General features: G+C 30.0%; 13 protein-coding genes across 16 annotated transcripts; 5 read left to right on the top strand and 8 right to left on the bottom strand.

Moving 5' to 3' along the window:
• Positions 1-2243: 2243 nt before the first annotated feature.
• Positions 2244-9688, top strand: LOC101222261 (E3 ubiquitin ligase PARAQUAT TOLERANCE 3). 3 transcript variants are annotated; one of them, XM_004147170.3, is made up of 15 exons: positions 2244-3236; positions 3657-3753; positions 4039-4123; positions 4214-4380; positions 4473-4549; positions 4660-4716; positions 4813-4969; positions 5056-5204; positions 5330-5494; positions 5583-5882; positions 6081-6122; positions 6255-6513; positions 7019-7144; positions 8060-8144; positions 8635-9688. In XM_004147170.3, the coding sequence occupies exons 1-15, from the start codon at positions 3071-3073 to the stop codon at positions 9304-9306; spliced, it is 2604 nt and encodes an 867-aa protein (XP_004147218.2). In that variant the 5' UTR covers positions 2244-3070; the 3' UTR covers positions 9307-9688. The 3 variants fall into 3 exon arrangements, with proteins under 3 accessions (XP_004147218.2, XP_011650389.1, XP_031738179.1); XM_011652087.2 differs by having other exon boundaries at positions 3071-3236; positions 8063-8144; XM_031882319.1 differs by lacking the exon at positions 3657-3753 and having other exon boundaries at positions 3100-3236.
• A 1151-nt stretch (positions 9689-10839) lies between these two features.
• On the top strand, positions 10840-14671 carry LOC101222497 (formyltetrahydrofolate deformylase 1, mitochondrial). The gene is made up of 8 exons (XM_004147171.3): positions 10840-11363; positions 11559-11671; positions 12888-13038; positions 13127-13200; positions 13273-13432; positions 13652-13750; positions 13861-13947; positions 14254-14671. The coding sequence occupies exons 1-8, from the start codon at positions 11214-11216 to the stop codon at positions 14398-14400; spliced, it is 981 nt and encodes a 326-aa protein (XP_004147219.1). The 5' UTR covers positions 10840-11213; the 3' UTR covers positions 14401-14671.
• A 15484-nt stretch (positions 14672-30155) lies between these two features.
• Positions 30156-31472, bottom strand: LOC101222736 (ethylene-responsive transcription factor ERF039). Its single transcript, XM_004147172.3, has one exon. The coding sequence runs from the start codon at positions 31354-31356 to the stop codon at positions 30712-30714; it is 645 nt and encodes a 214-aa protein (XP_004147220.1). The 5' UTR covers positions 31357-31472; the 3' UTR covers positions 30156-30711.
• Positions 31473-44568: 13096 nt separating this feature from the next.
• On the bottom strand, positions 44569-47622 carry LOC101211526 (transcription factor KUA1). Its single transcript, XM_011652086.1, has 3 exons — positions 47048-47622; positions 45754-45962; positions 44569-45397 (listed from the first exon to the last, which is right to left on the bottom strand). The coding sequence occupies exons 1-3, from the start codon at positions 47334-47336 to the stop codon at positions 44888-44890; spliced, it is 1008 nt and encodes a 335-aa protein (XP_011650388.1). The 5' UTR covers positions 47337-47622; the 3' UTR covers positions 44569-44887.
• A 6561-nt stretch (positions 47623-54183) lies between these two features.
• Positions 54184-57175, bottom strand: LOC101211768 (2-oxoglutarate-dependent dioxygenase ecdK). The gene is made up of 7 exons (XM_031883585.1): positions 57094-57175; positions 56076-56156; positions 55935-55986; positions 55614-55735; positions 54507-54607; positions 54368-54426; positions 54184-54244 (listed from the first exon to the last, which is right to left on the bottom strand). Exons 1-7 carry the CDS (start codon positions 57173-57175, stop codon positions 54184-54186), a joined length of 558 nt encoding a protein of 185 aa, XP_031739445.1.
• Positions 57176-69120: 11945 nt separating this feature from the next.
• LOC101223208 (homeobox-leucine zipper protein HAT4) lies at positions 69121-71183 on the top strand. The gene is made up of 4 exons (XM_004147174.3): positions 69121-69456; positions 69572-69873; positions 70003-70082; positions 70550-71183. The coding sequence occupies exons 1-4, from the start codon at positions 69357-69359 to the stop codon at positions 70893-70895; spliced, it is 828 nt and encodes a 275-aa protein (XP_004147222.1). The 5' UTR covers positions 69121-69356; the 3' UTR covers positions 70896-71183.
• A 3643-nt stretch (positions 71184-74826) lies between these two features.
• On the bottom strand, positions 74827-77059 carry LOC105434780 (uncharacterized protein DDB_G0284459). The gene is made up of 2 exons (XM_011652085.2): positions 75233-77059; positions 74827-75126 (listed from the first exon to the last, which is right to left on the bottom strand). The coding sequence occupies exon 1, from the start codon at positions 76953-76955 to the stop codon at positions 75273-75275; it is 1683 nt and encodes a 560-aa protein (XP_011650387.1). The 5' UTR covers positions 76956-77059; the 3' UTR covers positions 74827-75126; positions 75233-75272.
• Positions 77060-81502: 4443 nt separating this feature from the next.
• LOC101222975 (putative dual specificity protein phosphatase DSP8) lies at positions 81503-85342 on the top strand. The gene is made up of 7 exons (XM_004147173.3): positions 81503-81829; positions 82057-82313; positions 82425-82547; positions 83770-83863; positions 84039-84121; positions 84214-84303; positions 84769-85342. The coding sequence occupies exons 2-7, from the start codon at positions 82089-82091 to the stop codon at positions 85156-85158; spliced, it is 1005 nt and encodes a 334-aa protein (XP_004147221.1). The 5' UTR covers positions 81503-81829; positions 82057-82088; the 3' UTR covers positions 85159-85342.
• Positions 85343-85361: 19 nt separating this feature from the next.
• On the bottom strand, positions 85362-90224 carry LOC101212007 (palmitoyl-protein thioesterase 1). The gene is made up of 12 exons (XM_011652084.2): positions 89920-90224; positions 87715-87799; positions 87403-87454; positions 87284-87304; positions 87145-87198; positions 86892-86942; positions 86719-86781; positions 86531-86596; positions 86364-86402; positions 86057-86179; positions 85842-85934; positions 85362-85699 (listed from the first exon to the last, which is right to left on the bottom strand). The coding sequence occupies exons 1-12, from the start codon at positions 90014-90016 to the stop codon at positions 85556-85558; spliced, it is 888 nt and encodes a 295-aa protein (XP_011650386.1). The 5' UTR covers positions 90017-90224; the 3' UTR covers positions 85362-85555.
• Positions 90225-91340: 1116 nt separating this feature from the next.
• LOC116402564 (homeobox-leucine zipper protein HAT4-like) lies at positions 91341-93129 on the top strand. Its single transcript, XM_031882038.1, has one exon. The coding sequence runs from the start codon at positions 91642-91644 to the stop codon at positions 91999-92001; it is 360 nt and encodes a 119-aa protein (XP_031737898.1). The 5' UTR covers positions 91341-91641; the 3' UTR covers positions 92002-93129.
• Positions 93130-94275: 1146 nt separating this feature from the next.
• Positions 94276-96564, bottom strand: LOC101212248. The gene is made up of 2 exons (XM_004147211.3): positions 95761-96564; positions 94276-94666 (listed from the first exon to the last, which is right to left on the bottom strand). Exons 1-2 carry the CDS (start codon positions 96362-96364, stop codon positions 94473-94475), a joined length of 798 nt encoding a protein of 265 aa, XP_004147259.2. The 5' UTR covers positions 96365-96564; the 3' UTR covers positions 94276-94472.
• Positions 96565-99871: 3307 nt separating this feature from the next.
• LOC101202940 (nudix hydrolase 8) lies at positions 99872-103513 on the bottom strand. 2 transcript variants are annotated; one of them, XM_004147175.3, is made up of 9 exons: positions 103096-103513; positions 102615-102898; positions 102121-102186; positions 101880-102017; positions 101454-101531; positions 101293-101343; positions 100678-100712; positions 100394-100502; positions 99872-100310 (listed from the first exon to the last, which is right to left on the bottom strand). In XM_004147175.3, the coding sequence occupies exons 1-9, from the start codon at positions 103193-103195 to the stop codon at positions 100104-100106; spliced, it is 1068 nt and encodes a 355-aa protein (XP_004147223.1). In that variant the 5' UTR covers positions 103196-103513; the 3' UTR covers positions 99872-100103. The 2 variants fall into 2 exon arrangements, with proteins under 2 accessions (XP_004147223.1, XP_031738672.1); XM_031882812.1 differs by lacking the exon at positions 101293-101343.
• Positions 103514-109366: 5853 nt separating this feature from the next.
• LOC101203172 (ethylene-responsive transcription factor 6) lies at positions 109367-110571 on the bottom strand. Its single transcript, XM_004147176.3, has one exon. The coding sequence runs from the start codon at positions 110491-110493 to the stop codon at positions 109459-109461; it is 1035 nt and encodes a 344-aa protein (XP_004147224.1). The 5' UTR covers positions 110494-110571; the 3' UTR covers positions 109367-109458.
• Positions 110572-123898: the final 13327 nt, after the last annotated feature.

Below are 123898 nucleotides of genomic sequence, written 5' to 3'. Positions count from 1 at the left end.
TTTATGAAATCATGATACAGTGAAATTTTTGTTTGATGGTCATTTTTTTATTGTATTGGTTATGTAGATTTCCATAGTCTACTTTTTATATGTGTTTGATAAAATCAATGTCACGTTAGAACATATATATGTAATTTGTAACAATTTTTTACACAACAATTTTTTCGTCAAGGTTGATGGCCAATGTCCATGTAGCTGAGTTTTTAACATGGTGGCCATTTTAATATTTTATGTTCAAAAATAGTTTTAAATGTTGGTGTGACACTCAATTTTTTGTTGATCATGACTTAATGATGTGACAATTTTGGTTGTTGGATTGTTGATATGGCCATCTCTTTTTCTTTTGAATTCTTATCCCTTTTCCACTTTTTTAAACAACCATCACACCACGGTTGGACCCATATGTTAGTCTCTAGCCTTTATTTACTCATATATGAACCACTTTTTTCAAATTTATGGAACTATTTAATTGTAGTTGGAACAAGCATTTACAGATGGAACACGTTCTAATTTTGGGTGTTTGCTTCTCCAATATGGAATCAAAATATATATTTCATTTTATGTAAATCGTCGGATGTACAGTCATGCAATCATTCATTTCAAATGACGACGATGCATTGACGTATGTCAATAATAACCACATGTGATATGAAATGGTGACAAATGAAAACCGAAGATAATGGAAAATGGATATATTCATTTTAGAGCTCTATGTAGTAAATAAAAAAATTTATATTTGGTATTTAAGTAATTTGAAATTTGAGTTTTGAACCCGGAACCTCTTGTCATGAGGAAAATACAGTGCCAATAATGAATTAAAGTTTGATTATTATTTATCGTTGTTAAAATTTAGAACTAACTAAATAGTTGTTTTAAAATAATTAACACCACTAACACCAAATGATTGAAGATAATTATTTAAAAGAAAAACGGAGGTTAAATGTATAAATATTGAAAGATAGAGATCGAGAACAAAATTATAGTCTAAGTGGTAAATCTGTAAAGTTTGAAAACTTATAAACAATGTCTAAAAAGAAAAACCAATACTTAAGACTAAATGTGATACGTTTTAATATGCGATAGTGCTTAATTCCATGTTTGCTTAGGGTTGCCTTCAGCTAGGCCAAGGTCAAGGTTAGTCGAATGTCTTCTCCCGTGTCCATTCTTAGTGCTAGAGCGATGCTTTGAACAGTACCATAAGTGGAACATACCCCATTGGCTATTTTGTTAGGGTTAACCTCAATCTTGGTATTGGCCAAGCACACCAACTATGGTTTTGACCTAAATCAACTTTATTGTTAGTGTTATTTTTGACTCGTTATTTTTTTTCTTAATCTTGGCTAGTTATACAATTAATTCAAAATCAATCGAGTAACATTTGTGTATTTTATTTAATGGTTATAGGGATGAGGGGAAATTTGTTTTCATTGTAAAGACTAAATCTGTTGCAATCGTCCTTCATCTATTTATTTTTATTTTAATTTAATGAATTTCATACTTTTGTGAGTTTTACTTGGCTTCTCTTTCACCGCATTAACCAAGGTGAAAGTTTATAAGACTTGAGTTTTATAAAATTTTAGTTATAGATAAATTGAAGAGGTTTTTCAAAAATGAAAAAAGTAAATAAATTATTTACCATCTATACAAGAGAACTGCAAAATTAATTACGAGCTTTATTTTTTAAGAAAGCAAATATTTTATGAATGTTTTATTTTTTACAATTTTTCACAAAACCAAGTATTTTAGTTTTTCTTAAAAATATACTTAAAAATGAAAATAAAATAAACAAATTCCCGTTTATCTAAACATTATTTTGCAAAAAAACAATATACAAATTTTATTTTTCAAAATTTAAAAATTGTGTTTGGTTTGTTCTTAAAAACAAGCCTACCAAACACACTTTAGTTATTTAAAATTTGAATTTATCCAAAAAAACGAAAAATTCACAATAAATACAAAAAAAAAAAAAAAAAGAGCATGTGATTAACTGACAAGAAGTAATATATTTGGTAAATCTACTAATGTATTTTATAAGATCCACGAAGTAATTTGGCGCTCTAATTATTTCCGAAAAGGCAAAAAAACAAAAAGAAAAATCGGCGTAAAATTTTAATTTAAAAACAGAATAAAACGCGGCTTAAAATAAATGATAAAACGCGGCTTTACCGGGAAAAGCAAAAACTCGAAATTGATAAGGAAAAAGAAAAATAATATATTTCTTAAGACTATAAATTGAGGCCTTTCGCACTCTTAGCCTCAATTTTCTCAAAGATCATAACCCTCTTCTCTTTTTTTCTCTCTCCAATCCCCAATTTCCTTAACCCTAACGCAACCCCATAACGCTCGCGCGCTTCAAACCGCCAAATTTCCCTTGGGATTTCATGTGTTTCTGTTCCCGTTTCGTGATTTTATTTGTTTCGCCGTTGAAGAATCGTATCGATCTTTGGTATTTTCATCTCCCGACGGTGGTTTCCCGGATCTCGATTGCTGCTTTGACGAATGGTGCTGTTTTGAGGATCTGATCTCTCGCCGCCGCTGGGTCGATTTTTTGAAGATAAGATTTTCTGATTCTGTTGAGTTTTTGTTTACTGATCGGGTTGAAGACTCTTCCGTGGTGGTTGCTTGCTTGCTCTTCTGTGGGGGATTTAAGGGTTTTTGTTTATCTCCCTTTTGAGTTATCTGTTCCTTGACGAGCTTTTCGATTAACGGAATCTCTACTGTTGCTTCTTCGATCTACGGAACTCCATTGAGATTGAGACGGGATTCTTATCGTCTTTGTGGTTTCGACTGAAATCCATTGAGATTTATTGTACTTTTGCCAGACGAGAATAACGGGAATTTCAGCGAACGAAGTTTGTAGAAGCCCTCTTTTTGGCAGTTCGATTTGTTCGATCCCGGTTTTGTTGAAGGGAGAAGTGTTTGATCTTTTGTATTGTTTCATTTCATTTGTTCGAGTTAAATATAAGGCCCCTTTTTCTGAAGGCCTTTGAACTTTTTTTCTTTCTACACATTCCTAATATTCATTGCTTGTTCCTTTCGCTTTATTATATTATCTTTGAAAAAAAATACTATGGCGGTGTATTATAAATTTAAGAGTGCAAGAGATTATGATTCAATTGCTATGGACGGTCCTTTCATCTCAGTTGGTACTTTGAAAGAAAAAATATTTGAATCGAAGCACTTGGGAAGGGGCACTGATTTTGATCTTGTGGTCACCAACGCCCAGACTAATGAAGGTGGGTTTTGGCTCCAATTGAATTTAGCTAATTTTCATAGGCACTTTTAAAACGATTATGGGTCGAGGGCTGTTAAATGAGTGCTACTTACGATAACTAATTATCTCTCTGTAATCTTTGGAGAGTCTTATTTTATTTCTGTAGTCTAAAATTCCAGGTTTGAGGGCACTAACTTGCATAAATACTCAAGTAACTTTGACTTTTCTAAAACTAAGAACTGTCGAATTTCATTGGTTTGGTTTAAATTTAATGCTCACTTTAACAATGTTGGATTTATGAGGTTATCCTCGTATTAATGTGAAACATCAACAATGGGGTTTTTGTGACCGTCTATGGAGAATCACATATTCTAAGTCTGGTTTTTGGATTGATGTCGTACTATTGTTTTATAGATTCTGTTATCTCCTTTGTAATTTTCAGAATATCTTGATGAAGCAATGTTGATCCCAAAGAATACTTCAGTTTTAATTCGCCGTGTTCCTGGAAGACCTCGTTTACCCATTGTTACTAAACAAGAGTACGATCTTAAACCTTTAATCAAATGGTTTTGTATAAGTTGGTGTTACATGTGTGTTTGATTCCCCACTAATTTAGATCATGTCATCTTTCTTAAATGAACATCTTTGTAAATGGAGAAAAGAATATTAATTGAGTTACTTGACCTAGCAGCACTCCCATGTGTTGTGAACATTAGCCTAAAAACAGAAGTAATTGCTGGCCATGGGAATGCAAATGTGAAGTCAGTTTCCTATGGCGATAACTTTTGATGATCCGACTTAGTTAGGCTGTTTTGGTTTTGCAGGCCAAAAGTTGAAAGTGAAGTTGAAGATATGGAACAAGACAAGTCAACTTTTCCAGCTGCAGATTCATCAGCTGCCCTCAGATTTGTGAGCCTCAAATCTTCATGTTATGAATTGTATCAATTCAGTTTTATTGCTTCTACGATTTTTCAAGTAACACACTCTTTGATGTGACAGCCTGATGATTCTGAGTGGGATGAGTTTGGTAATGATCTTTATGCAATTCCTGATGTGCTTCCAGTTCAACCAAGTAATCCTATTCTAGATGCACCTCCTACAAATAAAGCTGAAGAGGACAGCAAGATTAAGGCTTTGATTGAGACCCCAGCTTTAGATTGGCAACAGTGAGTTACATTCTAGCATTGTTGAAACTGTTAGTTGTGATGTGCTTTTTTTTTTTGACTCTGATTACCAACGTGGAATTCATGGATTGCAGTCAAGGTTCTGATGGGTTTGGTACTGGACGGGGTTTTGGAAGAGGTGTTGGTGGACGAATGGGTGGACGGGGTTTTGGTATGGACTTATCCATGATCAATTGTATTTTATTAAGTGATATGTCATGGCTGATTACCATATTTTTGCCATCTGCTTAAATCTGTGTATCATTTGATGATATTGTGTAGGATTTGAAAGGAAAACACCTCCACAGGGATATGTGTGTCACAGATGCAAAATTCCTGGTGCGTTCATGTTTTTCTTAATTAAAGCATTGCTGGTTTTGGTTTTTCTTTTCATTATTGTTTTCTTTTGCGGTGATTATTAATATCTGTGTCCAGGACATTTTATTCAACACTGCCCCACTAATGGAGATCCAAGTTATGACATAAGAAGAGTGAAGCCTCCCACTGGGATTCCAAAGTCTATGCTAATGGCCACTCCTGATGGCTCATATGCATTGCCGAGTGGGGCTGTAGCTGTCTTGAAGCCGAATGAGTAAGTTGTATCTTTCAGCAATTTGAGTTTAATTGTCTATCTGAATTAGACCAGCCATTTCATTCATCATATCTGAACTGAAACAGGGCTGCTTTTGAGAAAGAGATTGAAGGTCTACCTTCGACACGCTCAGTTGGTGATTTGCCCCCTGAGCTTCACTGTCCTCTGTGTAAGGAGGTTATGAAAGATGCTGTCTTGACAAGCAAGTGTTGCTTTAAGAGCTTTTGTGATAAATGTATGACTACAATTTTGTAACTATTTCTACCTTGAGATTTTTATCAGTAAATAACATTCTGGAGTTCAGAACTTCATTAATCACAAGTGTTAATGACCATTTTGGGCGTGAAATTTTGGTCACAGGTATTAGGGACCATATTATCACTAAATCAGCATGTGTTTGTGGAGCAACAAACATACTTGCAGATGATCTCTTGCCAAATAAGACACTCAGGGATACAATCAATCGTATTCTTGAGTCTGGCAATAGTAGTGCCGATAATGCTGGTAGTGCCTATCAGGTGCAAGGTATGCGTCTTATAGTTTGGTTCTTTCACTTAGACTTAGATTTGCTGTGCTATACAATAACTTATTCCGGTTGATAATTTATGTTTAGATATGGAGTCTGCTCGAGTTGCACAGCCAAAAGTTCCTTCCCCTACCTTATCTGCTGCTTCAAAGGGAGAGAGAAACATACAGTCAGTCATTGAAGAGACTACAAAAACCAAGGAGGTAGAGGAGGAAAAGGTTGTTACCTCTGGACCCCAGACCTTAGTAGAGAAAGTGAAGGCCACCAAAGTAGTTGACGAATCTGAAGCTACACATGAGTCAATTAGTGTGAAGGAACAAGCTTCACAAGGGAGTGCTTTAATAGTCGATGAAGAAGTGCAGCAGAAGATGGCTGCCAGTGAGGCAGGTAATGCGAGGAATAGTGCGAGTGTTAAGAATGTGTTGTTTGCTGTGTTCAAATTAATTTAGAGTAGTTTTTCCATGTTTTTTAAGCAATTGGAGAATTGAAATTTGTGTGGCATGCACCATGTTGATGTGACCTCAAGTGTTGTTATAATTTGGATCAAAACTTGCTAAGTTTTCTTTTTTTATATTTTTTTTACAGTAAAGAAGAAGAAGAAGAAGAAAGTTCGCCCGCCAGCAAATGGTAATCAAATCTGTTCCATTATGGTTTTACTTTAATTTTTCTACAGTCTGGGCATTATTTTTATTATTTATTACTTAGAAGGAACTTGGGTTTTTTCTGATGTCCGGGATATTATTTTTGGATGTTTTTCAGACTTCCAATGGAAAACTTCTCAAGATCTTGCAACGGAAAACTATATGATGCCCATGGGCGGCCCTGCACCATATAATCCATATTGGACGGGCATGCAATCTGGTTTTGATGGATACATGAACATGCCTTCATATGCTGCTCCAATGCCGTATATGGGTGGTTATGGGCTAGGTCCGTTGGACATGCCCTTTGGACCTGTCATGCCTCAGGATCCATTTGCTATGCAAAATTACATGTTTCCTGTTGCTCCGCCTCAGAGGTATGTCTTCATGGTTTATATTTGACATGCAAGAGTTTTCTTATTCGTTTTGCACTCTTTCTTATTTGTTCTTTTATTTCTTTGGTGAAGCTTTAGATTTTTGTAGCATTCATTTTAATTTTAGATTTTTATTTTTTTTAATTTTAATTTTAAAGTAGGATTATTCTTGAAGTGTTATTTCAAATGAAAATCTTACTGAATTTTAATTTTTACCACGAACTAAATATGTCTACTTTACAAATTAGCCTGTCTATAAGTATCATACCCCCTTGAATCAACCACTCCCTTCTGCTGTGGCCTTAGCTGGATGTACAATGCTTGTACTCATAGCCAATGATATTCACTTTTTGTATTTCTGTGCATGCGATTGATTGCATATCATCACATTGCCTGTCCCCATCTTATTTAGTTTGTGTTTTGATGCTACTTTATTGAACAAATGGTGTTGAGAGATTTCACTTTTTTATACCATTGCTGAATAGATTTCAATACTGTACTTATGTAGGGATCTTGCGGATTTTGGCATGGGTATGAATATTGCACCTCATGCAATGAGCCGTGAGGAATTTGAGGCTAGGAAAGCTGGTTTAAATTTGAGGAGGAAGCATGAAAATGAAAGACGGGTTGAAAGGTATATGAAGCATTATAATACCTCCTTGTTGTTTTGTGAGGGAGATGTGTTTGTGGCGTTGTGTGTTACTGTGTTGGGTCTTTGGGGAAAAGCAATAACAGTCTTGAGTGTTGAGGGAATGTTTGGGCTCTTATTGGGTACAATGTATCTGTGGGCTTTGGTAGCTAAGCCGTTCTGTGTCACTATCAATTAGGGTCCTATTTTGCTTTCTTGATTGGAGGCCTTTTTTTAGGTTGCCTCTTTCTGGTATAGCCTCATTTCTGTATGCCCATTATGTGGTAATATGGTAATTCATAAACAAGAAAATTTTAGTTTCACCTGACTGGTTTCAAATATATTTGTAAGTTATGTAATTACTGAAGCTGTTACAATCCATTGTCAATCAAATACCTTCATTTGAAATTTATTCTCAACATCCTTTGCTTCTTATATTTCAATATCTTGGGGGGTTCAAATGTTTAGTCACAACTGACCGACACTCTAGAATATGAACCCTTCTTGTTCGTGCCCCCTCTCCTGAAAATTAGAAACAATCAAGGTAAAAATGATACGAGCTATTTGTGCAATGGTGGAATGAGAAGCTTTTACCTAGAGATTGTGACCTAAGAAGCAAAATGAAATTGTGAATATGTAAATCTCTAACTTCTCTGATCAAATAAAAAGTTAAAGCTTTTTTTTTCTCTGATGAGTGAGCACACAGAAATCCTTGGTTGCAAACAATCAGATAAAGGATTGATTCTCAGGAAAATCTTCATTTGTCAAAAGACGCTTTCCCATAACAAAAACCAAGTCGCTCTTCTGTCTGATTATTCTCCCCGTCTTTCTTACTCTTGCAGGAATCTATAGCAAGCAATTAATCTTGAATTTGTTATTATTATGATGTATTGACTAACTTTGTTCTGAAACAACTTGCAGCAGGGAGCGAGAGCCACCGAAAGATCGGGAGTTTGGAAGGGAAGTGTGCACCGGTGGTGATGGGCCTTCAATGAAACAAAAATCTGTATGTCATGTTCATATGTCTACAAGTTTTAGTTTTGTTTTGAATTCTTCTTATGGAATCCATTTAGTCTCTATATTGAACATTGATTGATTTTACTTAGTTTGGAGCATTGTAACGTGTACCAACTTTTCCATATTGATATAATATTTTGTTATGTACACCTTATCATGTGGGGCGTGGATGATAAAATAAACTCTTTAGACATGCTTATTTTATCTCTGTTCCAAGAAAGTAAAAGATGTAAATCATAACCAGATGTACTGTATCATGTCGTGTACTGTATTAACAAGCCTTATTATGTATACCTTATCATGTAAATCTAGGATGGCTTTCTTTCTTAGAATTTGAATTAACAAGCCTCTCTCGGTGTACTGTATCATGTGTAATTAATTTATCTCAACCATTTTATTTTCTTTATGGAGGTGAAAAATACACAAATTTTAACCCTTCTCAAATTGATTGTCTGACCCCCTTCTCTTGTTATGTGCAGAAGTTTGCACCCCAAACTTCAAACAGTGAACACAACCCTAACCGTCGCCGACCTGAGAGCTCACCTGACGTTCCAAGGAATATTGGACCGCCTGGCCCCCCGCTCCCACGGAAAAGGAAATCTGAGCATCACGATCATGATATCGACAAGGATAACCATAATGATCATTATGACCATGGCCACAATCGCCATCGTCAACATTCGGAGTCCCGTGGAGCCTCTGAAGTCTCGGCTAAATCTGCTGCCAGTGCTGCTGCGGACCGTAAACAAAAGATGAGTGTATTTTCTCGCATTAGTTTCCCGGAGGAAGAGGCAATAAAGAAACGGAAATTGAGCTCTTCAAAGGAAGCACCACCAAATGACTCTGGTGCTTCAGCAACACATCACAAGTCGTCATCATCCAATGGATACTATGACGACTACAAGCCAAAGGCAGCCACAACAATGGTGACTAGCAGTCGTGGGAGGAGCAGTGCCACTAGTGCTACCTCACTTGATTGTGAGTCGAGTGACGACGATAGACATTTCAAGAGAAAGCCATCTAGGTACGAGCCATCACCACCTCCACCATCAGACTGGGATCAGGAGGAATCAAGACATCCTAGAGGCTCAACAAGAGATCGGGAGCGAGAGCGTGAGCGTGAGCGAAGTAGCTACAGCAAGCACAGATAGTAGTTTGAGGGGATCACTTCCAATCAAGGCACCCAAAGAATTCTGCGACCTCTGCCAATGTGGGGTAGTCCCATGGAGACGTGCCTTGCCGCATGGGTTCAAAGTGAAGCCATGCTCCGCTCCGCTCCGGTCAGTACGAGGTGAAGAAATGCCGTCCAAAGATCCAAATTGATTTCTGTATTGGGTTTAAGTGAAAGCACAAGCATATGTGTTTGAATGAGATGCCGCTGTCTTGCGGATGAATTCTGTAATAGATAGAGGCTTTGTACTGTTCGAGCTTCTTCTGTATTTGCTTGTCATAAATTTAATAATATACGAATGAAAATTATCATTCTCTATTTCTTTTTAATAATACATTTTCCCGCTATTCAAGTTCTTTGCATTCTCTTTGTTAAGAATGGAATTGTAAACCTTTTCAATTTTGAATGTTTTATTTTATTCAATGTTAAAAAATGCATTTTCTATCATTTTCGATAACAATAGTTTCGACTTAGTTCTGATGCTAATATAACGTGTAATGGTTAACTTTAAATTCAAAACTGTTATGCTATACATTAGAATTATTTAAAATTGAAAAAAAAAAAAATAAAAGATTCAACGTTATTTCAAGCCTGTACTAAATCTCGACCAAAGAAAATAAATTATATTTTTAGTCTCAAACTTTGATATACGTTCCTCCTTAGTTTTCAAGTTAACTTAAAATTAAAGAGGTAGTCTTCTATTTAATTAATCAAGTCTCAAACAATTATTGTGAAACAAATTCAGCAATCAATTCTTTAATATTTGCACACTAAAATGACATAAATTTATGTCCATACTAGTAATTTGATTCTCTCATATTCTAAAAAGAACTACACGTAAATATATTCGAATCTCTTGAAACTTTTAAGTGTAATGGAAAAGCATATGTAATATTTGCTAGCTACCAAATGGTAGTATGGATATACACTACTAAAAGAAGAAATTAACATTAAATGTCCATACTCACTCAATAAAATTAATGACCAAAGCCTATTTTTTTGAAGTCCAAAAAAATCATCATTTAAAAAAAAAAAAAAATCAAAACAGCAAAGTTTGATTATCTTAAAAATCAAAACAGCAAAGTTTGAGAATGCATTGGTTATAAACATTAATATACAATAAAGAATATTATGTGTTATTTAACTAACATAAATTCTATTAGTTGATAGAAAATAGCAAAAATGAAAAAAGAAAAGAAAAATAGAACCAATTATTTTCAAAATCGTACTAATAGCAAATGTAAAAACACATTATCATTATATTTGTTAAATTTGTAACATGCAAACAAAAATTATGAACGGTTTTCTCTCTCTCATGCAATTTAAATAAGTATGTATATATGTATCTCATGTGAAGTTTTTGTAAATATATGATTTGAATTTCCAAAAACTATCCAAAGAAAATGGGATTTATTCCAAATTAAAATTGGTCACAATCTCTATGAACAGAATAATAATAAATAATAATAATAATAATAATAATAATGGACAAGAAAGGAAAATGTGTCCTCTCATTAATTTCCTTCTATCTACTCTATTTATCTTCGTCTCCATATCTAATTTTCTTACACTTTTCCCTCCATTTTTCACCGTCGATTCCCCGGAGCTCTAATCCGTTGCCGGAATCTATCATTTCCTTTCATCCTCCTCATCCCCTTCTCTCCATTTGCGCAATCAAAATCCCATCACTTTCTCTTCCGTTTGTCACATTGGCGTTGATTTGATTGAGGCCGAAGGGCAGGTTCTGTTCGAAGTGGCTCGGTTCTTGCATCGGTGAATTGTCAATGGAGGGAGGTAGCATTACAAGATTTCATTCTTCTGTTATTGTTTATATATCTACTTTTTTGGTAGCGGATTCGTTCTGAATCTTGGGAGGAAGAAGGAGAGATGGCCCTCATTCGGAGAGTGTCATCGAGCTTCCCTCGAGTTTTTGGGTTTGCGAATAGGTCCTTGAGTTCTTTGAATTCTCCGGGGGAGGCCTTGGATTTACCGACCTCTTCCTCTTTCGCTCATGGAATCCACGTCTTCCATTGTCCTGTAAGTTCTCCTCTACCAGTTATTTTCGGTTATTTCTTTGATTTGATTGCTTACTAAATTTGCTCGATTCGGCTTTGATTTTCTACCATCGGATGTAATGACAAAGGGAATTTTTTTTGTTAGATTTGTAATGATGTTTCTGTGGGGATGATTTTTGATCTAAAAGTTGAGAATCGAATTGGTTTTTTTTGATAGGATGCCGTGGGAATTGTTGCTAAGCTATCAGAATGTATAGCTTCCAAAGGGGGAAACATCCTCAACGCCGATATTTTTGTCCCTGAAAACAAGAATGTCTTCTATTCCAGAAGGTAAATTTTGGCTTCTTTTGGTTATGGTTGTTTCTGAACAAATCATTTTATTTGATGTTTCTATGTAGCTGCCATTTTCTTTCTCTGTGTTAAAAGAGGAATTTGTAGATGACATAAAGTTAAAACATGGAAGGAAATCTAATTCCAGCCGATAAAGAGATGACATCTAGAACTTGTTCCCAAGGTTTCTTTGTTTTAAAAAAATCCATTATTCCTTTGGAGTCAAAGATGTCAAAAAATGCTATATATATGTTTTTAATCATACTAATCATGTCGTGGTGAACTCATAAAATCTTACCTAATGGCATATAAAAGTCAATCTATTCCACAATTGTCACATTCTAAGTAAAAAATGTTCTTTATCTTTTCCACGCCTGCCTAGGAAACATGGAAACATGGATGCAAATGAATGGTACTGAATATGGCAGGTTCGTGCTAAGTTTTACGTAATTACACTTAACCAATTTCCTGTTAAGCCAATGGTTTCATGACCATGCGGTAGATCAGGAAGGACGTCCATGCTTAAATTTCATTTCCTTTTAGTTTTTTCTTTCTTTTTATATCTTTAAAAGCCATGTCCTCTTTAAAGAAAGTATTTCTTATGTCTTGTCAGGAGTAGTCATAATTTTCAAGAGTGAAATTTTAATGTGTTCAAAGGTGTTACTGAGGAATGGCACGGGTAACTAGAATTTGTGAGGAACATCGTGATTTTATTTTGTTTTTATCCTTTCTGAGAACAGTTGAAGTTCTTACATGCTTGACACTCTCAGGAGTTTCTGTTCTGATCTTTTATGAAAGAAATGCATAAGTAGTTCACTTCATATCCAGAAAAGAGGAAGAAAGCAGAAAGTACTGAAGCCTTGCATCAGTAGCATAAATTTGAACATTATAACTGCAACTTTTTGGGATTCATGGAAAGAGTAGTAGATTGGAGAACTTATTTTTCTTTCTTGTGTTAAAGAATTTCTTTCATGAGTTGTACATGTATTGCTCCCTTGTGGGATTATGTATCATGTATGGTATGCTGTGTACCTGTTTTTGACTGGAAAAACCAGAACATTTTTGGTTTATGGCCATTCGCTTGGTTGTGATGAATATAAATTCAAGCTTCATATCTTCATGGAAGCAATTTAGATTTCTGTAGTCCACTGCCGAACACTTTGCTTTGAATTTCAAGCATCAACCACCTGGATCTGTTCTTTTGTTTTATATGCAGCCAGTTCCTTTTTGATCCTTGTAAATGGCCAAGGATGCAAATGGATGAAGACTTCCTTAAGATTTCGAAAACATTCAATGCTTGGAAATCTGTTGTCCGGGTACCAGATCAAGACCCCAAATATAAGATTGCAATTTTTGCTTCAAAACAGGTTTACCTGTCAATTTCATGTTTTTCTTTTTTGTCGTCTTCTTTTTTGTATGGACATTTGAGATTAAGTTTACTTTTTCCCATTGCAGGATCATTGTCTGGTTGACTTACTTCATCAATGGCAAGGAGGGAAACTTCCAGTGGAAATAACATGTGTTATAAGGTAAATTTTCTGAAACTTCTTTTCATTTGTTTCAAAGTGTTCTGACCTTTCTTCTCAATCCACTTGTTTCAGTAATCATGATAGAGCCCCCAACACCCATGTGATGCGCTTTCTTGAAAGACATGATATTGCTTATCATTATTTGCACACATACAACGATAATAAAAGAGAAGGAGAGATATTGGAATTGGTGAAGAATACCGATTTTTTAGTACTTGCCAGGTACATGCAGGTAAACTAGACTAGAATACTTGCCCATTCTTACCAGCTTGATTCTTTAGGGAAACAAAGAGTTAATTATGCAGTTCCAAATCATATTTTTCATCAAAGACAGATATGGACGAAGTTCATGGATGTTGAAAAGTAAATTTAGTGCAATTTTTAGTGCTTTTAACTCATTTATTGTGCAATTCAATATCTGTTCCTGACAATTATCAATGTCCTTTTGTAGGTATTATCTGGTAATTTCTTGAGGAGTTATGGGAATGATGTAATCAACATCCACCATGGTCTTCTGCCTTCATTCAAGGGCAGTAATCCTTCAAAGCAGGCAAGTTACTGAAGCCATTAACCCCCACTCCCTCAACAGCCACCCCAGCCATTTTGTTCCCTTCTTCTGTTACTGTCAATGGATGCTTAATTTGTAGATTTCGTTGACAGGCATTTAATGCTGGCGTGAAGTTAATTGGTGCTACAAGCCATTTTGTGACAGAAGAACTTGATGCTGGACCAATCATTGAACAGATGGTATCTTTTATATTGTTTGATGCAACTAAATCTTCAGTCGCTATATCTCCCTATTGTGAACCATAGTCTCCTCTACTTCTTTTTTCTTTTTATAAATTCTTTATGTTTAATCAGGTCATCCTTAACCCTCGTTTTCTAGTAATCTATTAAATTCAGCTAGGCGTTTTTAAATTTATAATCATCTTAGCTGAACTCGGTCATTGGATTGTTTATGGTGATATACCTGCTGTACAGTACGAGCGAGCATTTTAGTTGACATTTTCTTTTAATTAATATAACCACATTGTTTCTTTTCAAAATTATCAGGTTGAGAGGGTTTCCCACAGAGATAATTTGCAGAGTTTTGTACAGAAGTCAGAGAACCTAGAAAAGCAATGTCTAACAAATGCAATTAGATCATACTGTGAACTGCGCGTTTTGCCATATGAGGAAAACAGGACTGTTGTTTTTTAAGAGGAAAAGGATGCATCCATTTGAAGTATGTCAAGTGCATTTCTTCTTCTGCTCATTTAATTTTTCCATCAACATACTCTTGTTGATATAATTTCTATTATTGAATGCAATTACATATATACCTCTTCACTCTTCACTGATTTGTTTCAAATCAACTTGCAAATAATAATAATAAAAAAAGAATAGCTTTTTTCACAGTTTTGGAGATTGATGGTGTTGGAATTGGACAGCTGAAAATATTATATATTATCTACGTCTATATTTCAGGTTATGAGAAGTCTCAATGGCAAACATGTCAACTGTCCGATTCTAGCTAATTTTTTTCCTGATGCTAATTCTTTTTGTGATATTGGGGTTGCTATACTTTTATGAAGACAATTGAAGGCATACACACGTGCTACACATACACACAAAGAAAAGAAAAAGAAAAGAAAAAGAAAAGAAAAGAAGAATAAAAGCTCACTGCAAAAGGACCCTTGCAAGGATTCCAACGGTAAATAATAAGAAACATAGTTCAATTACAAAAATTTCTCCGAAGTTATGATGATTAGAAACTCCTTAGAAATTGACATTAAAAAAGAGACAAGAAACTTGGGTCCAACTTTTTGTTTGGCCCAAGTAATTGGAAAGCAGGGAGTCGAAGTGGAGTTGTGAACGCTTCTTGTTTAGCTCAAGAAATTTATGAGTCCCACTACTAACAAACATCGTATTATAGCTTATTAACTCTGGGCTTCAGGAATACACTACTCCCCACACTTCACAACTCGGAGTTCACTATTCCACTCCTTTCTCCAAACACCACTATTCTCCCATTTCTTTGCAGGCGGCAGCCATTAGACTTGGTCGGTAAGGTCTTCATTTTGTGTGGTTTGGTTTTCATTGTATTGGAATGCTTAATATTTGAAAGCCACTCTCTTAGTCCAAAAGTACTGAATAGGTACATACCACCTATATCCAAAAGTACTGAACATGCCATTGTGTTGATGGGTTTTTATACCTACGATTATTCTACCTTTTTTACATGTCTTAGTTTAATCCAGGTAATTCCCTAAACTTATGCCATTGTGTTGTGAAAATATCCAGGTTCTGTTTGGTTGTTTCCTCGGATAATTTTGTTTTTATGATATGGTTTAGTCTTGTCCTCCCTTCTATTGGTAGAGTTTGTACATAAATGTTTATGCAGAGTTCTTATTTTAGCAAGTGTTTGGCTTCCCAGTTAAGTTTGTGTAACAACAGGCATTGGAGATACTTATGCAAATACTATCCGTGAACGTGCCAGATACACAATCATCAGCAGTCGTTTCCACAAGGAATAGTAACATAAAATTCTTCATCAGCACAGCTTAAAACTCAATTACTAATCGATAAAAATTCATAAATGTGACAAAGGAAGTTAAAAGATAGGTTTGTGTTAGGTTAATTTAGCTAGCTTTCTAAAACAATTGTTTGAAGCATTTAGCTTCACTGAATCAGTTTAGCTTCACTGAATCAGTTTAGCTAGTGCATTATATGGTTAATCATTCATGACTTTACAATTTAACTTAACACTAACTCCAAATACTTCCTCTTACGAACTTGGGGACTAAAATTTAGTACGGATAGTTAAGTTAAATGATAATCACAAAGAAACACATATCTTCTTTATGGTCATTTGATCATAACTATATAATCTCAGTCGAATCTATTAGGTGATAAAACTTTAGGCTCAAATAAATTAAGATGATTGAACCCAAGGTTCTATTTAACCCATTGTGAAAAATTGGGTCATAGCAAAGGTTAGAATTCAAACCTAGTCTTTTGGCGAAGGACACAAACCCAAGTCCAAAGAATGGATCCAAAAGGTGGCCAGACACGTGCTTGTGTAAGGACTTTAGAAAGTTTTGTAGACAGGGGTCTTATCTTATCCTTCACTTGAAGATTAAAAGATTTAAAAGACTTAAACTTTCTTTTGCTGTTGAAACTCTAAGATGACATAGATTACTAAAACTTCTCAAGGTTTGTGGGAGGAAAATTCAAGGACAAACATGAAAATTAATATTGTACTGTACTGTACCTAATGTTACTGTTAGTGTGATTGATGAATTTTATTACAGCAAAAACGTGAGCAACATATTTTGCAACATGTCATGTGTATGAGTCAAGACATTGTTACATGAAATACATTATATTCAATAAATAAGTATTTTCCTTACTTGATAAGGGTCTAAGCCTTAGCTTTAATTTGTATTTGTGATTACAAGCTTTATCTTTCCCAAATGTGAGTTTGTTCCTGTGGTTAATGAGGCTTAGCAAAATTTATAGAGTAAGTGAGAACTCCATAGGAGTTTTTGAGGGGAGCTCAATCAAAGTATGTGAAAAGCTTTCTTATAGAGGTGAGAGAATCGCATACAAAACGAAACATTATTGTGGAAGTGGAGAAGTTTCAAACTTATGCGGAGCTTAAGTCGAAATTGAAAAATAAGTTGGATGTGAATCACTCAAAAGGGAGTCCTTCGAATACAAACTTAGTTATAATTATTAAACTCTTTATATAATAAAAATTTGCTACTCTTTATATAGTAAAATTACTTTTCATTTGACATATATGCAATCCTAGACGTAGGTGATATTACACACAACTCATACTGATATTTAATTTTAATAAAAATATCGTAGAACACCTTCTAAACACACAATTACTTAGGGGACATTTAAGACAAGAAGTTGGTTATTAGATCAGTTGGGTTATAAATTCTTTTAATTTGAATTTTAATAATTTGTGTTTAAGGTGTAAACTATATTAGTTTGAGAAGAAAACTGTAAACAATGAAAGCTTGTAACTAAATGGTAAATAATACTACATACCAAATGATAAGTTTTTTGAAATAATATTGACGGTACGGTTGCTACTTGGTAGTACAAAATATTATTTGCAGTAGCAATATGTAATTATTATGGTTGTGAATAATCATTACCTCAGATACTCCTTTAAAGTTTCACTCCTTCAAAGTTCCTATCTATATACAACATCATAGAGTTGGAACGTTATCGACCACTCGAACAGAGGAAAGACATTAATATTTGATTAAAAAAAGAACACGTGGCTTATTTTAGGAATGAGTTGCATGCTTGTCAATTTCAAGTACAATTATAAATTGGCATGCTCAAAAAATCATTTCTCAAGTGGTCCAAAATAAAATAACTTTAGGTTAAGAAAGAAATTAGTAATATTTCATTTTTTAAGGTCAAAGTTTTGTTTAGAAAATAATGATGAATCAAAGTAAAGATATTCCCTTTTTTATTTTTTTATTTTTTTCTTGAGATGATATTAGATTCTTTAAGATATGATTATTAAGTCCATAAGGTATTATTTAAATTGGATTGACAAATAATTGGTGTCCAAATAATGTGACTTTACATAAGATTTAGATGCTACATTAACCCTAAATAATTATGACAAGTAAAAGGTAAAAAATTTTACTTTATCATTTAAAAAGTTATCTATGTTATTTAAATCTTGATGGGATAGAGTAAGAACATAGATGATAATAACATTTGTTATCCTCACTAAATGACATTTGATTATGAAGATATAAAGTATATACACTTTAGGGGCATTCAATTTAGTTAGTGTGTTTAATCTTGACTACTTTAATATTAATCAATTTCTTTAGATACTTGTTTCCAATGTCAAAATATTAAAAGAAAAGAAAGTATCAACTTTTAGGTATGGATTTGAAGAGCGACCATGGGAGACATGTGTCCCATTGAGGTTATAAAAATCTAAACTACAAACGCTGTAGTTACTAACATTTTCAATTGAGATATGTTCGATTTGGTTCAAGTGAAACTTTTAATATATATGTTAATATATATACAGTATAAGGTTTACCTAACACAACAAATAGCGTAGACTTGCTCCAAAGCTTATTGAAGTTGTCGAAATATATTGCATCTTTTATATGTGTTTAGAGTTCGAATTTGATGTATAATATTCTTTCATACGAACCTACCCATTAATTTTCTTCTTTAAATATTATTTTGTACTTTCAAATTAGCTAAGTCAACACAATATTTTAAAACTCTAATTTGCCACAGAATTTTACTATTTTTTTTTTTTAGTTTTTACTGTTTTACCATTCATCATTTTTTTAATAAATTTTTACTTCAATGTTTACTATTTTCTTCTTAAACTGGAATATTTTACACCTCAAATATATACTATTATAGTTCCAACTAAGACAATCTACACTCCAAATGTAAATTATTATAACCAAACCATAATAGCCAATTTCCTTATCTCCAACCTCCTAAATCTACACGACTCAAGAGTTGCAAAGATATTTGAAAGAGATTCAAAATAAGGAAGAATTTAATCATATTGAATACATAAAAGAAATTAAATGATTAACTATTCATTAAAAGAAAATGATTTTAAATATAAAAATATTTATAAATACAATAAAATATCACAATCTACATGTAACAAACTATATATATACTAAGATAGACAAAAATAGACTACTATATATGTATCTATTCATTACCGCAGTTTATATCTAACAATAAAAAAAATGTTTTTTATTTTACCCTATTTTGTTTCGCAATAAATGAGTTATTTATTTTGAAAGACATTAAATTTACATTACAAACGAGTGAAGAATATTTAACTCTAGGAAGTTTATAACCTAGGGGAGATGCTGATATTTGACCATTAATTAAAATGTGTCCAATCAACATACCATACATATAAAATATTGAATTCAGCTACATATTATTCATTGAACCAATTGAATGCAGCACAGCTAATTAATCCTACCATTCTTCTTCTTCTTGGAATAATAAGACAACAAGCTCTTTTTTTAAAAATAATCTGTAATCTGTGTTAAATGTTAGAAGCCAACTAATAGCTCTTTCAAAGACAGAAGGCATACACCATTTCATCCCTTCAATTAGGTCTATATTGGAATGCTTTCAATTCATTACATAACCTAGTTTTGTTAACCTAGTGGCGTCGTATTATATTTTGAAACATCATCTCTAGTAATATGGTTGATTGGATTTATAGAAGTTTTATCATTTAAAATAAATTTTTAATTGCATTATAACTATATATATGTTTGAATCAATGTAAAATAAAGAGTTGAAGAAGTATGTACGAATGAGTATGTTAAATGCAATCCAGCTAACCCTACAATCATAATTAAAAATGACAGCAAAGAATAGCATAAAGGAAAAAATGGTACCATATATTGTTTTTGAGTTGAAAAGCTATAACATAGGTCGGTCATTGTACCATTTCTTCCTCTTGTCTTCCAAGATTTCAACTCTTTGGTCCCAATGGCCATGCCATTCTTTTTTCTTGTCCCACTTTTTCTTTCCATTTCTTTTGGACTAAGAAATTATTATTATTATTAACGGAGCTATTTTAGTTTTTTTCTTCTCCTCTTAATTATATCCGTAAGTGTTATACACATATCAATTAATTTTGTTGGACAACTTAATCGTCCGGCTCTATGCGTAAGTAAACTCGTAAGATATCAAATCCGAGGTTGGATGATCATTATAGGTTAAACTTATTTCTTTCTTTCATAAATCATAAAATTATATTAGTGTTTTCTTTGTCAAATGGAAAGAAACCATTTAGACAATGTTGTTTCTTGTTTGAAATTAATTATTGTTGTTATTGAACTAATTATGAAGGACTAAAATGGAATAATAATGAAAACATAATTAAACAAAAATCAAAATGATATTTTTTAAACCTTATTTCATGTGAAAAAAGAAAAAAGAAAAATGATATGGCCCATACATGAAATACATAGCTACTTAGTGAGATAATTGGATGTTTAGTCTTTGTCAATATTTAAAAAAGTTTAGGGAAGTAAAATGAAATAAAATTGATGTTTTGCACAAATTATATATACACATCCAATAATAGAGGTTTTGATTTTTTTGTTGGATTCTAAAAGTGTATTTATTGAAATTAGGATGAGAGAGATTAAAAAAAAAAGAGAAAAAAGATGACTTTGGTTATTTTGTCCCATTTTCCATTGATATCCACTTTTAGTCTCCATCACATAATTGTTCTTCTCAAGTTTTCTTATTTTGAAAATTTCATAATCTTTGTATTTCTTTTCATTTTCCACAATATATATGTATGTATATGTATTGAATCCATATAATAAAAAAAACATTTTTTTCAAAGTAGAAAAGTATAATTGAAATTTTCAGTAAGTTGTTAAAAAAAATTAATTAAAAGAGAAAAACAGCAAATTATAACTGAACAATTAAATAAATTTTGAATATTTTGTTAGTAAAATATATATTTTTTCATATAAAGTGTATTTTTAATGAAAAGTTGATGAAATGAATCTTTGAAGTAATTCATTTTCATTATGTCATGATCATATCATTTCTTGCTCACTCTCTTTCACACACCAACTTAAGGTTTTGAAAATGGAAAGGTAGTGGGAAATTTTCTTGTCATTTTATCAACTTTTATGAAACAAAACTCTCCCCAACCAATTTCCCTTCCTATATCACTTTCTAAAGAAGCATTTCTATATCAATGTGGAGACAACAATTTTCACTTTCACACACAAATTAGAAAAACTTTAGTAGATCCATAAATTATTAGATGGAAATTAAAAAAAGAAAAAATGTTCAATTTATTCTATTCTGAATACATGAATTTTCTTGAATCTTATTTAGGATGACAGCCTTATTCGCTCCACTTTGTTTGTTGTACCTCTCTAGAAATATATCTCTTTTGTTTGAGTATTGATTCATGTTATCAAATTTACTTTCATTCATTCAATGAAAACTTAATTTAACATGGTATCGAACAATCAAAGAGAGACTTCAGAAAATTCTACGTTCAAGTCTTGCAATAATATATAATATTTCAAATTTGTCTTCACCATCGGAAAATTAAGCTTTTGACGTCAATCTCATCATCACTCCCCCTTTTCAATCTCTTATTTCAACTGAACCTTGTCTCACCCTTGACCCACATGCCATAGACCAAACTAAAAGATGGCCTCTTTTAAGCTAAAGAGTGATGGCAAAACCCATGTTGCTCTTTATAAATTTCTTGTACATATATATAAACTTTGAAATATAAAAAATTTCCCCATTCTTTTCTCGAAGTCCATATTGACCATATTTATTAAATCAAAGTTACTCAACCTTTAATAAAAGTTGAAGATTCAATTTGAAAGGAGAATATTCATTGATTATATAAAATTTCTTCAATATATCATATTATTGTTAATTAAGAGAGGTATAAATTTGTTTCTCTAAAAGGCATATATGATAAATGAGAATATCTTGCCTACTCACTTTTGGGAATGAAAGTAAAGGAAAATTTTGAGTTTGTAATGTCCCTATATATTTTTCAAAATAGGTTGTGAGGCCTAAATCAATCATCCAGTACTTCAATGTAATAATATCTATATATATTGAGAAATTTCAAAATGGTTTATGCATCTAATGTTGGGACTTGTTAAGGAAAATTGGACAGCATTCTATAATAAAATCAAAAAGGAGGTTTAGCCACAATAATTGACACGGATAATGATTTCGTTAAAAAATATTTGAAACTTTAGATTAAGAGAGATGACCGTGATCAAATCTTTAATATTGATCTTCGTGGGAGTGTTTGACTCAAAGAGTTAGAGTTGGAAGGAAGTGGTTCATTTTTAGTACAAGTTGGAGTATGAGAATTTCTTAAACACTTTACAACTCCATCCTTTGTCCCAAATAGTATATATATTATTTGCAATTAAGTGAATGTTGTATTTAAAAGTCACGTCTTAGTAGGTTATATGTGTGAACGAGTTTTCATAAATATTGTATTTAGGCTATGGTTACGTTGAGTGATTAAAATGAGACAATAATGAAGTAACTCTAGAATGGTTTTTAGAATAACGTTTAGGCCATTTTAGAGACTAAAATAAAAGTAGAAGAGAATCCGAGAGAACTATTTGAAATTTGAGTAGTGACCATTTACCTAAGAAATAATATCGTTCATGAACACTTTAAACTTTAAATGTTGAAGGATCAATTGAATTGTTTCGTGAGATTAATCAAAAGTACATGTAAATTAAACTAGCATGAACGTACGTTAATACACGAAACAACGAAAAGAAAATTAGTTTTAATTCAAGGAGGATTGAGGATTCACATTAAACAAAATTAATAATAATATCATTATTTTGGTGAAGCTTGTTGAAGAGAGGTGGAATTAGTAAATTTCCAAAACTATTGTCTTTGTTTAGTGGAAAGGTCATTATGTGGTCTCCTAGAAAACTATTTATGATTAATTATCTTTTAATCACTTCTAAATTCTATGGGTTTTAATCTGTCCCACAATTCAACTGCATGATATATATAATATTGGAAATAGATTAGATGTTATGAATTGAAATCTCACACACACACTACCAACACATTATTAAAAGTACTTTAGTTAAAATAAGAAAAATGTACTTAATTTACTTAATTAAATTATAATAACTATTTTTTCCATTAGAGCTAATATTTCATAATAAATCAATCTAAATGTTTAGTTATATAATTTTAACCATTCGTGTTTTAGAAGAAATTTTACCGTTTCTAAACTTTTTTTTTTCTTTTTAAAACATTACTCTCAGATATAACATTAAATAATAACGTTTGTTTGACGTAAAATTTAACTCAATTCAAACATTATACTATTTTGAACTATAAGATTAAATTTTACGCTCAAAATCTCAATAAAACATACACCAGAAAACGTTACATATATCATTTTGTTTCTTTTCAAATCTCTATTGATTGTAGTTTGCAAAATAATTGTTGAAAATATTTGGTAAATTTCAAATAAAATAAACTTTGATATTGAAAAGTAGGAAAAACGATAATATTTTTTGAAAGTCATTTATGAGAAGTACCTCGATCACATTAGACTTAGTTTAAAATGTATTTTTTTTAGATTAATCAATAACTTGTTGAACGACAATTACCCATGATTGATTTTGTTTTTAATTATCACTTTTATTTTTAAGTTTGTTTAATAATACTCTTTAATTTCTTTAAATTTTCAAATTTTGATTTAAGAATTTTTTAAAAGAACTAAATAATAATAATAATAAAATGTTAGTTGATTTAATCTAGAACCTAGAAAATAGAGAAAAAAATTCATATTTTTGCAAACCACTTTTTTTCTCTCTATAAAATAAATGAAAAAACACAAACAAAGCCACATAAAATAGTAAAAAAGGGAGAAAAAAACCCCTAAAAATGAGCACTACTCAAAAGTATAGGAAAAAGAGAAAATTAAATAGAAAATAAAAATATCAATAAATAATTTATATATATAAAAGAACACAAGAAGATTAGAAGCTTAATTATAATTTGGGTGGATATAAAGTTTAGGGTAAATATTGTTCCCCATGCAATGGGGCTTTTTGGTAATGTTAGGGATAGGGACATATTATATAAATATTTTAGTTTGGTGATTTGTCAATTCTATGGCTTAGCCCATAATTAAAATCACTTCCACTAAACAACATATTTAATAAATTAAACCTCTACAAAATGCTACCATACTTTCTTTTACTCACATCTTCTTTCATCAAGTGGGTTAATAATTTGGAATTTTTTAAAAGTTATTTACTCTTCTAATTTTCTACTTATATCAATTTACAATTTATAAACACAAAACAAAAAAATTAAAAAATATTACAAAAATTCTTAAATATATTTTCAAAGTTTCTATAAGGAGAAGGATGATAGAATCTGTTTCCTTTTTTTAGAAAAGGTTACGTAAAAGTATTTTAAACATTTTATCGAAACTATTTATCAAAACTACAATGTTTAAATAAAATTTGAAAATATAGAGAGGAAAATATAAAAACAAAATTAGAAAAGGGAGAATGGTGATGAGTCATAAGAGCCAAAATTGTTGGTTGGACTTTTGAGTTGTAAAAAATGGGCAGTTGGAATTTTCTTTTTATCTTAAGTGAATGATTAACACATAACATTTATTTATTTAAATGATTGATTTTGTATGCTTTTTATGCACATTCTCTTTTACGTATTATTATTTAATTTCTTTTAGAGAGAAAGATAAGTTTGGTGAAGAGAAAACGTGGGTGTAGTTTGAATACTTTCTTTTACAATATGCTTTATTTTCCAATTCATCTATTGTTTGTGTGTGTTGTGTGTGTTTGAAAAAAGAAGAAGAAATTATTGTATTCTAATTCATATTATTATGTCTATTGACACTTTCATTACTCAAACTTTCTTTTAATCTCTTTTGCATTCAATGCCTTATCTTTTTACTGTTTCCTTAACACCCACTTGCTTGACTTTTCTTTAACTAATATTAATAATAATTATTATTATTGTGGTATGATATCACTCTTCAATTATATATAGTTTATTATGTTTTCCTTTAATTTCAAATGTTTGTGTGTAATGTGTTTATAGTTTAGAACTAATCACATCTCTATTTTCTTACCGTCATCTAACAATAATGTCGTTCTTGTAGTTAAGAGAGGATCAAATTAAATTAAAAATGTTAATATGATCAGTCCAACAAATATCCTACATGATCTCATAATGTCATTCAATAGTTTCGATATATATCGTCAATTTTCTGTAAAAATGATGTTACTTTAGTTTTGGTGATATTTCAAAGATATTTTAATAAATATCACGATCTTTTCATTATTGGCTATGTTAGCTACACTCAATCATACATGTTGATATATCACATCTAACAACTTTGTTAATTACAAGTGTAGAATTATGTTATCTAATTCCTTTTCAATTACGTTACATGAATATTATATTGTATTAATATTTTTCTTCATGCAAAATATTTTTGTTCCCGATATGCAACACAACTTATTTCTACAATTAGAGTTCTATGTGTGACAAGTGTATGGTAAATGCAACAAAATTTCATTCGATAAATAATAAAACTTGATGTTGCTAGTATTGATAGGAGACATGCTCGTTGTTGACAGAAACATCAACAAAATGTCAAAATCAACAAAGTTTTTTTTTAAAAAAAATAATTTGTACCCGTCAATTACATATATGTTTAAAGTTGATTTTATAAGAATTTATAACAATTTTTTTTATATATAAAATTCTATAAAGACTATATATTAGAAAATGTCATAAATGCTTAAGGTTATTTTATAGCGTCGTCGTCAAAGCTATGGAAATTTTACTATAGCATTTTCTTTATTGTATGAAAACAACAATTTTATAGATATGCTTTTAAATCTTACTCATAACATTCTTAATATGCTATGAAAGGTTCAATAAACCAAAATCATGTCAAATTATATAACATTTACTATTGCTCTATGAGAATGCTATTAAATGTTATATAGCACCATCTATCTATGGCATGCAATACACACAAAAATACTCTAAAATATATTTTATATAAAACAATATGTTAAAAATGTTTGCTATAGTATTTAAAAGTTAATTGAAAACTCGACTAAGTGACATTATTGACATGATCTTCTTTTCAATGTAAATGTAAATCAATAATTATTTTATAAAATTAAAAAATTAATGTAAGTTCATTGTCATTATATGATAGTTCTTTTAGACAGATATTCAAATATATTGTATCAAACTTAAATTATGATTATAAATTAATGAATATAAGCATTCTTGAAACATTATTTAAAGTTAAAATATTATCAATTTAAAATGACATAATTATCAAACCATTTCTTGATATATAAAATTATTTAGGCAAAACAAATGTGATTATTTAAAGATTGTCAAATTTATAAAATTCTAAACAAAGATTCTAATAATCTATATTCCAAAAAAACAAACCACCACAAGTGATTTTTGATAAATCCCTTCTCACATGGAAATTACTTTCGTATTAAATTCCTCTTCTGTCTCGAACATTTTTTCTTTGTAAAAGTGACTCAAGCTCTATCTTCTTTTATAGTCTACCACACACCTTAACCTTTATGTTTCAATTTGAAATGTAATTTTGTTGGTAATATAGATTACCTTTGGAAATAAACATTAATCATTTAAAAATATGTTTAACTACATTTAAATCATACTTGTACAAATATATATGGAACCGAACATGCATATGCAATTAATTTAGCATCAAACCCATTATTCTAATCAAAGTGAATCCAAATATGCATTTAAGTCCTTGAAAATAAATCTAAAGTTACCATATAAAACCAAACATTAAAATAATCCTGTGAAAAATCACTTTTAACAAATAAATTCTTGAGTAATCAATTTTGTTTTAATTAATCACTCTATCCTAAAAGAACATTTTCAAACGCGATCAAATTTACTTTTATACTATTTTTTTTGTTGCATATGTGAGTCTCTTTGACCCTTTAATAAATCTTTTTACAATATATTTTTTTTTGTTGTTAATGATGTTATTATGTAACATTTTTATTAAACTTAGCCCTTTTCTTATGAGTAAATTTTTTTGTCAAAGAAAATTCATTTGTGAATTTGTTTGAAAGGAATAAGAATGTGTTTTGTAAAAGAAGAAACATGCACACGAAACAAGAAACATACACACTAGTGTGATGCATGACACACACGCTCTAATGTTCAAATCAAATAGTGAAAGAAGGTGGAAGCTAGAGAATTTGAGAGTATGATTCAATTTACTTCATATATACGAAGTTCTATTAATATAAATTTTGTATATATGAAGTAACTTTTTCGATAAGATTTCAAATTCTTTTTAGGTGTAATATATCATACAACTTATGAGGTGATTGACCATAGGGTCGTTGTTCGCACGAGATTTTCAAAGAAATTTGATTTGTGGATTTGAACTTGAGTTGATGTTGTATTTTTGTTGATTTGATGCGATGTGGATCGATCTCTAGAATTTAATTATCTGATTCTCTCTCGATTGGATGTTTATGCTTGATTTGGAGGAAGCGAATCACGTGATGTTCTTGAAGTTTGTTGAACGTTGACGCTTGATTTGAGGAAGCAGAGCACGTGATGTTCTTGAAGTTGGTTGAAAGCCTACACTTGATTTGAAGAAGCGGAACATGTGATGTTCTTGAAGTTGGAGTCTTGGAATAACGCTTGTATCTTCAAAGGAGTTTCAGTCTTCGAGGATGGTCAGCTTCAATCTTCGAGGATGGTCAGCCTCAAAAGTTAGGGAGTCTTCTAGCTTTTGGGAGAATTCTCTCTAGCAATTATCAGAATTGACCAATTTATGTTTTCAATTTTAATTTGGGACACATGTCAAATTTTTTTAATTAATCCCAAATTATTTGTACTTTTCATAATTAATTTAGTAAATGATGTGATAATTTGTGATTAGTTTAAAAATTTTCTATGTAAGAGTCGTTGTTGGTCTGCTGGGTAAGACCACCCATATTTGATACTAGGGTGATGTTTTGGATTTTGGTTTTCACATAAACCGACTCTCTCTCCTAGCCGAAAATACATAGTGATATCTTTGGCCCTAAACCTTCTTTTATTTTCTATTATACCATTTGGTTCAAAATCAATAAAAACAAATAGTTTCAAACATTTTATCCATATATATCACATTGTTTTCTTTCTCTTTTCTCTGTTTGAACTTATTTTTTCCTGTTTTTCTCCTATTTTTACGAGTATTATGTGGTAATGTCTTTTATATTAGTTTACTGCTTTTTTCTGATAAAAAAACAAATTCGAGTTCATCACTTTTCTCTCTAAATAAAATGGAAGAAAACTTAAATAATGAACTAGCTAGAAATGTAACTAGAGAATGACATTGATAATATTAAAAATTTACTTGCATACATTTGAACATTTTCTCACACATATACAAGCATTTAGAAGAAAGAAAAATAAACTCTAAATTCAAACCCATTATTATTTTTAGTTCAACAATTATGAAGCGTAAAAATGATTGAATTACAATTTTTTGAAATATAATCATTAACGCGTTTGTAACTTATTAGAAGGTTCTTGAATAGCATACTATTTTTCTTTTAATTTATTTTAATAGTATTTTGTTGGTACCTTGGATTCCTAGTCTTTCATGTGCTTTATATGCTTTCACATAAGACATGACTATTTCTTGCACACTATGCCTTTATATTCCATGCATTCAAAACACCCAACCTCTCAACTAAAGCTTAGCCACAAATTCCCCTCTTCCTTTGACAAACCCATTCTAGCTGTCTAAATAATTCATATTACTTAACATCACATAATTAAATGCACGGAAAGTTTAGTAGTTCAAATTCTTTATTATTTAATACATACAATAACTCTTCAAATGTACCTTAATTTAGTTGTTACCTTTCTCTAGATACTTTATAGATAAAATGTGAAATCAACTGCACGTTAAAGTTACACCTAATTTCGTCACGTTCTTAAAACAAAATTAATATATAAGGTGAATGATCTTTTGAACATTTAAAATATGACGTGGACGTCTATTATAGATTCTTAAACTTTTAAAAGTATCCAAGAAGAATTGTGTAGCTTAAAACTTTGAATGTTATTGTACATAGCTCAATTGACGTAATCTTTGTACTATTCTCCAACCTTACACGATTGATGAGTGATTTTGAAATTCTAAAGTTTAGAAGCTTATTAACACTATAATTATCCAAAAATTTTAGTAACTAATTAATTAGATTAGTAATTTAATATTAAAATGTAAAAAAAGAGTTAAAGCTTATTCTTAATTTTTGGATACTTATGGTTTTTGGTTTTGAACTATCGTATGGATTTTCTAGCCTACCAAACATTATCTAATATTTTTCCATTTAACTATGGATTAAAATAAGTGGTATTAATTAGACTAATGTAGCTAGGTTAGGTGTTAATTAATTAGGGCTAAAATGAAATTACTTTTTTTTTTTTGATAGATGATAGTTTGCTAACTTTGTCCTTGTATACAAGTCCAAAATTGCCAGCTCAAACAGCTCTAAAACCAATCACATTTATGGTGGATAGTGAAAGAGATATGGAGTTCTCTCTCACTCACACATTCTCTTCCATTCTACTTTCATTTTAGTGAAGTATATGTCTTTTCATGAACTACAATCGTGATCGAATTCAAAAGATGATTGTGTCAATTTGTATTAGAGAAAAATAAAAATAAAAATGACTTAGATGATGAACGCATCGATACTACTAATCGTTACTCGTTTGCTAGAAAGAATCAATCAATCATTATTTCTGTTCAAAATAAAATTTTCGTCGATTGGTTTTTGTGAACTACTTTTTCTTTAGTTGAGAAAATTTGAACTTGGACGAATAGATTTACGATGCTTCAGTAATACATTATTGTTAGGAAAGTAAATTAATTTAATTAAGCATATGCTTTTGTAACATTAAATTAGACCTCACTTAGTGGTTTTAAATTAGTTGGAAAAGCAAAGATATTCCACCCCTTTATGCTTCCTTATGTGCAAACATAAGCTTTGAAATGGCTTAAAGCAAACAAACAAACTTTTTTTAATATAAAAAATGTAAATTTTTATTTTAAAATATTAATAAAAGGAAGGAAGAAAAAAAAAAGGAAAAAAAAAGGAAAAAGGTAAGAGTGGGAATTTTGTCTTATATGATCAACATATGATTTGCTTCACTTTTTTTCATCTCAAATTGCAATTAAAAAATTTGGGACTTTGCTTGTAGAGAAGAAAATGCATTTTTTTAAAGGTAAAAATTAAAAAAATTCTTTCACTCAGTAATAATAATAAAAAAAAAAGCTTTTTATATATATATATATAATATACATAATGTAGGGGAAAAATTGTAATCTACTATAATACATACGAATTTACAAATGTGGAAATTGTAAGAAGCTTAATTACACACAATGCCACTAAGAGAATAAGGAAAAATAAATAAATAAGAAAAGGAACAAACATGTACAACACAAATTTCAATTTTTTTCCTTTATTAATCTCATCCTCGTTTTATTATTAAAATTTTAAAATGATAGTAATTTAAGCTCGTTTGTTAATCACTTGTGTTTTGATTTTTTAAATTTGAAAACTAAGCTTATAATTTCGTTTTAAAATCACACTATTTTTTAATATTTAGAAACGAAGGAGTCAATTTAAGAAAAAAATTAGAAAATATAAATAGAGAAAAATAAGATTAAAAGTAAAAAAATGAAATGATAATTAAATTACCATCATTTGAAAAAATAATAATAATAAATTGGAGGATGAAATTCAAAAAGTTAAAAAAGGAAAATTTCCTGATTGGGTATTCGGGTTTAAAAGAAAACCAATCAAAATCAAAAATAAAAAGCTGCCGGCTTCTTCAATGGAGGCGATAGCGGCGGCGGAACTAGAGAAGACTACCTCTGTAAGTGAAATAATCCGACGACGACGATGGCGACGACGGCCGTGTAAAAACAGAGTCAAAACCATCAATCGGAACAAATTGGGAGAAACAGAATGTATCAATTTGATGATTAGGATCATCAATAAACAGATCAGGTAAATCAAAGAAAGTATCATCGATTTCCCCACCGGATTTGACCGCAACAGCAGAAGAGCCACAGCAATTAAGATTCATTTCAGATTTCGCACCGGGGTTCTGTTCATCATTAAACAGGGCAGCTTTAGCAGCGGCGGCTCGAATGTCTTTAGGAGAAGAACTAGCTGGACGAGGGAGACGATGAGCCAATTCAGGGAAATTAAGGTAAGCAGAATGACCTTTGATCGTTTTGGCGGCAACGTCGTGAGCTCTAGCGGCCATTTCTGAAGTGGAAAATGTACCTAACCAAATTCTGGATTTCTTCTTTGGTTCTCTTATTTCGGAAACCCATTTTCCCCATTGTCGCATTCGAACGCCGCGATAAGTTGGGTGTTTGTCGTCGTTTCCGATTTTAACTTTCTTGGAGGCTTTTTGTTTGATGCAGTTTTTGATATCTGATGAAGAGGATGAAGATTGAGAGTGAAGTTGGAATCTTTGAAGAGGATCTTCCATTGTTGAGAGTTTTTGAGAGAGAAGTGGTTGTGTCAGTGTGTGTATGTGTGTGTTTTTGGGGATGGGAATGTGGAAGGGTAGGGGGCCTTAAAATAGACCTTCAAAAAGCTATGTACTATTTATCCCACACAGCATATATTATACCTCACAAATATCACTCTTTCAACACCAACACCCCTTTGTATTGCAGATATTATTTCTTCCTGCTATTAACATAAAACTATTTTCTTAATGCACAAACTTATATTTCTTAACCAACCTTTCCAAAGAAAACAAAGATAACATTAAAATCATTTTATATAATTTTTATTAATTTTATTTTAAAAAATAAAATGGTTATGAAATGAAGTTAAATAGCCATTTACGAGTCCACAAAATTTATGAGTTTGATTTATGATTTTCTATATATATCAATTAAAATAAATAATTACTTTATTACATGTATGAGGGGGTAAGAGAACTATTAATATAGTTGGTTATATGAATTAATTATTTTAATCATCTAAACGAAAATAAATGACTATTTTTATATTAAACATTAATTAAACTTTGTAAATGTATTGGTTGAGATTTATGAAATAATGCATTTATATTATTTAATAAGCAATCAAATTATTTTTAATTATTAATTTATTAATTAACCAAACTATATTTCTACATTCAATTTCCTAATATAAAATTTTCATTGGTATTGAAGTGTGTATGTATATATATACCATCCATAGATGAATTTTAAATATTAAATTTAGTAGTTTCTAACACTGATTTTTCTCATTTTCTTGCAATTTTAGTATGAATGCAGGCAAAATATTGTATCTTTAAATTAAGATATTAAAAACTAAAAATGCTGTATTAGACATATTAAAACTATACGACATAAGCATTGTACCGGTTTATTACTCTTCTTTCGATCATTTTGACAAATAAGTTTTTGTAGTTAGTTTTATTGATATATAGCACTTGACATGGACGTGGTGCTTATACTAACTACTTACGGGCTAATTTCAAGCATTTTAAGGTTGAAGATCGATTTTTTTACAAATTAGATAGACATTGCTTCAAAAGTTTAAATACATGTTTAAATAATAAGAATCTTAGACATTTTTAAATGTAGTAAAATGAACTAGAATATAAAATATAGTAAAATTCTAAATTTCTATTATTGTTTGTCAATATCAGTGATAGAAGATATCGGTATGTATCAATGTCTATCATTGACAAAATCTGAAGTGTTGCTATATTTTGTAAATATTTTGTCAAATTTGTCATATTTTACGATTTTTCTCTTCTAGATAAAAACAAGAAGTAAATTAGTGATTTAATCGAGTTTTTCATTGGTATTAAAAAAAAAAGTTGGTTTTTTAATTAAATATCATTTTCTAACTCAATCAATTTTGTTAATAAAAATAATAATGAAACAAAATAATAAAGTAGTTTTTGGATGAAATATTTCTTTAAAAAAAGTAAGACAAAAAAGAAGTAATTCTTACTTAAAAAATTTATACATATAAACAATCTTTAGAATGCCCCATGCCCATTTTATAATCTATTAGCTGAAATGTTTCTAAAGTTAATTAAATTTTGAATTTTCTTTAAATAAGTGTTTTTTTCTTTAAATCTTAGCTAAAATTTTGATTTGCTTTTTCTAAAGGTATATATGATAATTTTGTCCTTTAACTTCAATTCTAAAAAGAAAAAAACTAAAACAAAATTAATTGTTATTAAGTTTTAACATTAATGTGCAAAAATTAAAATGAAGAATAATCTCCTTTTTTTTCCCTTATGGATTAGAAAAAAAAAAGTATAATATTTTGGACTAATATTTGATAGTTTCTCCTTTTTTTTTATTAATTTTTTTATTGATGTGTTGTCTTGTTATTGGATCACATACTTTACATATATAAATATATGGGTCCATCATATTAACAAATAATTTTTAATATATTTGTAAGTCAATAAAACCTTTCTAAATTTGGAGACCACATAATTAATTAAATAGAGAATGCAACCTTTAATTTAAAAAAAGATTTAATTTCTCAACTCCAATATTGTTTATTTTGAAAAAAAAATATAGTAATATATATTTCATTTAAAGAAGTCACATATATTATTCATTATTTTATACATTACATTTTTAAATAATAATAATAAATAAATCTCACATTATATTTGTTATGTTATTTTCATTGTTGGTGGAATTCATTTAATTAACTTTTCATACGTGTCAAAATGAGCATGAACAATACAATTTTTTTTAATATGATATTGGTAGAGAAAATCCATTGGTCCTTTAATATTTTATATATATAAGAAGAAGAGAATAATTGATTAATTAATTAAAAGAAATACTCTTTTTGGACAGATTGACAACCTCTTTTTTCTTACTTTTTGTTTCCATCTCTATCAAAGAGAAATAAAAATTCAAACATATATGAGACTTAATTTAATCGTGCAAACACTCGAGTTTATGACATATAATATGAATGAATTGGAATCCGTATATTTGAATAAGAGAAATATTAAAACTATAAAGCATGGTTAATTAAGAAAGAGTTAAAAAATAAATAAAGTTATTATCTCTTTCTTTTTTCAATGCTTAGAAGAACTTGGGTTGGCTTATGAGAATAGCAACATGGCCATGTATGATTCTAAGAGATGTAGGAAAATGTCAAGCTTAGACATTTGTTGAGTTGGCTTGGGTTTTGGGTTATTTTTTTACCAACCTAAAGTCTCAAATGGGGTCTCCAATCCAACCTTTGAAATCCCATTTTGGTTCGAATGGATTAGGTTGTTGAGTTATTTTTTTGCTTACCAAAGTTAAAATACTTAAATGTATCTATGATGTTCGTCCAATAACTAAAATCTTTAAAAACTCACATGATATACCAAACCAATATTATCTATGATATCTAGTACAAACTTTAGATAAAGGCAAAAACTTCTGAAGAAAAATATTAATCTTTCATAATATATGCATAACAAAGATTAAATTTTAGTCAATTCGAAAACAAATTTATTCAACAAGACACCAAACTCAATTGAAGCCGACAGAAATAGAAAAATTTAACTTAACTTCAACAAAAAAACAAAACTAACTCAATCCAATCGTTACATTTTGAGAAGGGTGGTATGGATTCTTTTTTCATTTGAACACCTCGATAAAGAGTCAAATTCTTAGGTATATAGAAGAATGAAAATATTCAAAATAAAATATGTAATATTTAATTGAGATAATAATTTCATTAGTTAAAAACAAGTAGTTTTGTTGTGGTTAATAGCTGTATTTGCTAATTAACTTAATCCCAATACAATTAGTCATTTAAAAGAGAAATTGGGTGCAATTTTGGTTAAAAGAATCATTCTTAATAATAATAGTTCCTTTGGTTATTTTGGTTGCTCTTGTTGTCTTATTCCAAAGCCTTATTCAAATGACTAAGACACCTATCATTTTTTCATGTGCAAAAGTTGAAACAATAAAAAGGGTTGGTGGGTCACAAAAAAACAATAATAAAATGTTGGCAAATTGCTATTGGCCAACTTCAACAAATTTATTTCTCACCTTTTTTCCCTATAAAATTGACAAAAATTCATTCAATGTTATCTTTAAAAAGGGGATTTAATTATTTTTATTCAATATATATTTCATAAGGGTGTGTGTGTGGGACAATTAAGGGGTTGGATGATGGCCCCTTGAAGCTTTGCCTTGAGATGTATGTCATTTGATGGCTCCTCATGTTTAGGAACTTTGCCACATGTATAGTTGGAGATGGTAGATATGACAAATGGAAAATTATATTTTATATTTTCTATATTGTGACAAAATATAGAAAAGTATATACTTTCATGTCATCTTAGAATCTCAATTCAAATAAGGTACCATTAATTTTTAAGATAATGGATGTTTTGTTTTTTTTTTAAGTTCTACTTCAATTTTAATTTCAAAAAAGTTAGAAATTTATACTTAAAAAGCTTAATATTTCCCACGTAAACGTACTATTTTTAATAATATCTACTTTTACACAACTCATAATCGAGAATAGTTCATGCATAAACTAAGTCTTGATAACATAATATTGTTAACACGAACATAACTCAATCAATAAAGTTTCAATTATCAATTCAAAAGTCGATGATTTTGAATATTCTTCAATACTCATAACCTTTCGTTTTCGTTTTCTTTTTCTTTTTAGTTCGTAGATCTTTTCTATCATTGGCACATGAAAAAAAATTGAGAATGAAAAACATGAAGAGAATACAATGTTTTGTTGGTATATATGTAATAAACATTATAAAAGAAGAAGGTGGCAATAGCACATGGTAGTTTGACAAATAAGGTATGCATGTACTCTACATTGGTAGGGTTAGAGGTGACATCATGTTTGTGACTTAACCCTAAATCTATATACTATTACACATTCTTGTTTGAATTATGCCAAGAAAGTTTAAGGAAATGGACATTTGTAAGAACAGCTTTACAAAACATTTCATATATATACTTCAACCACCAAATGTTCAATTACATCAAAAAGCTTTAAAAGAAATCATTAATGAAAATGCAATTATTCATGAAATGCTTTCTATAAGGGGAGTTTCTCCTAAGAATGAAGTGATCTTCATGTGCATATATACCTTCCATTCTCAACCAAATTATAATATATCTTTTTTGGTACTACAAACCCTAATTTTGGTTTTTTTTTAATACTACCATTATTCGAGTCCTAACAATTTTGCTTTTTACATTTATATATACTTGTTTCTTTCTTTTCATTTTTTGATTTTGGGTTTTCTAATTTTTTAATGAACCACTTCAATTTTAAGTTAAATTATAAAAACAAAATAAGTTTCGACGAACATTTTTTTTAAAATAATAAAACGTAGAATCTTATTATTGGGATTTATAAATTTAATTTTTAAAATTCTAAAAACTAAAAGATGAAGCTGTCCACGTAATAATTGAAATTAATTGGAAAAGTATCATCCTTGATCCATTTGTATTTTGAAAAAATAATAATAATTCCATTCTCTTTTTAGCATAACTAAAAAAATTAAACCCTTTTTGCTTTACATGGCAGCTTAAATAAAAATATATAACTTTTATTAAAAATATATGGTAATATAATATTAAATTTATCGTAATCCATTATTACTTTAAAATTTTGAGTTTATTGATAGACGATCATGAATATGAAATTTACTAATTAACATTTTACAAATCTTCAAAAGAAAAATGTTATATAATATTAAATTTAATTACTCATCACCTATTTACTTAAATTTTAAGGTTTTTCGTTAAATCATTAAAGGTTTTTTCTTTTAAAGAATATATACCTTAAATTATAATAAAGTCGCAAAGAATAAGAAAACTCCTTCGTATTAATATAATATTAAATTTACTATAATTCATCAGCTACTCGTGGGTGATTTAATAATTTTAAAGGTGGGATCGGTGAAATTTTTTTTTAAAAAAAGTATAGTTTTTTTTAAAATTAGCTAAACCCTTATATATATTATCTAATTCTCATTTGTTTGCCTCATTCATATCTCCCATCAAATTAAACCCAAACTTCTTTTGTTTCTTTGGTTTTATTTTCTTGCTATTATCTAGAAATTATGGTGTTGGTAAGTTGTCATACAAAAATAATTTAGATCATAATGATTGCCCAAAGATATAAAATCACTTTGGTCCACACTAAAAAAAAGCCATTAATTAAAAACCATATTGGTTGTCCAAATTTTGTTTGTTGATATGCATAGTTGAGAATCTTTATTTCTATATATTATGATATCTTTCTTTTAATTGTTATAATTAAAGAGAAATTAGGATAAATGGAAATGCATAATCTTAAAGTTTCACAACTTTTTAGGAAATGCTTTTAAGAAAATTCATTTATATGCGATGTGTGTTTATATTAAAATCAAATTGTATTTAGTCTACACAAATTAAAGATAATCAAATTCAATCCTTTTCATCCACATCAATAAAGTCAACAAATAAAACTTTCTAATAACGTTTTGTTGAAACTTGTTTCATCTAACCATCAACATATAAGTGAAAAATTATATTAAACCCCATCAATAAATAGAACAAATGGTTTAATTTTGAAGTTTTCATCTATCTTTAAATCTCTTTCCTCCTAGGTATTAACTAAAAAATAGCAAAAATATGCTCTATATATATATATATATATATCTCACGTTATTTGTGATATTGTTAGATTTTTTATTGAGGTTTTAAACTGTCAGTACACAAACCAACCGTCATTATTGTATTATAATGTTACTTGAAAAGATTAAAATTTTGAGATTCATCATCATACAAATACAATATTTTGTTTTGAACTGACATCATAGACTAAGCATGATCAAAATATAAGAAAAAAATGGTGTGAATTAAATAGGAAAAAGTGAACTTTTTAGAGTGCAAAAATTGGAAAGAGATTGGGAAAAGGAGCATTTTTGTTACATATTTGATATTTTCATTCATGTTAAGGTCCCTACAAAAGAAAAATGTTATGTATATATGTTATACTTTGTACCTTCATATATTATATATATTTTGGAAAAGCATGAGAATTTGCTCAAGTCCAAGCAATTAATGGGACCAATGAAGCATTACAATATCTACATTAGCTTATTCTTCACCACATGGTTTATATCTTCTTTATATGCAAACTAATAATAATTAATAACTATTATAGTTATATATACTTATATCATATTAATAAAAGTTTTAAGATTTCTAAAATAATTAATGTGATATAGTTTTGTTAAAAAAAAAGTTGCTTACCGACAAAATAATAATGTCTTTAAATATAATTTATTATATTATTTTTCTTTATATATATATATATATATATATATAAGGTTAATTATTTCATATACATGTAGGAAAATAATTAATAAAGAAAGATTCTTAATAGGAACTTTGGTAACATGTGAATTTATGGAAACTATTTGTTTCAATATTAATTAATTATATAACGAATAAAAATGAAAACTAATTATCTATCATGACAAAAAAGAGTAGAGTAATAATCTATATTTGAACACGTGGAGTAAGTAGTCTAACATTCACATAGAAACATAAAGGTAAAATTTGAATTCTAGCAAAGAATATAATACATGTGCATGTTGAAATGGTGGAGGTCATACACATGCGCATTGATGCTAAAGTGATCAAGAAGTTTTATAGATGAGGTTCGTTATAGAAGTTTTCTATGTAGAGTCAACATAATTATAACTTGATCTTTAGTTCCTTTTCCTATATGTTTATAGGGTTGGATTCTCTTACCTTTCTCTTATTAGGGTTTTTTGATACTCTCGTACTTTCTACTTTCCTAGTTGGAGTAAATTGAGTAAAGATTGCGTTATTTGGTGGACTTAGTCGAGTTAGTCTTTCTCTCTAGGCCCATTTTATTCGGTAAAAATCATTGTCATTGATCCGTTAGTACTCCTAGCATAAGAAATTAAAATAGAGGAAAAGGAAGATGGATTGAAATAAAAAAATGATAGAATTCTAATTAAACGGTTTTATATAATTGGTTATAAATTTCTCTTACAATCTAACACAATTTTAAAATAATTTTTTTGTCCTCATCTCTTCCTCTTCTTCAAACTATAACATTTTGGAGTTGAAATTAATTTAACTATGAAGCTCATAACTTTCCATATATATAAATTAAAAGGGTAGCCTACTTGAACAGAAATCATTGATCTTTTATACCCTGACTCTACTTATCAACTTAACGTTTAGTGCATCTTCAACGTCCTAGTCCATTAATAATGTATGTTTGCCCACTTCAAGTAGCATAGTTGATGAGGGCCAAAAACCACATCTATTTGCATGTTATAATTAAAGTTCGAGATCATTCTAATACACCGTATAGATTTGATTTTATATCTTGATTATTATATATATCTATACTTATTTTCAAATAATCACGCATAATTAAGTTTATCATAAGTTGAAGTATCATTGTCAAAGTGAGTTTTACTCAAAAGTAATCAGTATATATACAATTTGTTTAGGTCGACCCTCTTTTTTAATTGTTGTATCGAATAATTCAACCAACGATATAATTAATCTCCCCGTAGTATGATTATATCTTAATTTTATGGCATGTTATAAATATAATATATATATATATATGAATGCATAGTAATTAAACCATAGAAATGGCTAGCTAATAAATTAATGTGTCAAGTTCACTGACAAATAATTTGATAATTTTGTAATCATAACTAGCCATTATACCTGTATTATATTCAGCTAACCATATGTCATATTCAATTCAAATAGTTATACTTTTAGTATAGCTAGGGTATAGGGAGTAGATAAATAGATGATATAGCACGTTTGAAAGACGACTAGAATTTTAAAAAAGTCAAAGAATCAAATTGAGAGTGATTTGATGATTTATAGATCAAAATCAAATTAGTTACATTTAAGTTTTGAATGGCTAAAAATTGAAAGGTCTCTAAAAGTTTTGGTACCAAAACCATAAATAACCATTAAAATAGAAAATTGAAGTTCATTTGAGAGGGTGTGTCCTACATGGTCAAGTTCACAAGATGACCTTACTTAGGGTTTAATATATAGAAAAAATAATGGAGTATATAGGGGGGTTTATCATAAATTAAAGAATGTGGAGCCCTAACTATGAATTTGATTTCCTCTCTAATGTTTATTATCAATCACACCACCGTATGTATATTTACTATCTTTCTCTTTCAATCCATCATTCAAATTCATCCTTTTGCATATGGAAATATATAATATGTATGTGGCATCTACTAGGATTGGACAAATAATCATTTACGAGGCCATTTAAAAACAAATTTTTTTAATAAGATATCCAATCCAATCACGATTTCGTACCACGATTTTCAAAATTAAATTTTACTTTAAAAATTGATTCAAAATACTTTTGATAGTATATTTACAGAAAATAATACGTTTTAAATGACATATAAATATAGCAAAGTATTAAAGACTATCTTTACATTTTTTTATATATATTATTGATACTAAACATATTTTAGTTATATTAAACTTAGCTTTAGGTTTAACATATAATAGGATATATGAAGTTAAGCAATTGGTTGAAAAGTAAGTATCAAACCGGATTACTAGCTGAATCGATGTATTAAATAAGAGTTAATTAAGGATTAAGTAGAGAGAAACCATGAAAATTAAAAATTTATATGAACAGATGTAGTTGGACTCAATTTAATGCTTAATTGATTGATGAATGAAATAGTCTCAAAATAACACATGTCATTTCATCCAAGTTTTTTAAGTTGGACTGGTGTTTGCTTTCATTTAATTCATGGATGTATATATTAATGACATACAATAAACATAACCCCTAAACAAAGAAATACTTTTCATCCAAAATTGTTAGTAGTATTGTTCTTCAAGTTTATGGGTATTTTTTAAACTAAACAAAGAAATATTTTTCATCCAAAACTATTAGTAGTAATGTTTTTCTAACTTTTTTTTAAGTTTAATAGTATTTTTAAAATTGTGAAAGTTTTGAAATATTTTTTACTCAACATATAGATTTTTAAAAAACATTATTAATAGCCATAGAAATACTCTTATGTAACATAAGAAAAAGCATTGAAACTCAATCATTAATTTTCTTGAGTACAAACAATTGGAGTAAATGTGTGAATGGGTGTGTTGGTTTAGGGTTCCAATTTGAAGAAATAGAAAGTTATGAAATGAGGATAAATTAATTTGATAATTTTTTCCTAATATTTTTTTCCATTGGAGACTCAATAATTAATTAATATTCTAAAAGCACAAAGGTTAAAAGGAAGAGAGAAAAAAGTATTAAAGAGAAAATATATAAAAGACTCAAAGTAAGTGCATTAGATAGATGTTAATATATGGTCAACTTTGTTCCTCAACGCATTTCGAGAAGAACAAAAACCTAACTTCCATTTCAAGTAATATTTCATCCTTAAACTATAATTTATGTATTACCTTTTCAGTCTCTAGTTCATTTCACTCAACTTTCATCTTAGTCGTGAGTAGGAGTTTGTTTGATAACGTTTTCATTTTTGTGCTATATTTGATCACTATTATCATTTCTTGTTTTCTAAGAAAAAGAAAAAATAAATAAAAAGTTGTTTGTTAATAATTTCTTGTCTATGGTGTTATTTTTCTTAATACTTTTTTTGCTTATTTTTTAGTTCAAATATAATTTAATTAGGTAAATTAATATATATATATATAATTCATTAAAATATGAAAAGAAATTATAAAACAATAACATTATCAAATACACATAAATTTTGTTGCAAAATTAATAGTTATAATACAATAACTTTTATTAATTATATTATGTTAACGTTTGATTTGAAATATTATTTCTCATTCAATTCAATTCATCTTTCTTAAGTGATATTATTCAAATTCAACTCGATTATATTATTACGTAAATTTCGTAGTTGTAAAATATTAAAGATAACCTAAATGATTATTTTAGTAAAAAAAAAAAACGTTATATAATGTGAAATTCTGATAACTTAAATTTTAAAATATGTAAACATGAAAGAAAAAAATAAATTGAAATATTAAACATATATAAATTTGAAAAATTAATAAAGGAAGAAGAAATAAATGAAGAAATATTAAAAATAAAAATATGAAAAATTAACTAAAGAAGAAATAAAATATAGGAGAGAGAAATAAAAAAATTATAAACAATGAAAATTGAACCAAAGACCTTAGAAGACCAAAAGGCAAATATAAGATCCCTGCCAATGAGGCAACGAGAGATTTTAATCCATAATGAAAATAGAGTTTAGATAAACTATTTTTCTTAATTTCTCTACCGTTGTACAATTTTTTTAAAATTTTGAAAGCAAGAAACAAGAATAGTTATCAACCGTATCTATCTCTTAAAAAATAAAAATAAAAACGTTATCGACCATGATTTTTAAACTAAGAAAAAGACAAAAGAGAAGTAGTCTACTTGTATGTATGTAAAGATAGAAAGGTAGGAAAATGGTGTATGTTGGTAACTTTTGTAAGAGGATTACCAAAAGACAAATTGAACACAAACATTGGGATAAACTTAAAAGACTTGTAATCAATAATCAATTGTTTTTTGTGCCAAAATCTTAAAGAATCTTTTAGTGGGTTTGTTGGGAATAGCTCAATTTTGTTGACATTTGATTAGTGGATGCAATGACTCTTTGAGGAAAATTATTTAAAAGTTGAGAAAGGCCCAAATTCATTATAATATAGATAAATTTAAGATATAGTTTATGGTAATAACTTACATTATAGTAATTCTAATTTTAAATTGGTTTGTCATGTGTGTCATGAACACTATCTAATATTTCAAGAGAAAAGTGGTTTTATTAAAGTTCACTATTAGTGTTTTAAGTGACGTTGCGTTAGGATGTCTCCGAGTTTTTGGGTCGGTGTGATGATCAATTTCTCATGCTTTTCAATTGCCCTCACGTTAATTAGCATCCTTCCCTGTTTGATGGTTTTGCACAAGCGTATCGCAAAAGCAATCGTTGTATTTAATATAATAAATCAATAACGTTTAAATATGACGAATAGAACAATAATAAATTGAAATACCTATTGCAATGAACAAAGATTCACATACTTAAAAACAACTTGATGAAGATGTTTAGAAGAGGAGAAGAAGAAGAAAGAGAGAAACAAATGCATTGTGATCGAAATTACAAGATATATGCTTTGATTCTATTCAATTTAAACATCATGATCCTTTAAAACTATGGTAGGATTGTCAAAATGCATCAATCTAAAGCGTCCCCAACACGATGCCCACTCAAAACACAATTAGCAAGCTCGATCGCAAGCATAAGGTTAGAGTTCATTTGGCTTGTGAGAGGTAAGCCATTAATGAGCAAACCCATCCATCATGAGAGGATCATTCCTAAAATGAGGTGATATAATTAAATTAAACAATGTTATATTTGTTAAATCCTTAATTGATTAAGATCATTTTTTATTGATTAGGATCATCATTAGTTCTCTTAGTTTATTAAAGTTAGTTTCTCTTGTTAATTAGAATTTTTAATTAATTTACTTCAAAATTCTCTACAAATAAAGGATTTTTTTAAAATTTATTTTGGTATTGATAACCTTTAATAGATAGTAAAGAATGAGATTTTGTTTATGGAGTTTTCTTTACTTTTACCCTTTGAGCTACATCTATTTAGTATTAGAGAAAAGAAAGTGGAAAAACACTTAATGAAGAATTATTATAATTTATATATCAAGGAAGACACCCAAGAAAAAAAATAAAATAGTTGATATAAGCCAAAAAAAAAAAAAGAGTCGAATTTACTCAAGAAAAAAATAATATCAAAGAAGACTTGTTAAATAATCTCGTCCACGCAGGATTTCCTCGAAAACCTATCATTAAAATTTTGATTCCAATTATTCCAACGATCCAATCAAACCTATCATTAAGGCACATTATCAACAAAGAGCTCAACCATCCAATCAAACCAAATTTTGAAGAAATTGACACAAGAATCGGGAGCTAGAAAATGATTCAAAGTGTGGGATATCATTGTGACCAACATCAATAAATGCCTTCGAATTATCCCATCATCAATAGGAGACTTCGGAAGGGAATGGGTGAAATTTGAGATCTTTTGGGAAATGTTGAAGAAAGGCTATAAATCACTAAAAGCTGTGAATTTGCACAAGAGACGTTCAATGAATCAGAGTTAGAGGTGAAAATCAAGCAAGCCAAATTGTAAGGGAAGACCGATTGCACAAAGAAGAACAAGAAAATGCTTTCAAACCAAAGATGGGTGAATCGCTTTTTCTCTAATAAAATATATTGTCAAATGGGTGAATCGCTTTTTCTCTAATAAAATATATTGTCAAACAAATTTGTCTCAAAAACTTGGAATAAGCATTGAAAATTCCAAAGAAAGTATAGTCAATGACCTAAGAGACAAACAGACATTCATTCAACATTCTATCAATTACGAATGACCGTTCATACATATAGATTTGAAGTGATTTCAAACTCCTAGCTAACAGGATGATTACAAATGAAGCATACCTGTTCTTCATCAAATTTTCAAACCCAACAACTCCTTTTAGAATTTCGAAGGAAAACCACGCATAAGTTCAAGGAGACAGAATTTGTTTTGTGTGGAACCCACTCCTCCCAAGAAAACTACACTAAACAACATCTGAAATATTGCAAAATCTGCTTCCTGCATGAATTAGAATGTCACAAAGTATATAAATAAGCTTCAAGTCCAGAAACTGAAGATAAACCACATACAATCTTTAAGAGTCGGAATGGACGATTTCTAAGGGAAGATGCTAGAGCCTACAAGTTACAACCAAGTTAGTTAACACAGGAGAGACCAGGGCAGGAAGTGTGGGGAGAAAAAGACTGACCTAACATGAAAATATTAATAAACCCAAACCAGACTGCACATTATTTTGTTGTATATTGACAATGACTCGTAAATATAACCTACAATCTGAAGTTCAGAAATATACTATCCATTAAACAGCATGGATTGGACTGCCACCAGAACTCATATTTTCACTGCCAGAAGCTGGATTTGCATGGAAAGCAGATCGTCTAGACGACCCCTCAAGTAGTTTCAGTGAAAGAGAAGAGGGGCCAGAATGACCAATCGATTCTCCCAGACTGAGTTTTGACATGCCAATCAGCTCATCAACGTTGAGAGGACTCTTTGAATGCACGGCTGTTGGCTTAAGAACCTCATGTGTCTCCTTATTGGTGGTCTCTGCACTATATCCCGAGTAGAACGGAATAGAAAATGGAAAGAATGGTGCAACATACGCAGGATATACCACTGGATAACAGCATTGGGGGCCATCTGGCTCCGCAGGTGCTGTTTCTCCATCATTTGAGTTGGTGGAATCCATCGATTCACATTCTTCATCCACAGTAGTAGGTGGTGTAGGCAATGGGTTATTGCTTTGTGATTCAGCATGTGAACTGTTGGCAGATAGGAAGTCTTGCTGCACAATGGAATTCTCGACACGCTGCATAATTGTGGGAAAGGGAAAGAGAATCAGTAATTGGTATGAGAAAAGTAAAAGTAACAAGGCTAAACGTATTACTTAATTTACATACATGCATAAAAGAGTAAAAATGATAAGTCTAATCACATTACATAATTGGCATACATGCATAAAACTGAAAAATTAGCATCTTCATTCAAGGATTTTATTACGGAAGAAGGCAAGGTAATTGGCAGATGGGGTAAAGTTAATGATAGATTATTCATTTCTATAACTGGAGACTAGATGAACTGCACAACTAGAATGTTTGTACTTTAGTAGAGCTAAAAGTTTGGACACATTATGCATTTAAGAATGGATGGATAGAGAATACAAACTTCATCAGCAACAATATCAAACAAACTGGAGCGCCTCTTTCGTCTTGATACATTGGTCTGCCTAATAAAATACTTTTGAGCATGGCTTGCCACTTGTGTAGGTGTCCTAGATACAACATAATTACGTGCTATCCCACGCCAGTCTCCTTTTCCAAGTTTCTGTAATCCCAATAAAAACATCCTATGCTCTTCCTCAGTCCATGGAACACCTGTGCATTACCAAACACACATATAAGAAGGATCAATTGATTCTTACTAACTGATCAAAGGTTTAATTGTAGACGATTCAAATATCCTACTCCAAGTAACCTTGTTCAAAAAATTACTAAAATTAATAATTCAGTACTCGTGCACAAGGATATTTGTAGAACATGCCATGCATGCTAAAAGAGTGAGAAAAAAGTTATAACCAAATTCAGAAAGTAGAGAGAAGACCAACAGGAATGATTGTGTCCTCTTGAAATAATGTAAAAGAGAAGAAGTTTCTTTCATCGGCACAGGCAGATGAGTAGTCAATATGTGTGAATGCCTTTTCCTCTTTAAATGATTTTTTTCGAAATATATCTTCTCCTCCTCTCTGTTTCTCATAATTTTTCTTTATGTTTTCAAGCTTGTACACATAACATTGTTAATTGATTCCTCTGTTTAGAGTGTAATCACAGGAACATAAGCTGGCCTTGTTGTTAACATGGATTGGGAAAAAAATGTCTCAATACACTATGTTTGGTACTAAACTATGAAAATATAGGAAATAGAATATACGTTTAGTACAATCCATTTTAACAAAAAGATGTATATATATAGAGAGAGACGGGAACTTAGAGATAGAGAGGATGTTTATACACAAAGGAAGAAGGCTACGATAGAGAGAGACAATGTTTGACAAAGCAATCAGCAGGATATTCTATTTTCAACCACACTCTATGTTTATGAACAAAGAAGACACCAGAACGCACGTTTTCAAGAATTGAATTAAATGGATTGGTGTTTTTTTAAAATCATTTCCAAAAACAGGATGCCACATGAGTTTAACAATTAGACAGTAACCATTGTTTCCAAAAACATAAAAATAAAAAGGAAAAAAAAATTAGGTACCAACCAATTTTCTCCATCAAAATTTTCCTCTAACAGGGAAATAATACTTTTCATAGCACCTCTTCTTAGACTCCTTCCATTAATCCAAACTATAATTACATAAAATCCAAGCCGATCACAGAAGAAAATGAAACAGTAATCCACGAATCAAAAAGAAAAGCATGCAAAGTCCAATAAGTAACAGAAATAATTCCCAAACCTTTCTTTCTCTCACGGCAACTAGAAGAGGAGCCAGGAACGAAATCCTCGGACGCATATCCGTCAGCCGCAACACCATGCTCAGGAGTCTCTCCGGGAGAAGCAGGATTGTTGGACCCGCTTTGTAGAGCACCCGACCCGGATCCTGCATAGTGATTGAGATTCCCCATACTAGCACTCTTCCGGATGGAACCGTCGGTCAATCGGACTCCAAAGAGCTTCACAACGCGATTCGGACAAGTCCGAGAGTTGTGACCATTGTGGCTGCAATGTGAGCACCGCCGCGTCATCGTTCCGCCGCCGGATCGATCGAAAAACGCCGCCGCTTTTCAGAAATCGAACTCAAATTCAACCAGATCAAAGGATCCGAGTTGCATGATCCGATCGATAAACAAAAAAAAAACAAAAAACAAAAAACAAAAAATTAGGGTTAGATTTTGGTTGTAGAAAGAAAGCAAATTTCGTGGTTTTTTCTCCTTTTCTTCTTCTTTTTAATTGAATTTAATTTTTCTCCCTTTGCTTTCGCAGTTGGGAGAGAAAGAGAGAAGACCGACTAAATCCAACACTATCCATTTATCGGCCTTGGATAAATGTTGAATTCATCCTCCGCTTCTTTCTCCCATTTTCTTATTATGTTTCTCTCAATCTCAACCGTCCACCCTTTTTTCTTCTCTCTCATCAACGGTTCTTCTTCTTTTTCATTCAAACTTGCACCCCATTTCCGATACCAAGTCTTTGTCCTTCCCTTTTTTTTTTTTATATTATTTCTTTAACGTTTTTTAATATTTCTCCCAAACTTATATTTTCATTCATTTCTTACCTTCATTTTTTGTAATGATTATTTACTAAATATAAAACTTTTTTTAATTTTTTCTTTAAACGTATTGTTTTTAGTGATACTTTTTATATTTTAAAAAGTGAAATTCAAAATATTTAATAAATAGAGTTTTAATGTGTAGGATTAAAAAATATTTATTGAAAAGATATTGTTGAAACTGAAATTTTGAGTAAATAGTAGTTTATTACATTTGAATAAGTTGGGACAATTCCTTTTTTATATTAATATGATGGTGAGGATGCTATTGGATATAATTAATTTATTCTAAGGGTTGCATTTTTTTCAATGCTACATGAATTTTGGAAGAAAAATATTTCAATATTAATTTCATAGATGATGTTGGATTATTATGAAAGGGATTTTTTGGATTTTTTTATATGTTTATATTAAAAAAAGGAAACATTGTTTTGAAAGAAAAAGTCTTGCTTTTTAAGTGAATTTTCTTATCATTCACTTATATATAGTCATAAATCCTTTTTTGTTAGATGATTTCATTGCATTGTGCATTGTTTGTAGTTTTGTGTTGTTGGATATAGATTCAAAAATCTGCATGGTTTCTTATAGTTATTGGATTGAAATTTGAGTTATTTTTGTTAAATCTCTCTCCCTACATTCAATAGGACGAAATTGTCAGCACCTTTTGTGCAGAATTTCTCGTGAAGGTTAGGATGATTGGCCACAATTGTCTAGATAGAGTTTACCATGTATGTCATATACATGCCTCTTTTAATCATTGTGCATATAAATGGATGACTCAAATGACAAAGTATGTTGCCGACAATAATACACTTGGATGTCAATGTGAGATTGACTTAGTAATTAACACAACCTTTTATTTTAGAGGTAGAAGATTCGACCACATTACTGTTTGAAAAACAAATTTTCTATTGCGTTAAAAGTTCGTTAAGCCTTTTTTAGATCTTAAATTTTACATTTCTAATATTGATTTTTGGGTCGACAAATCCTTTTATTTATGGTCTTATTAACATGTATTGGTAGATATTTTTGGATGTGGATAATATATATTCCAATCATATTGGGTTTAAGCAAATTGGTATATTTCAAAGAATGCTGACTTTTAAAACCATTACCAAAGTAATTGAACAAAATAAATAGAGAACAAGTCAAGGGTCGGGATGGATTAACACAATTTGACGAGGACACGTGGACGGTCAATGTGTTAGTCAACCATGAAAATGGTCAAACGGTCAAATTTGGGAAACGAAAGATATGAGATCTTGGTGGATTATGACACGTGTAATATGCTTTATGGACACGTGTTCGGGCAAAGATCATATAATTCTTCCCATAGCACTTTCTTTTGTGCACATTACTCTCTTTTTTTTATTATTATTATTATTTTATTTTAACTTACTTTTATTTAATATTTATATTCTAAAACTTTTATTTCATTAAAAAAAAAGTTGAATTTAATTTTAGAACAGATGATCAAAATTTTGATGGGTGTGTATTAGTGAATAGTTTATAATATAAAATTTTGATATATTTTGTAATTTTTTTATTTTATTATGCTATATTTGAAAATATCTCTCGATTTTGCTTGAGGCATTGAAAGTTTAAAATTTATTTATGAATTGTTCAATCATGCGCCAAAAATCTATATTGTTTCTCTTTTTTTTTACAAATAACAATTTATACCTATAATTTGTGTGTTGTATCCATTAAAATTATATACTAATAAATAATAATTGAATCATTTTGAATGTTGAACTTTGATAAGTATATTGATTTTCACTCTTCGTCCGAAAATTTTCAAACTTATAGTTCAAGTCAATCAAACTTTTAAATTTTCATAAATCAATTGATATAAAACATTAGTTAGAATTAATTTTGAAAATCATTTATGAATTAATTCTCTAGCATGTGTAGTCTTCTTTAAATGTCAATTTTATAAAATAGATGATTAAAGTAAACGTATGGATATTTTTTAAAAAATATGTTTAGAATTTAAATTAATCCATATCTAAAAATTCAAAGATTTAGTTAATTCAACTATAAGTTCCACGCAAAGTTTTTTCTACTAAATATTACATGGAGTGCAAAATGAGCCAACATGAGCTCAACTAACACATGCGTTCAGTTTTGGTTCAAATCATTCACTCCGAGTTATATTACAATACCTTTTTAAAATTTAAGGGTATAATTTCATATTTTTTCTATTTACTCAAATCAACAATTAAATAACTAAACCTTCAAGTTAGAAGTGGACACATGGTTAGAGTGTTGTTTTGGACTAACGAGAGATTTTATTATCCAACCATACCAATTTGATTAAAGAAGACAACCCTACCCTACCTTTATGTATTCCAAATTGTCAAGTTAAAAGAAGAAATTGGATATTTGATTAGAAATGAGCAACAAAGTAAGATTGGGAGTGAAATATGACACAAAAAAAAAAAAAAAAAAAAAAAGATTGTGAATAATGGAGAGAAGCGACACAATCGTATCGTATCAATCGAGCCATAATCTTAAAAACTAATAAGTATAGCTTGAATTTGAACTATTTTTAGTTTTTGAACGTTGAAATGAGATGAACTAGTCCAGTCATCAACAGAAAAGTAATAACAAAATTTTAGTAAATTGTGATAATTGCAATAGAATTTTTGTTTTCTTGTTTATAGGAAGATTGAAGATTAAGTTAAATAAAGGTTTATTTAATTTAAGATGATGTAAAAGTGGAAGGAAAGAATAAAAAGAAAAGAAAAGAGTGTGTTTTCTCAGCTTATCCAAAGGTACAGACATCTTATCTTTTGAAAAACACTTTATGCAAAGTTATCCCTTTTTTTATATATAATATCTCTCTCAAAGAGAGAATCAGACGGTTCAAAATAGACCACGTGGGTCCCACTCATTTTGATCAATGTCTATCTCTTCCCCTTCATCTGTCCAATCACGTGGATGCCTTCACCTTCGTTAGATCTACACACTTCTCTATTTTCAAATCTCATTCCTAACTCCGCCTTTTTATTGGAAGATAATTATATACTTCTTAAACCAAAGTATGATTATGTTCCTTTTAATCCTTTACATAAATTTAATCTGTAGAGTTAAACTTGGGTTGATGTTGTATTTGTGTTGGTTTAATGCGACGTATTTCAATTTTTAGTATTTGATTAACTGATTATCTCTCAATTGAATATCTAAATGTGACGTTCTTGAAATTGGAGTATTGGAAGAAAACTTATATCTTCAAAAAAAATCTTGACAGTGGTTGGCTTCAAGAGTTAAAGAATCTTCTTGTTCTTAGAATGATTCTCTCTCAACTTTTGAATGATTGTCCTCGAGGATCCTTTAATTCTTGAAAAAAATCTTTCTAAACCTTTAAGTGAAAATTGAGCTTTCTAGTACAAGTTTGATCCATGAATCAAATATATGGGCTCAACCACATAAATTTGGATCATATTTAGCATTTAGACTAAATTAAGATTTTTTAATTCACAAATAAATAATATTTATTTAGATCAAAATGAAAACACCTGACATTATCAAAATTGATCAATTTATCTATTCAATATCAATTTATCTCTTCAATTTCAATTTGAAACACATGTCCACTTTTAATTAGTCTTAAATTCAATTATTTGTATTGTTCGTTACTAAATAATTTGATAAATAACGTAACAATTTGTAATAAGTCTAAAATTTCTTATTCAACCCTATCTTTTTTTAATCTCAAACTTGAATAAATAGATCCATTGGTTAAATTTATATTCAATCCACGTTAGAAATATTTACTAATTACCGAGTTACTTATGGCCAGAAAAATAAGCCACGAGAAAGTATATTACATGAAAGCATATTTTTCTCCAAACTTTTTTATATTAATTTTGAAACTTTCTAAGTAATTTAAGTATAATATTGTGAAGATAAAAGTCGGATCAAGAATGATAACTAAGTATGAAAAATATTAATGTGCTACTCAAAGTAGATCTATTATTAGATCATCGATCCTAGATTTTAAGATGAGATTGACCAAGCTGAATTTTTTATCGAATCTATGGATTTCACTTAATGGTTGAAGTTAAACAAGTATGAGATATGTGCAAGTAAATATTTCAAATTCATGTAACGAAAGAACATCCATTAACCATAAGCAAAACGAATGATCGATCATTATTTGAACTGAGTCTTTTGTCACATTCTTTGACATTCAGAATTGGTGTAAGTTAAATGGAGTAAAGTATCATAATTTGTATCAAACTACCAAATACATTTTAGTCCTTCCTTGCACTACTCTTGCTTTTGAGTATAGATTTAGTATTGATGGTAGACGTGCAAGTCCACATCTTGAGATTAGTTCAAGCATGAGCTAAAGGTAAGTAAATATTCTTAATTAGAAAGCTTTATTATTATTATTTTTCTCTAAATGGAGAATTGGGTAGGAACGAGGACGGGGACATCTCTAGATAAAGCTTGATTGAATTATAATATGTGAAAGATTAATGAGCAGTGATATCATGTCTACATCCATAATAGATGATGTAAAATAAAGTTGTGTTCTTCTAAATCACATGGATCAAATCTAAGAACATAGAGCGCACCGGAATAATGTCAAATCTTTAACAAAAGTGTTTTAAGAATCAAATGAAAAGAGTGAAAAAGCTTATAGATTAAATTTGAACCTAAAGGTTTCTCGAGATAAATTTTTAAGTTACTCAATGATCGCTATATGGGTATGGGTTATTTTCTAACGTTTTATACTACAAAGAGAGAGAATCTTACAGTTTCTAAGCAAATCCATCTTTATACGTCAACCTCAGCCGTTCTTTCAGGTAGTCCATACTTCGAATGGGAGGATATCTGCATCCACATTCAATTATCTTAAAGCTTCCAAATACTTAAATTTGGATTTGTGTTAGGTACCAAGAAAGTAATATTAGTAAGTTAATACTAAGGGGTACAAGGGTTAGTTACTGGATGTCTTATAAATAGTAAGAGGATGAGTGAGTGAAGGGGAAGACTATTTTGTGGAGTAATCTAGGGCTTGGGTGATAAACTTGGATTATAGTGTAGTTCTTTAATTTTCTCTTGGTAGGTAGTGTCCTAACAATTTGTTTTAGAGATCATAGGGAAATTTCTATGTAATGGATGAATTTACACTCTTAAATCATGAAAAATGCTTATTAATCAATGCTTTTCAATTTGTTTGTACTTAGTAAATTGGTTGATAAAACTCATTCCTAGCAATAGATAATTTAAAACTTAAGGGGACCAGGGAAATATGGATTGTGTTCAAACTAAACACAAGCATAGAGATTAGAATTCATTAAGAGTGTAGTTGAATCCTTTGTATGGAAGATTTCACACAAAAGAGTTAACATCTTGGATAGACTCTCAGCCAATTGGTCCTTTTTGGTCTGGATGCATTGTTGTATTCTTTTCATGAGGGCAATTGGGAACCTAGACCATTTTCTCTAGAGTTGTGATTTGGTTGGGCTATTTGATGTGCCCTCTTCAAGGCGTTTAACTATACCTTCACTACTTCTTAGGGTCGCAAGAGAGCCAATGGAGTTCATCCTAAACCATCTTTTCAAGAGAAAAAAGTGTTGCCGTGTGTCCTAAGAGAAATAATAGAATCTTCCGTGGAGAGTTCTCGTAGGGATGTTTGAGACCAGGTTGGATTCACCATTCCTCTTTGGGTCTTGATGTCCATATCTTTTTGTAATTCCTCAGCAAGTCACATTTTACTTGACTAGAGAGGTCCCCTTTACATGGGATTGTACTTTTTTATATATCTGTGTATTCGTTCTTTTTTTTTTTCCTTAATGAAAGTCTTCTTTTTACTTCTAAAAGAAAAAATCTAACTCTTCTTAGAACACCACTTCATTGTATAAGATTTTGGGGATAGTATTATAAAAGGAGGGAATGCCAATACCTTGGGGGAGATGACTCACTACAACAACTTTGAAGACATTCCACAACACAATCTTCATTGGGATCGAAGAAGAAAGCCACCTGCAAAATGAGAGATTTCAAGCTAAAATTACCGTCTTTGGAAAGGATAACACAAAAAAAATTCCTCCAAATAGGCTTCCCAACATGTCGTTTCTTCAGTTAATGGAAAGGTTTATAGGCAGAATATTTTAGAATTCATGCTCTAGTATCAGAAACCAAACAAGTGAATGGACCTTACCGAATAACGTTCTTCTCCAACTGGAATCACTCGATGTAGAGTCGACCTATTGTAATTCACACAAAAAATGATCAAATAACCAATAAAAGAATTTAGTTCTTACTTTACTCCAACTAGCATTTATCATAATGTACATCATTGATCTTTACCGGAACAAACAGTTGGTCCACCTTTCCATCAAGTCCCCAACATTAACAATGAATGCCCTGCAAAATCAGAGAATTTCATGCTTTGAATTCCAAGAGAAAATTATTCTTTTATAAACAGTTATGACCCTTCCCTATTGGTGTCGTTTAGAACATCATTTTATGATCGAGTTTTGAACTCACTTTTCTATAGGGACGATATCTTCCCAGACTTGCGGACGATCAAACTTTTCCTTGCATACCTGTTGCATCATGGCCACTTGACACGAGACTTTCACCTCATAATACACACAATCTTCTCTAAGAGGTAAGATCTCAATACCTGAAGTCCGGAAATGCCATTGGTAACAAGGAGAGTGATCATCCCATAATCTGAATGTGCAGAAGCACCTAATATTCCTTCATCAAGAGATCTCAAGTCACCTGAGTTCAAGATAGTGAGTAGATTATCAACAAGATTGCATCCCTCAACTTGAAGACGAAACAAAATACTAAGGGGGCGTATGGTTAGCGAAAAAAACACAAAGTTGAGTTGGGTTGGAAATAATTGAGAGAGTTGAAACAAATAAACAAGGTAAGAAATGTGAGTTTTCTTTGGTGAGAAATGTGAGTTGATGCGGATAATAAGGTAATAAACTTCTTTAATTATTGGTGAACCAAACGGTGTGTTGGTTTTTTTCACCCACCCAACCTAACTCTCCCAAATTACTCAAGTTGCCAAACACCCCTCCCCTAGCAATTTTATAAGTCGGTGTTAAATAATTCAACTCTACAAACTTTAATAGTATTAGCTATTAAAGTTTGCATATTTATTTAGAAACTTCATCTTCCTTCCTCTAATATTTTCAAACTTCAGACTAAATAACTCTATACTCCAAACATAAACTTCCTAACTCCATACTCAGAACTCAGTGCCCAAAACAACCCCTAAGCATGTATATGATCAAAGAAATGAGAATGAGGGAACGAGTATAATTGCACCTTAATCTCACACCCTCGTTTTGTTAGATCGATCAGTATTCTACTTTTTTTTATCTTCTTCTTATGACTTGTTTTAATCCCAAATAAACTTAAATGTGATTTTCATTCTGAAGAATACCCTAGTAATCTCATTTCTGAACCAAAATAATTTTTGTATACATGTTTTATTCTCATTCCATCACCTTCATTCTTTACTTACATTCCATTTGTTTTTCACTTTTCATTTCTCATTCCGTCCCTGTTAAAACAGAAACAGGCCAACGCCTTTCAACACTAAAACAAAAGGAAAAAATCATCTCCAACCTCTTTAAATTTTCTATTTAATAGAAGACAACATCAAATTTTGGTTTGGAGAAAGACCAAGGGGGTGGAAGCAGGCTCAACAAATGAACATTTACTTTCTTCTTTCCTTTAGTTTTCACATTAAAAGTGACGTGTGTCACTGAACCTGGGTAGTGTAGAAGCCGAAGAAATGCTGTCGGGTTATTCAAGGCACCAATTTTCTCAAAGTAATGTTCATCCAGATTCAAAGCCAATGCAATCAAAGATATTACTTGTCTTCCAACTAGCCTGTAGCAGCCAACGAGAGAGCAAGATATTACAGTCAGACCAAATTCAAACAATGTAACTGTCCAGCATAAACATCCCACGAATACTTTTTGAGTCCAGTGAACAAAGCATGCATTCGAAACAACATAGTACCCATTTTATTACTACATTGATACTACGAAGATGTACTAAAATTTAACCCAAAGACATTTAAACTTACGATGCTTGCTTATAGAAGGATTCCATCGTAGCTCTCCAAGAAGGCAATTGTTCTGTCATTTCGTTGCCAGAAAGAGTAACAGTTGATCAAAACAATAGTCAAGAAATTCAAATCTTTTCCAAAAATAAACTCATTGCTCACCTCTTGAAGGCCACTGATTCAAGTCGCTTTCAGTTGCATTCCCAGCCAAAGGGCCAATATAATAGCTCTCTTTTGCATCCCCTATTCACATAAAAACAATTGAATAGGAACTGGTCAATGGGCTTGGCTAACAAGTCCTCTCTTAAAACACAGGCACTGACCTTTTTAATTGAAGAAACGATTCCATTGAGGGGGGAAATCTCAAACACCTTATTGGTGAATTACAAGAAAGAAGTCCAATTTAAAATGAGAAAGAACAGGCTATAAAAAATGGGCACTAGTATACTCCATGATAGACCCTGTTTCACCTTTCTGTAAAACCATAAGCGTTTCAACAGTAATTATATTATTCTTGTGCTATTATTGTTTTGAGTAATAAGCAACCCAGATATTAGAATAGTTTAGCAGCATACAAGGTGTCTTCAAAGATTGCTACATTTTGAAAGCAAGAAGTTATGGGGTATTACAATCTATTTATCTTGTAGTTATTTTACGGTTAAAGTTACAAATTTAGTTCCTAAACTTTCAATTGTGTACCTATTATATCGTTGAACTTTTAAAAGAGTTGTATAGGTATCTAAACTTTCAACTTTGTTCCAAAAGGTTTGTGAATACTAAAAGGTGTCTAGAAAGGTCTTAAACTTTCGATCTTGTATCTCATAGATTCTCAGACGGTTAAAATGCGTGTATCCACGGAACACAAATTTAAATTTTAGGATACCAATAGACATAAGGTTCAATTATCAACTATTTTAAAAATAATAATAATAACATATCACGGTTACAGAATTGAAAGTTTAAAGACTCATTATACACAAATTGAAAGTTGTATATTTTAAAAAGTTTAGAGACCAGATAAAGACGGACGTGAAAATTAAGAACAAGAACTAGTAGTTTAAGTTTGTTTGATTTACTAATGGGTTTGCTTTAACCCTTTCATAAGTTCCTATTTTCAACATTCATAAGCACAGCTTGAAATCACAATGCATAAATTTCAAATCAGACATGGAACAAAAACCTATATCATTGGAGGCGGTGGGATCGAGTTTCTCAGCATAAAGAGCGGTGTAGCCCCTATGTTCCTTCCGAACAAGTTTCATCTTCTCCTCAACAGGAAGAGAGAAGAACTTCCTGCTTTCGTCGAACATTCTCTCGAGCAACGTTTCTTCAACGCCATGATTGATTATGTAAAAGAACCCGTAATCTAAGCAAGCCTGTGATCAATTTTCAACCGTAGAAAACGGAATTCAGTCAGAATTTAGAGGGGGGAAACGATGGAGAAAGTTGAATTCGTAAATTATATGACGAACCTGGCGGACTGAGAGAGCCGTGGCGTCGCGATCTTGAGAGGAGAGATCAATGATTGGGAGTTGTAGAGCTGACTCCATTTTGGATTGAAGAAAGCAGTTTTAGTTGGAAGAATCTTTATTCTTATAAATACATAAAATTTTGGTCGATTAAGGACTATGAACCAAAAATACTTAACTATATCTCAAACAGTGTTAGCATAGGTCTCACAAACTCGAATTCCAATCTTTTCCCCTTTCTTATTGAAACACTATCTTTTCTTATATAGCAACATTCAGTTTTAAAAAAAAATGCATGATGAGATGGTATCGTTCTAGTTGAGAGAGTTGCTTTGGCTTTGTCCAAAGTCAAACATCCTCTCTAGACACACATGAATTCATATTACGAACCAACCCGGTTTGGCCTTAGACCAAAGTTAGTCCATTTTTCTATACACGTCTCATTTTATAAGCACACTACTTGATCATTTATATATTATTATCTTTTTAACTCACTATATTTTCTTTTGATACCTTAAACTTTATCTCATAACAAATTTAAACATGTAGCTAAAATTTGATGTGAATCGTTGGTGTTTTCTACCGCCTACTCTATCTCTCTCCATTTTTTTCGTTTGTCATTTTAAACTGATTTTCGGCTACAATCTTCCTTAAAGCCGTTCATAAACAAGGCATTGGAACTGGGCTTTTGGCCCACCCTAATATCGGCCATGGGAAAGATATTAGGCCAAAAGGCCCAACTTCATTGCCCTCTCGTGGCTTCTAACAAAAAAAATCCATTCACACGTACAGTTGGGAGCACGTGTTTACTACAGCTTCTAAAGAACACGTGCGGACTACAGTTGGAGACAACTAACTTTTAGTTAAAATATTGTTTAATATTCTTTTCTTTAACATGATTAATTTGATACATTCAAATAACTCCAACTAAGATAACTTCAACTATCGTATCTCAAATTATAGTTTAGTTTATTCTTTTTCAAATAATAACACTAGTTTAGTTCCGTCCATGTCGTAGATATTATTATGAAAATTTTATCAAACTTAGGATCAATTTATTAAATTCTATTGAATTTGTAAAAAGATCAAATTCATTTATTTAGTTTGTGTACTTTGTGTTTTTCATACTCTATTAATCTAATTTAATATTTTAGATGGATATTAAAATAGACAGTAAAATACATAAATGAGAATGGTATTTTAAAAGAAAAGGGTAGGGAAAGATGTATAGAAGATAATGCATGTGGTGTCAATTAGAATAGAATCTTCATATAATAATGCAAGTAGACCACGTTTATGTTTCAAAGTTTTATGTTTTTTATTTTTAGTGAAACAAATTTAATCATTATTCAAACGTTCTTTCCTTATTTTGCATTCTTATATCATGATCTTCATTTGTCATTTTTACATTTAAGGTATTATTCTCGTGGGTTTGTGTGTGTTTCTTTTAAAATAGTTTTATCTCGTAATTACAAATTAGATCGCAAATCTCGTAATTATCTCTTATTTCAAGTTTAGTGGTTTTATTATTTCAAGTGATATGAATTAAGATTTGTGATTCACCGTCCAATTTTAACGTAGTTTAAGGTTTCTTAAATATCTTCTATATTTAAATGTAATCAAATCAATCCGCGTTACGTTGCTTTAATTAACATTTTAAAGTAAAAAAAACTGGTGTATATATGCATCATCTATTATTAAAACCGCGTTCGTGATAAAAGAAAAAAAGTGCATACACCCTTCTTACTTAAACGGTGGAATTATCGTAATATTATAGAAAAATATTATTGAAATGTAAACCAAATTGATTGTAGAGGTTTTTTTAATAATTTTTATCACATTTTATACATGTCTACTTATGTATAGAGAATTACTTAATAATTGAGTTTAACCAGTGAATATACACATAATAAAGTTTAGGAGTTAAATTATAAATTGAGGTTTCATTTAATATATTCCAATAATAACGTATTTGTGTTTGTGTCTATCGATTGTGTTATTCTATTAGTATCTATTAATGCCATTCACTCAATTATCAAAATTTATAATTAATATAATCTAAAATTTTACTATATATTTTTTTTGTAATTATTTTATCAATTTTATTATATTTGAAATTTTTCAAAAACAAATATAATATTATACTTACATGTCATGTTAACACTATATATATATATAACCTAATTTCAAAAAGTGCCCTTTTGTAAACACTTTTAGTTCAACATACTTCATTGATAAGCATTTAAAAATAGTTGCATGACCATCAAATAAAATGCTAAAAGAACTTGTTATCATTTAACATACACTTTTTATTTTCTCCAAGTACTTTAAAACTAAAGTACTTTATTTGAATATAATATATTTTTCAAATAATAATACACATGTGTAATTTATTAAATATTGAATTATGTCCTTATGATTCAACTTCCAAATATAACCTCCTAAACCAACAACGTTAACAAAGTTTATCTCATAATTCTACGACGATACATTATATTAAAAGAAATAATATAATAGACTTATATCACTGTCTTATCAAACATTAATAAAAGTTTATCAATCTACCATTTATAAAATTTGAATATCTTGCAATATTTTCTTAAATATTTTGGGTAATTTTGCTATATTTGAAAATATTCGGTAGCTAAATAATATTACTCTCATACTCATTCTATAACTATTTTAATGAAAAGTTTGGGAAAAAAAAAAGGTTTATTTGAAGTAGAAAGCCAACATCATAATTAAATGCAAAACTGAAATAATCTTTGTAGGAACTTAAAAAAGAAAAAGAACATGAATATCTTATGATAGAGTATGATTGGGAAAATAGGAATGAAATCATTTGAAGCAATGATATGATTATTATAAATATTAAGATTAGAATAAAAATATATTTTTTGACTTGTATTTTTTCTCCAAATTGTCCCTTTTAATAATATTAATTAAGAAGAAGAAGAAGAAAAACCCTTTATTAAAAGTTGGAGCATGCTATTATAAGCACTTTCATTCTTAATAAATAAATAAAAATTCCACCAACCAAACATGCTCCTCCAGACAAAATCCTCGAAAATCATACCTTTATCGTAGAGATTTTTCCCAATTACCCTTGGCTAATCATATTGTAAATTATTATTTTATTGCGTTGGCATGGGCTCATATGTCTTTTACCTTTTATTTTTATTATAAAGAGAAAAAAAGAAAAGGAAAAATCATTTTTGGGATCTTTGGTACGATTGCACGTGTAGTCCAACTCAACAACGACAGCCTTTTTATTTAACTGATTTAATTAATTAAGTTTTGTTGATTAATTAATATTAAATTATCGATTAACGAAACGAATCGTTTTTGATGGAGTGAATCTGAGAATCACATGGTGACCAGCTCAGGCGGTCACATGGTTTCTGGTGCGTGGGGCCTAGGGGTGCTTCGTGGCAAGGGGGAGATGCACGTGTGGGGAGAGAGATGGACGGCGGATGGGAGTTGGATCCGACGGTTGTGAGGGGATCGTACGAAAAGAGAACTGGGTATTCCGGTAGAAGGGTATGATTGGGAAAATGGTACAAATAATTATGGAGGAAATGATTTTTTCTTTTTTTTTTCTTCTTATATTATTATATATAATTTAATTTTGTTTTGGGAGGGTTTGACCGTTGACCGGATCTGGCGGAAGACAGAGTTACTTTGACCGAAAGTGAACGTGCGGGTTAGACACATTACACGTGTGATGTGCTGTCCGTTTTGTACCCACGTGGGACCCACGTGATGGAAAAGATTAAACCTTTTTTCCAAACCCATTTTCTCTTCTATTTTTTTTCCATTTTAACTATAGGACTTTAGGGAGTGGAGGGGGGGAATTGTTTTACATTAAAACAACACGAGAATAATAATAACCAAATTAGATAATTCATGTGTCCTTTTATCAAATGTACATAACCCATAAAAATTAGGAGCATGTATAATATACAAACTAGAAGATTTCCAAACAACTCATAAATATCTACCAAAAGCACTTTTAAAATAAAATTAAAATTAATAACAATCACATGGCAAGAAATAGCATGATTAGATTAGGTGAAGAGTAGAGGAAGACATGAACGGGGAGAAACAAGAGAGGAGAGAGTGATGAAATGAAACTTATTTGATTTATTCAATCAACAAATAATGTGAAACACAAAATTAGAAAAAATATATTACATACCTAATGATCGGTAAATGAAAAGGAAAAAAGGGAAAAATATCTTGCGTACGATCTTCAAAATAGCACGATATCTATGAACTTTGAAGTTTGTTTTAATTATATGCTTTAGATTTTGAAAAAATTGTACTCATCGTATACTTCTCCTGAAAGACACTTATCGTATCCTTCTCAAACATGCAACGTTATTTTATGTGTGCATGATAACACTTTTAGTTATTGAATTTGATTTTAATTTAAAGTTAAAGATCTCAAAACAATACACTTTTATACCTTAGGTATTTAAACCTTTTTGATACCTACTATTCGTAATCTCCACTCTTTTATTAAATACTCGTTCGAGTATTTGATTTTATTGTTGTTGTTTCCTTGCAATCAACAATCTCATAGTGAAACGAAGAGTGCTCAAATTGATTATATTGTGTGAATTTCACTATCATTACTATTACGATTACTGTAAAGGTGACATATTTGATTATTCCAAACAAGTCTGACAAGGAAATACAGTCTAAAATTATATTTACCATCTACATTATATATATATATATATATATATATATATATGTATATATAATATTATGAATAAGTAAAAAGATTGGGTGGATGAGGATGACATAGACTAACCGGAAACCGATAAGTCTAATCAACAAAAAAGAAGAAGAAAACATTGGTTTTGTTTTTGTTTAATGTGGCGTTGTCTGTGGGGGCCCGCCCACCCAGTCTTCATCCTTCAAATGATTGGACAATCCGGAAGGGGTAAGTTGGGAATTTCCATTCTTAAAAAATATATAATATAAAAAAAAGAAAAGAAAAAAGAAAAAGGGATGAGGAAGCAACCACCACCAGCACCGTGGTCCCTACTGCTTCACGTGCGGTTCACGTGCTCACCTTATGTGTGTTTTCTCTAAACACTCACTCTCTCTCTCCTCCTTTTCTCTTCCAAATATTCACTTGTCGGAACCTATCCCTTCCCCTTCCTCTTCCATAATATTTATCCTTCCCAATTATTGCTTTCTTTTCATCTCTTTTTTTCCTTCACGTGAACCTTTTGGAATTTTCTCCTCGCTTCTTTTTCATTTTACTTTCCTCCTACATCTACATCATATATATATATACATAAACCCTTCTTTATATTTCTTTCTCAACTACATATATATTATTTAACCTTTTCCTTCTTATTATATTAAATCCCACCCTAACAATTTTAGTCTTACCAATCTTCAAAAACGAGGTTTCATGTTTTAATGCCTTTCTCATATGGGTGATATTCATATTTGAGCTTAATGTTATGGTCAACTTGTTTTTCTTTTTCTTTCATGTTATGTGTTCATATAGATAAGAATGTGTGCGTTTTGGACAGTTGAGGGACTTTTGACTTTTTTTTTCTCTCTCTTTTCTCTTTATCAATATTATAATATAGACTTTTTCACATTTGCTTTCAACTGGGATGGTTTACATGTTAACTTTTTTTTTTTCTTTCTTTTTACCAGTTGTTGATTTCAATGGTTTATTACATATATAAAACAATAAACTTTATTTGAAGGTATAATCACTAGATGGTTATTCCATATAAAATTTATCTGCTATTATATCTACCAAAGTAAGAGTTTGATCTGGATTGTAAACTTTATGTTTTATTTTTTTTAAATGTATATTTATTCATGTTTGGAGTAAAATATGGTTTTTTTTTTATAAATAAATAAAAAGTCATGGTTATATGACATTGACATAGTATGTAATCCATGTAAAATAAAGAACAATATTATATTTTAATACGACTTTTTGTTGTTTTAAGTTTATATCGCTGTAATTAAATACGTAAATAGTCGGTGTATCAAATAGTTAATAGTAAAATAAAATTAAGAAAAGTATCATATGAGATTTGTTTTTACTCTATGAAAAAAGTTCTTTTACAATAATAATAATAATAATATGGCTTAATTAAGTGAATAAATGAAAAGATTTAAGTTTATAAAATTAGTTATGAATGATTAGGGGAAAAGAAATTATATTCTTGGCATGATTGATGAAAGTTGCATGATGAATTATAAAAGTAGAGGATATTAATAAGATGAGTTTGGTTATTGGTAATAAAGAAAAGTTGAATGATATAGATTTGATTAAATAACGAATCTAATTAATGTTATTAAAGGGGAACAAAAACTAGAATAGAATTGGTTGGTTTGAAGGAATATGATATTAATGAGGTGATCCACCAAGATTCTAATTGATTCTAGGGAAGTAAAAAAAAGATTAGACAAACTCATGTAGATATGAGACATGTTTGATATGAATTATAATTAAATAGACAGGATTAAATAGACTTTACTCGAAACAGGCTGGAATTCTCTCATTTAATTGGAGACAAGAGAATTTTTTTTTCTTTGATTCAATCTAATCTGGTAGAGATGGGGACCAAGAATGTATTTCCAACTTCAATTTTGTCTTCATCCCCCGTCGCACGCAAAATACTTTACTACAATAGTCACTGGTTTAATCTTCTGAAGGAGAAGAGAGAAAAAAGACCCATAAAACCCAATCAATTTTTGAAGAATGATTGAAATCTAATCTCATGAAAGGTAAAGGAGATACGAAAGCCATTCTCGACCCTCCTTCATGTGTCCAAGCAGTTGTGAGATATACTATATACTGATACAAGTAATGAATATATCGTTTTCATATATATATATATATATATATATTTCAACTAATTAAAAAAAGGAGGGTCCAGATAACTCTCAATTATTGAAGGATGGGGACTGGAGATAATGAGAGGGTATATAAAAAAGATTTAAAAGAGAGTTTAATTGGATAATAAGAAAAAATGGAATGATGAAGAAATCCCAAATATAGAGGTAATAATTTGTGTTGGGGATTTGTTGAATGTGAGAGGTAAAGAAAGGAAGAGAGAAATAAAAAAGAGGGAAGGGGTGAAATGGGGAAATGGAGAGGGGAGAGTGGGGGAGGGTTCACGTGAAAATCACATGGGGGGAGAGCCTCGTACGGGGTGAGAAGAAGCGTGGGGGTCCCACGTGTGGGGTAATTTTGTCGCATAGTGGGGAAATATTTATAGGAAAAATAAATGAGGAGAGATTAAATAATAATTGAGGAGAGGGAGGGGACACGTGGGACAGCTAGCACGCACTAGTGGGGACACCTTAATCATAATCCAACATATTGTCGGGATTTTCTTTTATTTTAATTCACACTTAATTCTTCTTTTTCTATTAAATGTATTTATTATTAATAATATTAACAATAATTCAAATTGATTTGTTATCTAAAAACACAATTCAATTGCTTCTATCATTACTACACCAACATATATTTCCAATTTCCTTTCTCCCACTCCCTCCATTACAGCCTTTGTTTCACGCGCCCCACTTTTCTATTTATTTTTATATTATATACATATTAAGAAAATTGATTGACAAACACAATTAAAGAAAAAAAATTATATGGTTAAGAAACCGTCTTAATTTGTATATAGTTAATAAATTTATATGGAGTCCATACAAAGTCACAATGATCATAAAAAATAAAGATTCTAAGATTAATTTCTTGTCTCCATCCCCTAAAAAGAACTATCATGTTATGAGATTATTGTTTTAGTTAAAGTTTCATTAATTGATTGGAAATTAGATTTTAAGACCAAAATTATTGTTAGGATTTTTGGTAATTAGATAAATTTTATAATAATCCATTTATATGTTTAGGTTTTATTCTCTTAAATAAAAAAGGTAATAGTCATTGCTTTATTTTTAGTTTTTAAAAGTATTCTAATCACTCCACTGCAAACACTTTTAGTTAATTACCATAGTTAATTGATTATAATATTTTCTTTTCAAAACACAGTTTATAGTATTATCTCTTCTCTAGTAGAATATCTTTTTACAAATTAATCTAGTAAGGTCTATTGAGGGGATCGTATCATTATAATCACTTAATTTTGAATAAAGTACCTAGAAAAAAGAATTGCAACCTTAAATAATATTATAATTACTTTTGCAAATTTTGAACCCAAAAAATATTAACGTACAACAAATGTTTTCTTAAAACTAATTTTGTCAGGAGAAAAATTAATAATAATTGTCTTGCAATAGTCTTTGTTTTAAATGATTGGAAAATAAGCAATGGTGTTTAAATTGTTATAGAATGATTATATAATTATAATTAAACAGAAATAAATTTATTTGAAAACAGTTGTATTAGACATTGGAATATTAATTACATAGATGTCTTCATTTTTGAATCCTCTAGCCTATTATATTCCATTCCCTACCTATAATAATAACAACAATAATGAATTATAATAATGATCCTTTTAGAAAGGAAAAAGAATTATTTTTCACAAGGTCTCTTGTGGTCATGTCATAAATTATTAAATGGTAGAATCTAAAAAAGGTGGTATAGTATTTAACAAGGAGTTGCCCACTTTAATTATTGTTATTATTATTGGTAGAGTAATTAATTAAGCATAGAGACAGAAATGTATTTTTTTTCTTTTTCTTTTGTTTTCACAAAACATAAATGTCTTAACATTATGTTTGGTGTTTTCATTACCTATCTCTTAGTTGATTGTAAATATTTGAACTTTCAAAAGTTTGCATCATTTAATCATATAATTTAACTTAAATTGAGTTATTAAAATCGTTTTACAAAATAGAGGTGATTAGTATATAAAAAACGTAAGTATTAGGTAAGAATGTAAAGTGGAAAAAAGAAAGGGAAAGGAATAAGTATTGTAAAAAGGAAAGGGGAGCGTGTAGTAGACGCGCAATAGTGAAAGAAATAGAAAGGTGATAAGATTTTATAAAATATGATTTAATATATAATAATAAATAAAGATTGTTAATAATAATAATAATATTAGTTCAAATGATTGAGGAGAAGGGGAGTGTCGGGACCTGAGAGGGCAAAGTGACATGGCACCACCACTTCCCATTTCTCTCCCATGGGTCCCACTTTCCTCATTCATTTTTCATTTTTCTTTTTTAAAAAAGAAAAGAAAAGAACAGTTGTCCGTGGTGTGAGCGCACGTGTCACATGTTGTTGGGCCACGTGACCTTCCTTAAAATCACGCTTTTCTTAACACCCCTTCCCACGTGAACACCACCTCCCTTTGTCCCCCTTTCTTCTTCTTCTCCTCCTTATTATTTCAATTATTTCTTTCATTTTTGGTTCCATGAATCATATTCTATTAAAATTCATTTCACCCACCAATACAATAATATCATATTCTCATTAAATCATATTCCAATCATTGTTGTCCCCTTCACATTTCTTCTTCTTCTCTATTTTCCCATCTTTTTAACCTTTTCACTTCTTTTTCTTCATTCTTCCCTTTCTAAATACTATATTACTCTCTTTTCTCACTTAACAATAATTCAGTCCTCCATTTCTTTCTCAATCCACACCCAATCACTTTCTTTCTTATATTTATTATTTATATTTTCTCTTTATTCAACTTAAAAATACATCAAAATTTCATATAATAATAGCTTATTTACTTTAAATTAGTCGACATAATAGTACTTAAAAATACATGAATATCTTGTATCTTTGTTTCAAACCTCCATGATCAATTCAATGATGAATGTGATTTAAGTTAATAATTAAATTATTTCAAAGGATGATTGATTATAGAATTTCTTTTGCAAAATGGTATAAAAATAGTATAATTGAGAGAAATGAAATTCAAAACCAAAAGAAAATAGTCAAACTAAAAATATGTATTTAAAAATTATGAAATGGATAAAGAAAGAAAGTTGAAATAACAATAATAAAAAAAGAATAATAATAATAAAATTGAATATATATAAAAAGGTAACATGTCTTGAGATTTAGAGGGCGACCATAGGATGCTGTCGGCTCGCCATCTTTGAAGTTCCACGCTTACAATTATCACTTTCTCATTTTTCTTTCTTTATTATATTTTCACTTTCAATTTTTAGATATCCAAAACTTCTACCCTAACCATTCCAAATCACTATTTCAAATTAACCAAACCTCAATTATTTTCCATCATTCTACCTACCTTCCTACTTGCACTTAATATATAAAAATACACCTAAACTAAATAATTATCGGTTTAAACCCTATTAGTCTCATATACTAATATTATTTAAAGGATTAATATAAAAAGGTAAAAGGGCAATTGAAATAATACCTTAAATTATTACTTCCAACAAAGGTAGAAGCATTCGAAGTGTTCTCACCCTAAAAGAAAAAAAAAAAAGGTTATACATAAAAAGATACATATTTATATAATATGATAGAGCAGTAGGATTTATTATGAATAATTTAATTTGAGAAGAAAAAGTTAATTTTAAGAGTTGGAAAAAAAAAAAAAAAGATAAGGTGGGGGCCAGAAGGAAGAGTGGAAGGAGACTGAATGAATGAAATGAAAAGGTTAAGTGTCTGATTCCAATCATACCCATTCACTCATGATTTGATGGTTGTCTTAGCTTCGCTGTTTTCTTTCTTTTTACAATAACTAAAAAAATCTCCTTCAATTATATATTGGGCCCCCTTCATCTTCCTTTCATCTCAACCCTTCATCTCATCTCTCTTCCTTTTTCAACGACCCACGTTTAATCTCCCTTCCTCCTTCTATTATTATCATTAGTCTTGAGTTTATTGCTCAAATCATTTCTTTTTACTCTTTTTTTTAAAAAAATAATAAATTATGATTAAAGTCTATGGTTTTTCTCTAATTTTTATATTATTAAAATTAACCATGTTCGTTTCGTTTCCTAACTGTAACCATCTATATTTTTTCAATATATTTAAAATGTTTTTGTGATAAACGTAAAACTTTTGGTAAAAAATATAGATAGTTTTAAAAAAGAAAAAGCAAAAATGGAAAGGGGAGGCTTTTGATCGCACTCATGAAAAAGAACCAAAAGCAAAGAAGCCAAAGACATGATACCCAAAGAGAAGAGGGTAAACCCAAAAAGTGAAAAAAGTTTGTAAATTAAATATCACACTCACCATTAACCATGGTTTAATTCTATAACCACATTCTCTACCATGGTTACTCTTTCTTTTTCCTTTTTACATTTAACCAAATACCATTTTTCTCCCTCAATTCAAATTAAAAAAGTTGACTAATCACATTTTTTGTACCTTACATTTTCAGAAAGTAACTATTTAGTCTCAATCTACACTTTAAAATTTACAATAATATTATTCGTATCATAAAAAAATATTATTGAAATACACACCTAAATCAACAAACTAATAAGAGATCAAATTTTGTTCATTAAACCAAACACTTTATTTTAATAAAAATTTTATCATAGCAATTAAATATTTCAAATCATTTAAATATAGATTTGAAATCACATCAACTAAACTATCGCTAGCTAAAGTTGAAAAATGAAAGTATTTAGTTTGTACGTAAATTTATAAATAAAAAACTCAATTGAAACAATATAAATGAAAAACAAATAGAAAAAGTGAAAATAATGGAAGGGAGGGGGGGCATATTTTGAAGAGGCAAAAGTGATGATTGGGGATAATTGGAGGGGCTTTTCCTCTGACACTCTTTTACTTGTTTTCCTTTCCTTTCCTTTCCATCATTAATTTTGAGAAATAGCAATTATATTCAATTCCCCCATTTCTTTATTTATTTCCCCTATTTCCTCTTTCTATATAATCCCTCTTTTCTCCCCTTCTTCTTGGACCACAACTCTCTTCCCTTTCCCTTCTTCCCTTCTTCTCTTCTTCCCTTCTCTTCCCTTAATTCTCTCTTCAAATTCATCACAATCCAAAACCATGATCCCTTCTAAACACCATAATCTCGGTTTAACCCTTGGATTAACCCTCGATTCTCCTCCTCTACATCTCAATTCTTGGACTAATGATGCTTCTTCAGGTTCGATTTCCATAACACAGCATCGCCAATCCCGATTTTCTTCTTCTTCTTTTTTTTTTTTTTAATTAAAAAGGGTTTTTGAAATTTATGGAATTGGGTGTTGAATTTTTTGCAGATCGGACATCGGAAACAGGGAGATCGCTTCTCAGAGGCATCGATGTGAATCGGATGCCGCCGTCGACGGCGGATTGTGAAGAGGAGGCGGCGATGTCGAGCCCTAACAGTACGGTATCGAGTGTGAGTGGGAAACGGAGTGAACGTGAGATGAACGGTGAAGATCTGGATGGGGATAGAGCTTGTTCGAGAGGAATTAGTGATGAAGAAGACGGTGAAACTTCTAGAAAAAAGCTTCGGCTTACTAAAGATCAGTCCGCCGTTTTGGAAGAAAGCTTCAAAGAACATAATACTCTCAATCCGGTAAGTCTTCGAATCCGGTCCGAATGAGACCGACCCGCTTTATTTTTGTTAGTATGGAAGATTTTATCGGGAAACAAACGGTTTATGTTGAGGGAAAACTCATGAGGGTGTTATGATAAATTTGTGCAGAAGCAAAAGTTGGCGTTGGCGAAACAATTGGGTCTCCGGCCAAGACAAGTCGAAGTTTGGTTCCAAAATAGAAGAGCAAGGTCAGGAATTTTCCTTCACCTATAAGTCCATTCCATTTTAGTCAACATAACAATAATATTCACCATATATTCTACAAAATTATATACTTTACTCCTTAAAGCTCTTATTTTATCCAATTAAAACTATTTTTCTATCCAATCAGTTGACAAAGCTTCTGATAATGGAAATTGTTTTTTTTTTTAAAAAAAAAGAAAGAAAAACTTTTATTTTATGTGTAACCACGGATTTAGCATAAGTGGAATGGGATTATTAAGGTTATTTTCAGTTAATAATAAAGGTTGTGTGAACAAATTTTGTAGATCCGTCAATTTGTCTTACACCATCTGATTAAGTTAGATTTAGTACAAGTTAAAGAGTTAAATTGTGGTATGATGTTAGTATTAATTAAAAAAAAAGGAAAAGAAAGGGGTGTTTATGGGTAATAATTGATGATTAATTAATAATTTAGGAATATTGATTGAAACAGGACAAAGTTGAAGCAAACGGAAGTAGATTGCGAATTCCTAAAGAGATGCTGTGAAAATCTAACGGAGGAGAATAGACGGTTGCAAAAAGAAGTACAAGAACTGAGAGCACTCAAACTTTCCCCACAATTCTACATGCACATGACCCCACCCACCACCCTCACCATGTGCCCCTCGTGTGAGCGTGTCGCTGTTCCGCCCTCCTCCACATCAGCCCCCCAGCCCACTGTCACACGAATGGGCCAGGCCCAATCTCAGCCCCACCACGCTCGCCCTATCCACCACATCAACCCCTGGGCCTCCCCCATACCCACCCGGCCTTTCAACGCCCTTCACCCTCGCTCGTAAATAACCCATTACCCAGGGCAATGAAATCTTCGGCCCATCTCTTCTTATAATTAGGGCTTGAGTTAGACTTAGTTTCTTTTGTCTTAGCGGCAACAAAGCAATACCCTTTTTTCTCTTCTTTGTAATATTTAGGGGAGGGGAAAAAAAAATCTATTATATTTCTCTATATATATATATATATATGTGGTTGGAAGGTGATAGAAAAAGGGGTTTTGAGTTGTAAAGTGAAGAATGAGATGCCTAATTTAATTTTTTTTTTATTCAAATCCAAACTAATCTTCAATTTAATTTGTTATTATACTTTTTTTTTTTTTTAAATATAATTCTTGATTGTTTCTACTGCAACCTTATATTAGGAAAAAAGAAAAAGATCTACAAAACAATGATAAAAATGGTAATAAATACAAGAATTAAAATAAAAAACTTTTCATGGAATAAGAAAACTTTGTTAAGTAACAACTCTTAAATGGCTTCGTGTGTGGGATGAATTGAAATGGAAGACGTAGCTTTCTTTATAAACTAGAAAAAGGTAAATTTATTTTTAAAAATCTGTATTAGACATCGAAAGAACCTAAATAGGAAATGATTTTTTTATTAAATTTGTAAATAAAAAGAGTTATAAATATATATATAAAGAAACATAGGACTTGTTTTGTACATCAATTAATTTACTCATCTCTTTTGATGAACACACAGCATATTTGACTTTTGGTTTGAGTTTTATATGCTAATTTTTAAACTATATATCAAGTCCAATAACATCATTTCTTTTTCTTTTGTTAGAAAACAACACATTACGTAGCCACTTGATTATGGACATGTTTACTCATATTTAGTGTAATGAAGTTACATCATTATGTTGTCTAATCTTAGAAATCAATCACAAAATTTAATTAATTAATTAATAGCTTCTATATATACTATTTTCAAACTTCGTATCGTATTGAGATAAAATACTATATTTTTAATACATTACGTAGACAATTCATAAAGTTCTTTATTATTATTATTATTATTAGTATATATTTTAGTGATGCCACATCATAGTATAATAATATTAAAAGTAAAATATAAAGTTTAATAATCAAAATTCAAGAGTCAAAAGTTTAGAATATAAACAATCACACACCAAATAAAAATAATGTGAGCCACAGTTATTATTATTATTATTATTTTGGTATCTCAAATCTAAGTCATAGCATTTAATAATGGAATTTGTGTTAGATCTTCAATGTGTTTAGACTTTAATTTAGTTTTTTCCTTTAATATTATATTTGTGATTTTTAATCTTGTGGTTGTAATTCGATTTTTTTTTAATCTAAATTTACATTTATTTGTAATTTGTTGATTCATAGAGGAAAAAAAAAAAAGTTGATGAGCTAGATAAATTAGTTATATATATATATATATTCTAATTGTTTTAAATATACAAATAAACTCTTTGAAATAATATAGTTGATGTTGTAAAAACAATTTTTGTTAGTATAACAATGAGGTGGAGATTGAAGAACTGACTTGTATGGATGAAGATCATGTCATCACCGAACCCAACTCGCTTGAGCTCAAAAAAACCAATATTGAAGTATGCTAGTAGTTGCAACGACTTCATCAAGTTTTTCAATTGTCTAAATTAGGGTTTTTTTTTTTTTTTTTAAATTGAATCTCTCAAACTTAAATTAATTGTAGAAATTGGACTCTCGAACAATGATAAAAGTTTGAACTCAAAAACTTATACATAAGAATTTTTATAATATCGTAAATATGAGAGTCTAATTTTAACGTTTATATCAGTTTAAGAACTCAATTGTTACAATTGAAAGTTTGAAGGTGTCATTTAAACTAAACTATCAACTAAGATGTGTGCGAGAGAGATTGACTCTTCACTCCTCTCTAAGTTTTTCATAATCCAATCTTCTACTTATAATTTGCAAAATAAAAAAATTGTCTGATAATCATTACGTATTTTGTTTTGAAAATTAAGTAAGAGTTGAATTCTTACTCAAACTTTAAAAACGAAACAACTTTTTATAGCTTTCAATTTTTATGTGACATCGGTAAAATAAAAGTAGATAACAAAGCAAAAAAAAAAACTAGAAGTTGAATAATGTTTATACGTTTAATTATATATATAAAAAATCAAATCAAATGGTTATGAAATGCATCTTCACTTTTTAAAACTTTAAAATTCATCAATTTACTCCGCACATAAATAAAGGTTACTCTGTAGACATGAAGTTCGATTACATATTTAATATAAAAAACCTGTGAAGAATCTATTAAACACAAAATTGAAAGTTCAGAGATTTATTAGACACAAAATTTATCACACTTTTGAAATTTTATACATCAAACAAACACAAATCTCCAAAACATGTAAATATTAAACCATATGTGCAACATTGTGAATATTTGAATCTCTTAACTTTATTCTTTTTCTTTTGATTTTAGATAAATACAATGAATGAACCAAACACACATAGGAATTTTTTTTTTGTTTTTGTAAAAAGCTTAATTGTTAATGAATCTCATCATTGAATTGTGTATTGATTGGGACAAAGCAACCAAAAATTGAGGGATTAGTGTTTGGTTCAAGATTTGTATGATTGGCTCTGCATAATCATTTTTAATAATGAAAAGGAAGACTAATCCAAAAACAAAAACACATTGTTAATTGTTGAACAATACTCCATATTTTAGGGGATTTTTTTTCATCTAAATTTTACTTTTGTGACAAAGAAGAAAGATTATTATTATTGTTATTATTACTATAGATTAGGTTTACTAGGTTTGTCTTTTTGAAGTGTAAGAAGGAAACATGAACCAATGTTTCAAACCCCATAGTTTTGAAAATATATTGAAATTTGCAAAATTTTCATTCAGTTTTTGAAAATTGTGTTAGTTTTCTTCCAACAATAGTTGTGAACTTTTAGTTAAATTCTTGAGAAGAAAAAGATTTTTTCTTGATTCTTAATCTTTAGAATTAAAAATCCAAACAATTAACCTAATTTAGTTTTGAATTATGTTATGAACACGAAATATGTGTGGGTAGTACATTTTGATTAAATATAAAGCTATAAAAAGCACAAACTACAATTTTAAAAAAATAGGTAATTGATTCAATTTTTAATTTTTAAACAAGATGCAAAAATTGAAAATGAAAAAAGAAAACTTTCAAAATAATACATTTTGGTCTTAAAAACAGAAAATAAAACCAGTTTATGAAACGTATACACTTTCTATTTTTAATAAACAACTTAAAAACAGAATTTAAAATAGAAAAAAACATAAACAAAAAATTGAAATGGCTATCGAACCAAGAAATATGATTGTCATGATGAAACACAAATAACAATCTTATATTTAATTTTAAACTTATCTAATTGCACAGCTGAGTAGAGAAACGTTTGTTACCTTAATGTTGATTGATGATGAAATTTTTTCACATTTATTGAACTAAAAAAGAATATAAACTCAATGATATGTAATGAAATTGAACTTAAAAAGTATTTAAAAAGAAATTAATACAATGGGCATATCTAAAAGGCTCAATTCATTAGGGCTTTCTCTCTCTCAGGTTTGATGGGCCCAAATATTACTTGATTTGGGTTGTGGTCTGGGTGTTTGTTAATGTTCCTTTGGGCTTGGCCCACCCAATGATTCATAACATTTTAGAAAAGAACACTCAAATCAAACATATTTAAATTGATTCACTTTTATTATCTAAAGTGAGTTTATGACAGCAATTCCTCTTAAAAAAATATTCTCAAACATGCCTTGACTATACTTATTTTACTCCATTTGTGATAAGTTTGTTTTGATTTGTATATTTTTAGCTATACGTTTCAATTTTTAATAAGTCATTAAAAGCATCGAATTTAAACTTTTCAAAAATTACATTTGGAGAAAAGAGAAAGAAAATAAATCCAAGAAAAAAGGATAAAGAATATTTGACATTGACCACTATAACTTTCTAACCCAAAAGTTTATATATATAGTTGATAAAGTGAAACAAACTATTCCATCTAATTGAACAGCCAAATAAGAAAAGAAAAAAACTTTCAAACACATTACATACACAACTGAAGTCATAATTAGCCTTGTTGTTGTTTCAACTGTAGATCAACAAACATATTAATAGGATGATGCCTGATGAAATACAGAATCATCTAATCATATAAATCCAGAGGATGAATTTTTTGGAGGAGATGAAACACTTTCCAGAGAATTGAAACTTGGTGATCAAAGAAGAAAATCATGTAAAAAAAAAGTGTTAGAATTAGAAAATGACTCTATAATGTCAGTTGAATGATTTGGAGTTCAAATTTTGATGAACTTACTGAAGAGAAGGGGTATTATATGATACATAATCTTTCATCTTCAACTTTGCTTTGTAGTGTTTTTACGTATTTGTCCACTTGATCTTTTGAATGATTCAATCCTTTGAAGCCTTATCTGCTCTCTGAATTTGGCAATGAACTCATCAGCCTTCTTATCTACATCCGGTCCTCCATCATTGCCAATATTACTAGAGCTTCCTGCTTCTTCTTCTTCTTCTTCTTCATTACTCGAACCTCTTTCGTCCTCTCTATTTCTCCGTTTCACATCAAAAGGTTCTCCATTGTCTTCCCTGATAAACTTCCCCACCATGCTATTCCCTTCTACCTCGCTTTCCATGTCATCGTCGTCGTCTTCGTCAACGTCGGTGTCCATTGTTAGCTTTTCAACTAATTCTTCTTTATCTTCATCTGGAGACTCAAGGGGGTTTTCTTCAAAATCTTGGACATGGGTATTCTCATTCATCATCGTCTTCCCCTTCAATTGATCATTCACACTAAATTCTCTCCCTCTTCTTGGTGGTTCATTCACAGCTTCGCCAGCCCTAATTGTTCTAACAGATTTTCCCATTGATAGACCATCAACATAATGTCTAGGTTGTGTTTCGCCGCTAGAATTAGCTCCAATCATCATATCAGTATCATCTCCCGTATCACGAGTTATGGTTCTGGGCTTGCTAGTGTAGCTTCTTCTCAATTCCTTTTGATGAGGTACATCATCCTCGTTCACCCATGAGCTTGGTTTCATCGAGGAAGTTCTTCGAACACGTGGCGGGGGTGGGGGTGGCGGTGGAGGCGGAGAGCGGTAGAAGCTCTTCTTCCTCACCAAATCCTCTGCACTCTTGGCCTGTAATTCTGGTGACACGTTATGGGAAGGAGATGGTTTCCTTGGAGATGGAGAGGGAGAGGGAGATAGTCTCTGAGGAATGGCACTGGCTCGGGAAGATTTTGAAGTTTGAGGCTTAGGAGACCTAGAACCGATCCGATTCGATTCGGAGTCCTCCATGGAAGGATTATCAGCTTCTTCTTGCTTCTCCATCCTCCCTGATCTCGACCGCCATGGAACCGGAGATGGAAGAACGAAATTCTCATTCAACTTATCGTCAATTTCATCGAGGTTATTCACTCCTCCAAACTCCACATTCGAACTCCTCTTCAAATTACTCAATAACCTTCTAGAACTCACTCTCTTCTTAGATCTAAACTCATCATCTACAACAACACGAGATTTCAAACTACGAACAGGGAGAAGCAAAGGTTTCTCACTCCTAACTCTCTGCTCATTATCCACAGGACGTTCTTCAGCAACAACAACAGATTCATTTCTAAAATACCGATTATTCCATGTTTGGACCTTATTTTCATCATCATTAGCAGAAGGAGTTTCAGGTTCATCATCAAAAACAGAGGAAACATGAAGCAAACCAGAAACATAAGATTGAACATTATCAAACTTAGAAACACTAATTTCATCTTCTTTTTCATCGCTTCTACGGCTAAAAAGGCCATAAGAAACAGCGATTCCGACGAAAAGAAGGTGGAGAAGCTCCCAGCTTCTGGTGAGTAAAGTTTGATTAACAAACTCAGGGGCTTGGGAAGGGACTAAAGGGAGAATGAGAAGAAAGAAAATGGCGGTTATAAGTTTGTACAATAAATGAGTATTGAACTTACTTGGAGAGGGAGTAGAGTGATTTTGCGGTGGTGTGAGAACATCTGATTCCGCCATTGATGAAGGGTTTAGGAATGAATTGAAGTGGGAAAAAATGGAGGGATGAAGGTGAGGGTGAAGACTTAATGGCGAAGGAAAAAGGAGTTAAAGAGAAGAACAAAGAACAATTTGAAGCTTTGCCTTTTTGAACTGCTTTTTAACGGTTCCTTAGCAATTGACTAATCTACCCTTCTCTCTAATATTTTAGGAAAAATAAATACATATTAGATCGTATTTATCAATTCCTAATAAAAATTTGTATAATCATAATCAAACTTCAAACTTAAGGTACACCCACTAAATAAAAATCTACAATAAGAAAAACAAGTAAGAGGACTGATTTAACATTAATTGAAAATAGATTTTGGTTAGTTAATGTATTTTGAAATATTTAATTATAATCTACCTACATTCAATACTTAAATTCTTTCAAATTTTTAATCCATTAGCATATTTTGGAAACTTGTTCACATAATAATAATAATATTTTTTTGGCATGAAAATTATTATTGTTATTGAACCAATTTTGTTGAGAATTCATTTACAAGGAATACATATTAAGTGTTGTTGTAATTTAAAAGTCTAAAATTAGACATTTAAAAGTCTACAAACTAAAAATGAAAAAAAAAAAAAACAAAAAAATACAAGAAATTACCGATGAATTTATTTTTAAAAATCACACCATTTTATTAATTAAGCATTAATGTGTTAACCAGCCAAAATGTTAGAGGTTCAATCACTCGTTAGTTAACAAATGAATTTAGTTCAATGATAATTAACATTAAAAGTGAGATCCAATCGAACCAAAAACGGTCACTTAAAGAATAGAAGAAACCCAGTCAACAACGATTTGAGAAAAATCTAAATAGTCATTTAGAAAATAAAACAAAAATTAATTAAAACTAACCATCCAACGGTTGATTTGTACTCCTCAATGTTGAAGGCTGAAGGCAGACTAAATTGAACTTAGAAAAAATGAAAGATAAGAAATAAGAAAGAAAAAAAAAAAAAGAGAGAGTATAATTGGGAATTAAAGATGAGGACACAAATGGCAATAGAGAAAAAGGGAAGAGCAAATGGGTTGCGTAGAAATGGTCAGGATTCTTCTTTTGGACTGCTTACGCTAAGCTTTTTAATGGGAAGCTCAATATATGTTTTATATTTATTTCTTTTATTCTATTTTTCTTCATATATATAAAAATTAAATTTCTTTTGCATAATACTTTGATGCATTTGAAAACCCTACTTAGCCTCTTCTTAAACATCACACATACCTCTTTCTTTTCTTTTCTTTTCTTTCTTTCACGTGTTTAATAATATTTAACGTAAGTAACCATATGAATCTTTTTAAAATGATAATTGATATGTTTAGGTTAAAGTGATTTAATTCATATTTGATGTTGCAGTTCTTTTAACTTAATTGATCTTTCTTTTTCCAAACACTTTTGTATTCAACTAGTTAAATCTAGAAATTCATTCTTATATATTATATATTTTTAATTTTTAGGTCAACATATATGTTTTTTTTTTTTAATTTTAATTTGAACCTTATCAAATAGGGAGTATAAAAGGAATCGATTTATTTGATTTGATACATGTGGATCAATTTTTTCGATTCTTTAATTTGAAAATTTATATTGAATAAATCAAACAACCCAATTACGTCACGGCTTTTTCTATCCACTTATTATTAGTATTTTTTTTAATGAAAAGCATCAAATGCATTTGGAGAATCCAACCTTAGTTGATGAAAGGAAGAAAGAAAGCTTAGCTATAGGGTTTTATTATTCTGTTTGTTTTGCACAATATTGTACTCAAATACACACACACAAATGTATATGAGGACTTTTTAACCCTACCAAAATTTAGTCATTTTTAACATTGACTATTTCTCGGCCGTTTTGGGTGCCATTTTTGTAAACTCAAGACTTTCCTTGAATCTATGTCCATTTCAAAGAATAAAAAGTAAAGTTTGTTATGCTTTGTGATAGGAAAATAGCAAAAGTAAAGCTTATACTTGGAGTTTATATATTTGAAGTAAATTATAGGAAAGGAAAAGAGAAGTGGATTAGTGTTAGTTATATTTAATAAAGAAAAAAGGAATGGAATAGAAAAATTAAATAAAGGAGAAAAGGAAAGAAAGAAGAAAGGGGAGAGAGAAGAGGTTAAGAAACTCATCCACTGCTAACTTCATACCCATCGTTTTTCCATCCAAATTTCAGAGCCAAACAGAGTGAAGAAGAGGAAGAAGGTTTTAGAGAGATTAGAGGTGGAAAAGGCAGGGAATTTCAAGAGAAGAGTTCAGTCATCACAGTTCTTGGTTCACATAGCACACTTCTGATGTTTTTGTTGACTGCAATTAGTTTCACAAGTTGAGGCCTATCATGTTTGAAAGCTAACTCGAATTCTAACAAAGTTTATGAAGCATGCTTGAACTAAATTTGATGTTAAGTTGAAGGAAAATTGATGGAGAAGACAATTTACTGTATCTGTGCATGAATATGAGACATCTCTAGTTTTTTTAGTAGCCCGAAGTGTAGATGAGAAATTAGAAGCACCATTTGATATAGTTGGAAAGCTTATTGGATTGTCTACAACTTTCATGAAGATAGATCAATTGAGCCAAATATGACTAAAAATAGGTTATTTTTCAGTTGCAGTTTCAGAGAATTTAATTTCAAGATAAATCTATTTGGAATTTGGTCACTCCTTCAAGTAAGTTGTAGAGGACTTGGAAAAAATGAAATGATTAAGAGTGAAAATGATATCTCTTAGTAGATCCATGTGTATTTTCTAACATAATTACATTGATTATCCTTGGTCTTCACGATTAGTAATCCATGTGTATTTTCTAACATAATTACATTGATTATCCTTGGTCTTCACGATCAAATTGTGTTTCTTGATTGTAAGCCTGTTTACAAAACACTTGTAAATAACAACATAATCAAATAAGGTATACTTTTGAGATTACCGTTATCGAATGACACCTACCTTGAAGTAAACGTGACCTTAGTTTATAAGTAAAAACAACATATAATTATTAATACTAATCATTTTATTCATTTACAAAAAAAATCCATCAATGTCATTGGGTGATACCATTATCAATATATATATCCATGATAACAAACGTGTTCGTGAAATTAGTTCTTTTTGACAAAATGTGAGACGAGGGGAATCAAACTTTTAGTATCAAAATTGATAGTACATATCCTGTAATTAGGTTTATTTTGGCATATGTGAAATTAAACTTATGATAACAATAACTTTGTGTCATTATCGTGCATGGTTTTGGCGGATTTGTTTGTTCTTATCCTAAAAACTATATAATAACAAAATTTTAATAATAATTAACTAAAAGTGAGCACATATTAAATACTATTAGTACAAAACCCAATAGTACAAACCGCTAAATGGACTAAACAATGTTTCCTTGTCATGACTACTAATTTTTATTTGTTGAAGTCATACATTTTGATGTAAAATTTTGAAATTTCATATCTTAAACGATCGATGGGTAGATAAAATAAATCACAATTTCAATATTTAAAGATCAAAATGTCAACAAATTTGAAGTTTAAAAGATAAGAATAATCATCATCGTTCTTAACTTTTATTTCATCGTCAAAATATTTAAACATGCATGGTTTTGTCAATATTATTACATTAGCGTTGACTTTAGATGAATTAATGAATATATATAGTTTTATCTTATTTTACATTACAAAATCTAGATATTAAAAAAAATACGAGTAACTATTAAAATGATTACAAAGTGAGATTTGTTTAAAGAGAATTTAATGTATATCATCTTTTCTAAAGTCGAAACTTTAGTCCTCCATCTTTCACTTTTATATATATATATAAATAAAATTCCTATCTTTTAATCTAAAATTCTCAATTTAGTCCTTACAAAAAAGGAATATTGAATAATCGCTATATCTATAATTAAATAAGAATTGTATAGTAATACATTTGAATTGGTTAATTTTTTATATAAACAATTAACCTCCACCAAAAGCTATCGAAATGTATATAATTAGTAAATTGAACTTACATACATATAAGTAAGATTTCATGTTTTATTAATGATACACTTAGACGTTGATAAACTTTTAACGATGTCTAGAGTGTTAGAAAACTGGATAATCTAAAAAACTCAATTCAAGCCCTAACCAAAATAGAAAAAAAATTAATGTAATCTAATCCAACAATCCAACAAAACTTAGGATGAGATGAGGTTTAATGGGAAGATCATCCTGGATGAGTTGATGAGGCTATAACTTGTAATGGGTTAATAAAATAAAATTAATTTTCTTATTTGTTAAGATTAAAAAAGAAAAAGAAAAAGAAAAAGAAAAAGTCCATTTTGATTGGTTGGTACAATATCGACTATTAATGTAATGTAATATTGTGAATTGTCATTCAATCTATAGGATTTCATAATTCAAAATTTAAAGTGACAGACTGTGAGTTATAATTCGAGGAATGCAAAAGGACATGCATACACGTGGCCCTATATAAATTCGCTGGGACACAACATTTCTGACCGTCAAGTTACTTTAACATTACCATTTCGAACCAAATTCGTCGATTCTCCTTAGAGCATTTGCCGGAGTTCTTCCTCTCTCTCTCTCTCTCTCTACCTTTAATTTTCTCTCTCATCAATCGGTTTCATTCAATGTTTAAGCAAAATGGTTGGAGTAGAATCCAATCCATGCTACCTTTTCAATCCCCAAACCAAATTCTAGGGTTCCGTATTTGAAGTATTTCCATCATTTTTTCTCAATTTCCTTTTCCCCCCCAATTCGATCCTTGTTATTCCTCTTCACCAATCGCACCTTCTGTTGGTTTCTTCTTTTCTGGATACCGGGACGGTGGCGACTTCTGTGAGAATTTCGTTCTCTGTATTTCTTCCATCGAGATCTTCTCCGATTTTTTTTTTTCAATTTTTTTTCAATTAATGGGGTTTTTGTTTAGGAATGAATGTTAGGTTTTCACGATGTGGGTGTTAATTGTTTGTGTATAATCATGTTTGTCGGTTGAAATTTTGTCTATTTGTTTATGTATTCGAGATAATTGTTGTTCTTTGGTTATTCTTTTTTGTTTATTGTAGTTCGATTTTTGGGGCTTTTTTTATTTGAGGCTATGTATATTGAGGAACTGAAGGAGGAAGGAGAGTTGCAGAGTGGGGAAGAGGGATATTCGGGTGTTATTGTTAGTAATTTGGAGAGTCAGAGCATTGTTAGGTCTGATGTGAAAAGGATCGTTGTTGGAGTTGGGGCTCGTGTACTTTTCTATCCCACTTTGCTTTATAATGTTTTCAGAAATAAGCTTCAGACGGAGTTTCGTTGGTGGGACAAGGTTGATGAGGTATATATTGTTGATCTTGTCAATTTCTTCCCTAATCCCAGATGACAAAAGAACGCATTATTATCGGAGTGCAAGTGATATGCGTTGTAATGTCATTTTTTTTCTTTTCAGTTTATATTGTTAGGTGCTGTTCCATTCCCTGCTGATGTTCCTCATTTGAAGGAGGCTGGCGTTCGAGGAGTGATAACACTAAACGAGCCATATGAGACTTTGGTTCCCTCAACTTTATATCGTGTAAGTGTCTTTTGAATGTGCTTGTATTGTACTAAATGCATTTTGTTAGTGATAGATTCTCTAGAGATGTGTTAAGTGAAACTATGAGAGTGAGGGAGGCGGAAGGAAAGTGCCTTCTATGGATGTCAGAAGGTGCTGCTAAGTGCTAGAAACTAATACGGGATCCTATTTGTTTGGATATAACAAGCCTATTTCTATTGGCAAAAACTTCCTGCCACTTGGCTGAGGCTATTTCTTACAGTTAAGATTCCCTTCGTCTAATCCTCTTCCTTGCTTGGCATAGATAGTGTCTTTCAATTAAGTAAATGCACTCCACCCCCTTCTTTGATGCCTTCCCAATTCTCAATGTGCCTCAAACATCTTCAAGGGACCTCTTAATATCAGTGGGATTTAGAAAAAGGGGAGGAAAGTGAAGTGAATCTGACTCAAACACCAATTGAGTCACGGCATCTGTTCCTCCCTTCAAAAGAAAATTTCCTCCCATAGGAATGTCTCTTTTGAACCTTCTCGAACGGAGGATCTTGAAAGAGGATGCTATAGGGTTGTGTCCCAAGGAAACATGGAGATACAAACAAGGTAAGTACGCATCAACATACCCATCTTGGTTAAGCACAGTGATTTTCACCTAACGTTGAACAGTTGTCTGAAACTAGATAACAAAGTTAAATGTCATGTTAGTAGGTCAGACTTAATGTAAAAGGGTCTTGTTACCTAACAATGTAAGGAAGATACTAGATAGTGACATATTTGTAAATTCCAAACTAGAGAGATGAAAATTATCCTTCCTAATTCTGAAACCCTCATTTAGGCCTCTCTTCATATTTCTTGGTTGAGGAAGGAAGATTACATAAGTAGTTAAAATTTGCACCTTTTTAACTTCACTTGGTTAGCTCAGAGAGCAAGTAGTTTTCCTCAGCATCTTTGTTCGAAACATTGCCACCTTTGCTTCAGCAATCTAAAACCTTCCCACCTCTCTTCCACATTGCCAGAGCAACAAGGTGTCAGAAGGACGTATGAGATGGCATTTGAGAGACTTCCAATGCCATATCCTTACTTATAAGAAGGTGTTTGAATTTGAGCTATGATGGAAAATTGAAGTGTAAATAATCATCTGATCTGATATGAGGCTGTGTCAGCTGACTCGATTATTGTAGGTTTTCTCCCATATCTACACGTGACTTAAATTTGTTTAAGAATGATTTTTGCCTTTTTACTACTGCAGGATCATGAAATTGATCATCTGACCATTCCGACTAGAGACTATTGCTTTGCACCTCTATTGAGTGACATTTGCCTTGCTGTAAATTTCATCCACAGTACGCGTCTTCTACTAAACTCGTTCAGCTTCCACCCTCTGGTTGCTCATTTCTATTTTATTGCTTAGTGAAAGGGATGTTCACCAAATGAAAATATGTGCAACATTCAAGTTTATGGTGTCCAACTTTTCCTGATTGAATAATTTCATTTTTTGATCTTATGCTGCTATCAAAGAAAATGCATCACTTGGACAGACTACATATGTTCATTGTAAAGCTGGACGAGGGCGTAGCACAACTGTTGTTATCTGCTATTTGGTAAGTCATTGAACACACACAAAACAACTTGTTTTCTTCAGTTTATAAATTAAAGAGGCTTTGTTTTTCTGAGGCTTTGTGTTGGTGTACAGGTGCAATACAAGCAAATGACGCCAGATGAAGCTTACAAGCATGTAAAATCAATCAGGCCAAGGGTGCTTTTAGCAGCATCACAGTGGCAGGTATTCTTAAGCTTCTCTACCTTATGGCTTGTTAACTTCCTGAGGCTTTTCATTATGATGGATTCTGCGGTTTAATGAGTGAACTTTTTTCTTCTATCCCTGAGGATGAACAGTTTAGATGGCAGTCATCTTACTGGCTGTAAGTTTAAACCAAAAAAGCTGAAAATTTTGATGATATTGGCCCGACTAGTTGTTCAGTTTTATTAATTTTCATTGAGCAGTCACATTGGTCTTCAAATTCGTTTCTAGTCTTTTTTGTTTTTTGTGGGTGGGGGGATGGTATTTTGAAACCGATGTCAGTTTGAGCCAGACATCGACCTAAATGAAGCACATATACTCCCTGGCTGCATTTGCATGTGCATGTGCATGCCATATTTCATACCCACTTTGAATTACTTTTATCCCAGTTTGGACTTAATGACAATTCTTAGAGTGTGCATCTTAATTGGCGGTGTCTTATTGCAGGCTGTTCTGGAATTCTACCACCTGGTTGTGCAGAAGGATGTTTCCTTCTGCCACATAGATGATACACGAAAGGAAGTATCAGGATCGTTGCATGATCTTATTGCATTTGATGATAGTTCTGTAGTTGTTGTAAAAGAATCCGATCTGGATGGATATGACCAAAGTATCATCCAAAGTGACATGGGTGATATCTGGGCAGATTTAAGTGTAGTCTGCAGGGTTCGTGTTGCTGGTCAGGCAGCACTCACAAGAATCTCTTGTTTGTGGCTCAGCTATCGAGCAAAACACCATAGCCAGAAGATTTCAGGAGATGATCTAGGTGTCGGGAAGGGCTGTTCACTTAGTGCTACTCATTTGGAAGGGTTCAGCGTGGACATCCATGTCTATTAAACCAACTCAGAGGTCACAAGTTTTCTGTACTTATCTCATATATATGATAAAATATAACAAAATATGTACCAGGCAGAATTGAAATTGTTAATATGTACCTATAAGTGAGATTATATTGTCCAAAATGCTTTCATTCTGAATGTGTTAATGCAATTCTCATATTTCATAAATTTAACTCTCTTCATTGAACATTGGCACCTCTCTTGGAATACATAGGGATGGATCTATTCTTTTATAATTTCTGTATATATTTGTAAAATAGGCTTGCATAGTTCATTAGGATTCAAAGAACTTTGTTTTGTTAACTATCTTGCTCTTTTCTTTACTGCTGTGCTCATATTTAATCAATATTGTGGTGTTCATTAACTTTCCCAGATCCACCCATCCGACTGATTCTTTATCCTTGCAAGTATGGTATCACATACTTTCTCATGTCACTGTTAGAAATTTTAACATGATCTCCAGCAACACTTATGTATTTCACTCTTCCAGCTTCATCCAAGGTTTTCAGACCAATCCAGTCCTCAGTGTAGAGTTTTGTCTGCAGAAATCAGTAGAAGTTATCATACTTAGCTCGTCAGAAGTACTATAGATGTTTACAAAAACCATGTGTTGTAAGGTGAAGCTATTGCCATGTGGGTTAGCTTGGCTAAACCATGGCCTGTTAAGGAACTTCCCCTTACCTGTTGTGCAGGTATAGTTGAATTCAAAGCACGATCCGAGTAGTAACCAAACAGGGAGGTTTCCTTGGGGACCAAAACAGTGTCATGCTCAAACTGGACAATTGAAAAAGATTACATAAGAATAGGAGATATTGATTAGCTGAATTTTCATGTAGCCACAGGGAACATAGTTTTGGGACGTTTTTGACATGAAACTCAAGCCTTTTCACACCTACCATAATTAGTATCAAGTTTTGTAGGCTACTGAATCTTTCCTTATACGTTGAATTTTTCGCTTGTGGGAGTTCATTATTGAGCTTTGGTAGAAACTTACATTTCTCCAAATACTTAGGGATAGCCTGAAAGTAAAAGCTAATGAGTTACTTTAAGCTCCATGTTGGGATGAGAAACCGATGTCAGTAAGGAAACAAGAAGATAAAGTGTACAAGTTTCAAGTGACAAAAAGCAAAATTGCAGCCGCAAAAATGAAGGTTTGTGATCGGCAGGATTAGTTGAGGAAATTTTTTAGAAAATAGTGCTCACGTTTGGTAATTTGATATAACCGCTCGGAGCTAGATGATCCTGTGACAGTCAACAGAGGATAAAACATGTTTAGAGCTGAATGGTCAAAATTGAAAACAGAGTTGAATCTAATAAGACATGTCAAAAATGAAAAGAAAAGGAAAAGTTATAGGTGGTCAGAGATGTACTTGAACGTAATCGCTGTAGATCTCTGACTTAATGAGTTCGTCTGCAAGGCGGCAGAAAATAGCTGACTGCAGAAGCCAAAACCCATTTAAACAAGGACCATACAAATTGGAAAGTATTGAGACTTAGGTATGTTTGTGTACAGAAAAGATGCAGAAACTGAAGAATGAAAGGTAAATTCAGAACTTACACCACAAAGAGGAACAGAAGCAATACCAGCATGAGGGCCTCCTAAAGATATATAGTTCTTAACCTTTAGACAGAACAAGACAAGAACATGAGCAATGGGGAGATACATAGAGATAGTAACGAAGTTTTCTAACATTATCAAAGGACTAGAAAAGATCTTAATCAGGATCTCACTGGTGGTCCTCCGTTGCATAACTCGATGACTCCTCGGCCGACCAAGTTACCCTGTTCAGCCAAACAGAAAATTTATAAAATCCTTTTGCGGAAGTGTGCAAGAATCGCAGTGTATAAGATGATATCACTTTCAAAAGTTTATATAGTTATTACGACCTATCCTCGTTCTATTGGCATTGTTGGTACATAATAAATGGCAAAGATGATATCACATTGGATTCAAGTTTGTAAAGATGTAGTTCTGATAAATTACCTGGGAGAGACCAACCATATTGTAACCTTCTTTCAACTCCTCCATTTTCTTCACCTGCATTTTTTTCATACCAAACCATTCAACATTAAGGTACTTTTAAGAGATGAAGTGAATAAAGTAGCCATGACGATTTTTGCACCTTGTCACAAATTATTCCAGCCTGAAAGTAGGAGAAAACTTCAGTTAATTCAAGTTGAGTATAGTATATTTAATTTATAATGGGACGACCTCTAATGATAAGTTTTAATAAGGTCTTACTTGTTTCTCAAGAGGCATAAACCAAGAATCCCACGCTCCATTCCCAACTTCACTGGTAGAATTGAAAATCATTATTCTTCAGTAAAACTTAAGTTTCTTTAAGCTCATTAAGGTTGGATTTGGGAGAACTATTTTAAAGATAAAAAGTGCTTTGAATTGATATAATATTCGGTAACTTGTTTCACTTAAAATGATCATATTCAAATCAACTTTATTCTATTTAGCTTCATGATCCCACAATACAATTAATCTAAAGATTACTTGGAAAATCAAGATGGGAAGAATGGGAAGATGGGTATTATGTAAACATACAGGCAATATCCTTCAACACCAGAATAGTTACTAAGTAGTTGAGTGAAGTTTTTAACTCCTTGATGTGAGCATTGATCTCCTATACCTGCCATGAGTAGAAAAAGAAGTTCATCAAAAACATATCAATAGAACTCTTCAAGTGTTTTATATGACCGGAAAAAGGATAACGTTATTTCTTTGGTTTGCAGGAACAGTGGAGCTAATCTTATGAGCTTATGGTGCGTTTTTCTCAAAGACAACAAGCCTTTAGCAATTGTTTGACAATGGTATTCAGACTTTCAAACAGAATGTCTCATGCCAATGGTGATTGAAGATATTGTTTGTGCATTGATTCTTACATCTAACTAATACGAATTGTAAACTATGTTCTCATCTTTAATATATATCGAATGATTTATGTATGATGGTCAAGGCAGGTTAACAGCAACTCACCCAAACAACAATAATCCAACCTTGAACAGAGTTGGTATGACGAAAATATACATACTAGTTGATGTGTCAATGCTTTATAGACTACAAAGAGTACCTTCTACTCATTCTGTGATTTTGCTTTTCTAAATAATTTTATGATTTTGGTAAACTCCACCATTGGATTTGAAACACAATCATGTTGATGTGACGAACAATAAAATAAAAATTTTCTAATGTCAACTTTGCTTTAAAATCTCTCAATAAAACATGTTAATGTTTATATCTAACTTGTATAACTAACCAAAACTTTTCCTCTACTTTAGAAAAAGCAAAAGGCAAGTATACAATGAACAAAAGAAACTTTACGACAACAACGTCGACATCAACTGAAGTTTCATAAATGGGTATATATATATATCCATGGTAGCTTTTCTTGTAGAGGAAGCAATCAAATAATTTATCACCATTTACTAGGGGTGTAAATGGGTTGAGTTAGGAGACATTTTCAATCCAACCCATATTTTTGGGTTGGTTGGATTGACAACCTGAATTAACCCAAGATCGCTTAACAAAATACTCATAACTTTATTTTATTAAATAAATAATAAAAAGATATATATTATTAATTTGAGTTGGGTTAAACCAAACTTCTCAACCCCAACTGAAGACCCAACAGAAAAAACCAAAAAATTCAATTCAAATCAACCCACATTATAAACTAATCTAACCCAATCCATGTAATATATATGAGTTGGGTAGTTCGAGTTGTCAGGTTATTTAGGTTGGACTTACCTCCCTACCATTGACCACCAACATATTAAACAAGTACGAAGTTCCATCTCAAAATCAATTAACAATGAAAAGAGGAATTCATATATATTTCATAAATTAATTGAAAAATTGTCGGGTTGTATTGTTTTTTGGTTGTGTTGGATTGGGTTGTCGGGTTGGATTGAGTTTTTTTTTTTAATTTTCAACCCAACGATCATTTATCCCTCTTACACGATCATTTAGTTTTCTACCTTTAAATGATTATTTACTTCTTACATAATCAATTAACTTTTCATAGGATCTTTTAACTTCGTACATGATCATTTAACAAAATACTTCCAACTTTAACTTTTTTAAATAAATAATAAAAAATATATATTATTAATTTGGATTGAACAAAAATTTTCAATTCTAAACCTAAGACCCAACAAAAAAACCAAAATTTTTTATCCAAACTAATCCACATTTTAAACTAATCCAACACAACTCATATAATATATATGAGTTGAATAATTCGGATTGTCGTGCGTTAGTTATAATAACTCACTTCACCTTTGACTCAAACACTCATTAAAGATTGTGGCATGTCTCTATCTCTTTTTACAAGGTAAAAATCTTTGACATGTTCTTATAATACTCAATTGGGATCAACGTTCTCGAGTCAAATGCTAATATTCATTTGGATTTTATGGACTATGATTTCATATTATACAAACACAAAGTTGCACGATTAAGTAACATCCTATTCTTTAAAGTTCGTCAGGTCTCTCCATTTCTCCGACGTGAATAAACAAAACAATGATCCTCACTGAATTCCAGGGAACTTCAACAACAAGAAACTAGCATTCAAACAGTAAAGCCAGCCACAAAAGCATCCCAAATACAGAATCAAGAATCAAGAATAAAAAATCAAACTAAGAATTATAGAGTTAAGAAACAAAAAACCCATCAGAGCAAGTGAAAGAAACGTCGACAAAAAAAGCTTAAGAAAAGAAAGGGGTTTCAAAATAAATAAGTTCTTACCATGGAGTACAACGAAGGGTAGTGAAAGAGAAATCGGAATCGAAGCAAAAACCAGAGCCAAAGAGAGAAGGGGGATTAAAGAGGGAAAAGCAGCCATGGGGATTATTGAGGAAGAAGAAGAAGGAGAAGAGAAAAGGAGAGAAATTTATAGAAATGAGTAAGAAGTTGAGAAAATTCCAGTAATGGCGTATGAATTTCATCCTTTTCCCCAAGATTTTGTGAGACAAATAAAGGGGTTTCACACAAGATGGTCTGAAAAGGAGACTTGGGGTTTTGGGAATTGGAGAAGGATTGTTGCTGGCAATTAGTGGGTCTTTATGGTTGATTGTTAAAAAGGTGTGGTGTGTGGTGTGAGCATTTATTGGTCCGCATCATCACCCAAATTTGGCATCAAATATTATATTTTGCTTATGTTTTACCTTAGTGTGAAATTATCAAAATGGAACTTCGGTTATAGTAGATTATTGGTCTCTCGCTCTCTCTCAGTTTTCTCTTTATTTCATTGACAACACCCAACATCGATCTCCTCTCATCTCTTTTACGACATTGATGATTCGGTCTTACTTTGACAATCCGAGAAGGAAAAAACAGATAATAAAGAATAATTAAGAATATGTAAACAAGAAGACAAAATTTTTAAATGAATAAGAGGTGGAAAAACTCAGCTTTTAAGATTGAGTTTGTTATAGCATTATGTTTGCATTAAAATGGGTGACAATGGGAAATGGCAATGTGGCCCACTTCTCTTAATAAACTTGATGCCATTAAACCTATAACAATCATTAAATTTGATACTTAAACCCACACAAAAATGTTCATTATCATTCATTCATTTATAAATTAATTGTTGACTTTCTGCTGTTATTAATTATGATGATTTTGTTGAGTTGGTTTTGTAACATTAGGTAACAAATATAGGATATCTAAGATACTTTTTTTAGTAATACAAGGAAGAACATCCAACTACTAAGATATCAAATCACTAGATATAGCAATATTTATTAAATTAAGGATGATTCAATTGAGATTGCAAGCAACTCCCACCATGATCTTACGATGAAGTTATTTTTTACGTTAAATAAATTCAATCGTAAATTAAATATCACACTCACCTTTAACCATGGTTTAATTCTTTAACCACATTCTCAACTATGGTTAGTCTTTCTTTTTCATTTTTCTTTTTTAGGTCGATCAACAAACTTATAAAAAAGAAAAAAAAAAAAAATCACTACTCCATTCTAATCAAGCCATTAGTACTAAAACCAAACACTTAATTTTGAGGAGACTTTTACGATAACGATCACAAATTTCAGATCATACGTAAATTAAATTATCAGGAACTAAAGCTTGAGAATTAAGTATCGACTTTGCATGTAAAATGGAGGAAATAACAATTATATTCAATTCCCCATTTCTTTATTTCTTTCTATACAAACCCCCTTTTCTCCCCTTTTTCTTCAACCACAACTCTCTCCCTTCTTCTTCTTCAAATTCTTACTTCAAATTCTTTCTTCAAATTCTTTCTTCAAATTCATCACAATCCAAAACCATGATCCCTTCAAAACACCATCAGCTTAAATTTTGGATTGACCGTCAATTCTCCTCCTCTACATCTCAATTCTGGGACTAATGATGCTTCTTCAGGTTCGATTTCTCTAACATAGCATCGCCAATCGGGATTTTTTTAAAGAAAAAAAATTTATATAGGGGTTTTTGAAATTTATGGAATCAGGTGTTGAACTTTTTGCTGATCGGACATCGGAAACAGGGAGATCGCTTCTCAGAAGCATCGAAGTGAATCGGATGGCGCCGTCGACGGCGGATTATGAAGAGGAGGCGAGGATGTCGAAGCCTAGCAGTACGGGGTCGAGTGTGTATGGGAAATGGATTGAACATGAGATGAACGATGAAGATGTGGATGGGGATGGAGCTTGTTCGAGAAGGATAAGTGATGAAAAAGATGGTGGAACTTGTCGAAAAAGGTTTCGGTTTACTGAAGATCAGTCGGCCGTTTTGAAAGAAAGCTCTGAAGAACATGATAGTCTCAATCCCGTAAGTCTTCGAATGGTTTGTTTTTGTTAGTATGGAAGGTTTTCTGGGGAAAAACAAAGGGCTATATTTGTGGGAAAATTGATGGGGTGTTATAGTAAATTTTTGCAAGAGCAAACGTTGGAGTTGGCGATACAGTTGGGTCTCCGGCCGAGACAAGTCGAAGTTTGGTTCCAACGTCTTAGTGCAAATGTGAAAATTAATGCAAATGTGAAAAAATGGAAACCAATGTGCAAATTTGAAAGAAGGAATCAGAGTACAAACAATTTTCGTGTTCATCATCAACTACACTAACCTTTCCAAAAGAGCGCCACCCGTGCCATGCTCCACCGATGCGAACTCTTTCGTTCAACACATGGTAGCATCTGTCACATGAAGCCCTTAATCGAAACATAGAGAGGAAGGATTGGCAAAATCGAAAAAGAGCCAAATCGAAGCGGCAAGACATCATCGGAGTGGCAAGGGGAAGTCGAACATCTAATTGTTACAGCAAAGCCCTTAATCGAAACATAGAGAGGAAGGATTTGGTTTCGGAGGCAGCGGGTGTGACTAACGGGCCAATGAAACCACAGAGACGAAGAGATCCGTTTTAGAGGCAACCTGCAAACGCAGCCATCAACGAAATGCAAAAGGGTTTCAACAGAGGGGAAAAGAAAATGGGGAGGTAAACGAAACTAGGAATACGAGTAATAGAGAAGGAAATCAATACGAGTAATAGAGAAGGAAACCCATCAGAATAGCGGACAAATTACAGATGATCATTTCGAAGGATTACAGTTGGAATGGAAGAAGGGTTTAAGGGGTTTATGAGACGGGTTATAGAGGGAAAGAGAGGGAATATGAGAGATTAGGATAACCCCAATCCCCATTTATGGTAAACCGAGGCCCAAACAGGTATAGAGCTTTAGACTCAATCATAATTCCCCATATCTCCCAAATACACTAAGTGTTTATATCGCCTAAAGGTTAAGTTTAAAAAGTCAAACGACTAAGCAAAGATTAAGAACCTCAAGTTGGATGTTTTTAGCATTTAACGCGTCAAAGATACTCAAAGCATCTCGCATGACAAGTAAAAACGTGTGCAGAGCGAGGTGTGACATCCATGAACAAAAATGTGTATTACATCACAAAATGTTCAATTAGGATGTTCTTTCAAATTAACAATAATGGTCTAATTGGGATTGCAAGTGCCCTCCCACCACAATCTTATAATGGAGTTCTATCACAATTTCGAAAAAAAAAATCATTCTTTACAAACCATTAAAAAACACAGACACATGTAATGTTAACAAACCTCAATATCGCATTTGAAATGAACATCATGTTACCACTTTCTGCAAAACACTATATGATATAATACTAAGGGTGTTCAAATAACTTGACAATACGAACTATCCAACCCAAATTGTAAGGGTTGGGTTGGATTGAGCTTTTTTATGGGTTGGGTTGAAGGTTACATTTTTTAAAATTTTGGTCGGTGACAACGTACAATCCAACCCACACGTCGATGGCGCTGCATTGCAAATGTAGCAAAGAGTCGAGTTCTCAACTCCGATCAACATCATCGGCCGATTGCATCCACAACAGAGGATATCAGGTTCGTGATAGTCTTGATGCTTGTTGATCTGAGGCGGAGGAGCCAACAAGATCAATGTGTGATTTGTATTGGTGTTGGTGCTTGTGGAGAAGGTGTTCGATGAAATACCTGAGTGGGTTTTTCGCCTTTTAATCTCTGATTTGATTCGTTCTTTGAATTGATTCTAGAACTTCGTGGGAGTTTGAAAATTGGTGAAGAATTGGATTAAGAAATCTTGCTTGAAGTTGAAGGTTAAGAAAATGAGTGAAGAGTTTGGGGGAAATTGGACTAGCGTTGCACTCATTCACTAGAATTCACGACCTTCGAATTAAGAAATTGGTAGGAGAAATCACGTCATGAGAAATCTATACCAAATAATGAAAAAAAATTAAGAATATCTAAGATTTGAAATTTTTTGAAAATATTACTATCAACAACGACAAAAACAATAATTTTTCAAGAAAATATTGGTGGTGATCCCATCCAAGATAGGTCGGTAAAAATTGTTTGAACGACTTTTCAAGAAGAGTCTTACGAGAAGAAATCTTATTATGACAACTTCTATATTTAAAATATTAAAGAAAAGTTACAAATTTGATTACTTGATATTTGGATTAGGTGTAAAAAAAACAGTTTAGTTTAGCTATAATTGACATATTTTTTTTTCTAAACGTTGCATTTCTTTTTTACTATCTCAATTAATTTTTTATTATTACAACAACACAAGAGGATGATGCCAAATTGCAAGTCGAGTCATTCAATATATATATAGTAATAAAATCAATACACTATAAGAACTGTTTTAAGATTTATTAAAAATACAAAAAGTAAAGTTGAACATTGTACATGAACTAAAAATACATCTCCAACTATAGAAATCAAAAGATTATATTAATAATAAAAAGAAAAAAAAAAAACCAAAATAGGCTCAAAGTAATGGGTCATTTGAAGCAGTTTTGAGTGGTTCATATGAATAATGTTCAAACATCTTTTTCTCACCTTCTTCCTTTGAATAATTTTTATTTTTTGACTCATAATATTTCTTCTTCATCATCACCATTGTTAATATTGCCACCATTGCCACCATTGCCACCATTGCCACAAGCAAGCTAATGCCTACCACTGCACAAAACATAATTGTTATTAATATCATTTATTCTATGGATCAAAGTCATGGTCAATATATAACATATTATATTTGTTTTAATAGCTCTTGAAAATAGTTTTATAATAAATACAACCTTTAAAAATCCTAAATTTAGTTTTCAATATTTTATTTCTATATGTATATATATAAACTTAGGACAAAAATTCTTAAGTTTACTTAAAAAATTAAAGCCAAGCAAAACATTAATTGGATATGTAAATTAATGATACAAAAGAAAGCCATTTTTTTTCTAATTTGGTGACACTGTGGCACAGTAGGCATATCAACATCAAATTAGGATTTTATTTTGTATAATTTTCCTTGATAATGAAATTTAACGGTAATAATCACTAAACATTTGTCTCAATCTCGAGACTTTGTAGATATCGATCAAACGTATAATATAAGAAATTGAAATTATAATTATCGAAATAATTAAGAAAGAAAAAGACATGTGACTGTTCATGTGTTCAGAATTTTCCAAATTTTGGACTTTGAATGTTCAAAGTCGTTTCTTGATAATATGATTATAAAGAAAGAAATAGCAAATTCAAAGTCGTTTCTTGATAATATGATTATAAAGAAAGAAATAGCAATTTGCAAATAAATTAACACTGGTATGATTGCAAGTGACATAGGGGACTATTTAAAAATTGCTTTACAAAAAAGGTGTTTGTAAAAAATAGATTTATAGAGTGGTCCTTTAAGTATGTTTTAATTATTCTCTAAGTATACTGTTTGTCAATTTTGTATTATTAAAGGGGTTTTCAAGAAATACTTTATATCGAGAAAGAAAAAAAGTTCTTTTAAAAATATTTACTCTTCGAGATAACCAATCTTCATTTTGATAAATTCATGCTAAGTACAGGTTTTAATTTTAAAAAATCTAAGGGACTAAATAGCAATAAAGTTCGTTTTCTAAAGGGCTATAAGAGAAAGAGAGCCATGAGATGATCAAAAGTTGATTGAATGAATTATGATAATAAGTACTCAATGAACATGAAAAGATTCTTGTTTTAGCTTTTCCTTTTTCCTTAGTGACAAAGAGAAGGAAAGAATGTAATGTTACCTTGAAAACTTGTTGCTTTAAAGAAACACTCAATTTGGGACTTTGTTTTAGTTTGATCATCAAAACCCCAAGTTAAGGCAAGTCCGAAAGAACCATCATCAAGATAAGGACTATACTCAAATGGGATCTTCACTCTCTTAACTTCCTTGCAAAATCTTGGTATACCACTTCCCATCAATGGTGGCTTCACAACGTACACATAGTACTCCCCGTCTCGACTCAGACACGGTATCGATGTCGAAGAGGATGATACCAATCTGGTTGTGCAGTTAAGATACAAGTAATCTTTGACAACGTAGAAGTAACGAAACGGGGTGAGGGAGAGGTCTAGGTTGAGAAAAGCAGCGTGAACGCAACGGTTTAGGTCAAGAAGATCAAGTCTTTTTTGATCATAGGAAATGGATTTGATTGAAAGAGAATCATAGGTTTTGAAGTGGATTCTCGTGGTGTTTGATGAACAGGAAAGGTTGAAATCAAAAGGGAATTGGATTTTGGGGCAACCATGGTTGCAATGAGTTGTTGATGAAGAAGGAAACTGGGAATTAGTGGAAATGGGAGAGATGAGAAAGAAGAAGAAGAAGGAAAGGATTGAGATTCTTTTCATGGTGGGAGAGATTGAGAGTAAAAGAAATGAAACAGAGAAGAGTGTTTTATTAAAATTCTTTAAGGGAAAGCAAGATTTAGAGAGGTACTATATATACATAGATTATTGGTGTTGAATGTGGATAGCCTTCTTCTTCTTCTTCTTCTTCTTTTTCTTTCTTTTCTTTTTCTTTCTTTTCTTTTTGGGTTCTTTTTAGGGAGAAGTAAATTGAGAATTTTCTTTTGGAACATAAATATTTGACTTAGGAGTTAAGTTTGTATAGTTTAGATGATTTTTATGTTAAATTATCTTTTTAGCCCTCCAAGGTTCAATAATTTAACAAATTACTTCAATGAAAGTTTAGATGATTTTTATGTCCAATTATCTCTTTATGCCCTTTTCCAAGAGAGATTGAATTGATATATAATAATATGTCTTTAAAGTTTAGGAAAACAAACAAATAATTTAATATGAACCCAAATGAAGAATGTGGGAATGTATTTAATAAATGAGTGAACTCAAATATTAAAATATGGATATGTTATTGTTGTATGTACTAAGTCAATTTAGGCATACATCAACCAATCAAGTTATGATTTTTTATATTGAGTTCCTTTTAAGACAGAAGTACTAAATGAGAAGTTCAAATTTATATAATTAGGATTAACACAAATCCAAACATATCTTTATATATAATTAGTTAACATCCAAATATTCTAAAAAATTAAAAAATATATGTATATCAAACAACTTATGTTTAATTTATTAAAAAATATTAAACTTTTTCTTTAAAAAAAGGTTTATTTTATTTAGTAAAAATAGTCTTCTTGGAAAAACTTGTCCAAAGTTTAGCCATGGACAAGAGTGTATAGTTAATGTGTGAAATTTGGTTTGAGAGTCGGACCAAATAGACTGTTAAAGTTGTTGAAAAGCAATTAATATTTTATTTAAACCATTCAAAGTTTATAGACCAAAATATAATAAAATTTAAAATATGATAACACATTTGTATGCCAATAGAATTATATTAGTTTTCACGGGTAAAAAGAAAAAGGAAAACTTTAATAAAAAAGGAAGACTTGGTCCAAAGACTAAAGTCTTTAGCTAATGGGAAGAGAATTTAGTTTGGGGAATTGAAAGAGATAGTGAAGTCTTACCCTACCATTTGCTCAATACTTAACCCTTCATGTCCTATGTTTTTTTTTTTTTTTTTTTTTTTTTTTTTTTTATCAATATATCAAACTTTTATATTATATTAATGATATATTTTGTAAATATTTTTTTTGTTCATTCTTGCTATATTTGAAAATTAGTTTTTAAAATAATATATGTATTTTTTTTAGCACATTAACATTGCCTTAAGCTATAATATCAAATGGCATTTCTCCTTTTTGTTGATTAATTTTTGCATTTCATTCACATTGACTTTGGGCATAGATGAAACTTACCCAACCTTAATTTGTTTTCTATTACAAAACTTCACCCAAAAAAGAAGGTTAAATTGTAAATTCCCTCCCAATACTTACCTCTACAAGAATGTTAGAGTTTAGTTTATCAAACTATAGAGATTGTTTGATGAAGTTTTTTTATAAATAAAATTCTAACTTTTAAAATGATCGAGATAAATTTTAAGGGCCGTTTGAGGGAAGGAAATGAATAAGAAGGAAAAGGAATAAGAAAAAAATGAGGATTAAGTAGAGGAAAAGATTTTTATAATCCTTGTTTGGGAGAAGGATTATTTATAATTCTTGTTTGGAGGAAGGATTAAGTGAAATGATTATGGGAGATTATTATAATACTTGTTTGGGATAAGTATTATTTAGTGGAAAGATTATGTGGGAATGATTGTGACAAAAAAAAAATTGTATTCTTTTACATTTATGTAATTTTTTTTATTTGTAGGTTAACCCCAATATGAGAAAAGATACATTTTTCTTTTTTATGTAAATGAAATTATTGTTTTTTTTTTGTTAATACAAAATGAAAAATGTGATAATATTTTTTGCATTTGTTTAAACTGTTCGCACCATAAAACATTCGTAACCAAAAATTGTATTCAAATTCATTTTTTTAGTTAGGTTGAAAAAATTGTATTGATTTTCTTTTTTTGATTTTGTATAAATATTTTTTTTTAACTTGTAACGTACACCTAATATATTTTCAAAAGTAAAGTATTTTTTCTCATTTGTACAACAGTTTTTTCTTTCTTTTTTAACATTAAATCAAGTGCACAAAATAAAGTGTATTAATTTTTTTTTTGTGTAATGTGTTTATGAAATTTATACCGTAAATTTAATTCACACATAAATTGTATTATTTATTTTTTCATTTGTGTTCAATTTGATCCGTAAATCCAATACATTAAAAAGAATATGCTATTTTTTTAAATTTATGGCAATTATTTGTTTTTCTACCGCAACCCCATATGAGAAAGAAATTGAATTATATTTTTTTCAATGTGTAAGAAATGCTTATGGAATGTTTTCTATAAACCAAATACAAACAAAAATTATTATTTTTTTTTTTTTTGTGTTTGTCTAAACTTATTTATTTTGTTTATATTGTTTTCCAAAACGACGAGAAAATTGTATTAAAATAACGTTTATATTGTAACCCCAACACAGAAAATATGTATTAATTTTTAAATTTATTTTGTATAAAAAAAATTGGATCGTACACACAATACATAATACAAACAAATTGTTTTTTTTTTCATTTATGTAAAATCTGTTTATTCAAATTGTACCGTAAATAAAATACAAAATTTATTTTTGTATTTTAAATTTGAATCATCAATCCTATACAATAAAAAATTATATTATGTTGTTTTTATTTTTTCTTTCATTTTTAATATTTTTTTCTTTCTGATAACGATAAGCTAACATACTAGAAAATGACTAATTCGTTTGGCACAAAAAGAATGAAGAAGAAGAGTGGTGAATTAATTTGTTAATTTGTTTGGGAAAGAGAAAAAATAAGAGGATTGGAAAGAAGAATAAATAAATGAGGAAAGATAAGAAATAAATGAGTAAAGAGAAGAATGAGAAGAAAGAGAAAGATTATATTGAAAAATGAAAGTATTAAGTGAAAAAAAGTAGAGTAATAAATGAGGAAAGAGAAGGAAAAAGGGGTTTAATGATATTCCTTTCTCGGCTTAATCCATGGGCCAAACAAGGAAATGATTATCTTAGTCATTTCCTTTCTTTTCCTTCCCCAAACGGCCCCTTAAGAAGTATTTGAACCCACAATTTACCTTGAATCAAATGGATTATTATAACTCATTCAATGTTTGAATCCCTTATTATAATAGTCGAAGTTTCCAATTATCATAACTCACGCTCAGATACACTAAAATTATTTAAAATTTGCATTGTTGGTAGTATTTACTATTTTATGATCTAGGTGAAATTTTCGACATTAGATAAACTGGAGTTATTTTCAGAGAGCATAGACGTGTTTGAATCCAAACAAAATTTACTATTAGATACAAAATAGAGAGTTAAAAGAGTATGTAAAAACAGGAGATAGTGATGGAATTGAAATCAAATTGGAATGGTGATGCTTATAAAATAGCATTTTCTTGTTTATTTATATAGTGAAGCATGTACAAAGAAGCACATCTAAATTGTGCTCTAACATTATGTTATATACTACCAATAGTTTTGTAATTATATGCTCTATATACTATATCAGCTATGAACATAATGGATGAAACTACAACACATCAAATTGGCAATGAGCAAAGGCCAGATTGTTTCCTTCACTTTCCGGTACAGGTTAGATCTTCTCCTTCGATAGTATTGTAGTAAAGTGACGACAGTTTACCGTCAAATTTCGAGACGAGTTGATGAACGTTTAGGCCACAATAATATTTATCTAGTCGGGCGATGCAGATGTCGATAATCTTCTTAAACATCACATCTTCTTTTACAAGAGATTGCTCCACAAATTCAGCTAAAGGCATCCACTGAAATCACCAGAGAAATGATTTTAACTTTCAATCCACAAAACAATGAAGGAGTGATTAGTCTTTGAGTTTAGAAAAATTGCCTTTGCTGCTTGAATTTCGAGATCGTCCACAATAATCTCAGTCGATAAAGGTCTAAGCATGCAGACGAAGAACAAATCTGACTTCTCGAACGCTATGTTGTGAGCATGCCTAGAACAATGGAAGAGAAACAATGTTAGATCAACATTCGAAAAATCAGAGAAATATTCTCCCAATGCATCAAAAAACTTATACTTGAATCTCGATTGACATTCAACAAGGCGAAACAGTGCAAGAAATTCAAAAGTTTCTTGCTTTATAAATGAAGAAAATCAACTGGTTTTACCTGAAAGCTATTACTTCAATAAACTCAGTTTCAATCTGCAAAGAAAAGAGAATCTATTAGGACCCACAAATTTGATTAGTTATCTTAAATACTTATCTCATGAGGCTCTAAAAGGAGTTGCTAAGTTTATTTGAAAAGTGGAAGATTTTTCAAGTTAGATTCTTTTTTCAAATTTGCATCAGTGTAAGAACAACTTGATGTTGGAGTACAAATAATGTAATCCCCTGCAGGTCGATATTTTCAGCAAAGCATCTTTCATTGGGACTTCTATGACAAGACGACGACAACGTTTTGGAGGATACCTTCCAGTGGGGACTCTTATGTGGGTCACAATTTGGTTAGAAAGAAACAACAAGACTTTTGCACTGTACAAAGAAGATATAAGTGAAGTTATGTCTTTTCTGATTGACAGCTTTCTCTAAGATTTTTGTAATTATTCATTTGATATCTAAGTCGATTAGAGATCTTTTGTAACACCTTCGGCTAATCAGGAGGTTCTCTCTACGTTTTATCTCATTGATTGACTGAAATCATCGCTTCTTTTCGCGGAAGGACGAAAAACAAGTTGTTAGAGAAAGCTTAGAGTAGTAGAAAGGCATGATAGAAAATACGTACACCAGTTTCCTCCTTAACTTCTCTAGTAACACCCGTATAGATCTCTTCCTTCTGATCAACATTAAAAAAAATATATATCAAAAGAGTAATGTAAATTGAAAAAGAATCTCCAAATCTAAAATGTAAAAGCAAGACGATGAATCGGGATTCAAGCCAAGTACCTGAACAATGAAACCAGTTGGTATTTTCCAAAAATTAGCAAATGCTGGGGAACAGTATTTTTCTTGCACTACCAAGACCTGTTTTCAATGAATCAGATAGCGACGGTTTAGATTTAGCACATTGTCTAAATCTAATGTTTAGCAATGTTGGAGATTGGCAATGGTAAATAGACAAGCTCGTAAAAGGCCTACTCTGTTTTGAAAAAGAGATTTTCGGAGTCAAATTACACGAATGTCGACTAGAATTTGCTGCAAACGATGAGTCGAGAAAATAGAACAACTTATTGATTTGTTTCTTAAGACTCTTTAACACCAACGCCTTGAAAAAGATATATCCAAGGTTTGTGAAATCAAATTGCGAAACTTTAAGCAAAGCAAGGCAATTTAATTTAATGTTTCACCTGTAAACCTCAGCAGAGAATATACCTCATTTCTGTCATTGATGACAAACCCTCCAACCCCGACGTGATGCGAAGCATTAGAAGGAAGCATGCAGGGTCCGTCAGGTATCCAATAAGTTAACATCAGGTACTCTGGCTCAGCATGATGGTACTGAAATCCTGCCTGTGATCGAAATAACTAATCTCAGAGGAACATGCTAGGCGTACAAATACACGTTCTCTATGTTTTGAGCGAATCCAAGAAGAATGAAGAAGGAGAGCATTACCTTTAGGGCGATAGGGATTAGCTCTGACTGTTCGACTAGCAACTTAAGCCAAACTCCCTTCTTTCCCTGCAGCAGAAGAGATTCTAAGTATACTATCCTCACTGAATATGTAGAAGTTTATGTCTCTATTGCACCTGAAATATGGAACTAGATTGAATTGGACAAGAAAATCATGGTGTGAAACATATGTGGAATTTGTAAGTCATGAATTGTCTAGTGCAGTTCAGAAAATTTTGAGGTTTCTACATGACATCTAATCCTCAAGAATTCGAACAGATTGAAAATGACGTGACGTCTTATTTCTTTTGAAGAACGATCAAATAGCCATGATAACAGAAAGGTTGTGAAAATCGATGTGTGATGAGCTTGTACATTACTTGCATCTAACAAAAATACAATTTCAAAACGACCAAATTATATATGGTTCAAGTGAAGACGTCACTTCAATCTTTAGTGGAAATATAACCATCTAACTTGAAATAGAGAAGTTTTACCTTCTTTTTCCAATGGGAAAGAGAGAAACGAAGATTGGACGAAAAGACAACCGGATTTGAAGGCAATCCATTCGGATCAATGACAATTCCATCATATTGATCATCAACTGCATCTAACAATCTACGATCTCTTGAAAACAGCTTTGAACTCAATCCATTAGTTCCATTTATCTGATGAGTAAAACCTTCAGCTGGTAGTTTATCCTGACCAATTGAACTAACAGCTCCACTACAGTACGCCTTGTTTGGCACACCATTTGAATAAGAAGCCCTGGAAAATTTCCCTAAACACAAAAATGGAAACCAGGTTTCAAAAGAACCCATCATCCAAAAACATCCAACCTCAAAAACAAATTCCACGAACAACAAGAAAACAAAAATGAGAATAATCAATAAATCAAACACTAAATGTGGAAGAAAGAAACAATCAAACCCAACAAACAAAGCACTCAAACTTTAAAAACATACAAGGAGAAACTACCTATACAAGAAGAGCACCTAGAAAACCTCTGAACTTGGTGTCTGAAGCTTGAAAATGGTGAGGAAACCACAGATTTAGGTTCCAACAACGACATATCCATAAATGGGGAAGGGAAAAACTCAAAGAATCGTAAAAAAAACGAAGTGGGGTTTTCATAAAATCTCCATAAAAGAAACCTTTGTACTTAAATGTAAAGAAAACCCATAGAAATGATCGAAATTCGGAGGGAACAAGAAGGGGGAAACGCAGAAATCAGAGAGTTTGAGTAAAAATAGTGATGGAATTGAGAGAGATTAAAAAAAAGCTGACAGAATTGGAATTGGAAATAATGTGTGGTATTGGGTTTTCGGTGGGGTATATGAAAACGACAATGAAATCAAGTCCAGCGATACTTCTGGCAATTTGGGATCCATGAATTGTATAAAACAATTTAAAAAAAGAAAAATTCATGAAAAGCATGCTCCAATAAAATATCTTACCCAAGAATGAACAACGTTACACATCCATTGGAGACTTGGAGTACGGAGTCAGAGAATCAGAAAAGGTAAGAGTTTTTATTCTTTTAGTCATTGAAAGATTCGAATTATCAAATCTATGCGCCAATTTCTTTGGAAAATGCTTTAAACCTGATTGAATTACCACTTTAGTTTTTTACTTTGCCAAAATTACAACAAACATTTTTGAATTTTTATCTTTTATTTTAAAAATTACTCCTTTAAGTTCCATAAACATTTCAAAAAGTTCTCTTTCAATTAGGAGTTTTCAAACTTTTCAACGTAAATACAGTAAAATTCCATATTATCATTAATATACTCTCCATTTAAAAGAATTCGATAATAAACCTCATCTCTCTTTTACTTTATTTAACAAGAAAAAAACCACTGAGAGATAGCACAATAGACAATTATATTGTATCATGTCACATAACAACCATGCCACTCTATTCACTTTGTTCTAAGTACAGTGAGGTAATTCACTCTACTCCTAGCTTAGGCTGATCCTTTTCTAGAATCTTAATCAAACCTCAACTTCCTGCATGGGCAATATAGTTCAAAACTTTTATGTCAGTTCGAGGATGGATGTAAATATGTTTTCAAATACATAGTTTATAACGTCCTATACAGTAAAAAAAAGAAAAACCATAAGTGGGTGGAGTATTGTTAAAAGTTACAAAACCTTAAAAAACTAAATAAATAAGAGTATGAATGTGTTGTTGAGATTGAAAAATGAAACAAGAGAAATGAGAAAAACAAGAGAACAAAGAACCTTGAAGAGAGTGGAAAACCAAGGCATATTCCACTTGTTTGTTTGGTGTTTCAAATGGATAAGCTACAAAAGGATTTTGTTAGGTTATCCTTGTCATCATACACTTGGAATGTTTTCATAATTCAACATAAAACCAAAAGCTTTAGAAATCCCATCTTAATTTTGATTACATTTGCCTTAAAACACACACACAAGTCATTGTCTACCATGGTTGGAATTATTTATTTATTTATGTAGTGCCTAAATAAATAATTAAGTAATTATTGAAGGGAAAAAACTATATGAGCCTAAAAGATTCGCATATAGTATATTTAATTTGGTTTGGATTATTGTATGATGACACACAAATATATGATTTTTTTTTCTCTCATATTAATACATGGTGGTTGAAATTGGAAATGAAGAAATTAGGTCATTTTGATGTGAGGGTTTGTTAACATTCAATTTCTAATTATAATAATAAGAGTTGGAGTATAGTAGTGGATTCTTTGTCAAATTTTATTATTATTTGAATAGTTTGGTAGTAGAATTACGTATAGAACATTCAATACACGAAAAAAAAATAGTTAAAAAGTCACTCTTAGAAAAGGTACCATAGAGTTCCATATAACAGTACACTCATCTAACATGAACTCTTGTTCACATTCATAAGTTTTCTAGTAGTTTTTCTAATTGAATCAATGACGTTGTTGTTTTTTAATGTCATTGAACCACTTCAAACTTCACAAGTTACAGGGTGAAATAACATAATACCAGGACACTTATATAACATAAACTACTTTATGTTGATAATCCAACATTGAAAAAACCAGTATACTCAAACCTTTTATAAGATAGATGAGGGTTAGTTCTTACTTTATCAGTTGATTTTGAAATGAAACCATAAAAGTATAAACCTTGTGTTTAAACATGCTTCTTGAAGAGCGTGATGGAAAATGAATTGGTACTATCACGTGACTTAGTACAATTTTTTTATTTTTATTATTATTATTAAGGAAATTACATATTTAGCCCTTATGATTCCAATTGTGTTATTATAATTTCAAAGACATGTTTCCATCCACACAAGTTAAAATTATTATTTTTATATAGGTTAAATTGCAAAAACTACTTCTAAAGTAAGATAATAGTAGTTGCAATTATACCATTAAAATTTCAAAACAAAAAAAACAAGATCTCAAACTTATCTAAATTTAAAATTAGACCCTCAAACTTACGTAACCGTATAACTTATACTGATTTTATGAGTTTGATAATTAAATTTTTATCATTTGTGGACCAAGTTTTACAATTATTGTAAGCTTAATGATCCAATTTTAACATATTTATAAGTAAAAGGGCTTAGTTGTTGTTATCGAAAGTTTAAGAGTGTAATAACACGTGACATCATACTTTAGACCGTCAAACGTAATTAATGCAAATATAAAACAAATAAATTAAAATATTATTGGAGACTTCATATTTTGAGATTTGTTGGATGGAATAATTTTTGTATATAAAATCTTAAATATTAAAAATGTAATTTGGGATTGAAATTAATATCAAAAGAGAAAAGTACTCGACTCAAATAATATCGCTTTTATCTATCATTTGATTCATTGGACTCCAAACCTAATTTAGCCCAATCTCACTAAAACGTAAAAAAGTGGACTGGGCTAAACTTGAGAATTCAAGCCTAAAAAGCCCAAGTTCAAAAGTTAGTATTAAGTCCAATCAAGACTATGTTGAGCCCATCATATAAACAATTTAATTTCTGTATTTTACTATATAAGAATTTAGTCATTACCAATGAGTCCCTATAGTAGAAATTAGAGAACATTAAATGAAAAAAAAAAAACCAAAAAACTAATTAATTAAGAATTCTACATTTTATGAAATACAAAATCTATCCATAAAATAATAAAAATTAACCTTTAATCTTAATTTTAATTATTTCTTTTAAGAAAATTGCATCATATGACAATTTTTTTAAAAAAAATAAATAGTTTATAGCACATCTTTTTTTGTATATTGCGAATTATGATATATTGGACAAGAAGTTAATGATTTCAAAAGGCTATATAGTTCTAAATTTAACTTTTACAATTTAAAAAATGTAGTAACATAGACTCTATTATCATAGTTTTCTTTTTGTTATTTTTGCAAATATTCATATATTTTATGTTAGTTACTTGTAAATGTAAAAGGGTAAGAAATATGTTTTTTACGATTAAACTGTAATTAAGTTTAAAAAAAAAAAAACAACTAAATCATTACAAACTATGTTTAAATATTAAATTGTTGCTTTGATAAAAGTTTACGAAAAATATGTTTTAACCTATAAATAATAAACCTTTCTAAGTGGACTTAATTAAGGAAAAAAAAAAGAAGCTATTAATGGTCATGAAAATTAGACAAATTGCTTTAAAAAAACAAAGAGAAGATTTTGATATGCATAAGATATTGGCTAATAATCATTAGGTATAGCACTAAAAAATAATTGTTTTGGTAATAATAAATTGTTAAAATGGTCTTCTTTTGTACCAACTACCCATTTTTAAAAGTTCATAAATTGTCTTTCATATGTACATATTTAAACCATAATTATAATATCATTAATGAGTTAGTTTGCAATTAACTTAGAATTGAAAGATTCCACACATCTTTGAAATGGACTTTTGGTATGAACATTAATAAAAAATTAATGTAAAAGAAATGTCTAACTTACAAAAATTAAACTATTTCAATTTATAAAAGTCAAATTTTTTTTCATCCTGCATTTATTTATCTGACATGTTAAGTAGAGCAAAGTTGCACTGAAAATTTGTAAAAAGTTTTCAACAGTCACTTCCAATAATAAATTATTTGAAATATTCAACCATGTTTATTATCATACAAACTGACCATGCGTTATTGTTATATTATTAGAAAGATATTGTTTTCAATAGCGATGGAACTATATAACATAGCAAAATGTCATAGTGATAAACATTTATCACTATATATTAATGTCTATTATTGTTGATTACTACTAGACAATGATATTTTGTTGTAACAATAATATTTTTTTAGTACTTTAATTTATTTTATAGAATAAAAGAATAATTTTGTTCAAAAATATAAAATTTTGAAAAACTATTTACAATTCATAAAACAAAACACAAAAAAGAAAAAAAAAACTTGACAAATATCTTTATAAGAAAATAATGAAATATATTTGTTTAATAAAAAGAAAATATTGGGTGAAGAAAAGAAAGGAAGCCACCAAAAAGAAAAAAAATGATGCAAAGAAGGTCCTCAAGAAATAAGATAATAAATCTTTGTGGCAAATGTAAATGTTTTTTTCAACACTATAAATATATTTGTGAGATATGTTAAATTATCAATTTGGTAAGCTAAACTCAATTCGATTTTATATATATAGCAAATATAAACTCAACTCAATTAACATTTATTTATTACTTAAATTTTAAGTTTGCTTTATAGGTAAAAAAATATTTGAAAAATCTAAAATATGGAATTTTGACGCAATAGATTTGTAAACCATATTTTGAAGGTACTAAAAATGATTAGTCATAAAATGTGAAACTTGGACGTCAAACATTGGTTTTGAAGTTCAAAATAAATTTGGATCCAAGAAATGTATAAGGAAAAAAAAAAGGGGTCAAAGTAAGAAAAAGGAAAAGAGTGGGGGAAGAATTCAAAAGAGTCCAAATGGGCACGTGAGTGTATTGAAAAATTCATCATATCTATCTTTACTTTGTAATTAGCATTGCTTCGTCAAACCGCTTTGACCTTTCCTTTTCCCACAAATTATGACGTCACCCCACCGATAGGCAACGCCTTGTGTTTCGCTTCTGCTTTCCTTTACTTTCTCATTCCAAACTTTCCCTTATCTAATATTTTATATTCCATTCACATTCTTACATTTATATTTTTATTTTATGTCTCATCATGATGTAATTAAATACCTCATCTTCTTACTTCTTTTTCTTTTTATTTACTCTCTAATTTTGTCTTCAACTTCATCATTTTTTTTTTATCACTAATATATATATATATATATGTATGTAAGTTAAATGGAGTTTAAACAAGTTAGGTTTCGCATTTAATAAAATAGATACCAAAGTAATAGATAGCTAATTATCAAACTTTATCATATATTATTTTTCTCAACATGTTAAAATATGTACTCTAATACTAAGAGTTTGATGTCTTACATGATGTTGAACTAAAAAATATTTTATGTTGTCACTACATTTTTGTACATAGCTATCAAAATCATACAATATGCAGTACCACTTAAATAGGATGAATTTTAAATGGGAAACATTGATGGATAAATATTTATAATAATTATATAAAAATCAAAGAATTTAGAGGGAAATTAAATGACAAAGTGCTGATTTTTTTTTTATAAAAATAGCAAAGTTTCACATATAATCTAAATACTAATATTTTTCTATATTTATAAATATTTTAATTTATTTTGTTATTGTGATTATTTTTCTATATTTATAAATATTTTAATTTATTTTGTTATTTTTTAAGTACAATTTTTATTGTGTAAATTAGTATATGGTATATATACATTACCAATAACATTCTTTTACTCATTTCCTTCTCAAGTTTTATATGGTTCTTTTTATCGTTTGATGAAAAATGTTGATTAACCCCTCCTAACCTAGACGACAAAAAAAAATTATAGAACACAATTTAAAAAATATTTACTATACATATAATATTAAAAAAAACTCATGAAACCTAATTTTTTTTTTCATAAACTGCAGATTTGTTCTACCTTTATTTATTATTTGTTATCTCTTATCTTGGACGTCATCTTGGTAAGTGTCCTTTTAATCTTGGAATACTTCTGTTATTTATTTCATATGATCGGTGTGAGCTTATGTAAAATTGATTATCTTAGCAATTTTTTTCTTTTCAAATAAATTTCACCAAAATAAAATCTAAGGAATTGCACAGATTTTGATGAATTTGAATTTGAATTTCGTTGGGGAAAATATGATTAACAAATAAACAAAGGAAGACAATTTCTTATTTATTTAAATGAAAAGAAAGGAAAAAAAAAGAAGGGGGAAATTTTTCCACCAAATTGTTTTATACAACCATAAGCTGAGGAAAACCAAAGGCCGGATGAGGAGATAACGGTGATAACGGCGGAATATTGAAAACTCCTTTGGTTTCGCCGTCCCAAACCATCGACCAAGACGACGGCGTTAACGGCATATCCTTCAAGTAACTAACGTCGGTACCCACTTGCTTCACCTCCTCCTCTTCCCTCTTCTCTTTCTTAACCACCACTGCCTCAACTTCCTCCTCCTCCTCCCTCCGTCGCTTCCCAACCACGACCGCCTCCGAGTAAGAATTCGAAGCTTCCAATGGAAAGTTCAAAATCGCTTTAGATCCTCGAAGCTTGAAAGCCGCACGATCGTACGCTCTCGCCGCTTCAATCGCCGTCTCAAATGTTCCAAGCCAAACCCTAGAACCACGGCGAGTAGGATCCCTTATCTCAGCGGCAAATTTTCCCCAAGGCCTTTGTCGAACACCTCTGTAATGAACTTTCCTCTCCGCTTCAACATCTCTACTCCTCTGTTCTACCACAACCCGATTCTTCTTCTCCACCGCCGAATCAAAATTAATCCATTGCGTTGTCTTATTCGGAAGGGAGATCTTTAAATTCGCTCGTTTCCGATTCGAATTCGTTACCTGACTAATCTTCGATTCAACTTCAATCGAACTATTACTATACCGAGTCCTCGAATTAAAATCCTCAAAAACTCTAGGTTTCATCTCAAACTCAACTAACTCAGTCGATTTCGGTGTTGTTAGATCGATAACGTTAGGTTTCATCTCAAATCCAAAGAAATCGTCGTTTGAAGACACAGACGACGACTGGGTTGGCATCAAATCAGAGGAGAATTGGAAGATTTCATCGGAATTGAAGAAATCAGAGATGTTAAGAACACAATTCGATGTGGATGAAGAACCAGAACTGACGGAACGGTCAGACGATGAAACACAGAGGTTATCATCATTGGAAGGTAAAATTCTGGGGAAGGGAGAGAGTTCGCCGAGAAGGTGAAGCTTGATATTCTCCAACGCAACGGCTTCTTCGAGATCGACGAATTCCATTAAAATGAGAGACAGATAACTGAAGAAATTGGCAACGGAAATTTAGGGATATGAATTGAGAGTGGAAGAAAAGAGTGGTGAAAGGTATTTATATAGTTTTTGAAGTTGTTTCTTGGTTCTTAGCTTTGGCTTCTGGGTGATACATAGTGGAAGCTTCGTTCTTATTTGATTGAATTAATCTCTTCCGTTGGATTGAGTCAAATGAGTGATCCGACGGCCGTTGTATTGTCAGTTTTGTTAATTACAAAATCAAGGGTAAAATGGTCTTTTTGCTTGCTGTGCATGCTCTTTCCTTCCTCTTTCCCATCTCTTTTTGTTCTTTTACATCGGAAAAATAAATCATTTTTTTCTTTAACTAATATTAATAATTATGTAAATTTGTGTTCATTTGGGTAAGATAATGATTCAAATTTTGTTTTTGGTTCTTTCTTTTTTTATCCATTTCCATCTATGCTGTCTAATTGACTATGATCGCCTTTGTAAATGTTCGTTCAGACTTCGACCCTAAAGAAGTACAAACTTTAAATCCTAAATTTATTGGTTGAAGACAATTTAGGTTTTTTATAATTTTATAAAAATGTTGTTAGTTTAGAATTTTTGCAAGCTGAAGTATCAACTAAACTCTTCCTATCTTTTATCGATTGTTGTCTTGATTGATTTTGGTTGGTCGATTCGATTTTTTGATCTATCGTTCTTACCTCTACATAAATGGAGTGTTTGAACAGCATGAGTGAGACTTGAACTTAGGTGAAAGTCAATTTTACTATTAAGCTAGCTAAATTCATGGGTGTTTAAATAATCATTAAGTTCGAAAAATGGTTTAGAAAAGAAAATCTATAATCTAAAAAATGAGTCTAAACATACTCATATTATTTAAAAATTTGTTTGGACAGAAAATGTTAGATTTAAGCTAAATAACCATGATAATTATTTTTTAAATTTATTGGTTTTCGCTTTAATAATCTATATGAATATTATCCCAGAAAAATTAATTTATATATCCACAAAATATCTCTATATATTATTGTATAAATATTTTTTAAATTATAATTAATTTATCTTGTTAACTTTTTATTCTTGAAGAAAGTAAGTTTAAATTAATTAGAATATCAATAATGATGAATAGAATTTTATAGAATATTGATTTAGTCCAAACAAAAATTAAACCTTAAATAATATATTAATTATTGGATAATTTGTACACAAAAAGTATGAATTATGAACTAAAACCAAGTAGTTTATAGTTTTAAGTTATGTGGTGTACAAATTTCAACCTATATAAAATATATTAGAAAATTTATATTAGATGAACTTACAAGTAATCTAATCAATAATTTCTATTATATACAAACTATTTTAATTCATACTGAAAATTATAAATAGTCCGATACATACTTTTTTATGATTAAAAATAATAAATATAGTAATAAAAAAGAAAAATAATAATACAAATAAAAAATAACATAATTTGAATAATAACACAATAGGGTTACATTATCTGAAAAACATTAAGATTTTTAATTAGAATCTCAAATATGGTGATGATCGACATACCCATGACGTCTGTTCATTTGAGTTTTTTCCCTTAAAAAAACTAATATTTGATTTATAGACCCATTAATTAAACAAAAGTATTAATTGTTACTAAATATGACATCCATCTTGACAGCAGTAACATGTCATGATCATTAACAATAAATCAAGTGTTAAAATATTTATAAAAAATCAACAAGACAAAATTATAATAAAAACTATATATAAAGATTATATTAATAATTTTAACTCTATCATAAACTTATTTTATCTTTTGTCACATGTGACATGGGATGAAATAAGAAAGAATTGCTTTAATAAATATTTATTTTAATTAATGTCTGTCATCTATAATGCTAAATTGAAATATTCAAATATAATTATATAATTGAGAAAAAGTCTAAAGAAAGGGTAAAGCACTTTCAAAGAATATAATGTGGATGCAAAATTAATAAGATGAGATTTTGAGGTCAAAAGAGGACATAATTTTATTATTTAATTGAATTGGTATATATTATTTCTACTAAAAGTAGTTTTGACTTTAATACCAAAATCATCATTAAATTATTAATTATTATGGGTGTTAATTATTATTTAATGCATAACTTTTGATTTTGTAAAATTTAAATAGAATTTTTCTTCTCTAATACATTGTATTGAGATATCCAATTAAATAAATTGGAACTTAGAGATTCACATTGGTCACAAAGATTTTCTCTTTTCTCTTTATTTGTTTCATTTGGATTGTTTTCCCATGAGGGTTTTATTTATTTATTTATTTATTTAAATAATAATAATAAATTATGGAGAGATTGTATTTTACAAGATTTCAACTACTTCAAATGATTTTCATTGACCTCTAAAAGTCAAAATAATCAAATTATTGAATCAATTACCAAAATTTAATGCCCAATGTGATTTTCTTTGTTCTAAGGGGTAAAAGCTAACTAATTTGGTTTCTCACTAGATCTTCATTGTTTTTTTTACACATATCAAATAAATATTTATTTACAATACATCCATTTGAACTGCGGTAGAAAAAACTTACAACAAACTAATAATACACTATATGTTGCAAAATTTAAAAAGGTTGGCAACATCTAATTCCATACCGCTAAACTCGTCGCATTATTAGTCTTGTACTTAAAAGTTCCAGTGCCATAATAAATGCAAATTGTAGAATTTAATTCATTCAAACAATTTTGTAGACATGACGTCAATGCTTTAGTCGATTGTGGTCATCGCTATAGTGACAAATCTAATTGAGTTTTTGATGCTGATGAGAGATGGTCTTATTGTTAATAATAATAGAAAAAATAAATCAACGAAAAAAATAATTACTGCTCTTGCAATTTATTTTCTAGCTAGTAATATATTTTTTTTACTTTAAGACTTAGTGCAAACTTTCTTTATTAGAAACAAAAAGAAAAGTCCAAAGTTGAGATTTTCTGATTTCCACTCCAGTTTATTTAAAAATATTTTAAAGTTGCATGCCCACACACGTAAGTTACACAAATTTAAATATAATAATAAATTAAATATATATTTTCGGCCACGATCTAGTTAACTTTTATCTAACATGAGCTGGTATCTAATTGATAAAGTTTAAAGTTTTGTTCTCATTTGAAACTTTCTTCTATTTCAAATCATAACAACAACAATACTAATAAAATAACGATAAAATCAACAATTTACAGTGAGAGCTAAATTGGAAAACGACATGATCTAAAAAGCGTATGAATTTTCTCGATCTCGATTGGGGTTTGACCAAAATGAAATAGTATTATTGAAGGGACTTTTTGAAAAAGTGTTAACAATAAATTGTTGGCTCCCCAACTTGTTTTTTCATGTACAAATTAAAGTTGATGATAGCTTTCGGATGAGGTGAAATTTAATGCAATCTCAAGAACAAGTCATCACTTTTATGGCAATATATTTCATTTTTCAACCAACTTGCACTTTTTGAAGATTGTATTGAATCTTTAATTTCTTTAATTTTGTTCTTCTATAGTTCATATTAACTTTGAATTCTACAAAGTTAACTTAATAACAATATATTAATTATATACATTTGTGACAACTAAGTATAGAAAGAACAAGTCATGTTATTTCACATTATTTATTTATTAAATCAATATATATTTTTTAGTTAACATATAATAAATTTTTTGTTTATATTTTAAAATTGTTAAATGACTACTTTAGTCCTAGAAACGCATATAATTTTCTTTTATTTAGGCTTCGTTTGAGAATAATGTAGCTTTTAAATAATCGTTGTCAGTTGTGCTTTTAAAAGAAGAAAAATGGAGTTTAATAAATTTTATCTTAAATTTAAAAAGAAAAGATTATAGTGTTTTGATAATCAAATACAAAAATATCTTATTTTCAATATAATAATTAAAATAGACTCTCAATCTAATCAACTGTTGTTTTTTTTAAATTGTTTGTGGTAGTTTAAAATGTAAAGTTATTGTTTAGCAAATAAATTTGTTTGTTATATATTAATATTTAAATATTAAGGAAAATAGTTTATTTTTAAGAAAAAGAAAATCGAAATTTCAAAAAAATAAAACTCAATGTATTTAACTCAGAGAAAATAGAAAATATATTTAATTAGGTGACAAAAACGTAAATAAAAACTAACATATTTTTTTTTTTCAGGGTGATTCTATTTAAATATGTTTTACAAACACTTAATTTGTTTTTAAAATGACTTTTTGAACGTAACCTTGTGTTGATACAACCTTAATCCTTAAATTTTAAAATTTCTTAAACTTTTAGTTTGGTATATAATAGATTCATAAACTTTTTTAATAATTGTTGTCTATTATAATAATTTACCGTTTGAATTTTGCTTTTAATAGATCTTTAATATTTAAAAGTTTATAAATGTATTAAGTATTTTTACATAATTGAAAATTAAAAAATCTATTATACACCGTTCTTTTTATTTTAAGGATAAATAAACATAAAAGTTAAAGAAGTAGATTTGTTATTTAATCATGATTGAGTTTCTTATTATGGTATGATCTAAATCAATCTAGAAGTTCTATTTTTTCTCCAACAATAATATAGCTCTAATTTTTATTTATATTTGTAGATAATTAGATTTCTTTTAAGGATTAAACAATTTCTATTTATTTTTAATTTTATTTTGTTAAATTATCATTAGAAAAATTAATAGATTTCTTTTAAGGATGAAGAATTCTTCTTCTCGTTATTATCCATTAACACTCTCTAATTAACGTTTTTGTTTTTCAAATTCAAACTCCATATAAAAAAATCAACATGAGATTCTTTTAGAAGAAAAAAAAACAAATATATCCAAACATCACATTTCTAAAGATTAAATATTAAAAGTAAATAATATAAAATATCAAAAATATTTTAAAAATAAATTATTATAAATAATAAAACTTTAAAAATATATTTACTATTAATACCACGATAGATATGGTTGATAATAGGTATAAAATTTTATTATACTTTATTGTTATATATCTAATAACGTCATTGTCTTAAATTAAGAGTTAAATTATATTGGATAATGTTTGATGGAAGAATATTTCTATATTTATAAAATATAAAATTATATAAAATTATTTAGACATTGTTGAAAAGTTAGTGTGATATATTTATATTGATTGATTCTCCAATAGTTAGAAATTGAGTTGCCACTTTCCAACCATTTTTAGAAACCATAGATATAGAAGACAAAATACAAATTATTATCTAACCCAACAATTATAACAATAATAATAAAACATACAATCAATACATATACTCTTAATACTAATATATATATATATGTGCTTCTAGAAGTTAAGAGAGAGAGGTGTGTATATTTGGATAAGGCTTCTAGAATAATTATTTTCATTAGGTTCACTTAACTTAGCATGAAATTATTATTCTTTTTCTAAACTTTCACTTTAATTAATGTTGGGTGCTGCTTTTTAGATTCCTTCCTTCTTCCTCCACTTTCATGAAAGTATTGTATATCAATGGTTTTTCTTTTTTAATTCAATCAAATTTAGAACATGCAACAACCAATATATAATAATATCAGTGGCCTTTTTAAATTAATATAACTACTTTTATTAGTGTTTATTTTAATCATACTGTTATAATCTAAAATTTTACCAGTTTAAAATATTTTGTCAAATTTAGTATACTTCAGATTTTTTTCATATTTTTAACAATATTTACCTTTACAATATTATTTTTGTAATCTTTAACTCTCTTTATAAATAACTTTAATTATTTATATGTAATAGATTTTAGAAATATAAAAAATATTTAATGGTAACGGTTTTATAATAAAATAAAATTGTAATTTTGCATCTAATTGAATCTTATAAATTGCTAACATGTGCTTGAGCTCTGCATATAATTGATTCAAAATTATTATAAACGCATAAATAATTTATAAGGCCATTTTTATATTTGTGTCATTCTCACACACCACTAAAAAAACATACTATAAAATCATAAAGTATAGTTGTAAATTTTAGAGATACGTAATTATAATTAAGTAGAACTATTTTGACCCAAATAGGCAATAATAGGACACATGAGAACTTTACAAATATCATATTACCTTATAATTATAAATTAAATTATAGGGAGAATATATATGTAATAAAAGTAGAACTATTTTGACTCAATTAATCATATGACAACTTAAAAAAAAAACACAATATATTCTATAAATTTTCATTAAAATAAATAAATAAAAACCAATCACATGGCACTTAGAGCCGTCAAAATAGGTCCCTTTTTGTTAAATCTATTCTTTTTTCAAAAAAGTATTTTTACAAGTCAATGTATATCCAAATATTGTCACCAAATTGAATATCCAATCTCTAAATAAAATTTTTATATACAATAAAAAAAGTCATTACTATCCCTTGAAAAGTTAGAATGAGTTCGATTTTCTACGAATATTGTAAAAAAGAAAAAAAAATCTTTTACTAAAACGATTTTCTTAATGAAATATACTTTCCATGCATGCAATTATTTAGTCGATTTATTTCTACTCTCTAGTCGAAGTGAATTAGAAAAAGATTGATATACATAATAAGAATTTATTAGGAAGAAAGTTGACAGCATAAGAAAATGGTTGGGGAGCATATATGCTTCTTCCAATTAAAGGTATTTACTATTGAATGCATAAGAAGGGAGACAGGTGTGATTTTTCGACCAGGTATGCTTACTTATTATCGGAAAATCCTGAAAACAAATATAATACAAAGAAAGTTCATAGGGTGTTCTTCACATGTACATCGGAAAATTGTTTATCTTCTAATAGGTTAGAAGTTTGTATCATTTAAAAATCATATCACCAAAAATTAAATAGATATTTAAAGACAATATCGGAATGCTCATTTCTTGGAATGATATCGTATGAATTACGTAGGTATTGCTAGATTTAATATATAAATTTCAAAATCTTTGGAAAGAGAGCCAATTCTTGTTTGCCCTTTTAGAGAGAGACACCAACATTGAAAGATAAAATTTGTTGATAAAAGAAGCCGCCATAGATAGATAGAGAGAGAGAGAGAGAGAGAGAGAGAGAGAGAGAGAGAGAGATACATCTCCCCAGGTGAGTTTCAACAAATAAAGAAGACAAAGAAAAGGAATCCATGTGTTTTAAGGGCGGCTTAGATTAGAGAATCTAACGTTTTATTTTTATTTTGAAAAGCTAACTTTGTTTATTTATTTTTAATTAATTATTTAATCACATCTTTAACTTTCATTAAATTTTTATATTTTTTTTGTGTTTTAAACAAATTATTATTAGGTTTTGTTTAATTTAAGTGAGTGCTTTTGTTTGTTTCTTAGGGAATTATCTATTCCACTGTTTAATTTTTTAATTTTGGTTTAGAAAAAAAGTATTATTTATTTGATCAGAAGCAGCCATAACCAAAACCAAACAAGTCACTATCAATTTTTTAAGGTTAATCTCATCATTATTATAATTAATGATGCCCTAATTATGAGAGAGATAGAGAGAGACGAAGCCGAGGGGAAAGTGAGTAATTTGGGCCTTTATTATTTTTTAAAGCCCATTTTGAGATATCCGAATGACATTTTTATCAAACAAATTACTCAATAATCCATACGTACGTACGTGTATATATATACACACACACACACATCAAAACAATTTTATAAACTATAAACATTTAATACATAATATACATTTAGTTACTAAAATTTTAAATTTGTGTCTAGTTGGTCAACTTTCAAAATTATAAATTAGTTTAATTTTCAAACAAAATTCAAATTTTAGGGTCAAAGTGAGCTTAGCGGTGGAAGATTCAATCATCCCTCATCCCAACTATTGTTTTACACAAAGGATGTTGAAATTTATGTTCTAAAACTTGTAGTCTGTAATCATATTATATTCAATAAAGTTGTTATTTATACTATAATCTTAAAGCCAATAAACTAAGGTTCCAACGCTATTATTGAGTAAACTTGAACTTTATGTGGAGACATAAACGTGAATCAAGTTCGAGTACATAGCCTAAATATTCTATAGTATATGAACACACTTGGACACCTTATTATGGGAACACTATGGATGTTGCCCGCTTTGTAATTAATACAAACAATATGGTCTTAAATCATTCATGTAGAGACATGGAAGTAGGGGCATCCTATGTAAAGAGTTTACATAAGACTGGAACCATGAAATAGTCTTTTTTAGGTTATAACACCGTTGACTTTAATAAAACTGATTATTTCGTTTATAGATATCCAGTGTAACTTAATCTTAATCTCGAGTTAACTATGAACTTCTGTTTACACAAAATTATCCTTAGATCTACATAGGTGACGGCAGCTCAATGGCACTGGCCCAATAAGCCTCCCATTTCAAGGGTAAGACTGGGTGGATAGCTAGGAACATAGGGTGTAAGACGAAATTCACTTTCACCCACTCTATGGTTAGTAGATAGGTTATTCCCTTAAGGACTGAATCCAAGTCTTGAACAAGGGGCCCCACGCTCTCATTGGCCCGAGAGGGATTCAGTTTAAAGGTTGGAACTTAAACCAAATGTTCAATAGTGGATCAGTGGGACTTAAGGAGCAATATGTAGTATTGAGGATAAATTGGTACTTTGACCCAACCGAGATTACGAACAACCTATGAAGGATTGACTTATTTATTATGGTTATATCACATGGATAAAAATATATATATAGTGAGGGGAGTGCAACTACGAGACTTTAGTGTAATAACATGTTAGTTAACAAATGTTGATTAACTCAGTTTAAAAGAGTTTAGCCAATTAATCTCATATCGTTGGTACCCATGATCTATAGGTTCATTAGGTTCCCCTACTAGCTTATAAGGAATCAACTTTGAATTTGATTTAAATGTTAAATTACCATATTGTCCTCAGACTAATTTAAATAATAACACTTGTTGAGATTTGAAAAACTTATCACTTGCATGTGATATGCAAGTGGCTTATTGCATGCAATGTATCTATCCCACTAAGAATGTCAAGTGGTGAGATAGGGAAGCTCTTGCATGTAGTTTGCTTGTAAAAAAGTTTTTTTTTTGCAAATGTGAAAGGTCTCTTGGTTTTTAAAAATTGTGAGAATTAATTTTGTGATTAAGAATTACAAAATAAACTAAGAACTTTTTTTTCTCTCAACAAAAGATCTAAAAGTTAGGTTCCTCCTAAAAGTACCATATCTCTCTATTTCCTCCACCATTTTGAGTCTCACAACTCTCGTCCAAGTTCAAAGAATAGTGGGTCAACACTAGTAGTAGTTTCAGATTTGAGTTCGTGAGGAGATTACAAGAAAAGAAAAGCATCAAAAGTGAGTTATTCTTTTAACCATATCTTTATTTCAATTAGGGTTCTTATACATGTTGATTACTAAATTTGTTAGTTGCAATTAGAGAAAAGTTTGTTCCTTTTTTTGCCGCGCATGTCCACTATTTCCATCAAATAAAAACAAACAATCAAAGTTTAAGGGTTTATTAAACTTGAAATTGAAAATTATATCGAATAGGTAATTGAATGTTTGTAATGATTTTAACTATAATATCTCAAGTTTAGGAGGGGAACTAAGATCACTTTTGAATGAGAGGAAATCCTAAGAATAAGAGTATACGGTTAAGAAAAATTTAAAAGAATCGAACATTATTATCTATACAAACAAGTGTACCTTTTCTTTTTCAGTGATTCAATCAGATGAATTCCAAAGTTAGCATGTTTAGCATGAAAATTCTATTTTGTGTTGAACTCTTCAAAATCTTCCTAAGATGAATATGAGTGAGAACAAAACATACTGATAAGAATCACGTTGGTTTGTGGGGATAGTAGTATTCACTCTTAGAAGCAGTTCAAGACAAGTAAGCAAAGCCCAAGTAGATAGTATCATGTGTCAATTCCAAATTTCAAATCCTAGCCTAAGACGTTACGTTAACCATTTCAAAATTACTTTCGAAAACGTGCTCTAAGAAGAAAAGTGGTTGAAGATGGAGGTATGGTGAGGTTGTAAAAGAGAATAAAGAGAGAAATCCAAGTTCTATGGTTTCAAACATATGGGCTCACTTCATCAATTAGGGGCCCAAAATGAGTACAGTTCTACTTCTACCCTTTTCTCTCTTTTTTTTTTCTCAATCAATCAAATTATTTAGTGTGTTTGAAAATATCAATTTATTATATTCTAGATTATTTTATGTATTAAAAAAATAATTAATAAATTTCTAATCAAATAATTGTGTTTGAAATATAAACAAACAATTTTTTATTAAGATAAATAACCAAATGATCAAATGAACAGATCAATAAATTAGCCAAAATTAATAACACTTATAAATGCTTTTCACATATTCCCTCTTCTACAACCTTTATAATTTTTAAACCTATTTCTCTAAAAATTGTTCTGATCTCAATCCTTTACATTATTTAATTTTCAATTATTTATCTCCATTAATTACTGCATTGTTGTTATGAAAATTGAAGTATGATTATTAATTTTTTTAAAAAATTATTATATTATTAAAAAGAATCTCATAATAATCCACACTTAAATTTAATTTATTGAATAATAATGACAAGACAACTTGATTAGCTAGCCTCTAATATTTCAATCAACTTGTTATTCAGAAAGATCTCTAAAGAATCTCACAAAATTAATTAACTTTAGCATTTGTGTAAAAACAAATAGCCTAACCCAAAAAAAAAAAAAAAAGTACAATAATCATCACATGCCATCCATTTGCATTATTGTTTATTCAATTAAACTATATGTAAACAACTTGATTTGAGAGAGTGATGTTAACTTACATCACTATACAAAATCATACTATTAATTACTTAACTAACTTTTAATCTAAATCAACCCCTTACATACCTAATTAATTAAGACCTATACTCTCTATCAAAATAATAAAAAAGGATACACTGTATATATATATATATATATGATATAATATAATAGTGATATGATGTCTTATTATGAATATAGTTTGAACATTTAGGTAAAAGATTTAATGATTTAAATGCTACCAATGTTTAACATGTAAAATGGAGACATATAAATAAGATGGATTTATTAAAAAAAAGATAGATTTTTCACATGTAAAAGAAGTTTCAGGTTAAACTTAAAATTAATTATGATTTCCTATATGGAAAAAAGTGTTTCTTTTCAAACCAATTTTAACTTCTTACTTTTACTTTTATTACTTCTTACTATTAATTTTTCTATATTTACAACAAAAAAAAAGAAAAAACGTTTTATTCAACAAATGATATAATATTTACTAATGCTTTATCTTGATTCTTGTAATTGAATTAAAAATGATTTGCTTTTTTTTTTTTCTATACTTTATTTAAAACCACTATTAATTTTGTAACTCACCAAACTCATTGATTAGATCATGAATTAATGACAATTTTCGAGGGATAAAACTCTCTTTCCATGGATTATTGGTAATTAAAATATAATCCTTATTTTAATATCTCTTTTATCTTAAATACTTGATTTAGAATAAAATCCCAAACATAATCCATATCTTCCAACTATAACATTCCAATCAAATTTATAATAGGGTTTTGTCTTTTTTAATTATTGAGTTTTAAAGAAACAAAAGGATGTAGTTTAATTTATCTAGCCTTTTGGTCCAATATAAATTTTTAAAAATATGTTCATCATTAATAGTTTTTATTTAATATTATTATTGGTTTAAATTAGAAAAAAAATATTTTAAAAAATCATTTAAAGCAATAACTATATAATTTGATTTAGAGACCCTTGTAAACATATTTTAAAAATTCTATGAACTAAAACAATGGAGCTAAAACAACACAAATTTCTAGACAAAAAACGTAAAACTAAATTTATAAAATGCTAACATTTTTCAATAAAGAGATAATATACAAGTTTGAATTAGTTCACCCAAATGATTTAACCCACTTTGTATTGATTTAAAATGGAACACAAATTGACACACACCCACTCCCCAATAATACTCAAAACCCTTAATCATGATTTTTTTTTTCTTTCTGTTTTAAATCTAAACCTTTAAATAATTTTTATATTAGAAAAGTAAATTCGTGGGAATGGCAAAGTTGGGCACCATGCTTCATACTAATATTATATTAGTAGAAAACAAAAAATATTTATTTATTTGGTTTGTAACAAAATAACGTCATCTCTTGAAATTCCCTTTGTGAATTATAAAAAATAAAATAATAAATACATGGCCCATCAAAATTATAGATAATTATAGAAGGAAAGTCCATTGCAAACTCCTAATTAAGCAGGTGCCAAATATTGTGTATTTTATTCATTCTTTTAAATTCAAATATTTAAATATTTTTTTTACTTTTATATATATTTATTTTGCTTGAAATATAAGGGATCGCGGCGCACGTGCGGGGTAGGCGGGCACGTAACTAACCAATAGGAAAATGCGAAACCCGAATTTTCAACGGTCAAACTTCAAGGTCATGGATGACCGTTTTGGTCTTCGGTCAGCTTTTTGGACTTTTTTTTTTTTCTTTTTCATATAGCAATATATATTTTTTTTGTTGATAATATTAAAGGATTGATTCTTTTTCGATTTCATTTATAATATATATAAAAGTTCTTCTTTTTATTCTGTGCAAAAAAACAAACTTCATTGTCTAAGGTATTAAAAATTTTCAATTAATTTTTTCTGGAAGTAATTTTTGATTTAATTAATTTTTTAATAATAAATGTAATTCTTCGACATGATTTTTCATTGAAACTATTTAAGTAGTAATTTCCATCAAACTATGGAAGCAAATATACTATTGATTTTGAAATTAGAGTCGATTCAATCATGAATATAGAACTGGTAAAAGTTTAAGAACTAATATATATATATATATATATATATATATATATATATATATTCAATTTTTTCTTTTTTTTTTGAGTTAAAAGAGATATAATAGAAAAAGAAGAAAAATTGAAATGAAATATTGAGAGACAATAAAGAAAGAAAGAAAGAAGGTGAAAGGCATACCTTTTAGTTAAAGCTATGAGTCATCAACATACAACACCATCCTGTCAACTTGTTGATTTACTAATTATTTACATCTATTTTTTGTCTCTTCAAGGTACAAACAATAGAAAAAGGAACACTTACAATTTGTCTTTTCACAACACCAAACTCTATTATCATTTTATTTTAAGGGACGAAGATGAACAAAACTATAATATTTAAATATTCAATATCTTTTTAATAAAATTAAGAAAAAATAAAACTTTATTCAATGAACCTAGAAATGCAATAGTAAATAGAACAAGAAAAAGGAGAAGGTTGAAATTTTAGGCATTCACATTAATTAGAGAGAGATTGTCCAAATTAGGTAAG

Source organism: Cucumis sativus, chromosome 3 (genome assembly GCF_000004075.3).
Source record: "Cucumis sativus cultivar 9930 chromosome 3, Cucumber_9930_V3, whole genome shotgun sequence".
NCBI classification, from domain to species: Eukaryota; Viridiplantae; Streptophyta; class Magnoliopsida; order Cucurbitales; family Cucurbitaceae; genus Cucumis; species Cucumis sativus.
This window is presented reverse-complemented; position numbering and strand designations above follow the sequence as displayed.

Coding starts and splice junctions, on each gene's coding strand:
- LOC101222975 (XM_004147173.3), top strand. CDS start 82,089: ATGTATATTGAGGAACTGAAGGAGGAAGGAGAGTTGCAGAGTGGGGAA. Junction 82,314..82,424: donor GGTGGGACAAGGTTGATGAG/GTATATATTGTT, acceptor TTTTCTTTTCAG/TTTATATTGTTAGGTGCTGT. Junction 84,304..84,768: donor TAGCAGCATCACAGTGGCAG/GTATTCTTAAGC, acceptor GTCTTATTGCAG/GCTGTTCTGGAATTCTACCA.
- LOC101211768 (XM_031883585.1), bottom strand. CDS start 57,175: ATGAAACTTGTTCGGAAGGAACATAGGGGCTACACCGCTCTTTATGCT. Junction 54,608..55,613: donor TCGGCTTCTACACTACCCAG/GTTCAGTGACAC, acceptor TCTTGAACTCAG/GTGACTTGAGATCTCTTGAT. Junction 54,427..54,506: donor ATGGCATTTCCGGACTTCAG/GTATTGAGATCT, acceptor ATGATGCAACAG/GTATGCAAGGAAAAGTTTGA.
- LOC101223208 (XM_004147174.3), top strand. CDS start 69,357: ATGATCCCTTCTAAACACCATAATCTCGGTTTAACCCTTGGATTAACC. Junction 69,457..69,571: donor GACTAATGATGCTTCTTCAG/GTTCGATTTCCA, acceptor AATTTTTTGCAG/ATCGGACATCGGAAACAGGG. Junction 70,083..70,549: donor TTCCAAAATAGAAGAGCAAG/GTCAGGAATTTT, acceptor TGATTGAAACAG/GACAAAGTTGAAGCAAACGG.
- LOC116402564 (XM_031882038.1), top strand. CDS start 91,642: ATGGAATCAGGTGTTGAACTTTTTGCTGATCGGACATCGGAAACAGGG.
- LOC101222261 (XM_004147170.3), top strand. CDS start 3,071: ATGGCGGTGTATTATAAATTTAAGAGTGCAAGAGATTATGATTCAATT. Junction 3,754..4,038: donor CCCATTGTTACTAAACAAGA/GTACGATCTTAA, acceptor TTGGTTTTGCAG/GCCAAAAGTTGAAAGTGAAG. Junction 4,717..4,812: donor TCACAGATGCAAAATTCCTG/GTGCGTTCATGT, acceptor ATCTGTGTCCAG/GACATTTTATTCAACACTGC.
- LOC101212007 (XM_011652084.2), bottom strand. CDS start 90,016: ATGGCTGCTTTTCCCTCTTTAATCCCCCTTCTCTCTTTGGCTCTGGTT. Junction 86,782..86,891: donor TATGCAACGGAGGACCACCA/GTGAGATCCTGA, acceptor TTCTGTCTAAAG/GTTAAGAACTATATATCTTT. Junction 85,700..85,841: donor CAACTATACCTGCACAACAG/GTAAGGGGAAGT, acceptor TGATTTCTGCAG/ACAAAACTCTACACTGAGGA.
- LOC101222736 (XM_004147172.3), bottom strand. CDS start 31,356: ATGGAAGATCCTCTTCAAAGATTCCAACTTCACTCTCAATCTTCATCC.
- LOC101203172 (XM_004147176.3), bottom strand. CDS start 110,493: ATGGAATTCGTCGATCTCGAAGAAGCCGTTGCGTTGGAGAATATCAAG.
- LOC101222497 (XM_004147171.3), top strand. CDS start 11,214: ATGGCCCTCATTCGGAGAGTGTCATCGAGCTTCCCTCGAGTTTTTGGG. Junction 13,751..13,860: donor GCAGTAATCCTTCAAAGCAG/GCAAGTTACTGA, acceptor TTTCGTTGACAG/GCATTTAATGCTGGCGTGAA. Junction 13,948..14,253: donor GACCAATCATTGAACAGATG/GTATCTTTTATA, acceptor CAAAATTATCAG/GTTGAGAGGGTTTCCCACAG.
- LOC105434780 (XM_011652085.2), bottom strand. CDS start 76,955: ATGGCGGAATCAGATGTTCTCACACCACCGCAAAATCACTCTACTCCC.
- LOC101211526 (XM_011652086.1), bottom strand. CDS start 47,336: ATGACGCGGCGGTGCTCACATTGCAGCCACAATGGTCACAACTCTCGG. Junction 45,963..47,047: donor TTGCCGTGAGAGAAAGAAAG/GTTTGGGAATTA, acceptor GGTAATGCACAG/GTGTTCCATGGACTGAGGAA. Junction 45,398..45,753: donor TTGATATTGTTGCTGATGAA/GTTTGTATTCTC, acceptor ACAATTATGCAG/CGTGTCGAGAATTCCATTGT.
- LOC101202940 (XM_004147175.3), bottom strand. CDS start 103,195: ATGGATATGTCGTTGTTGGAACCTAAATCTGTGGTTTCCTCACCATTT. Junction 102,899..103,095: donor TAGGTGCTCTTCTTGTATAG/GTAGTTTCTCCT, acceptor TTTTGTGTTTAG/GGAAATTTTCCAGGGCTTCT. Junction 102,187..102,614: donor TTTCCCATTGGAAAAAGAAG/GTAAAACTTCTC, acceptor CTTCTGCTGCAG/GGAAAGAAGGGAGTTTGGCT.
- LOC101212248 (XM_004147211.3), bottom strand. CDS start 96,364: ATGAAAAGAATCTCAATCCTTTCCTTCTTCTTCTTCTTTCTCATCTCT. Junction 94,667..95,760: donor TAAAGCAACAAGTTTTCAAG/GTAACATTACAT, acceptor TGTTTTGTGCAG/TGGTAGGCATTAGCTTGCTT.